A 144,179-nucleotide genomic window follows, 5' to 3' on the forward strand; every position below is an offset into this window, starting at 1 on the left:
TCTGTTTAAATTATTAAGTCTACCAGAAACCAAAATCAGGACTGTGAACGACTTCAGTTTAACGTGGCATAGAATTTAAATGAATCACATTTTACTCAGTTTCAGCCCATTGAAAGACTTGTGTTGTCATTGATGTCACTGTGAGACTGATGCGCTCAAGTTCATATGTACTTGCCTGGTCTGGTCTGACTAACCTGCGGGCTACACTAATAATTTAAAGGACATGTTTGTAAAGCAATACTTTCACAGGCTGTGGGCCGATCATAGGTAAAATCTGAGTCTTAAACGCAATCAGATCACAGCTTTACTTGTACATTAGCTGTCAAAGTCAGTGCTCAAAGGGAGACACTTTTTTGTTTTCAGACTCACCTCCCAGTGTCATCAAAGCACACCTCGGTGTGTCCTTCAGAGTGGCCGTAGCGCATCGGCTTCCTTTCACATGGCATTTTGACAAAGCACCAGACTGAAGAGAGGAGAAAACACGTGAAAACCTCTTCTTCTATCAAGTAACACAGTCTACACCTGCTCCTCCACCACTGCTGCCTTATTAACCCATGGAGAGCTAACAGCAGAGTTGAGCTAACGCTAACAATAGAGCTAAATATAGCCGACCACACTCGTACAAACTCCACGGTGTTCACGGCATCAGACACTAAACCACTGGAGGCAGTTTTACACTGAGCTGTGAACAGAGTATTTCGTTAGAAATCAACTTACACGTTTCTTGGGTGGACACACTCGGTCCTCTTCTCCTAAATCTCCCGCGCTGCGTTGAAAACAAGGAAACGTCACGTCACGACTCCCGCCAGCAACGTCATGACGCAAATTTTGTAATCCCTCCCACGTTTGAAGCAAGGATCGGGATTTGGGGTTTATTTATTTATTAATTCATTCATTTATCGAAAGGCTATTTACGACAGATTTTGGACAGTGGTTGAGACACACGCTGTTATTATTTTATTCCAGTGTTATCTAAGGAAATGTGCCTTAAAGCATTGAAACAGTATTTTAATTTTTCTGTCGTTTTCCGACAAATTTATTTTACACTACAGTTGGATGGTGCATGCAAGTGATACATACATTATATAATTATATAATTAGGCTCTTGTCTGTTAGAGGACTTTAAAATGTAATATTTTAATGTACACATTTTAATGTATTATTATTATTATTATTATTATTATTATTATTATTATTATTATTGTCAGTAGTAGTAGTATTATTATTTTAAGTCAGACAGGAGTCTTTCAGTTCATCTCACATTTATGATTCGAACAATACATGTGTTGTAATTTTAATTTAAAAAATAATTTTTTTAAAGAATGAATGAAAGAATATAATTTCACTTGATTCGCATTTGTTTGGATAATGCACATTCTATTTTTCAGACTGACGCTTTCCACTGTAACACACATGGAAACATAGTGAGGGTATAAGACTAAAGTCCATGTAAATATTCACTCAAAAAACCTTTTTGTTTAATTATTTATTTATATGAACCTTTTAATATATATAGATTATGCACCCCTCAGTGTTTTCTCAGGGGATACTTTGATTAGTGGAACAGGAAGTTCTCTGCTGGCAGACATCAGTGTGTCTGAATATTATATCATTGATGTGTAATATTGTACCAGGACATGTGAAGCAGGCCTAAAGCTTAGTTATGTGTTTTAGTCTACACAGGGCTGCCAAATGCAGTCATGTACTAACATAAAACCTCAAAAGCAAAGTTCTTGAACTTGGAAATCCACTGTAAGATGCATCCAATATAACAGCGCACGATGGCTTCGCGTTGCTGAAAACCTAAGCTCCTTAATCAGCTCCTATGAGACAACATTAATACTTTATGTACATGGGTCAGGAAGATCAATAGACATGGCTCCTGAGTCTCTCCATTGCCTGGCTACTGACTTGTGTGCAATCAGGGTGATGAAACATAAAGTTTGCCACATGAAAGACAAACATGTATGAGAAAGTGATCAGCAAGTGTCTGGTTTATTTCATGTTTAAAATGAAAACTGTAATTTTCTGGCTTTTATCCCATGAAGGATTAAAAAATAGTAGATGCTCAATTTCCTGTGCTACAAGAATCCCACAAATATTTCAAACTGAGTTTAAGTCAACACAGAAAAAAAGGAGCATTTTCTCTGTGGTACATTGGTACTGAACCCAAGATTGCAAGGGAACGTCCTTAAAGCTGAACTAAGATGATTTTATAAATAAACTAAGAAGCTACAGTTCTGTGCAAAAGTTTTGAGTCACCCCTCTTTTTAATATCTGTTGTTAATATCTGTTACCACACTTTCTACGTGTGGCTACCTTCCTTTACCTCCTCCTTTGGTCTGATCCACTAGAGGGCCCTGTCACCTTAAAGTAAGCATGCAATATGTAGTTTTGGGGTATTTGCTGAAACTAGCTCTATATTATTATATCTAATTTTGAACAGTAACAATGTAACAAAAGCTCAAAAAAGACCACAGCCTGACAAAAGACTAGCGAATAATCAGTCTCTGTTTCAAATACTGAAGTAAGAAACACCGTGGTCCCCAAAAACATGATGGCTACATGATGAATATTTCATACACACAAGTGTAGCTACTCACGCAAGTCACCTCAGCACATTTTCTTTTTCTTTGCACTGGCGTTGCAAAGAGGCTGAACAACACACAAATCAAATGAAAAATCTGCATTCCACACCAGCTTTGCGTTTGTGTGTGTGTGTGGGTGCGGTCTTTTTCATGTCCTTATCTCCAAAAGAAGCGCTGGCATTTAGAGGTGTCCTTTGCCAAGAGCAGGATGAATTGTTTTCAGAGTGATACTTCAAAAGCAGCATTTTCCGTACCATTAACTTGTCTAACTGTGACACAGCTGCAGCGTGAACACGCAGGCATACACATGATGTAGGGGAGACCGGGGATAGTTGTAACGTGGGTCAGTTGTAACACTTCCAATTTCTCCAATCAGGGCTAAGTTTCAAATGATGTGACTCATCCTGTGCATGCCCAACTCAGTTGTGCTATCACATGTGAAAAATCAGCACATTTTGTCAAACACAAACAATTTAACACGAAAAAAAGTAATTTGTATGCCAAAAAGTAAGTTTTTCTACTTTATTTCAATTTCTAATAGCATTATCTGCTTTGCAGTTAAACTCATCAAACTTAAATTATGTTATTTGTATGTCTATGGGGATATATTCTGTGTAAGTCTTTAGTGCTAGTGTTTTAGCCGTTGGCTGTAATGTTAGCTAGTTCATGGCTATAGGAGTCTGGGTCAGTTGTAATAGCAACAGTCTGGGTCAGTTGTAACAATAACGCAGATGTTACAACTTACCACACTATTACTTTAACTTATATTAAACAAGTTGGGGCAACGACATCAGCAGAGAGAGGTTCACTGGTCGCATTTGTATATGCGGTTAATGCCATTGGAAACACAATTCCTCCACTGTTTGTGTTCCCACACATACACATTCCCACACTGTGTCAGAGATGGACCAGTAGGAAGTACTGGTAGTGGAAATAAATCAGGATGGGTGCAAGAAACAGATTTCCTCATCTTTCTGAAGCACTTTGAAAACCACACCAAGGTAAGCCAGGATAAAAAGTAATGGAATTGCGATGCTGGTGAACAACTACATTTTTTCAGCTTCATTATGTTCAAAATTGGTGCAAGAGTTGTAGGTTATAATGCCCACTGGACCAATGAGGCCAAACTCAAGGAAGACCAACCAAAATTAATGAAATATTCAGTTGCAGAAAATTCCATAATTTGTCTTTTTTGGGGGGTTGGTATATGTTCAAAAGCTAGATTTCTGCATTCTGTCACACACACACATAACTACATAAATGGCTCTAAGTGCATTCATGTGTTGAATAAACAAAGATTACATGTTAATGTTTTGTTAGTACCCTTATTTCATTGTGTTACATTTCACCCCAGGATATGTTAGAACTAAACCAGACTATGGGGTTAATTGTAACATTTCACTCTTTGTGTTTGAGACCATACCATGCAATGGGTAATTGTGCTGCAGAGAAAATAGCTGCACTATTTAATAGCAGAGACATGTAAATACTTTGCATTACATTTTGAATCCACTACCTTAAAAGAGCTCCAATTTACAGACAGAAATGTCAAAAATGTTACAACTATCCCCGGTCTCCCCTACTAAAAGCTATCCTAATATGACAACAAATAAATAAATAAATAAACTCAGACACACAACAGAGGGCGTGTAAATCAAATTTATTGGTGTGTGTATGAATACAATATATGGTTATGAACAGTTTCTCAGTCACAACAGGTACAGGTTAGAGGCACGGCTGATGTTAGGACACATTTACAGAGGCGCTTTCAAAGACAGGCAAACGGAGCAGATCGATGTAGTGCTGTCGCCACCTCGTGGCTGGAGAGAAGAATGCAACCCAAATGAACAAGCTGGACAAGAGGCTGACATTTCACCGGCCTGTATCTGCATTCAAAGAGACAAGAGCACATCAGTCCAGTTTAAGCCGCCCTTCATCATCAGCCACGAGTTAGTTTCAGGTTTGATTGTAAGCTGCTTTCACTGCTGTCATTACTTTGATGAGTTTGGTGGTGGTGGTGGGTGGGGGTTAGTTGTTCTTAAGCCCCGAATGAGGACTAAAGAGGATCTTTTTTTTAATGTCAGGTCAGCAACCCTCAGTGACTGTCTTCAAATATTGATTTCTTTTTTAAATTTAAAATTAAAATAAATACAAGCCTTCTTTATATAGCTTTTATTTTGGTCCTGTTTGGGCATCTCCTCTCTGAAGCTTGTTTTCTGTTTTATCGTATTACATTTGATCAGAAATTTATAAACCGCTTATATATAAATAACTGTGATTTTGCGTGTTTCTTTTATGAAAAGCTGCAGATTTTATTGCTGCCTTTCAACACAGCAGCTGAGAGCTGAAAGGCAAAAGGAACGACATTTGTGCTCCTCGTAGGGTTTTAATTAAGTCTCCTTTCCTGTCATAATGCATCTCTAATTTGCTTACATGTATTGATTGCCAGTAGGGTGTTTGAACCCATTTTGTGTAGCAGATAAAAGGCCAAATTAAAAACAGCATCCTTGTTGTCAGGTCCATTTGCCTGATTCAGTTTTCCTGTGCAGGATCGAGTAATCCATCCGGCACAAAGCAGTTCTCTCCAAAGAGATTCAGCTGGAATTCTGTGTTATATTACATCAATGTTTAAAGATGACCTTATATACTCTATATATATACTCTTGGACTCTGCTAGTAGCTTTCCATTATTCATTTCATACTGGGCTTGGGTACAGACCTGTAGTTCTTCGCTCTCTGACGTGGGTTGCTTTACGTCTTTTTGGCCTCTTGTTTAGTCAGATTTGTTCTTGCTGCTTGTTCATCGCAAATACAAGTTTTGAACAGCAGCTGGGTGGAGCTTTGCTGCTCACATACAGAGCTACATACCTCAGATGGACATATTAAAGATATCCCCTTTCAGTGACATCATAAAGATCCAAAGAATGGTCTGAGTGTTCAGAGCAGACAGAAGCCTGAGCCTTTGGCTCTCAATGACGCTGACCTCGTTATTTGACCTTTCGGAATGAATGTTTAACGAGTAACAGTGCATAGATGTGCATGACAGAAAATAAGAAAAGCATACTAAGTACTTATGTAGATATATTGCAAGGCTGGGATGAAATATCATGAAATGTAGAAATTTGTTCGGTTATGCAGTTAGTGAAAAATCCATAATGCTTGCATATTACTAGATACCCCCAGAGTTGCTTTACCTCAAACATTTGACTGCACTAGCTGTGTTCAGGGTTCAAGACCATAACATTTCTATGATCTTAACATCTTCTGTAATGGAGTGTTGGCTTGCTTAAGTCAACACTCAGGCTGTCTCGCCACAGTCCCCTTTAGTGGTTGTTTTCTTGTTCTGTGAGGCTGTCACTCCTAAATATTGAAAGGCTAAAAAAACAGCAATTGCCATTGTTTGCTATCACACCAAATGGAACTGCAGTACAAATGACAATCCTTGGCTCAAGATCGAATCCTTAAACCTCACGTAACAGCAAACACTGTTAGAATTTAATGGCAGTACTTTTGCCAAGGTGAGCTTCTTTTGCTTGTCCTTAGTATGAGGCCTGATTTGGTTAGTCACACAGCACAGGCCGCGTCACACTTAATATGGTATTGTCTGAGATAGTCCCTGAGCTGAGGTGGCAGCGGCAGGCTGTCTATGCCTCGGTAGGTGGTGCAGCTGCAGATCACTGCCCTGCACAAGTGCTGGAGGGAGAAAGGGAAGTTCCTTGGCAGAGGTCTGGAAAGGAGTGGCTCAAAGAAGAGGCAGGTGGCTGGGTCGCTGTAGTGCCTGAGCAGTCCCGTCACACTTGGATCACGGTACATACACGGGTCACGCACATCAAAGCTGAAACGCTTGCCGTTTTGTTCAATACGTGCATGTAGGGAACGGCTGTAGCGCCGAAAGCTCACTGAGAAGAGAAATTCGTCCTGGGCAGAGTCCCGGAGCAGAAACGTGCCCTCGGGCTGGCCCTCCAGCAGCTCCTCTGCCTCAAAGCGATTCAGCACGCCCCAGTAGCATGGGTTGTTGTTGATCTGTAGGAGATCTGGAACCAGGATGTAGTCCGTGTGTCCACACCTACCTTCTTCATGCCCATGAGCACAAGAAGGGTCCCAGTCCTCCAGACTGGTGCATCCAGGCCCAGGGGAGCAGCATATGTCCTCCCACGAGATGGGGGTTTGTGGTGGAGAGGTAGTGGATGAGACACTAGGTTTGAGGGGAGCCTCCATGTCCTTGAGGGCACTTGGGTGGGTAGCATGATTTTTAATAAGGTGCCAACATCGAGCCAGTTCAGACTTGGGTGAGAATGGGCACTTATCCTGCATGAGCTCTGACACATGGATCCTGCGTTTGGACCAGAAGAGCACCGAAAAGGGTCGCGAGGAGCCCGATGAATGATGGTGGTGATGGTGGTGGTGATGGTGAGAGCGCAGAGGGAAGCACTGGCCAACAGCATCCTGAAACTTCTGCCGCAGAGAGCGCCGTGACAAAGCCTTCCGACACATCACATCGATATCTCCAGACGTCAGCGTGTCCCCTAGAGCGCTGCAGCTACATTTCCTCTCTCTGCGCCTCCTCGAACAGGATGATGACCCCACACCCAACTCCTCCGTCCCGTCCATCTCCATGCCTCCAGGGCTCGACCCATTGCGAGAGCTCCGGGAGCGTTTCTTCCCCTTCCAAATGTAACTGTCTGCGCTCCAGCTGCGGAAGCCACTTTTGGGCCGAGTGTCTGAGCCCCGGGGCTTCTTCTCTGACATGCCTGCTTCCACCTCTCAATCTGTGACGAATGCAAAAACAGAATACTCTGTGACAACTGTACTATGTCTTAGGTTTGAAATATGCCAGAATATGAGTATGAGCATTTAAAAGGTGTCTTTGTTTATCTAAAAAAAGTTTCTTATGATATAGGGGTGAATAAGTTAATGGGCTATGAGATGTAAATGTAAAGCTCTATTATCTAACTGGCACCATTAGAAGTGCTTTGTGACTAACACAGAACCCTTCGAGAACTTTCTGTAATCTAGGCTGCTGTGGACTCCCACTGCTTGTTCCTATACTGATCATCATCTCCAGTGGCAATAAATCTAATTAAGGCTTCAGAAACATCCTGCAGACAAGAGCGGACTTGTTCACACAAAGCTGAAGACTTTTCAAGCTTCATTTAGAAATAATTCAAGAGCAAAGTCACTTTGAGACGTGTTAGTTTAATACCTAACATTTCTATTTGCATCAGTTTGCAAACATCATCACTGACAATCCGACTATGATCTAATTAAAGGCAACAGATTGTATACAGCAGGAGATTTAACATCAGACTGGTAATCGCTCTTTGTTGCTATTACCTCTTTGAAGATTAATGCATGAGATTATCTTACCTTCCTAACAGTGTCAGAAATAGAGCTCCACATCCATGTTATGACCACTTGTCCACTGCACACTGGTGTCCATGCACGAGACCAGCCTGCAGCCTTTCTTTACCTCTAACAACCGACAGACTGCTCTGCTTCCTATATAATTATGATGCCAAGTCCCTGAGGGGGCAGCAGTTTCCTCTCCGCCCTGGACGGGTCTGAATGAATAAGAAGAGGTAGAGTGGGGTCGAGCCAGCAGAATGGTTGGGGGTAGCGCGGCAAGGAGAGGGCGGTCTCAGATTCAGACTGAAACATCCTCCTTTCTGTCTTACATCCCTTCTTACATGTCCATTGATAAATTCCATCTCCCAAAAAGATCAAAGATAACCACAGCAGTGAGAATTTTTTTGGTCCATACACAAAAGATATATATTATCCGTGCTTATAATTTTTTCTTTATGTTGCTTTGAGTTGCTTTAACCTGACCAGGACCACAGCTTAACCTAAAAGATCAAAGTGCATTTCATGAAAAGCTTTAAGTCTGTCTGTGGAGGAGGTTATGCCTCAGATTTACAGGCAGTCTGTATGCCTGATTAATGATTCAGCTCTGTGGAGGAAACAAGGAAGCATTTTAAAAAGCTTTACTTATTGATTGACTAACCTTTGAGTTTCCCAGTTAAAACTTCCAGAAAGTGCTGCTGATAGGACTCATCTGTCAGCATGATGTCATGTGTACAGTGTGCGAGTAGGAACATGCCTCTGGCTCTGCATGACATTTTGGAAGATCTATAATTCATGAAACAAATAGACTACATCTATCAAACAAATAATATTACTCCCAGTGGTTTAATGTGTGTGTGTGTGTATGTGTGTGTGTGTGTGTGCGTGTGTGTGTGTGTGTGAGTTTCTGTGTGCCCTTTCTGCTCAAAGAGATAAAGGATAGTCATCAATAAATCCCTGACATCTCAGATAATGTAGTGACACTCGACTTCCTCTTAACTGAATATTTAATGCTTTTCACATTACCACACAGCTGAACAGGGTAATAACACCATGTGTTGTGGTCAACAACCGGATCAATTTATTTCACTCAAAACTTTGAAATGAAACATCTGAACTTTACAAAGATGACAAAACCTTAGTAAGGTACTTACTCTCTTTAAAAAGTGTCATGAGCTAGGTTGGGAATCCATGGCCGGAGTAAAAGCCAGCAGCAAACTCCAGGTTGAAAAAGGAAGCTAATGTGGACAAGCAAAAAACTGCAGTTCACTAGAGACTGGCACCAAAAGAGGGTCAGTAGACTCCCATATAAATATGCTGAACATAACAGCACTTAAAATCATATTTAACTCATTTTTATCATGCCTAAAGTTCAATTCAACTCAATTTTATTTACATAGCAACACATTTATAACAACAGTCACCTCAGGGTACTTGATGTTGTAAGATATATATTGTAAGATGCTACAACAACAGAGGGAAAACCTCAACAATCTGGCAAACCTATAATGAGCAAGCACTTGGCAAGAGTGGAAAGGAAAAACTTCCTTTTAACAGGTAGAAACCTCCAGCAGAACCAGGCTCAGGGAGATGCAACCATATGCTGCAACCACAGACAAAAGACAAACTGTGGAAGAGAGCCAAGGCAGATATTAATAATAATTAATTATTAAATGTGTTGTATAAACACACAGTGAGTGAAAAACGTGAGTGAAAAAGAAAGCCTTAGTGCTTTGTGGGAAACCCCCAGCAGCCTAGCATATTGCAGTGTAACTAAGGGAGGTCACCTGATTCAGCCCATATATAAGCTTTGTCAAAAAGTAAACTTTTAACTAGTACTGACCTCTACTAATTCAAGTTAGCTAACTGGACCCTTCTACTGTAGTTTGCTGTGTTGTGCCTTTTGAAGCATTTTTAATGGAATGATGGGTATATACTTGTACCCATACAGTTGCACATACAGCTTGCATAGTCCCTTCTGAAAACAAACATGGCAGGAGATAAAATGCTAGTGGTAAAGTCTTGATGCATGCTCAATCATCCCAGGTAAGGAAAAAATTTGATTGTATGATGCTAGTGGTAAGGTATCAAAATGTGTCCAGTACAGAAACCACTGAATGGTGTCACAACCTTAATCATTTTTCTGTGGATAAACACTTCCTATACCTCATGCTATTGCTAGCATGACAAGCTAGCAACTCCTAGCTAGCATGCTTAATGTGATTAGTAACACTAATGACCTATTATTTAATGATAAAATGGCTGTGATGACAAATGTCTATAATGCACATAAAATGTCAAAAAGTATTGGTCAAAAAACATAACAAAAAAACCCTAAAAAGATGTTATTGCAAACAAGGAAAGATAGTAGTAGCTGTTATTTCTGATGGGAACTAAATGTCAAACCTAATTTCATGATAATCAAGCCAGTTCCATTCATCCATTATCCATCTTATCCTTTTCAGGGTTGGGGGGGGGGGGGGCTGGAGCCTATCCCAGCTCTCTTAGGGCCAGTCTGTCGCAGGGCATATTCAAACCTAATACATTTTGGGGATTCCTAAAAACCACTGAAAGTTTTTTCTCAGTTTTGTGACGCCTACTTTACAATTTTACGCAGGGCCATATCAAGTTTCACCCCTCAGTTGATAAATAATTGGTAATTTCACAAAAATAAATTGGGGGGATACTCTCACTTGTACTTTGACCATATTTACTGCTTTTTGACCCTTTTGTGCTGTTCTGATATCTCCCTTCATTCTGTAATTTTATAAAGTGTGTCATTGGGGTGTGGTGCAGAGTTTTGTGAAGGAAGTGCCTCGAGCAGTGGATGAAATCGAGTCTGCCCATTAACTTGCTGCAGCCAAGACTCGACCAGGGGCTCATATCAGTCCACATTATAGAGGCATCGATCCCTGGAGTCGGAGCATTTATGAATAATTGATGCAGCTTTGAATGAATGGAGAAGTTACTGTCCTTGTATATGTTTTATGTGAAGGCTATAACAGACATTTGTTTGCTGCCATTTGTTCAGTAATGGGGGTGGAACTGTTAGGTATGTTATAGCCTGAGTTACCTTGTTTCAACCTAGTCTTGGAAGCATATACAATATGTGGTTGCATGTTCTGTGAAGTGAAATAATAGACTTTTGATTAGTTTATATTTTTAAAATCAGGTTTAAGTCCAACAGCTAATCAAGACACAGATGGATGGATGGAAATTGAAACTATAGCTCTAGATATCCAAAAAGTTGCTTTGCCCTAGACTTTTCTGCAGTCAATCTTTTTTCAGACCCCATGGGAATGGCCTACTTTATCGTAGATTTAAAATGAAATTGATATAACTGCTAATTTAGCCCATCACTTTATAGTTAAAGCCATGACCACAAAATTACAGTTCAAGAAATTTAAAGAAGGTCAGTCGCTTTCTTTCCAAGCTCCTGCAAATAGACTAAACACATTTTTAGAAAATGTAGTAATTAAATTAAAACTGCAAGATTTCAATTCACTGTGGCATAGTGTGTTACTCATGGTATTCTTGGTGACTGTGGTCCCAACTAACTCAGATCATTAATGAGCTCCTCCCATGTAGTTTTATGCTGGTCCACCGCCTTTCTCTATGATCATCCTCAAGCCATGAGGCAAGATCTTGCATGGACTTCCAGTCCGAGGGTGAATTATGTTTCATTTCCATTTCCAAATAATTTCACCAACAATTGTCATCTTCTTGCCCAGGTTCTTGCTGACAGCCTTGTAACCCATTGCAACCTTGTGCAGCTCTACAAGCTTGTCCCTGATGTCCTTTGACAGCTGTTCGGGCTTGACCATAGTGGTGAAGAGGCTGGAATGGAAGAAACTGACTCTGTGGACATGTGTACTTAATAACATGAGTTGAAACCTGGAGTATCTATAATTGTTTGATTGACTCATGGTCAACCAAAAGATCCCCAGGTCCTGTGGCTGCAAACTAAGCCCAAATCATCACTGCTCCATCAGTGCTTGATGTTAGTGTGGGGTGTTTGTTTTGATATGATGTGCTTAGCTGTCCTAAGGACATTGTTCCAAAAGTCTTGCAGGTTTTATTTAATTGCTTTTTTCGTTGGCACTTTGCAAACTCTGTTTAGATTTTGTCTTTACAACACTTCCATACAACCCCTACTCGTTCAGTGTTTTCCTACTTTTATTGTTATAAACTTTAATATTTCACTATCATGTTAAAGTTTATAAGAAGAATATGAATTTTCGTGAGGGTTGTAGAACCTGAGATGTCGCTCTTGGGATTTTGCATTTTTTTCTGAGCATTGTATGGTCTGGTCTGACCTTATGTTGAATTTGATGAAATGCCCACTTCTAGAAAGATTGTTGTGTTGTGTCAATATACACCTTTATTCCTCTGGACCAGCAAAGTGCCCAAACGTCTGCTTTGATAGAGATGGTAACACCTGATGGCAAGGCTGCTACTAACCCTACTCTTTTTAACACATCGAAGTAATTTAAAAGACAAACTTCCTCTCCACGCTGACAAATCTTAGACTCTTATGTTCTTGAATATATTTAGTTATTAAAACTTTAAATGTTATTTCTTCCACTCTGACACTGCTGTATTTCCTTTTTTAGTAGTTCTTCCACATATAAAAGTGCAGATTTAGGTGTATTATATACACAGTGCTTTGTAGCTATTAAGATGCAGACAGGCTTGGATATTCATCTCCTAGACATGTGAGCCACAGTATCGACTTTCCTCCAGGGAGGTTTATTTATGCCTACCGCCGCTCTGTTTCCCGCAAGTAAGGTGCACACAGAGAGGTTTCTCTTCTATGTCATATTAGAAAGCGCGTAACTTAAGCTAGGCCGGTCATTGGACTTAGTGACTCAGTGTATATACATACACAGATACTGATATAGTGCATACCCTATACTCTTCATGTGCAGTATGCAAATCGCTAATTAAATACCACAGATGAGCTAGAAAAAGAACTCTGACCACTATATCCACAGTGAAAAAGTATCTTATAATCAGTAAACATGAAAAAAAAAACCCCATCAAAGATACCTTTCTACAGGCAGACATCATTGGAGCTATGAGAATATAGTGGTGCTAGAGTGTAGCAAGATTTCTTTGGTGTCCCTTAATGGGAGAATGGTCAGAGCGTCCTGTATGTTGAGAACCTTTTCACATCATCAATAGGTGTCTCGCTTTTTCACTTTAACCTGTATGGTTTGCTTTAGCGGGGTAGCAAAGGGCAGTCTGCCTTCATCTACAGAAGGTTTCCATCTGTGAGCTCTCTTCAACCACAGCCATCTTGAGCTGGTCTCAGCTGCCAAGGCTGTTTCCATGATGGCTTTCTTTAGGTGCTTCAGTTCCAAAGGAAGTGGTGCATAGATGTTGCAGGGAAACCTCTTCCAAAAATCATTAACATGCTGCTTATCTTAAAATATGCAAGTATAAAAGGGTGGCTCTGATTCAGAAAGTGGAGAGAAACATTTTGGTGGGTCATTCTCTATAACCTCCAGTTGAATGAGACAGCAGGATGTAAGTTAACAGTGTTTTACACTCCACTGGCCCATTATGTAATGACGTCCTGACAGGACATTGTAGCAGTGATCAATATTAAGAGGATGAAGAGGATGGGAATCCAACTAGATAACCTAATTACTTGTTATTACTGCCACATGCATCTAAATCCTGAGCATACAAGAAAGCACAGGGCAAATGGAATAAGATTCATTGATCAGCAGCCTCGACAGCATAGCTGATACTGTTTTCACTCTGTGACTATCAGAATCAGAATACTTTATTCATCCCGAGGGATGCCAGGCAGCATATTATCAGCAGCCTCTTCTGTAAAACTAACACAGAAGTTTTACAGAAGAGGCTGTCTGTCTGTGTGTCATCATGACAAAATGTGATCGCTGAGAAATCCACTGTAAAGGGCATACCTAGTGTAGTTTGAAGACGGACATGGCTAAACTCAGGAGCACTAAGTAGAAACAGTCAGATGCAGGGAGAGTGAGCACCGACAGCACTAGTGTAAGAGTGGCTCAGTTCCACAGGCAGCCCATCTTCGTTTGTAGTTCACAGAATTCACCCTCGCTGTGAATTCATAGCATTTTATGGAAATCTTCAAAACATTCATTGCATGGTGAACTTACTACTTGTCTTGACTGTTACAGGCATTGCTGCATTCTCCCTTGGTGTCATCATTGTGTGATGGAGTTTATCAGTTGATAAATGTCATCAGTAACAGGCTTTAAAGTGAAACGCCAAAACTTTGAAAGTCCTTCTTTTGATAATTTTTTATTCTTCACAAAACCACACAGCAAAGACTCCAAACTGGCCCACACGAGGACTTTAGAAAATGTGGAGGGCAGCATAAATGTTATAATTTTTTGACTGTATTTTCATAGATTTTATAGCTTTTTCTCCTGATAAAGACCTCCACATGTCCATTGTCATATAATGTGAAGTAGAGAGAGATTGAAGTCTCCCCCTCCAACCATCACACCTGAGGGGACAAAAGAACTTGACACCCAACCCTTTAAAAAAAATGATCAGAGTGCTAGAACAGAGCTTTTCCCTATCTGCTAGTAAGTAGGTCATCTTTATTCTTAATCTAAGTCAAAAATGCAAGTCTGAGTAGTAAAAACATATATTCTAATGTCTAGATTTCGCGTGCGACATGATCCATCCTCGACCTTTTATTGATGTCTGAGTTTGACAAGATAAGAACTGTGTTGCCAACCCATCCTTATACTTTTGAACAAGAAAAATAATGTTACATGTTGTAAGGGTTAAAGGCAATATTATGAATCGTGTAAATTTTCTGATAGTTAACTGTGTTCAGTACTGATCAGAACATAATCAGTAAACATATAGATGTTTGAGTTCGGCTGAAATGATGAATGAAAATAAAAGTAAGAAATTAAAAGTAAACCTCAAAATGTGGTTTTAGTGTCAGGGTTACAATTAAGTTATGGTTAGGTTTAGGGTAAGGGTCAGGGTTAGGCATTATGTCAATGAGATGTCCCCACAAGGTAAAGTAAAAAGTAAAAATATTCTTGCTTATTGTTAGAAGTAATTACTGAATTTTGTGAAACACTTCTGGTTTTTTTCTGTGTCAGTCCATTATGCAGTTGCAGGAAGAAAAACTTCCTTCCTACGATCGATACAGTGTCACACAGTGTCCAGCCGCTAAACAAAAACAATCAATGTATCACCTTATTGATCTAAGGAAGGAAGTTCTTCCTTTGAAGGGGGGGGGGTCAGAGATCAGAAGACAAGTTCAGCTTAGGAAAATCTTGTTGACGCTTATAATGTGTGTTGATTAATTATTGTATGCACTTTAGTTCAAAATGTCATCCTTGTCCATTTTCTCCAAATATTGTCATTGTGTAGACTTTCTTCATCTTATTTTGTTTATCTTTGTCCAACAGGAGCCATCTGTATTGTGGGGAGTTCTCTTTAAAATTGGCTCAAAATGACCAGAGTTCTCAAAGGAAATGTGAAATATAAGTCCAATAAAAAACTTACCAACGAACAAAGCTGTTAGCTGATAAACTTAGAACTTATTATAACAGCCACCACACTGACCTACTGGTCTACAGGAAGTGGACTCATTCAACCGGTAGCAGTACTTTACAGTCTTTACAATCTTTCATAATTATACAAACAGGCCACCATTAGAAGGTGAAGCAACAGTGTTACTTTGTGGTTATGGCTGTGTGTCATTGAGTATTTGTTAACTGTGAATTGTTAACTGTGGATTTAGTTATCTGAAGCAAGGGTATAATCATACCCATAGATCTGCCATCCTGATTGATTGTCCTGAAATTTAACTGACTTGATGATCAAGTGTTCCCTTCATTTTTTGAGCAATGTATTTACAAAGAATGCACTCCAGAAACAAAAAAAGACAGAAAGAATATAAATAAAAACATAAATAATAAAATCTTAAATACCCAATATGTTATTTATGTTATATGTAATATTTGAGATGAGAGAAGAAATGTTATTTTATAAGTGTGGAGTGGGGGCAACAGAGAACACCTAGACTTAGATTTGAATTAGGATATTATGTCCTCCTATTTTGAATGTATTTACTTTTCCCTCTGTTCAAACAGCATGGAAGTGTAACTCCATCAGTCCTACCCTCCAGCATCGTTGTTAGAAAGTGACGAACTGACCACCAGGGAAATCTTTGACAGCCTTTCTGTCTCTGCAGCTTATCAGACGGCTCACATCCTGCCTGTCTCCTGACCTCTAATGCATGGAGGAGAGATCAGGGGAGGGGATCATTTGAAATAGCTTGTATGTCTTTTCCTAGTTGTGTAAACATTTGCAAACCTCACTAAAAATCAATAACAGAGAGGAGAAATTCCAGTAACTCAGTCTGTGCACACAGCTTATCTTACAGTGGAAGTTTGATCCACGGTGATACAAACATGAAGAGCTATGAAACACAGTGTGAGTGAACATAGTCGTCCCTCAATGAGGGTTTAAATTTAGCTGTTGAACAGTTCTGTGTGAAAAGAATCTTCTCAGCTTAACCCTCGTATAGCTCACCTAATCAATAATATTCCCGTTACGAGTGAATCGAATGTGCCTGGAGTCACTTGAACTGACAAATCTACAGAATTTGCAGCAGCACTTTATTATTTGATGTCTACAAAGCTTTCTGCTTTGCATTTTCCTCTCCAAGCTCAGACACCTACCTCTACCTTATGGAAGTTTTGTCAGCCAAAATCAGTAAACTTAGTAAACAAAGACCTGATGAGACCAATTTCTTAAACTTTTGCTGGGGAGAATAATCCCTGCAGGGGCTGGGATGGGTTTGCTATTCATGTTGACAGTACCAATTATTTATTGGTATACTGGCTTCAGAAAATTAAGAAGAAGAAAACACATAATTGGGGGTGCAAGATGACTTACAGACAGACAACAGACAACTACTAGACCTTGGAGCAGTGATAGCAATGATTCAAGCTTTCAGTGCAGCAAGCAATGGAGCATCATTGGCACAAGATGCAAAGCTGTGTTTGTGGCTAGAGAAAGACAACAATCTTCTTGGCCAGGAAGAAGTGTCTAAGAGAATGTAACGATGGGCCTTGAGGGGCCACTACTTCTTTAGACGTAGGGCAATTCAGTCAGGGGAAGAGTGGCAAGAAAACTATCACCTACAGGGAAACACAACCACAATCAGCCCAGAGTCCATCCAGCCACAGCCAGCATTAGAGAAGAAGAAAGCCCCAAATCTGGAGGCCCAAGTCTTGCCAGAAAAAAAGAGGGCAGCCATCATTACAGGTACCAGGTACCTGCGGCCTGCTGGAGCGGGGGGCTAGGAGGAGGAGTTGGCCGTCCGACTGGGGTCTGGAGTGTGGGGCCTCCCTGCTGCTGCGGAGTCGGGGCGGTCTGCTTCTCCCCATCGCAGGGAAAAGGGTAACACCACCTGGGTCTGGGTGCAGTTCCCCCCTCCAGGGGCAAGGGTACCTAGACCCGGTTCGTAGAGTACGCTTGGGGAGTGTGATCGTGTGTACAGCGTCTCTTTATGTCTGTCTCCACGTTGGTTGAGTGTGGAGTAAGTGCATATGAGAGCATGAGGGTGGGAATGGATGTTTGTATATGTGTGTGCCTGTATGTCTGTGTCTATATGTCAGGTTGGGTATCAGACGCCACCTCTCTGGGGACATCTCAGGCCCTCCAAGGTATGGAGGCCTATCTCCCCCCACCACTTCCCCTGCCAGTGGCGGACTCCCTCAGACATCGGTGCGTTGGTGGTTCTTTGTGTCTGGGGATGGGCGTCCAGGTACACACCGACTCACTCCTTGGCGGCTGCTTATCGGGGCCTGGAGCCTGGGGCTCGCTCGGGCCACTTCAGAGGTGGGGTGCCCCCGGCCTCTCGGCCTGGGGCTCGGTCACTCAGGCACGGCTGGCTGCCGGCGGAGCTCACGGGCACGTCACTGCAACTCCCCCTGGCTTCTGCTCCGCGGCTGCTGAGTGAGCCCTCATCTGGGACTCTCCTCAGCTCTTTCTGGGACAGTGGCGCGGCTGCCCCTCTGTTGGTCTTCCTTGGTCTCTTGTGTTCTGGGGGCCTCTGGATGTCTGGAGTTTTGATCTCCTCCATACCTGCTTCATGCCCTGGAGGACGGGGCTGTGGCCCCCCCACACCCTCTAGCAGATCATTACATGAAGGAACCTTTTAAAAAAACAAGCGCGTCCATGCTCACAGGTGTACACACGGGTGATCACACACACAAACTACACCCTTTTTGGCTTCTACCTCAAAGCGCACTGTGTGCTGTCGTTCTTATGTGCTGCACAATAATGTTTAATATTTAGTATTTACTGTCATATTCCCATATATCATTGTGATGTTGTTTATTCTATTACTCTCGTTTTCTTCTGCTTGTTTTCTTTTTTCTTTCTCAGCAGGTGATCCAGGTGATTGATATATGCATTTTTTTTTCTGCTCATTCTGTTGGTTTTTGTCTTTTGCCCTTCTCCCCCGTCCCTCTTCTCAGCTGTTTTTCTTTCCCTCTTTCTTTCTCCCCTTCTTTCCCCCAGTCAAGTCTGTCCCGTATTCAGCAAGTGAAAATAAAATAAACAATAAAAGGTGAATCAAATGGACCATTACAAGGCTGGGATGGTCAATTTGGTAAAGTAAATCCGTTGGGCATCTGTCTTCACCTTTAGACAATAATTCTGATGGCAAAAGAGCCAAACGGGACAGGCAAAAAAAACAAACAAAAACAAACAAACAAACTGCTTTACAAGTCGGAGGCTGCATTGATGCACTATCAATGAAATTTGGTTATGTTGCCTATTTGCAGAAAGTTTCATTTTACAAGGTAAAAAGGCAACACAAGTAGAAGAGGATAAACACAAGCTAAAAGGATTTTTCACAACAAGGAAGTCCACAAGTTCCCTTTTATAGCTCGGTTATGGTGCAAAACAGTAATAAAAGATTCATTCCCTACTTATATAACGAATAATTTATAACTTTTTGAAAAGGGGTGGTTTAATAGAGACTTGTCCTCCTGAAATATCAAAGTTTCAAAGCAAAAATTCAGCACATTTCAGAGATTTTGCAGTACATGACTGGAGTTTTCTCCATTATCAATTATTCATTATATTAAAATTTGTATTTCATCCCTCTCACTTTCTTTGCATTAAAATAATAATAATAATAATACATTTTATTTATAGGCGCCTTTCAGACCCTCAAGGTCACCTTACAGTAACACGTAAACATACCATAAAAAACATAAGAAAAATGTATATATAGCAAACATGGTAGATAAAATTTAGACATAAACAGTCATAAAAGTATAAAAGCAAATATAAAAACTGAGCAAGGTAAAAATGGCCTAAGACAGATCAGGTGTATGCAATTCTAAACAGATGGGTTTTGAGTAGTGATTTAAAAGTGGTGAGACAGTGTGTAGTCCGGAGAGCAAGTGGAAGTGCATCCACAGTCTCGGGGCAGAACAACTAAAGGCTCTGAGTCTAATGGTAGTCAGGCGAGCAGGTGGAACTGACAGAAGGGAAGCTGAAGAAGAGCGGAGTGTAGGAAGGGGCGAGTATGTATGGAGAAGATCAGATAGATATGGAGGAGCGAGGTTATGAAGCGCTTTGAAAGTGAGAAGCAGGATCTTGCAATTGACACGGAGGTGAACTGGGAGCCAATGGAGCTGTTTAAGAACTGGTGTTATATGTTCAGTGGATCTAGTTCTGGAAATAATACAAGCAGCTGTATTTTGAACCAACTGCAGTTTATGGAGGGATTTATGAGGTAAACCATAGAGAAGATAATTACAGTAATCCAGACGAGATGTGACAAGAGCATTGACAAGTATGGTGGTACTGTGTGGTATGAGTGAGGGACGAAGTGAGGCACTTACTGCAGCTGTATTGCAGGCTGGCGAGGATCTATATTTTGCTCTAATTCAACCTGCATGCTCTCTGCTCTCATATGGTCTTGAGGATGGATTCAAGGTGGATTCAAGCCCTGACATGGCAAAGCAAACCCACTGCAGCCATGGGCACATTTATGATCACAGGCCACAAGCTGTTAATCACCACTAAAACCATTAGCTACTGTATCGCAGGCACCTGATAGTCCTGTTCCATCTGTTATTGACAGGCCGGGGACGTTTAAGTTTTGAAGGTGTAGAAGATCTGATGATTACTGTCCCTGGGTGGCATGTTTCAAACTTTTACAAAATAATAACCTGCTGCTTCATCTCTATGTCATTGTTTATGCTTGACATGAATTACATTTCTTTAAAAATGTTTATTATCTGTTGGAGCTGTGCTTGGCTGCAATAGACAGCAGGTGGCAGCAATGATTCATTACCAAGGCAGTAAAAACTTGGCTTAGTTACAAACAATATCTCCCCATCTTAAATGATTAATACTCTGTACTTTTCGTGGCATGGGCCATATTATGGAGTTGACTAATATGACCTTTTTAGACCTTAATTGTTTTACACCTTTATGAATACTCATTGCATTAATGTGCATGATGGATGTTCTACTATTCACTTATCCTTTTATTTTGCCAGTCTAAATTTGATAATAACTATTCTCCATTTCTAGCTTGCAGTTTTAATTTGCAAGCCTATATAACCTTATAATGATAGAACCAAGTCTAATTTTTCAAACAAGTGTACTTAAAACGAGTCTCTCCTCTTGTGCACAATAGGAACAGGCAAGGTTAAGCCACTCCATTATACACATCACACCAAGTATTGATTGCTTTTTTTGCAAAATTACCAAGAAATTAAGTAATAGCTCACAATAACTTTGCATTACTTAAAATTACTCATGCAGCACTTAAATTTGTTTGCACCTAATCATTTCCTTATATTCTGCTAAATATATTCTTCTCGTCCAACATCAGTTTCTGACCTCACAAATGTGCTTCTGGTAGAATGACAAAAAAAATCCCACAAACACCCCTAAACCTTGTGGAAAACCTTCACAGAAGAGTTGAAGCTTTCACAGCTGTAGCTGGGTAGCCCAACTTCATACTTAGCCCTATGGACTAAGATAGAGATGTCACCCGAGTTCTATCTGTGTGAAAGCAGACAAGCAAATACTTTTGGAAATATGGTTGTGTGCCTGAACACACCCTATTAGGGATGTCTGCTTAATGACATTGTATGGAGCTAAAACGGAGCTGTAGAGCAGTCTGAAGCATTTGGTTTTCATGGATTACTGTACTGACTTTATTATGCTTAATATGAAAATCCACCACTGTAACAGTATATTTATCACAAAAAAGCATGGATTCCCTTTGCTTTTGTTTTAAATTAATTTAATATGTTCCTTTTGTGTAAATCAACTCTAACCATCAGCTAGTAAGAGTCTGGAAGAAGACGTCAGGCGTTTGGTAGTAAAGATAAGTAAAGCTCCAGTTAATTTTACACTTAGACAATCATGTACATATTACTAAAGGACTTGCATTGTCTAAACAACCAGAAACACATCTGCATTCAGATATTCATAATAGCTCTTTTAGTACATTTAACTTCTGACAACAAAAACTAAAATGTATATTTAAGGAATTTATGACTCTGCATGCCTGTGTGGGAATACTTACTGCCAGCTCTCCACCCACACTGATGCTGAGCAAACCTCACACCTACTCACAGCCAAGCTGTTTCAGCCAGTTCCATCATATATCCTGCCCTTCAACACAAAGTAAAGTTGAAACTGGACTGATTCTGAAAATGTTAGGCGCTGGCACAAGACGTGTAAGTGAAGTGTCCCTTACAATCAATGAAACAATTGAAAACTAATTAGAAATTTGAGGCTGTTTGAAAAAAGTGTCAGCTTGCCCCATTCATTCATTAGTTTTACATTTCCAGTGTTTCATTTGAACCCATGGGGGATAATACAGTCCCAGCATGCACTGGGGGATAACCTCTGTGACTATCTCAACAAAAGAGAAAATATATCATTGCATGCTAGCAAATTTACAGTCTTACTGTAATCTATCTACATTGGGTATCTTCAAAACATCATATAACAGACCCAAGGAAGGACCACAAAGAGCTCACTATGCTATATAAAGCAATAGATGCTATATTAAGGTTTACTGAAGCCAGCAGCACTTCAAATTCTGTTCAAATTGGGCATGGAGAAACCTAAGCACAGATTTTGGTTTCAGCAGACCATAAATGCCTGTTTTTAATGTAATATTTTCAATGTCCCTGATTCAGCAAGTAAAAATTCTACAGTTTGCTGCTTTGACTTAATTCAGCCCTATGTTTACATATTTAACAAATACGTATGAAACAAATACTTTCTGAGTCAACTTGGGTTTTCCCTCTAAGGCTGACAAACACAATTATCAGACAGCACCCAACTACCTGCAGTTACTTTGTATTACAAAGTCTCAAGCATTGCTCATATCTAAACAACAGATAAAGAACAGGTAAACTCAAGATAAGTCCCAGAAAAACATCCATGAGTGTTTGCTGAAACAGCATACAAAATACCAAATTTGCTGATGCAGCACCTTTAGAGAAGGCTGACGGTAGTACGATGGTGAAAAGGCAAAAGTGCTAATCACCATGGAGGCTGGGATTGCTGTTCAATGTTTGACCTTTGAAAAAAAATGAGAATAATATATGTATCAGACTTCTCTTATTGTCTTGATTAACAAGATGAAGTCCTGCCCCATATAAAACTATATCAAATGAGACACAGTTTTTCTGTAAAAGTTAATTTATTAGCATTGCTGAAAGTTGCCGCCTTCATTTACATCATTCTGATCAACAGCATAAAACAGCTGATCAACACAGTCATTTCTCTGGTGAGGTTGGCTGGCTATTTGGTCACCATTGCAAATTCATTGACTCCAAACAATACTGAATATCGAATCTGTGAGTAATTGTGCTAAGAAAATATTAAGGTATTAAATCATAAACATGTAAAATAAGATTATAATTCCCGTCTTTTCCAATTTTCTAGTGTCTTACAATATTTGTTCTGCTTTTGTTGTTAAATTTCATTTTGTATCTTGGAAAAACGAATTTGTAATCTTTCAATTTATTTAATGCTGACATACGGTGTGCAGGTATTCCCTAATAACACTTGCTTTTGGAGCATCAACATACTATCGCACAATTTCATGTCCTGTTTTAACTAAGAAATAAAAACCTGACGAGTCCTAATGTTCTAATGAGTCACATTATTTTAAATATATTTTGTAGAATTTGAAAATGACAAAACATTCTGGAAAAGCTGGGCTTTCTTATATAACTATGTATAACCATTACAACTGTGAAACACTTTTCTCAGTGTTGTTTATTGTAAACTCCTCTTTTGATCTCTTGTGAATGAATTCTAATCTCTTTATTTTGAGATTATGTTGTTACATTGTAAGTGGTTGTGTTGCATGCAGAGATTTCGGGTTTGTGTTAAGTCATGCTCTGACATTTGTATTGACCTTTGTTACCTAAGTGCATCATATAAGACCAATAGTTCATAAAGAAACTATGTGTTTTCCTTCATTTTTATTCTGTTTTGCAGCTATTTTAGAATTTCATTTCAAAAGCCTGCACTGCACATCTTGAACACTAACTTTTTTTACTTGCCACAGTGCATACTGAAATACAGGCCCCATCAACAAGAGGTACATAAATACATTTCCCACATGGCACTGCTTCAAAAGTCACAAAAGCTTGTTTTTGGATGACGTCCAGCATCATACTTTTGCTGCTTGGAGATGAAACTGCAGTCTCCTCTTCACTAATGATCTCTCTGACATTCATTAATCACTGTTACTGTATCAGGTAGAAAAATATTTCACATGCATTTTCCTTCTTTAGCTTCTTATCCATTTCAGATCTAGCCCTGGGTAGTTTGGTGGTTGTGACAAAATGTAATCTTTAAAAGCGTACTATTGGTTTTAGCAGCGCTTTCAACACTGTTTGCTTGTAGTAACTGGTAGTTAGTAGGTAACAGGTAGTTATCTCAGCATTTACAATATGAAAGAATTTTTACGATGAAGAAACATACATGCAAAGCTGGATTTTATTTCTCATTAAAAAAAATGTCAGAAACTTAGCACACTGAGCCCAATATAGTTTTAAGTCATTGTGAAAAATGTCATTATAAATTCAAATTCAGCCCCTTAACACAGCTAAATGTCACTGTGCAGCTGGGCCATGTCCTGTTTTATTATACTTCCATGAACACAGATAGCATCACTAAGTTATACACTTCTCAAGTTGATCTATCCCATACCCCCTAACAAAATGCACTGCTGACAATATTTTTTTTATAATACTTTATCTTAAATGCCTCCTCAGTGAGTAAACTCACAAAGGGCAGTGGGCCTACACAATATGCAGCAGCAACCCGGCTTTATTCATTCATACTCAAATCTAAATGTATGCATTGATCCAATTCCTTAGGAAATAATTATTCAAACTACAGTGTAAGAAACATTAACGTTAGCAACCAATATCTTTAGACTGATCATTAAAAAAACACTCTGCTATGACAAGACAACCAAGAACCAGCCCGCACTGCATGAAATCCTATCTTATGCTGTAAAAGTGCATTTTGTACACATGTTAATGTTTACAAATTATAAACATCACTCCATTACGCCACTGTGATGCCACTAGCATGTTTTAAAACTGCAAAGCTGTTAAAACTGACTTGTCACTCACATAGTAGGCCAGCCATTAAGAATACCTTTAACTACATTCATTTCTCTAGTGGTGGCTACCATTTATAAAATGAGCATTATATTGGATTCAATGATACTTGAAATGATCAATTTGCATCATAGATTTATCAATACAATGCTTATTAAGGTCAAAAACTGGGACCGGAGAGATCTTTTCCCAAAGTCTTCTGTATAACTGGATTTGCAGCCTTTATTATCCTGTTAGCTGCTCTTTACCACCACTTCACTCTAGTTTATCCACTACCTTGCACAAGACCACCAGTAATGGTGGTCAGAAAGCTTGGACAGCTTGAGCTTGGTTCTACCTGAGATCTCTTCTTCTTAAAAGGGAGTTTTTCCCTTTCCACTGTCACCTATTGTTTGCTCTTTACTTTTCACTATACAGCACCTCGAGGCAATTGCTGCTTGGATTTGGTCCCAGATAAATAAACTTTAATTGAATTTTGAGATTTTAAACTAATCTAATTTATTGATTAGATTCTGAATTAAGTTTTAAAAAGCAGTTTTTAGTAATGTTTCTTTTAATACTTGTATTATTATCGTTAATAGTACTGTTATTGTGAGTGCCTTTCTCTTCTTTTGTATATATTCATCTAGTTTCTATATAGCCCCCTTGATTGCATATATTTCTCCTATTAGTCATTTATTCCTGCTGTCTTACTATTTATATCTTATTCCTGCACAGTTGGTGTGGAGCAACCACAATAACAATAAAGGAACTATTTTATTCTATTGTTCTGTAATAATTTTTCTATTATTATTATTATTATTACCGGTATTATTATTATTATTATTATTATTATTATTATTATTATTATTATTAAAGGTAACCTATTCCACAGAGGACTTTAATTAATTTTAAAATATTCTGTTTTTACAGTGTGATGAGAATGTTTTTCACATAGCAGTAAAGTCCTGAGTCCACCTGTGGTCAGTCTCTTATCGTGGGTCTCCCGGGAATGACTGCAAGTCACTTAAACGTCCTCTGAAGTGACAGAAGCGCGCGCGCGCGCGCGCGTGCGTGTGTGTGTGTGTGTGTTGGCGGATTCCCATCACAACCAAGATGGCGGCGGAGCGGACAGCCGGCTCGGCACAGTGAGTGACAGGAGAAGCAGCCTCGGTCGGTTGGACAGCTAACAGTTAGACTCTGAGGGGGAGAAAAATACAATAACAACACATCCCGCACCGTTCATCTCACCTTCTGTAATGCAACAGCGTCGGTAGAAGCCAGACACCGTCCGAAGTTGTGTGCGAGGACTAATCTGACGTTCACAAGCGGGGTAAGTGCGAAATGATGAACCGTTACCCTGACTGGCTGCTTGGCGTGTTGAGGGATTTACCGAACGGCTGCAGGCTGCTAACTTAGTGCTCGAACAAGCTGGAAATCCCTTATGCTAGCCCTGTCACCTAACTCGTGTATGTGTTTGTTGACATTTGTTTATATTTTATCTGTCAATAATGACAATTCACTCTCGCAGCTTTTGAACCAATACGACTCCCATGCTTTCCCCGCTTCTCGACATCTAGGTATGTGCCACAGGTTGTTTGCACTCATCGCTAAAATTTGGGAACATTTTAGTCACCGTGAACGACATAACAGCCAGTCAAAGCACGTCAAGCCTCAAACGATCCGCTGAAATGTCTGATTTACCCCACGAGCGAGCTAAAAATAACCCAAAACACTCTCCGTTTGCACCCCGTTGCCTGAGGATATTTTAGGTTGTTCGGCTTTGTATCAGGGGGGAAAAACACCTCTCATTTAGCCTTGCTGTTAAGCAGGGGCGTAGAAAGTGCACGGACAGTCTTTCCTATGTTTTATGTGAAGGATTTTCAACCTGGACCGGAGGGTATGTCAGTGGTTTTCACTAAGCTGTGTGGTGGTGAGAGATTTCATGACTGGTGAAGGGTGATGAGAGTGTGCTAATGCGGGTTTGCAAACGTGCAAGTTTGATGGGACATGTTTGCTGTTAATGTGCAAATCCTTACACGTATTTCTGTCAGAGAAATGCTGTCAGACCCATACCAGGAGTGGTGCTGGTGTAGTCTGTCAGACATCAGACAGGAGCAGCAGTGGCAGCCACTGGGGTTTGACATTCTGGAGGTCTACCCCCCCCCCAAAAAAAAGAAAAAAAAGAAAAATCCCACTTACATCCTTTCCTAGTGTTTTTCCATAGCATGAGATGGACAAGTCTGATCAAATCACACATGTGACAGAAAGCCTGTCGTTTGAAAACCTCTGCTCCACATACCAGAAAGGTAACCTGAACTGTAAACCCACATATATTCTCTTTGCTCTGATATGGGACATTTCTCATGGGAATATTGTGTTGTTGTGCATCCTGTTGATGGGATGTTTATATGTCGCCTTATTACCTTGCAGTATGTGCTCAAGAGGGCAGAAAGGTACCCTTCTGGTAGGAAATTAAGTCGTAGTTTAAAAGAAGGTGCTGTCGCCTGACACAGAGGAGCCGAACAGCATGCACCAATTGCCTGGATTGTTGGAGTGAGCTGCAGTGTCAGTAAAACATCAAAAAGGAGCAGACAGCTAGACAGTGTCCTGACTTGAGTTAAAGCCCACTGTCTGTAAATAACTGACACACAGTGCTCTCTCTCGTGGCGGTGATGGTTGTAATACCCGAGGCACAGGGTTCATGTTATTCCCATCTTGTGTAATTCAGTGAAAACAAACAAAGTGAGGAAACAATTTGACTTGACAGAGTTGTCAGTGACAGAGTGTAGCTCTAGATGCCTGAACTGGAGAATCTGTTTTTTTGGCAGAGTGCAAGTCTGACAATTTAGCCTGTTGCAGATTGATTTTTTTTTCTTTTACATTTCCAACAATTTCTGTCACAAACTATGTGTATCCCTGAAGATACACTGTTAGCACTCTCACAGAGAAGCCTTTCTGGGGTTCACAAACTGTATGGAAAAATCCTGTTGATCACTCTCCTGGGTTTATTTTGTGATGAAAACACAGTGAAGATTGGAGGCTTTTAAGGATTTGCTACAGTAAAGTTAATGAATAAACAGAAGGTTGTTGCCCAAAGTGAGTTTCTTCAAGTGCCTGGGACAGCACCTTTTCACTAACGTTAATGCTGACGTAGAAGGGTTACTAATGAGCCCCCAAATATTCCTATAATTATATTCAGCTTTGAGATGTTGGATTCAACTGTGGCTTATACAGTTGGATAGAGTGATAGCAAGGGTGGCTGAATAGAGACAGTGAAAAAGATGCTGAAAATAAATGACAGTCACGCTTTTGAAATTGTCCTCTCCATCTCTCTGGTGATTTCTGCAGGACTGTGAATTGATGCATGATAGGTGAGTCTAAGAAGGAACTCTTTGACTTTCAAAGAGAAAAGATGTTAATGAAGCAACCTGACCCATGTGAACACAGTGCACAAGTTCTTGCACGTGGACAATATACAACACATACTTTAAAAAATGTTGTATGCTATAGTTTCCCTAAGAAAATCAACAATGAATAAACACTTACATAAAACTATTTAATTCAGTTCAGTTGTATTTATGTGGCACTAAATCACAACAACGCATTCTTCTAGGTGTTTTACATTGTAAGGTAAGGACCAATAAAGACAATAATGCAGAGAAAACCCAACAATGAAACCATCAACTATAAGCAAGTACTTGGTGACAGTGGGAAGGAAAAACTCCCTTTTAACAGGAAGACACCTCCGGCAGAACCAGTCTGATTGAGGGGCAGTCTTGTGTGGTGACTGGTTGGGGTTGAGGGGAGGGCACAATGTGGAAGAAAGCCAGAGATAAATAATTACTTATGATTAAGTGCAAAGTGATGTATAAATACATGGAGAGGGAAAAATTGTGAGTGAATAAGAAATGCTCAGTTCAGTGCATTATGGGAAGCCCCCAGCAGCCTCGGCCTATTGCAGTATAACTGAGGGAGGATTCAGGGTCCCCTGATCCACCCCTACTCTGTAATCTTTATCAAAAAGGTAAGTCGTAAGCCGAATCTAGAAGGTCTGCCTCCCAAATCTAAAGTGAGGGCTGGTTCCACATTCATGAATGTAAAGATTTATCAGAGTCGCTTCAGTATTCTTCAGTATTGGCTGATGTTTGCCTTACTGACTGCCACTGACCTATCTGCAATTTTGTTACAGTGGAAAAAAAAGTCTTACAAAGAACTTACCTAGTAATTTATCAGTCACAAGTCATCAGCCAATGAGCATACCTTGCATAGTCCACCATTAGAAACGCCAGTCGTTTTAACATGTCACAGAGTATAACCTGAAATGTAAGACTGAGCCCATAAACTCATGGGCTCAGGAAGGTGTTTACAGTCTTATATAAGCCTGCAAGTCATGGGTATCACCCATGGGTGCAGATTTAAGGCATTTCATTGCTTGGTTTTTCAGACCCCAAAGCTACGTCCATCTTTTATACTATTTAAATATACCATTCACATTTATAAATGCCATCTTATTTCATATTATTTCTATCAATATTTCACCAATATTCAGTGGTTACATATATTTTCCCCCATGTATCAGTGCATGTTTTATAAATGTTTCATTTCCAGCTGGCCAAAATGGCCAGTTGGCAATATATTTGCAGAGATGCAAGAAAGAATATTTTTTAGCTTGTCCTATTTAGGACAATTTTTTTTTTTTTACAACAGCCAAAAAACATCAAGTCAGTGAGTATAGTCAGACGAAGGATTATTGGCAGCCAATAGGTGGTGGATTAGCTTTTAGATAATCAGTGTGCACAGTCTCTAATGTGTTGGTAAAGAAAATTTGAAGCATGTGGTTGGTTTACCAAGCATGGGCTCTAGGTTAGCTTTTTAGTTCAAAGATTGGTCTACACTCAGACCATAATAAGAATCTAAAAATAATAAGTGTCCGTGTGCAGCTTTCCACTTTAGCTCAAGACACCACAAAGAAAGTAGGCGCCATCTTTTGGCTCTATATTGCAATTGTACTTTTTGGCATTTTATGAAAAAGTTCAATTCTTAGGAAGGCAGACCACTACATTTTTTAACGTAAGAGGATAATGTTTCCAGCTTAATGTACAGAAGCCAAAAGAAGATGCAGCTGGAAAAGAAAATGCTGCTGCTATCAATGTGCACATTGAACAAGTGAGAGTAGGATTACATGTTCCCAGGGAATACCATCCACAAACACTAATTAGCTGTAAGCTCAGACTCGTTGTCTGCAGGGAAAAAAAGGCAGGATGTATCCTCAGTTGGTGGGTGGCATCTGGTGTTACACTAAAATTTGGGAACTGAGCTCATAGCACCCAGGAAAGTCATCTGTCAGAATACAAAAATTCATTTCTCTCAGTTCAGATGCTGGTACTTTTTCCAGCAGTTATCCAGCAGTTGGCTATATGTGTAAATTGAGCTAATCACATTTCACTACAGTGAGAGTGGAGAGCTGGAAAGGTACTCGGGCTCAAGGGGTGGGTTGTGAAGCAACAAATTGCTTGTTAGTGCTTTTGCTTCAATTTCACAAAAATATAAGTGAAGAATTATGAGAATATGAGTGGAAAGGCAAAATAAAAAGAAACACAATGTTAGGCAATTGCCTTTTTTGTTATGAAGGTTTTCTTTTTGTTTTTTTGCAAAAGTGGCAGACCCTTATTTCAGTACATTTTGCCTATTAAGAAACATATCTGGTCTAACATGATGGTTAATGTAGTTTAGTCAGGACAACTTTAATTAAAAAGATTATTTGTATCAGCAGTAATTTATATCGCCAGTATAGTTCTATAGAAAGCTGGAGTAGGGAGATGCTGCAGCAAGACCCAAGCAGTACAGAGCAGGCATTCATGACAGCAGATACAACACTGTTATAAGGTTAAAGGAGCTGAGCTGGGGGTGGGTTGCAAAGAGACTTGCAGATGCACAGTGTCTCTAGGCAGGGCTAAGCAGCTTAATATTGTAGCCTATATGAGATTCGTCAGTTGTATAGAAGTATAGAAGTGATGACTCAGCTGATGTTGGCTGACAACATCAGCTGACATCACACACACACACACACACATACACACAGCAATGCTTAAAAACAGCGCTAATTTATATAGACTAACATTAGAGAGGCAAAAGTCAGTCAGTCAGTTAATAATACCGGCTAATTAAAAGATGATAGCAAACTGCATGTTTAGTTTTTGTTTTATATGGGTGGGCCTGCAATCACAAGCGTTGAAGATCTGTATTTTTCTGCTCTGTTCCACTTTGAATAAACTTTCCCTTTAACAGATTGAACTAAAACTATGTTGAGCGTAGGCTTGCCACAGTCAGTGCCTGACCAATGAAGGCTGTAATTTTCTGGTTCTCACATTGTTGTGCTGCTGCTGCTGTGTGGCCTGCTGATTTCACAAGGGTACAAGGTTATTCTCCCAGTTTCGTCTCAATATTCAGACCTGTGCCTATCAAAAACAATAAAGATGTTACTGCCAGAACTCCAGAACAAAACTGCCAGACTCAAAAGTGAATAAGCTGAAAATAAAAAAACCCATGAAAACAATAAAATATAAAGGAATGCAAACAAATGCATGTGACTTGAAGACCAAGTCAGACCCTTAAGAATGCTTTTCTGCCAAACAGGGAATTAAAAGATCAGGCTGGGAGACAAGGCAGGTCTGAAAGATCAGGTTTCCTGGAGACATGCTATTTAATTCCCACAAGGCTCTGCATTAGCACTTCCTTGTGATAATACTGTACACAGAGCCAGGAAGGTAACATCACATATAAGACTGGAGTCAGGGGCAAGTGATTCTAGTTTATACTTTGATATCTGTATATTAAATTATGATCTTGAAATTCATTAAAGGTGAGAGAGTTCTTTCTCCACCCCGCAGCTATTTTTTCCCCAGTTACACTTCATGCTTAAATTGCAGCCTGCAGTTGTTAGTATGTCACCAAGATGGAGAGCAAAACCTGTCAATGAAAGATAAGGTGTGCAGGAACCTCGGCAAATGGGTTTATCTGATATCTAAGGCACTATTGCCAAAATCAGACTGCAGTGAAGCATCAATAAGTGGGACACTGAGTGCAGAAATAAAGACATGAAGTCACTTCACTATTCACTGGAACCACAATGTGGGGCAAATTTATTGATTAAAGATTGGCAGATAAAGTGGCTTGACTAAAATCTTGACCAGTTCTTTAGCTATTTGCAGATTTGGTGGTTAAAACTGAAAGTTGAAAAAAATATTCTGAACTGGGTTTAGATCTGAATGTTTTTCAGGAAAAGAGAGGATTTTTTTTTAAGTAAGATGTGTGTTACTGGCTTTTGATTAATCAGAATTAATCATTTAAATCTGCCCCTGATCATCAGAATCAGTATACCGATGATCCATGAATGATTGACCTCCCCAGAGCCCAAACCACAACATTATTGAAGCAGTCTGGTGTCAACTTAAGAAAGAACAAAAGTCAGCCAACATTCGAGATGCAGTTTTGAATGTCCTTCAAGAAGCCTTGATAACATTTTCTGAAGACTACTTAAAGAAAAGACAAGAAACCTGCCTAAGAGAGTTCAGGCTGTTTGGAACAATAAAGCTCTTCATACCAATTATTTACTTCCAGGGTTTTCTGGAATTAGGAAAAAATATTTTGAGCTCTATTGTATACAGTCTACATGGAGACATGTTGCGACACTTCCTTGTGGCAATACTATGAAAAAATGCTTTCTCAGACATGTGGCCATCCTTAGTTTGGACTGCTATTTAGTCTGTCTTTTTTTTTTCTTTTTTTTTAACCTTTATTTAACCAGGAAAAGTCCCATTGAGATTAAAAACCTCTTTTTCAAGGGAGTCCTGGCCAAGAGGCGACAACATGTTGAAATTACAAAGTTACATACATATTATAAGTAACAATTACATTTTAAAAACATTTTTCTCTGGCTCTCTCAATCTGGACTTAAAAGCATTTAATGAAATAAGATCTGCTATCTTCCAGTCTTTTTGCATCATGTTCCATGTGAAAGGGGCAGCATAAGTAAAAGCCCTCTTTCCCAGTTCAGTTCTGACAAATGGAACACTGTTTTTGCCTCATAACTTTTCTCCCCCTTGTCTATAATCACATATTGAGGTTAATAGTATCAGCTGCCAGCAGGTAAAGTCTGTTACTGCTGTGTCTCATGCTGCTACATCCCCATCCATCATGGCTTGAGTTTAATCATCCATAACCAACGCATCACTCAGAAGGAGTGAGAGGTTGCCTTAAACTTTAGCTGCATTTTAAAAACATCCTTTGAAATTTAGGTCAAGACTTTGCACAAAGTTTTTCCAGGTACTTGCTATGCTCTCCAATGCTGTTTATGCTGAGGCACCTTACAGTGCCATTAGCATATTCATTCTTGGTATAGGTTAGTCACAGCAGGGCCTAGATTGCTAACCTTGCCACAATAAAGTCCACAATCTGCGCCACGGTCTGTCGCTGTGCATTATGACTGGCTACTTTATGGACACATGTAAAGTATTTGTGAATAAAATGTTGCTTCAACACCCTTCTCCTGCTTTGTCGAGTGCCTAATATGGAAGATTTAAGTTGCTATCTAGACGTTATTCTGGAGGCCTCTCTTTATTGAACAAAGCAGCACATTTTTACATTCTTTAACCTTGATGCTTGTTTGACGGTATACTTGTTGTGTGCTTCAGAAGCTGATATGGTTTTTATTAGGGCTGAACGATTATGGAAAATAATCTAATTGCGATTTTTTGCCCCAATATTGCGATTGCGATGCGATATGCGATTATTTTTTAAGGTCTTTGTCTTCTGTATTATTAAACAAAGACAAGCAATACATCATATAGTATGGCCAATACTATATTACATTAATTTTAAACTGTTCTTTCCTGGAAGACAGACCTCTGTTATGATGACATGAGGTGATGCATGAATTGATGACTGACATTTTTATTTAACTTCTTCAATCACAACAGTATATTTGAACATACACAATAGTTTATTTTTAGCTTACAAACATCTGAGCATAAAGTGCTGACAAGGAACCCTGGTGTAAACATTAAAATGAAAGTCAGTACAATGTGCAGATTGCAGAAATATATATAAAAAAAATCAGTGGCTTTACCACACTCAGTTTTTCGACATCTGTGAACTACTAGACAGTCATTCAATTGAAAAATAATATTAAATAAATAAAACTAATAAATAAAAAATACACACATCTTACTGATCTCTGCAGTCAGTAACATTACACATAAAGTGCAAACATAATAGCAATTGTATAAACACACACACAAACACGCCTTTAAAATTTAAAGGCGTGAAATTGGACGGTCTAGCCTTCTGAATCAGAAGGCTAGTTCTGATTAGCGTCACCGCTGTCTCGGTGGAGTTTAATAAACTCGGCCATCTGCTTCTTGCTATCTAAAATATAACCAGACACTGGTGTAAATTCTCGACTGTCTCATACTTCTGTTTAATAAGTTTTCTGTTTGACGTTTAGTCAGCTGTGTGAAAACCAAGGAGGAACCCACCCGGGGGATTAATAAAGTTTTATTTTATCTAATCTAATAACTTTAATCTCAGCCAAACCGATTTACTCACGAACAAACAAAACACTGAAAAAAGCCCAACAATAAAATTTTTAGGTTGTCTAAGTGACTTATATATTACGTTTAACCCGAGCAGCGAAACTCCGCGGTGATCTGAAAATGATGTGCCGGGAGTTGTGCCGTTCTCGGCCGCATCAGTAACCCTCGAGCTCCCGGCTAGCTGTCGAGCTGGTGGGTAGCAGACGCCTCTGAAAACGTCGAAGCACTTTTGCAAATATGGGATATCTTGATAAACCGAGCAGATATTTGATGTTTACACAGCTACTTTCTCGCCTGAAAATATGTTAAAAGTTTATTTTGTGACCCAGAAAGATTAGTATGAGTAATTTTAAAACTTAGTAGCGGCCGCCATTGCTGGAAACTGGAGTTTGGCTGGGCCGCGCTATGAATTCTGGGATATGGTAGTAATTTGGACAGCCTTCGGCGTGTCGCTGTGACGTAATCGGTCTACAAATGCGGCCTCAGGAGGATGCAGCCCATGAATTTGGACATGTCCAGAGTATAATCGCAGCCTTTGCGGTTAGAAAATTGCACTTGATCATGTCGCGATATTATCGCAAATGCGATATATCGTTCAGCCCTAGTTTTTATTCTGTTGTCTTTTTAATAGCAGGCACAGGAAGTCCCATCTCTGTTCTTCCTGTGCTGATAATGTTGGAGGATATAAGCATTAAAGTGAAAGTAAATGAAGATTTACGGTGGAAGTTTCTGTGGATTCAGATGCCTAATGAAGCTATAACTGTACAGTAGTATAATATCAACTGACCTTTGAGATGCTCTTGATAATGATCTTGCAAAGAAAATAGAACTTTCATAGCACAGCCTCAGTACAAACATAAACCAAGTCAATTACAGCAAAAAAAATCTGTAAATGATTCTACAATAATTCATTCATCTAATATCCTACAGGCAAAACAAAATTTATTGTGTCAAATTAAGATTCCTTTATTCAAACAGCTTCTGAGGCTTCCAGCTTAAAACTTTTGATTTCAAAATTGGCATTGTAAGTCACACATCGTATTTAACCATATAACTAAACGTACTTATACAATAACCTACTCTAACAATAATTACAGTAATGCAGTATTCATGACAACCTGTGGGGCTGGTTGGAATCACACCACACCGTTTATAGCTGTAAGGTGATCTTTGTGGATCATGGATCATCAGTCTATCTGCAGGATTTGAAAAGTGTTAAAAAGAATTACGTCTCGTCTTGAGTAAGTATTAGTTGCATACACACTGGAAGAGATTAGCAGCAACACAGAGAGCAGATACTGGGGAATGTCACTGAAATTCAGCAACTTGTAGCAGTGACATACGATATAACCCATGTATTAGCTATGCAAAAGTCACAAGCATAGAGTTAAACTGCACTCAGCTTTAAGCGTAGTGGCTGAGCAAATAGGAGCCAAGGATACTGCTGATTCGCAAATGATGTTAACAAAATAAAACAAAACAAATAACAAGTTTACCTGTGCAAACGTTTATTGGAATGCGCACGATGTGAGCCAGCTATCAGCTCTGATGTAGAACAAGCCAGGTCATATGTGAATGGGGCTTTTGAACTGTGCCTCAGGGGGCAGTTGAATCCTTTTTGGTTTCACTCAGTCACCAGTTGATGTTTAACAGTTATTGTTAGCATGCCATGAAACTCAGTGACTGTGACCAAGTGTCAGTTTTAGTGTTCCAGGTTCAGGTGACCATAAAAAACTGTTATCATTGTAATTGCTTCATATACCACTGGATAATGCAAGAAAAGAATAACCCCAGGCTGTGATGCATCCTCTGACTTTTCCATCATGAGTTCATCCTTTGGCTGGTTGGACTGTGAAGTGTTATTAAATGTATTCAGTAATGTATTAAAAAGATATAAAATGGTGTTTGAAAATTCAGCGTATATATAACTCCTGTAGAAATCTTTATTTTGCTGCAATACAGTATCTGCTCTTTATGTTAACTGTCAGAGCCCAATCCTCCATCTTAGTGAATCGTAATGTTTTAACCTCCATTTGTGTCCAGTGTAATGTGTTCCTGGCTCAAAGTAAGAGTTTAGAATCCTCCATTTGTCTCACTCTTTTTAGCACGTACTCGCTAAAATAGGTCTGAATAGCCCTCCTGGCTTTTGTAATTTTGTCCACCTTTTTTTCTATGTGTATGTCAACTTGGAATTAAAACAAGGTGAATGTCTACATGTTTAACTAAATGATGCCTCTTTGTATATTGCCGATTTTATTAATCTCTGAGGGAAAATTTGTTTGAGCTTGTGAAAACAAAAACCTATTTGCTGCTTAAACATGCAAACACACAAAAATACACCAATCTGACAAATTGTCACCTGCCTAATTAACAATACACTGTGTTGAAGAAGGGTTAATGGATAGCAGCTATCGCTTATGCATAATGTCTCCTCTCTGTACACACACATACACCCATTCACTTAGTCTAATTGCAGTTTAAGTGCATGTTCAGTGCTAGCTGTTTGGTAATTACAGTGACAGTGATTCCAGGAAGAACGTGCTTATCTGCCAGTGTGGAAGGTAGTAAATACATTCTGGACAAACTTAAAATGATAAAGTTATTCATTTATCGGTGAGTATATGGTTTGATATTAGTTTTGGTGATTTGTATTCTTTTGATTGTTCTTGGAGTTGGAGCACTTGTAAAATGAAGAAATGTCAGCATCATACTCAGGGGTTTCAGGTGTTTACAGAAACATGAAACCACTCATGTTGAGTTTCTCCGAGGCTGGTCGACAAGGTTAGGCAATAAGTAAGGTGTAGAGATTACAGTGGACGTGGAAAATGCTATTTCTCACAGAGGTTATCTTTCCTCCGCTATGTTACACGACCTGGATGCAGAATAGCCAAACGCCCACCCCTCTGGACTTAACTAGAAGCAGATGCTTGACTTCCTACTGGCTTGTGTTTATGTTCTCAAGCGCATTCCTTTTCACCTCCTCCACGTGTCTGCCCTGCTGTGGCTGTCTATGCTAGATGTCTATACAGCTGGAGCTGGTGTGCAGAGGCTGGCCCAATGGAGCCTCAATTGACAGAGGCCCTTTTCGCCAGTTTCATTGCTAAGTCTGGACAGCTGGAAATCGTTCCCCTGTCACGTTGCCTTAAACTAAATCCTTGTGCAAGGCCTGTTGGGCCTGGACAGCTTATCGAACTCCTCCCAGAACTCCTATTGTGATTACGAGTCAGCGAGTTTGGGCTGGGAAGCTTTGTCTATGTCTCTGGCTCCACGCCGGTCATGTGGCCAAGTTTGAATGTTCTCAGCCTGTGGTGCTTTTCTCTGATTCTTGATTACTGTCAAGAATCGGATAGAACCACAAAACCCAGATAATCTTCCTTAAGCTGACTCACAGCACAAAGTACCTTTAAAGCAAGTTAACCATGGCAGTACTCACAAAGACAAATAGCTTGCAAAGTCTTGGGAGAAATCGAGACATTTGTGATAAATGAACCAATGTCATGTATAATTCAGAAATAACATAAATACATTTTCTAGTGCAGTGAGGGGCTCCAGTGACCTTTAAAGAGATTTGTGGCCTAAACAATCTCTGCTTTTTATGATAGGAGGAATTGCTTGGACTTCTCTCTCACTGGGCGTTTACCTCAAGCTTTCCTTCCATGTCAGTCTTGCCAGGGGCGAAGTAGGGCGGCCAGCGAATTAAGATATTTGGATTAGGCCACTTAAATAGTGATGCAGTTTTTCATTCATACGCGCCAGCCGCCATGTGAGTCACAGCTCTGCATCTTTTGGATGCATCTCCCGTGGGGAAGTCCAGTGATCCTCAAAGCGGCTCGCATGCGCAAAAGAAGACGTCAAACACAACGCGCTCTGTTTAGACCCAGACCAAACAGTATTGTTTGACTGATGGCCCTTAGTATAAAGACTTGTTTCGGACTTTACGTTTCCCAATTTTGCTTTAAGTTATAAAGTTATTTTGTTATTTACAAATGGCCTAATAATTATCCTTATTGCTGTTTTAGAGAGGAGCGGTGCTTCAAATTATAGTTGGAAATGTCTGTCAGAATCTGCAGATTATACAGTACAAATAAAATGTTCACGTTTCTCCACCGTTGTCTTCCCAACAGTTTCACTAACATCTACACGGGATGGCCAGGAAGCATTTGCGATGTCTTTTTGGGTGCTTCTCCGGCGCTGATAATTGGCGTCTGTCTTGTGTCAGTGACGTAAAAGATGGATTTAATGCAACATGACCATTCAAACAGCAGTCGCTTTCTAAAACATTAGATGTGTATCGGATTCAGTACCACATAAAAAGTGACCCAGATCGGATTTGAAAATATCGGATTTGTGCCGTTCACACTGTTATACCATGATCGGATATGGGTCGCGTAGGGTCAAAAAAGTCGGATTTGATGAACTTTCGCCTGCAGTGTGAACGTAGCCTAAGTTTCTGGGCTTCACATCTTGGCAGCACCGCGTTTCATACTCCATAGATCCTCACAGCCACATTTCACTGATGGCTTCATGAAAACAGGAACTTATAAATAAACAAATGCTTCTTTCTTCTATTACCTGTGTTTCCACTGCTACTCAGTCAGCAGTGTCGACTTCTTCTATTCTTAAAATATAGGGCAGGCAAGGAAAACAATTGAGGCTCATTTCAGTGGGCGTCCGCAATAGTCCTACATATGCACTGTATATAAATGTAATCCTTATATAACGTTTGCCTTGATGTGCCATGATACTACTGCTTTGGCTTATATTTTTAGCAGACTGACAGCATGGCAAGGATGAGTGTCATTCTTTGGCCCGTCATGTGTCATTCAAACAGGGAGGTGACACTGCAGAGCTCTCTGCTTTGCACTCATGTAACTGAAATAAATTAGGTCAGCATCTTTTTTCTGTTACACTTTTGTAATAAGTGTGGAGTTAACTGTACTTAGTGAGTGATCCATGAAACAATACCCAAGTCTGGTTTATGTCAGTTGAGTCTCATGCAAAATCCTCCTGGGTCAATAAAACAGCGGTGAGAGGCAAGAAACAGGATAGTGGTTGGACTGGTTGACACTCTGTGCTATTCCACCCTCTTTTATACACGGTGCACTGGTTTGTACTGTTGCTCCACAGTAAAGAAAATCGTGTATATTGAGCATTTTAGCTTCTGCCTTTTATTTTGCCTGTGAAATGCGACATATATTTGCAGTTACATAGCATTTTTCTAATCTTACTGACTGTTCTAGATGCTTTAGACTGCATAGGTTTAACCATACACAATCCTCAGGAAGTAGTTCACCATTCTCACTGCACTTGTTGTGTTTGGATCACCACCTGGAAGTCCCATCCTTATCATTTTGTGGCAAAATGGCAGCCCTTAAACTTGTATGTCAAAGTTGTCGGGACCCAGATTTGGTAAATAGTGTAGGTGCTGTGTGGTGATGGTGTTACTGTGAGAGGGCACACAGTGGCATGTGCCACAGTTTGTGGCTGTACGCTTATGCACATAACTTCATATTTGCCGCATTTCTTCTTCATCCTGTCTGGCACCCCGTTAACCTTTCCACACATAGACACATGTGCACTTTTAAAGGCAGAGAGAGTTGTAAGGTATGAAAGTACAAAAGAAATGTGTGTTTGTGTCCCACTGCAGATTTCATTTCCAAGCAGCAAACTGCAGGGTTGAAAAAATAAAGTCGGTGCTTAGCTCTATGTGAGGCTGTGCAGTAACAATTTAAACCATTTACTCAAAGGTTCACTGTTGCAGTGGTTTCATTCTACTGTCATCAACTCCCAAGTAAATGTTTCTGAAAGAGAAGTGAGCACATGCTCTACATCCTGTCCTCTGAGTGTTTCACCAATGTGTTGTAATGTGAGTGTCCCAGGAACATTTATGAGCCCGCTCTGTGTGTTGGGCAGGAAGTTGAAATGCAGACTGTGGTCTTGGACTCAGGATGCAGTGCAGATGTGTGGCCCTCGGAGCGGCTTTGGTCACTCTTTGTTTAACCTGTTCTGTTCCCGTTGATCGCCACCGCCTCAAGGTAAATATAACAGAACAGTCTCGACGCTGTCTAAGTAATGGAAGGACCACCTTCTGCTTTTGGCCAGACATCTCTTGGCACAGAACATCAGCGCTGCACGCTGTGGCAGCCTTCTCATTTGTTTCCCACAGTGAGAAAACAAGGAGGTATGATGCATTTTGTAATTCGAGTGTAAGAACTAGAACACAGTGAACACAGCATTTTCTCGCCATCTGTCAATAGCTGGAAGGGACGACCAAAAAAAAAAATCTCACATCGGCCTTTGTTTGCATATAAACTTTGCTCATTGCCCCTACAAAGATCATTACATGATGCCAATAAACATCCAGCTTTCTCTACCAAATGTTGTGCCCATAACAGCTAAACCTAAGTTAGAACTACTCATTAGGTTAAAAAGTCCTGCTCCATCTGCTTCCACTCTCCAAACTTTACTCCAAATCATTTAATATTAAAAGAAAAAAAAAGATTTAGTTGTTTTTTTATGTCTGTGGTTCTTTTCTGTCAGTACAGTGTCATGCGTCACAAAGAAATGTTTTGCGCAGATGTAAGAGGAGTCAGTGAGGCCAGAATAGGGAAAGATTTTATCACTTTAATCTCTTCTCAACTTACACTGTTCTTGCATGATGAGGTGAATAAGAAAAGTCCCTCGCACTGCTTTATGTAGTTTTAGTGGTAGCTGGAGTCTTGCTCACGTAGCATCACATAGACTAGAGCTGGCAGCTTTTTCACCTTTTCCCCTGAGCCAATGCATTTATACAAGCTGACACACCCTGCTAATTAAACCTCCCTTCCAACACCCTCTTACTGCATATGGTTGGAATCACAGGCCTTGTCCAGTTGAATTATTATTATTAAATTGAGCAAAACTCTTGGATTACACAATCTGGTTGCAATGAGATGCAACCGGGTGAGAAATAGTCCCTGATTGTGTTGCCAGCTAAGGGAATCTTTTTTCTTTTACAGAAATGTTGGCCAACTGTGCAAAAATAGGTCTTATATGAAAACCTTACAAAAAACTGTATCTGCTCACAGTTCTCTCACCTCCTGATTACAGCTGTCTTGAACCAAGTTTGTTTTTGTGGCTTTTCACAACTTACCAGGGAACTGCTGGTAAAGGCATTGTTTCACATTGACCTGCAGAGATGGGCTTGTGCTAGCGAGGCAGGCTGAGACTACATAGCCACAGTCCAAGGCTACCGAAAAAATCTGTCTAATGTAATTGTTATAATTCTCACTAGTATATTAACAACAGCAGTTCCCTGGGTGTGAGTTAAAACACTGTGTTTCTAAGCACCAGGATTATTTTTCTTTTGACAATAGCTGCAACCATTAAGTTAGATAATGGATCTTACTAGGCAGCTGTTCCTGTTAGCATTTTTACATATATAAAAGCACCTTTTAACTATAAAGCAGTTAAAAGTTAAAAAGGGAATAAAGAAGCTGGCAAATTTGACATCTTAATACAGTTGGATTTAAAAAAAATTCCGGCGTTATTTGCTAGTTGCAGTGAAAAGTGACAGGAAAGCGGAGGGAGAGAGAAAGAAGGGAAAGGGCCGTGGGTCAGATTCAAACCTGGACCCACCTTAGCTTCTAAAACAATGTAGCAGTGCATGTTAAATGATCCATTTTAAGCAAAGATTCAGCATCTGCTCCCTTTAGATGTGCCACAGTCTCACCTCACACTATTAAGTGTTTTGGTCTTTGGCCAAATGCAAATACACTTCACTCTGTGTCACTGATTCCACTAGGTTTCTTCTTCTTCTTTTTTTCTGTTTATGTGTTGTTGTTTTTTTCTTGAAAATGGGCACAACAGTCTTGAAATAGCAGAAAATCAGTAACCACTGTACAGGGAGTGCAGAATTATTAGGCAAGTTGTATTTTTGAGGAATAATTTTATTATTGAACAACAACCATGTTCTCAATGAACCCAAAAAACTCATTAATATCAAAGCTGAATGTTTTTGGAAGTAGTTTTTAGTTTGTTTTTAGTTTTAGCTATTTTAGGGGGATATCTGTGTGTGCAGGTGACTATTACTGTGCATAATTATTAGGCAACTTAACAAAAATCAAATATATACCCATTTCAATTATTTATTTTTACCAGTGACACCAATATAACATCTCCACATTCACAAATATACATTTCTGACATTCAAAAACAAAACAAAAACAAATCAGCGACCAATATAGCCACCTTTCTTTGCAAGGACACTCAAAAGCCTGCCATCCATGGATTCTGTCCGTGTTTTGATCTGTTCACCATCAACATTGCGTGCAGCAGCAACCACAGCCTCCCAGACACTGTTCAGAGAGGTGTACTGTTTTCCCTCCTTGTAAATCTCACATTTGATGATGGACCACAGGCTCTCAATGGGGTTCAGATCAGGTGAACAAGGAGGCCATGTCATTAGTTTTTCTTCTTTTATACCCTTTCTTGCCAGCCACGCTGTGGAGTACTTGGACGCGTGTGATGGAGCATTGTCCTGCATGAAAATCATGTTTTTCTTGAAGGATGCAGACTTCTTCCTGTACCACTGCTTGAAGAAGGTGTCTTCCAGAAACTGGCAGTAGGACTGGGAGTTGAGCTTGACTCCATCCTCAACCCGAAAAGGCCCCACAAGTTCATCTTTGATGATACCAGCCCAAACCAGTACTCCACCTCCACCTTGCTGGCGTCTGAGTCGGACTGGAGCTCTCTGCCCTTTACCAATCCAGCCACGGGCCCATCCATCTGGCCCATCAAGACTCACTCTCATTTCATCAGTCCATAAAACCTTAGAAAAACCAGTCTTGAGCTATTTCTTGGCCCAGTCTTGACGTTTCAGCTTGTGTGTCTTGTTCAGTGGTGGTCGTCTTTCAGCCTTTCTTACCTTGGCCATGTCTCTGAGTATTGCACACCTTGTGCTTTTGGGCACTCCAGTGATGTTGCAGCTCTGAAATATGGCCAAACTGGTGGCAAGTGGCATCTTGGCAGCTGCACGCTTGACTTTTCTCAGTTCATGGGCAGTTATTTTGCGCCTTTGTTTCTCCACACGCTTCTTGCGACCCTGTTGACTATTTTGAATGAAACACTTGATTGTTCGATGATCACGCTTCAGAAGCTTTGCAATTTTGAGACTGCTGCATCCCTCTGCAAGATATCTCACTATTTTTGACTTTTCTGAGCCTGTCAAGTCCTTCTTTTGACCCATTTTGCCAAAGGAATGGAAGTTGCCTAATAATTATGCTCACCTGATATAGGGTGTTGATGTCATTAGACCACACCCCTTCTCATTACAGAGATGCACATCACCTAATTGGTAGTAGGCTTTCGAGCCTATACAGCTTGGAGTAAGACAACATGCATGAAGAGGATGATGTGGACAAAATACTCATTTGCCTAATAATTCTGCACTCCCTGTAGTGCTGGATCAAAGTAACATAGAACTAGGGCTGCCACGATTAGTCGACTAGTCACCATTACTTCCACTATCAAAATCGTCGAATAAGGAATAAGTAGTAGGATTTAAGAGTGTAATAACGGACTGAAACAGAAGATGGCAGCACTGCATGTACAAGGATGCCAGCTGCCGTTAAACCCCGAAGAAGAAGAAGCTGTGTCACTACCCGATCCGTACCGGAAACCCGATCGGTACCACGCATGTGCGAAAGGTGTCTACTTCCGGCCCAAGCAATTTATGATAGTTATGGGTTAGAGTATCTGTCAAGATGTTAAGGATATTAAGTATCGCTTAAATTGTTTGCAGTAATGAAACATTTCAATATAATGTAAACAAAAACGAAAAATAAAACGATAGTTACGCATCAGGACTCCCCGATCCTTACTGCGCACGTGGAAAGTTGGACCGTACAAATCGGGTCTACCCGGTCCGTACCGCTTATGTGCAGATTTATTCTTCTTCTTCTGTTTCGTTTAATGGCAGTTTACTCCCCAGTGTACGAGGATAACGCCACCTGCTGACTGAGTGAATGAGCCCTATTGTAAAATGAACTAGCGTCATTACAAATGCATGTTAAATTTGATTTAGTGATAGTCGAGTGTGTTTATGCTTGTCTGTGTGGAGAGGATCGTTGGAATAGTGATGATGATGTCCGCTATCACTGTCAATTGTCAGGAAACACTTAATCTGGCTGATGAATCTTAACGTGACATATTACTAAGTCAGTATTATTAACTCTGTAATTAGGTGCCATTCTTCTTATTTTACGGCGCTGTTGTTCAATCTGTTGAGGAGAAAAGCATGAATTTGTTTGTATACAGATTATCCATTAAGTGTCCCGGGCAGTTGAAAAGGAGGCAGAGCTGTTGAGAAATGCTATGAGCTAACTGGGCGCTAACTGTGTCACTCAAATACATTAACCGTCGCAATGTTGGCAACGAGAGGAAGTGACGTAAGATTTGCGCATGCGTGGTACCGATCAGGTTTCCGGTACGGATCGGGGAGTGAGACGGTATCATATCTGTGTCCAAATTCAGGAACCACATCCTCCTGTGCCCGCATTTGTAGGCCGATTACGTTACAGCGACACGACAAAGACTGTCCAAATTCGACAAATGCGGCCCACAAATGCGCCCTTCATTTCCCCAGATTTGAATGGGTCGGGTGTATACTTCGTGGCCCAACCTATCCCAGAATTCATAGCACGGCCCTGCTCAGTTTTCAACAATGGTGGCTGCTAGTTAGTTTTAATATTACTCTTGTTATTCTTTCTGGGTAACAAAATAAACGTTTAACATATTTTCAGGCGAGAATGTAGCTGTGTAAACTTCAAATATCTGCTCAGTTTATCAAGACACCACATATTTTCAAAACGTCTGTTACCCGCCAGCTCGACAGCTAGCCGGGGTTCAAGGCTCACTAGAGCCGGTGAGAACACTGGACTCCCGGCAAATGGTTTTCAAACCCACCGCCGTCTTTCGCTACTCAGGTTAAACATGATATATAAGTCACTTAGATAACTTAGAAATGTTATTATTTGGCTTTTTTCAGTATTTTATTTGTTCCTGAGTAAAGCGGTTTGGCTGAGATTAAAGTGATAGTTTTTACACAGCTGAATAAACGTCATCTAAAATTTTCTCAGAAGTCAGTGTGCCATATGACTGCATTTGCAATAAATTTAATAACACTCTATATTAACAGTTATGCACTACATAGAACAGCTTTATAGAATTGTATTTTTTTGCAGATGTTGGCAGCTATCTTACAAAGATTTAAGATAGCGGCGCGCACAGACGCAGCGGCCCGGAGCTCCTACACTTTTGCACTTTTGGTGGTACTGTGTATTATTTCACACAGTCTGGGGTTACTTCAATACAACAGAGATGATCTACTACAACTAAGCCGTGGAGATCTTCAACTAACATCCGAGTATCTCATCCCCCCGGAGATCGTTAAGCAACCCCCGGGGCTACCCGCAACAGCAAGCCGCAGGAGGAGACGTTGCGAGCGGAGGCAGAAGAGAGGCAAGCGGGGAGGCCTGTGGGCACGGCTAAAGACTAGTCCGTTTAAACCACCACTCCCGATCATATTCCTCTCCAACGCCCGTTCAATCCGTTACAAACTGGATGAAATACGACTGCAGATCGCCACTCGACGGACTTTTAATAACTGTTCGTGCATGATTTTCACTGAAACCTGGCTGGACAGCGCCATTCCCGATGCGGCTATCGATCTAGCAGGCCGCACCGCCTATCGAGCCGACAGGTCTGCGGACTCGGGTAAGAAGACTGGCGGGGGGCTGTGCATCTATATTAACAACCTTTGGTGCATGAACGTCACGGTAACGGAAAAACTGTGCAGTACAGAGGTAGAACTGTTGGTGTTAAAGTGCCGTCCATTCTATCTCCCTCGGGAATTTTCTGCCGTTTACATCTGCGCTGTTTACATTCCACCAGATGCTAATGCTAAGCTAGCGTTAGCACAATTGAGCAGCAGCATCAATAACAGCCTGGTAGCACACCCGGACAGTGTCTTTATTGCGGCTGGGGATTTTAACCACGCGGACCTGAAATCTGTACTTCACAATTTCCACCGTAATGTGAAGTGTGCTACCAGAGGAGATAGAACGTTGGACCAGGTGTACACCAACATGGCGAATGCGTACAGAGCCCAGGCTTATCCCCACCTGGGTCTGTCAGACCATCTCTCCCTTCTGCTACACCCAATATACACACAAAAGATCAAGAGCACTGGGATTACAACCAAAACCGTGAGAACATGGCCGCAGGACGCTATTCCGATGCTTCAGGACTGTTTCCACTGCACAGACTGGGATGTATTCAAGGTGCAGGACACTGACAATCTTGTCGCATTGGACAGTTACACCTCCACTGTCTTGGACTACATCTGTTTCTGTGTGGACAATGTAACAACTTGGAAACGATTCCGTGTGTTCCCTAATAATCCACACTGGATGACACACGGAGTTCAACAACTTATTCGAACGAGGAACAACGCTTTCAAATCCGGGGACCAGGAGGCATACAGTGTTGCCAGGGCCAACCTGAGAAGAGGCATCAAGACTGCCAAGCAGCAGCACAGGAGGCGTATCGAGGCCAGGTTTGAGAACAACACAAACCCAAGGCAGGTCTGGGAGGGCATCAGGGCTATCACGGACTACAAAAGAAGAACACCATCACCCTCAGCCGACAGTTCTACTCTGGCTGAGGATCTAAATCTCTTTTATGCCCGTTTTGACAGGGAGAACACCGACCCTGTCCTGTCCCCTCTCCCCTCAACCGACCCTGCTCCGGTCCTGAGCACTCATGAGCTGAGGCGTGTGTTCCGGAGCATTAACACCAGGAAGGCGGCCGGGCCGGATGGAGTGCTGGGCCGGGTGCTAAAAGACTGTGCTGCGGACCTGGCGGACGTCTTCACCTCTATATATAACACCTCGTTGTCCTGTTCACTGGTACCATCCTGTTTCAAAGCAGCAACCATCGTTCCCATCCCAAAACAGTCAAATGTCACATGTCTGAACGATTTCAGACCTGTGGCACTCACCCCCATTCCCGCCAAATGCCTGGAGAGACTGGTCATTAAACACATCAGAGCTGCTTTTCCACCATCCCTGGACTCGCACCAGTTTGCATACAGGGAGAACCGGTCAACCGAGGATGCGATCGCCACAGTGCTGCACACATTACTGAAGCACTTGGAACACAGGAACACCTATGCACGGCTCCTCTTTGTAGACTACAGCTCGGCTTTTAATACCATCCGGCCATACAAACTCCGTCCCAAACTCCACCAACTGGGACTTAACTCCTCTCTGTGCAACTGGATTGTGGACTTCCTCACTAACCGTAGACAGAGTGTCAGAGTGGGTAAGAACACCTCTTCCACCCTTGTGGTCAACACCGGTGCCCCTCAGGGGTGTGTTCTGAGCCCTCTGCTATACACTCTCTTCACCCATGACTGTATTTCCTCCTGCGCGTCCAATCTCATTGTTAAGTTTGCAGATGACACTACAGTGCTCGGACTTATATCCAACAATGATGAGACAAACTATAGGACAGAGGTGCAACAACTAGAGTCATGGTGCCACGACAATAACTTGGTCTTAAACACCAAAAAGACCAAGGAGATCATTGTAGATTTCCGGAAGAGGGGTCATAACAACCATCTGCCTCTCTTCATTGGCAGTGAGGCGGTGGAGAGGGTGAGCAGTTTTAAATTCTTGGGGGTAACTGTGACCGAGGACCTGTCCTGGGGCAACCATATCACCTCAGTTGTACGGAAGGCCCAACAGCGCCTCTACTACCTGAGGAGACTGCGGAGCGCACACATTCCCAGATCTCTGATGTTGAACTTCTACAACTGTGCCATCAGCAGCGTTCTGACGTATGGATTTCTAGTGTGGTTCCCCAGCTGCACCAAGGCCGATCAGCAAGCACTCCAGCGGGTGGTGAAAGAAGCTGGCAGAATTATTGGAACAAGTCTGCCAGAGATCAGTAATATCTTCCCCACTCGCTGTCTGAGGAGGGTGCACAGTATCCTGCGGGACCAACATCACCCTGCGCGCCACCTTTTCCATCTGCTGCCCTCAGGGAGAAGGTACAGGTCTATACAGGCCAGAACATCCAGACTGGCCAACAGCCTGTATCCACAGGCTGTGAGGCTCCTGAACTCTCTGCCCCCCTCTCACGGACAATAACCATATCCAACTTCTTAATAGCAATGAACTGGTCTGCATTGGTGCATCATATCTTTATTCTCTTCCCCCTCCTGCCCCCCCCCCTCTTTCTTAAATAGATAACTATCATATCTGATATCATATCTCACAGTACAATAATATTGAATGGGTTGCATTGTTGTATTTTGTCATGTTTCTCAGGTCTTTGTCTGAATTTCTACGAACATTATTGCTAAGGATTGTCTTATTGCATTGGAGTCACACTGGGTTAAATATGTACACTTGGGTTTTAAGGGGTATTTATTATTTTCTTCTTTTTTTTTGGGTTGTATGGAAGCCCCAAACGCAATTTCATTGTTCTTGACAATGACAATAAATAAATAAAATACTAAAAAAAATACTATCAGCGAATAATTTTCAGCCATTTTGAAACAAAAAAATACACTTTTTTATCCATAACAAGAACTCCATAACAGCAAATGAACTGTACAACAAAAAATACAAATGCTATTTATGGTCTCCTCACAACAATGATAAGAAAAATGAACTGGGCCAATATGGCATGTTTGTTAATACAGCGATACACATGTTAATGTGATCTCTGGTCTCCCACTCAGAGACACAGGTCTCTGAGTGTCCAGCATTCATGCTAGCTAGTACGCAGTAGGGCTGCTCGATTATGGCAAAAATGATAATCACGATTATTTTCACTGAAATTGAGATCTCGATTATTTGACGATATTTATTAACAATAACAATGTATTGAATAATGACTTTAAAGATTGTCAAAAAATAATATAAAATAGTGTGCAAATACTGATAACAGTGCAAATGTTTGCAAAGTTCACTAAACATAGATGTTTACATTTTTCATTTATTTTTTATATTGCAGTGTTGCTCTGTGGTGCAGCTACGACACTGTAGTAAAGTTTACACACTATGTCTACTTGATCCACGTCTGACTCCGCGAACCCATAATGTTTCCACACCACTGAAGTTTTTTTTACCTCTCTTTTCAACCAACGGCAGTCACTCTCCTCTCCACATGACTTCTGCTAAGCTTTCCGAGCTTCCGTCGGGTCCTCTTAATCAGCGGTCCCCAACCCCCGGGCCTCGGACCGGTACCGGTCCGTGAGTCGTTTGGTACCAGGCCACGAGAGTTGAGGCTCAGGTGTGAAATGTATGGTTTTCAGGGTTTTTATCGGTTTTCAGCGTTATTTTGTTATCGTTTTTATCGTTTACTCGGTTTTCCTTGGTCTTTTCACGTGTGTTATGAATAAATTTTCTTTTTTTCGGTACCGGTACTAGTTTCATTTTGTTGTATTTATCCGCGACACCTTAAAGGCCAGTCCGTGAAAACATTGTCGGGCATAAACCGGTCCGTGGCGCAAAAAAGGTTGGGGACCGCTGCTCTTAATTGTTGTGACACGTGTTCGAAATGCAGAGAGGTGCGCTCGATTTGCCACACGGAGCAGCGCGAGAGTAAAGCACGAGGGAGGGGCTAATAATCGGCTCAGTCATTTTTAAAGATCGCTGAAAGCCCAGATCGTAATCGAGATTAAAATTCGATTAATTGAGCAGCCCTACTACGCAGTACGAGTTATTGTAACTGACTGTAAAAACTCAGCACAACGAAAATAAACTACACCTAAACTTGGTTTATATCTGACCCAGATAGACTGCAGGTCATAACTTCATACCTGAAGTTCAGTTAACCTCATGACAGCTCATGACAGAGGTTGAGGTTTGTATGCTGGTAAACATGTGCAACTCTGTAATTTGTCAGTTGCAGAGGATGTTTTCTTTATCTCTAACAAAAGGCATTTCTTTAGTTTATATAACCATATCATTGTCCCTTTGAGACTGTGCTGCTTCAGTAAATGTAGATGATCTTATTGAGTCTGAGCATGCCCTTCTGGGCTAGATTAAGAAAACTACTGTTTGGCTTTTATCACACAGGCTTAATAGGCTCTGTAATATCACAAAGCTTGTAAGCTCAGGTTTATACGTGGGGGCAGTCTTTAATTAAGGTGGAATGTGTGAAGAAACACCTCACTGCTCCCTGTTCAAAATGCACACTCAGGTCTGTGTAGCTAGCCAGAGTTTCACTCTTTAGAATTAGAGTAAGGTTGAAAAACCTCAAGACCAAAAATGTTATGCCCTCATCACATCCACGTGTGTCCTTGAGCTGGGACGCTGAACCTTCCGCTGATTACGTGACCTGGCCAAAGACTGTCAGCTAACTACCCAAGCTCTAAATGGCTGCTTCATTATATAGCCTCTCTTCCCCACATTTTTGCCCTCTCTTTCCATTTGCCCTTCTACTGGCCTCCCTTTAGAAAGATTTATGGCTGTCAGATTTTTTTTTTCATTTTAAAGCCAGAGCAAGGATACAAGAACCGTCTGTACCTGCAACCACAACGAAAATTAATCTCCTGGTCTGTCTCTCTCTCTCTCTCTCTCTCTCTCTTTCTCTGTGTCTCTACCCCTCTCTTTCTTTTTCCCTCTGAAGGTAGTTGGCGGGGATGGGAAATGATGGAGGACAAAGGCCCTCGTGTAGCCGACTACTTTGTGGTGGCTGGTCTGACGGACCCGTCCAAGCCGTTGGACCAGGAGATCCACTTTGATGATGTCTGCCACAAGACGGCCAAGCCTAAGGCACCCATCACAGATGTGGCAGTGGTGATCCGCTCAGTGGGGGAGGAGGTGCCGCCAGGGTTCACATGCATAGAAACAACACCGACAGGCCAATCGGCTGATCTTAACAACGGCGCCCTCATGGCGCCGCAGATCTTATTGTGCTACAGGCGAGGTCGTGACAAGCCACCACTAACCGACTTGGGGTAAGTAACCAAAGGAGGTTGCCTTGTTTGTAATTAAACAAGGCAAAGCACAACATTGTCTTTATTTCCAAAACCTTTTCTATAGCTGGGCTAACACCACTTTGAGTCTGCATTTGGCTGTTTAAGTGAGCTTGCTAACATTGTCAGGGACTACATTTACATGCTGATGCAAAGCAGGTTAAAGCTTGGTGTCCCAAACGTGGATTTGGGCTAGTCTGAGACTAAAGCTTTTCAGTGGAGGTGTTCATTAAAGTATTTCTCTTCTTGTGTAGGCCAAGAATTAACCTGCCTGCAAATGCTTTTGTAAATGCTCAGATGTCAATTTTACTTTGCCATCAAAATGCAAAATCAGAAAGGAATTTATGATGATGATGATGATGATGATGATGATAAAGCTAGGGATGGGAGGATCCAGTCTGGAAGCAATTCATATTACCACTGAAGCATGGAAAAGTGTCACCTTGTCAGGAAAACTGGAATAGGCTGCAAAAACCAAGTGGGACAGATTATATAAATGCATGTAAAATAAAGAGATCCAGTTCATCCTCTGGGAGACATAAATATCTGTACATTAAAAAAAAAGAGAGTTGAATTCTGCCGCAGAAAGAAGGTGAAAAAGACAAATGGGAAAGTGTTTACACTTCTCTTTTGAAATAACAGCACGTGCTTTGTGAACATTAGAATACATTTATGAAAATGTAAATTGAGTCACTTTTGCTAGGATTTAGGATTTACTCATTAAATTCACCAGCTTGACAGAATTTTCTAAACACCTCGGATGAATGACTGTAATGATGTGCTGACTCCAAGCCTGCCCAAGACATGCAGTGCTGTTGTTTACATATGCAGTACACAATCTCGTTTATTATTCATCTTACTTGTTGGAATCATTCCAGGAAGCAAATTTAGCAAATTTGATTTCAACTCTAAACTCGAGTTGATTCACTCTTTTATGAGAAACTCTGAGTCTGATCATGACCAGGGATAAGTTGGCTATGTATGTTAACTCTCTGTGTGGAAAAAAGGGGAATTGGCCTACAGTACTGTGGCTATGCATAAATGATGAGCAGAGATTATCCCTGGATTAGATTAAAAAAAAGCGATATAAAAGAAACAGTCCATTTTTCATCCATTCCAGTTCTGAATGCATGTCAATGTGAAGCAGTGACATTTATCTTAAAAATCAGCAGGGAAATATAAAATAAGTTAAAATGATTCTATTTTCTTTGCTCCAATCAATTATCATTTACCCAGTTAGATTAAAAAAAAAAAGCTGGAATCCTACTACATTTAGTTTTTCACACCATCTTTTAACTTTTAAATGTCCTTTTGGACTCACAAATCTTGCATGGCAACATTTAATGATTCTATTTATGAGGTGTGTAAATATTTCAGCATTAAATGCTGTTTGAACACATTCGGACTGCCTGCACCCTGAATTCAAAATCTCCCTTTAAACTACATTGTTAGTACAGTTTAAGAATCTTTAAGTTGTTTCAGCTACACCGCAATAATCCTCACCTGGATATATTCATATAGTCACCACCATATGTTGTAATTGATATTGATCTGAGTGCAGAGGAACTGGCTGACAACCTGACAGTTGCCTTATTGTCTTTACAGTCACAGAGCTTTATAAAAAACAGCTTATAAAAACATTTTTGTCCTTCTTCTTTGAGCACAGAGTGATTAATGTTTAACTGGAAGTCATCCTAGGAAAAAAACAACAACTTAAAACTGCTAATTGATGTATTGCCATATTTGCTTTGGTATCGACTGAATGAATGATGATATGCATTGACGCAGCCAGGCTAAGCATGAGAGGAGTCCTAGTTCAACAACAAAAAATTAAAAACCTGCCAGTGTGCAGTTTAGCTTCATGGAGTCTGTTAACCTGGTAACTGGCCCAGAGTTGAAGCTGGCTCTCGCTGAAACAAAAACTAAATTCCCCTCATTTCACAGTTAACAAACTTTCTGGAGAAGCCCTATTTAAGATCAGTTGCTGTTATCAGGAAACATTGTGGTTGTTCTTCCTGTGACTGGCAGCTTTCTACCAGCTGTGAAAAGCGGCCCAAAAAGCTGAAGTGCTCTCACGTCAGAAAATGCTCTGCTCTGCCCTGGAATCCTCCTTGGTGGCAGTTTTCCGCAGTAGTTGCTTTCAGCCATTGTGATTTTACCAACAGAAAAGTGGAAGCGAAGCACCGTTAGAGGTGTCCTCTTCAGCAGCATCTTTTCAGCTGTGTGAATTCAATACTGTTTGCTGAGCACTCCCATACTAGGGGTGATGATGCTAAGGAGGCTCTCACTGGCCTCTGACACTACACAGTGCAGTGCTTATCAGGCACTGACAAAGAATGTGCTCAGACAATATCAGCAGCTTTTGTGTGCTGAAAGCCCAAAGGGGCTGCACTTCCCAGACACTGGCAACACTAATGGTTACTGAGGGCTTATGTGGGTGAACAGGTGTAGGCACTATTTGCATGCAGTTTTACTCAAACATTATATTTTTTGCTGGCACTGTCTGCAAATGGAAAAAGTGTTGTGTATGTGTGGCAATTTAAGTTTTTCAACGCACACATTTTGACTCATGACAGCAGGAAAGCCACAGGTAGAACTGTTAACTATTATTCATTAATTATGCAATCTCTCTTCAGTAACCATCACATATAATACCACACCTTGGATCGTTCTCTCCTAAATAAATGTAATTGTTAATATTATTGACTACAAGAAGCGGTAATTGTAAACAGTGCTCAAAATGTGTGCCCTGAAAAAGGTCTATAATGAGGATTAAAAAGGGAACATACGGAGCTTCATCGTCCCATCCATTTTCTTCTGCTTATCCAGGGCTGGGTCATGGGGGTAGTTGCCTAAGCAGAGAAGCCCAGACCTCCCTCTCCCCAACCACCTCCTCCAGCTTGTCCAGGGGAATACCAAAGCACTCCCAGGCCAGCTGAGAGATATAATCTCTCCAGTGTGTCCTGGGTCCTCCTCCCAGTGGGACATGCCCACAACACCTCACCCAGGAGGCATCCTTGTTAGAAGCCTGAACAGCTTCCACTGGCTCCTTTTGACGGGGAGGAGTAGCAGCTGTACTCTGAGCCCCTCTTGGATGGACGAACTCCCCACCCTATGTCTAAGAGAGAGGCCTGCCACCCTTTGGGGAAAGCTCATTTCCACCACTTGTATCTACTTCTTTCAGTCACCACCCAAAGCTTGTGACCGTAGGAGAGGGTAGGGACTTAGATTGACTGGCAAATCGAGAGCTTTGTTTTTATGCTCAGTTCTCTCTTCACCATGATGGACCGGTACAGTATCCACTTCACTGCAGCTGCAGTGATCTCCCTATAGTTGGAGCACACCCACCAGTCCCCCTTCTTGAAGATGGGAACCACTGCCCTGGTCTACCAATCCAAAGGTACTGCCCCTGCTCTCCATGAAACATTGTAGAGACGTGTCAACCAAGACAGCCTTACAACATCTACCGTCGCCTGACGGTTTTCCTAGAAGCTCTTCAAGGCAGTCCAAAACTCTTTTTCCATGGTCTCTCCGAACTCATCCCTCCTTTCTGCTTCAGCCACTACCTGAGCTGTGTTCCACCTGGCCTGTTGGTATCTATAGGCTGTCTCTGAAGTCCCACAGGCTAACCAAGCTCGATAGGACTCCCTCAGTCTGATGGCTCCCTTCACCTGCAGTATCTAGAATCTGGTTTGCGTTTTATCACCACAACAGGCACTGATCACCTTGCGACTGCTGAGGTACTGAACATGGTCCATTTGGACTCAATGTGCCCAGTCTCCCTTGGAATGCTGTCAAAGCTCTGCCAGAGGTGGGAGTTGAAGATCTTGCGGGCTGGGGCCTCTCTCAGGCGGTCCCAGCGCAGCATCCTAATTATATGTTATGACATGCAGGTCTGTCTAGTATGCTGCCTCACCACCTGATCCAACTCACCACCTGGTGGCAACTCAGCCTCTCTCTTTACCTCAGTGTCCAGAACACACAACTGCAGATTTGATGATACAGTTAGAATGTCCCTACACGCCCCTTCTTAAGGCTGCACCAGACTCTGCCCTATGGCATAAGGTCCGACCATCAGGCGCTCACCCTTGGGCACCCTCCACAGGTCTGGCTCCAGGACAGGGCCCAGGTAACCCTACCCTGGGAATATTTGTTTTATAAATACATATTTTATTGAGCCATTTTTTAAGAGTGTATTACATATATTTGTATTGACTGATGTCAATACAAATATATACACATATGAACAGCACAGAAAGACGTGCAGAGCAAAGTCGGTCACTTTGCTACCACAGCAATCAGCGCAGGAACCAAAAAGAAAGAAACTATAAAAATCTCTCGGTCGACTACTTTACATTTTCTTCTCTTTTCAGCTTTCAGACAGTGCCACAAAATGCCTGTTGAGTTCACTTGAAACAGTAATGGAGGATAAGTGCATAATGGAAATACCAAGAGGAGTGTTTAAAATTACTGCCACTGTTGCGTATCTCTCAGTACTTGTCCGCTAAGTGGTTTGTACAAGGGTCCTCTTGTGCAGTACAGGCTCAATATATGTGTCAGTATACTGTAAGCTGTGTGTATATACATGTGTGAAGACTATCACAACTCTCAAAGTCAGTCAAAGGCAAATTCAGCTGATAAGTACAAGCGAATAGGAGTTAAAATTCTGCTTAAAAAATAAGATTTTCAATTAAAAGCAGAAAAACCGAATACTGATTTGATATCTTTTCATTACCAAATGTGCATTTAAGTCAAAGTGTTCCAGCTGAAAGCTGAGTTCGCACATAAGAAGGAATCAGTAAATAGAGAAGGTTGCATTGGAATAAACACTGGTGCTAAATTTGTGCTGCTTCTAAATACAGTGTCATCTACAGCAAAGTTGGAATGTTTTGTTGTTTTTCTGTTTTTTGGGTTTTTTTCTTGCTTAGCTTCACCACAAGCAGAGACTGTTGTCAGTTTGGGTTTGAATGCAGCCTCAGCTCACTTGGCTACATTAGGATCTTGTGATGTCTGTTTAAGTGAGCTGGCGTGTTACCGTTGCCTGATGTGAAAGCTAACTAGCAACACTGCTGCCAAGCTGACAGTCTTTGACCAGAAGCTGTAATTAATATGTGTTAGAAAGAAACTAACATGCTTCCATACTGATTATCTCCTGTGAGTGATGGAAGAGATTGAGAATCTGTAATGCTTTTTCCCCTCTGTCTCTGTCAGTGCGCCCCAGAACAGCTGTGGCTACAATGTAGCTTGCCATCACCAGTGTGTGAATGAATGGGTGGATGACTGAATGTAGTGTAAAGCGCTATACAAATACAGGCCATTTACCATTTAGTCACAGGTAATGTTTATTGCAAATTCTATATTGTCTGTATTAATTGGGCCGTATGCTGTTTCTCAATGAGATCTATAGTGTCGTTTTTGATCTGTTTTAGTATATCATTAGACAATACCAGGGGTGGGTGGGCTGCCTGGACACGAGTTTGTTACAAGTTTGTAAATGCGATAACTTCTGAACGAGGCGAAGTAGGACCGTCAAATCGATACCATAGGCACATTTACTAAAAACCTTAGAGAGGTTGGAATCACAGTGAGTCTTCAACTCAAGATCTAGGTGGGGTAGCACTGGTGGTCATCAGTATTTTCAGTCATTGTCAATCAGTCAATCATTTTCTAATGTGATTTATAATCTTCCTCCTTGCATATACAGTGTAGTTGTACAGTGTTGGACAAACAACTGTGATATGTGGCCCTTTTTTTTGTCTGTTCTTTTAAAGAAATAGATGTTAGTAAACTAATGTCTTATTTGGACTGGAAAAGGATGTCTGCTCAACAAGACTGTGGCTGGCAAGAATTCCATTATTAAATTGGAGCCAGATAGTGTCCAGACTTTTTCCTCCTTTGCAACATGCGTTATTGTGGCCAAAGTAATGGAGGTGGTTCTGAGCTTGAATTTGCCACTTTGAATGCTTATAAATGTCTGTTTTTCATGAATTCCATCAAATGCTGCTTTGGATAAGATAATACAGAGCAGACTAATCAATTTCATTGTGCTAGCCACTGAATTCTGCACTAGCGTAGGACTTGCTCCAGCTGAGTAGCCCAGCAATCAATTGTGCATGGAAATCACACTAATAACTACACCCCGATGTGGCAGTTTATGTGGTTGACCACATTGCTGTGCTTCCTCCTGTAGTGTGCTGTATGAGTGGAAGGAGCGTCTGAAGCAGGGCTGCCACCTTATCCAAACCACACCTTCTGGTCGCCCAGCCAACATCAGTGGTAATTCCTCCCAACGCATCTACATCACCTACCGCCGGGCTCCCGAGAGCCAGCCGCACGCCGCCTTGGCCGTCACAGACGTCTGCATCATCATCCCGAGCAAAGGGGAGACCCCACCACACACTTTCTGCAAGGTGGAGAAGAATCTCAACAGCAGCATGGTAAGGGAGAAACTGGTGAGGAATAGAGGAATACATCACTCAGGGGTGGGTGATATAAACGATATATGATATAAATTTGGCCAACGATAGAGATTTTGACTATATCGCTCTATCGCGATAGCACATGTTGATGATGTCATCAAGCTGCGTCTGTTTTGGTCGAAAGCATCGCAGCGGCTACAACCATTATCATCTGCAAATTATGCCGGGCGACAGTCATAGCAAAGAGATGAAGCACTTTTGAAATATGGGGAAAACCAAAAACTGCGCTTCCTCCACTTCCGTAACATTGATTCATTAATGTTGAATTCTCTCGCAGCTGCTCTATTCCCATGTTGTTGCAGTATATTAATAACTAACCTCGTATTGTGGATGAATAATCTCAGTTGTTCTCCTGACTGAAGTTTGGCCCGTGTATAGCGTCCTGCTATGCGATTGCATTTGTCCCTGACCACCAGAATCCCTCACGTTAACTTTTATCGAGTGGAAAAAAAGTTGGTGTTCATCCTCCGGCTTCACTGTGCTAATGTTATGCTAAAATAGCTGTGTTGCTAGCAATCACGTAGCACAACATTATATACCAGGTAGTCCAACTTTAGTAACCCTACAAACGGCACTGCTGTTTAGTTTTCTGTCTTCATTTATGTTGGAAGTGGTAGCAGAGCTGTACGTTTGAATTAGTTTCAAAAATCTCTCAGTCAGAACATGGTATGAAATGTTTAGGTGTAAACTAGCGAGCTAACTTCCTGTTAAATTTAATAAATTCTGTTTTCATGGATGCATGGATGTAAAACTTAATTGTTACACCCGATAAAGCAGCAACGCTGATGATTTAATTAAAGATGAAATAATTTAGACCGTTTTTAGCCCTTAGCCTTTGACTTTGGGACCTGAATGGACGGAGTTTTGGACCCAGATTACTCCGCGAAGCTCCTCACTATGGCAGCCGTAATGCTCTGACAATCTATCAAGCAGTGCAGCTTATCAAAGTTGTACTAAAACATTTTTTAACAGATTTCTGCATGCAGAAATCTGTTCGAGGTCAGTAAGCACAACCAGAATTCATACATAAGGCACACTGTCGATTTTTGAGAAAATTAAAGGATTTTAAGTGTGCCTTATAGTGTGGAAAATACGTTATACAGAAGAAAAGAATATATTGCGATATATATCGTTACCGCACATGCTTCAAATTATATCGCGATATGAATTTTAGGCCATATCGCCCAGCCCTAACATCACTGATTTCTTTAGTTCTTTAGAGTAAAGAACCCAGTTGGTTAAAGCAACAGGATTATCCAGCGCACTCATTACAGGCCATTTATTTATATATGAAGGAAATCTCCTTGAGATGTAGCATCTTTCATTTTTGTGCTAAAGACACAAATACTAAAGTGTAACAAACATTTTGAACTTTATGTACAAGTTGCACACAAATAAAAATAGCAACACACACTCAAAACCACAGACCTCAGCTATTGAGGAGGAAGATTAGTTTGAAAGACCTAACAGAACGAATGACATCAGCATAAAGAGGGTAAGATACAGAAAGTGTAAACTGGAAGCAAACATAAGTTAAAAGTATAAACCAAATATTTGAATGGGAATGAGCCATTTTAGTCTAAATATGCCAATGCAAATGTTGATGGTAGTGTTGTTGGATTTTTAACAACAGGAAAAGTAGATGATAGGTGCAGGTCGAGAGCAACTGGGTAAACCCAATAATGTCATATTCTTCAAAACAGAATAACTTGTAATTTAAAAAACAAACAAACAGTTCTTAACAACTGAATGTGGATTTTTTTCCCTTTCTGAAGGTACTCTATGACATTTTGAATTCAGCAGATGGTTGCTCGTGCTGTCAGGCCGTCACCTGAAATGCTAAGACATTTAGTCATAAGTCTTGAATCCTCAACTTCACTCTGCTGTCTCATTTTAAGTCTCTTAAAGCTTTGGTGTGAAACTTGTCAGCAATACAAGATGGTTCTGAGCTTTTTTTTTCTTCTCATACTGTCATGTGATAAAAGATTTTAAGTCATTCTGTTCAAGTCAAACTTCTGTGTTTTTTGTTTTTTTTTCTTTATTGTGCTGACACATGTTGTGGAGTGAAAGCCATCTCATCTGTTTATTGTTTTTTTTTCTAGTTAAATGTGTATTTCAGTATTTTGAAGAGAATTCTCTGCCTTCATGTAAGGTGCTCCAATTGGCTAGTACATCTAATTATGGAGAACCATCAAAATGCCTCATGAAGGTTTTTTCAATGCTGTGTGTGCGTGTGTTTTCTTAATATAGTTTTTTTTTCATATAGTGAAGCCCCTTGAGCTAGATGTTGTCTGCTTCTGCATTTCAGTTTCTCCACACCCAGTATTTGTGCTCTGTTCACTTTCCTGTCATATTCTTTTTATGTTGTTCTGCTTCTCTCTCTCACCCACCAATGCAACCACACACAGTCTCTCTCTCTCTCTCACACACACACACACACACACACACACACACACACACACACACACACACACAGACTAAATTACTGTAAAAGTCGTTGCAGTGTCAGCGAGGTCTACATTTGGCATTTCTTAGAATAGGCAATCCCCTTCAAGGTGCTGTTTGTGGCTGCATGTGTCCTGAAATTTCCTAGTTCATTAATCTATAGACTTTTAGTGCCTGAAGCAGAATGTGATGTCCTGTTAAATATTTTTATTAAACTTTGGAAGCATCCTTAGTTTTAGTTGTCAGAAGCAGAGGTAGGAAGTAATAAAGTACAAAAAGTTTGGTGCTGTACCTTAATAAGTGTAAAATGCACTTCACACACACACAGATCGGTATAGCGAGATGTCACGTTTATTTATGGGTTTGCTTATTGTGACAGTTCACAGTCTGGTCCGCTCAGGTCTCAGCTGTTCCAAAGCTCCCCTCCGCTCCTCTCCCGTCTCACGAAAAAGGGGAAGAAACTGTCATCAGACCAAACGCCACCAGCTGTGTTCTCACCTGCCTCCCCAGCACCGCCCCATTGAGCTCACTGCACCACTCCTCCCCTGCAGCCGAGCCAGGGACCACACCTCCACCACAATAAGATTCTTACATAGAATTTTTAGGTATCTGTATCTACTTGAGCGTTTGTTTGTTTTTTTTGACAGTGTTTGTACTTATACTCCCTCACTTTTAAACACAAATATCTCTTCTTACTACTCCTTAGTTTTCAAAAAGCCTTCCTACCTTAGGTTCAAGACATTTTGTGTGTGTGGGTATTATTTCCCATCACTAATCACCAGATCAATTTTTGCCTAAACGGAGGGAATAAAAACCTTAGAAGACAATCCTATTGGTGTATTATGGTGCTTGTCACACAGGTAGAGATGAACCAATTTATGCATCATTTGTTGTACTATACTATATGTTACTATTATATGTAACATTTGTTGAAGGGAAAAATCTGGAAACATACTTTTGGTGCAGATGTCCGCAAGTCGTAGTCACTGTACTTTACCATCCAGCTAATGCTACAGGAGTGAGCACAAAAGAAGTAAAAAAATTTTGAGTGGCAGATACTTTCAAATGCATTTTAACTAAAAGCTCAACAAGTATTAGCAGGTATCCATGTAGGGTGGGTGACATGAACTCATGTAACATCTGCTTATATTTTGTTGAACTCAGTTGGATAAATTCACAAAGACCTAGCAGCATAGTGCAGCTGATCACAACCTGGACATAAAATCTGCTTGTGCTCAAATTATTGTGAGTTACTTCTAAGTGATTCTTTTCCACACACTCCACCACTAAGGGTTAAGGGTTCTCCCACCTGCTTCCCTCATCTCTCACTGTACACCTTATTCTGTTTAGATCTGGAGGCAAAGTCACCCAGAGCTTTTTTTAAATTCCAATTTTCTCTGCTTTTGTACTGCATAAAAGATGTTAAAGCTAAGCACATTCATTAGAATTAGAGTTTAAGTGGAAATACAGTTTGCATTCACATTTACCAATATTTTTTTAAATATTATTATTTTAATATGACATGAAGTTCAGTCCATTTTACATAACAATCGTTGGCAGAAATGTCGTTCAAAGAGCTACTTTTTACTCTTATACTTTGAGTACTAGAGCTGTACTTTCATTACATTATTTACTAGAATTTCAAATCAGTACTTTAACTTTTACCATAGTATTTTAACACAAGTGTTTATACTTCTACTTAAGTTATTTGTCTACTGTGTGTCGGAATCCAGCTTTTTCTCACAGGGACAACTTTTCATGTTTGTGTATATGATGCATCATTGCCTCTCTTCACATGCTAATGGTTTCACAAGAGTCTGGCTTGACTTATATATTCACATTTATTTATTTTATATTTATATTTATATTTATTTAAAAAGTATAGAAATGTAATATATTTGGTCTTTTAAATTAATTGGAGTATAACTGATACAAAATGCCCAAAAGTACAAAAAATTTTCATTGCACTTTATTTATTTAATTCCTTTAGGATTTACCCAAGAATGACCTTAGTTAAAGAAAAACAATGAATGATGATATTCTTTACTTATGGTACGTAGTACTTAGAGCATGACGGATTTATCGGCAGGCAGATGTTATGTAAATGGACTGGTTCTTATATAGCGCTTTTCTACTCTTCTGAGCACTCAAAGCGCTTTACACAACTTGTGCATTCACCCATTCACACCAGCAGATTTTTGTAGGTGCTTTCTAACTAACATTCACACACACTCATACTCCGATGGATGCATCCGGAGAGCAATTTGGGGTTAGTATATTGCCCAAGGATATTTGACATGCAGACTAGGGGAAGCCAGGAATCGAACCACCAACCTTCCAATCAGTAGATGACCTGCTCTACCACTTATTTTACACACAGTTCTACACTCAGCATTGTTCCAAATGACACTTGTCTGGGAAACCGAGTCAGAGTGAGATATTACTGTCTTTGGTGTTCTCATGATGGTGATGGAGCACAATATCTAACACAGTGACACACAAGTGGAAAATCTCCTGTAAGTGTTGTGATAAAGACCAGTGATGTGATCACTCAGAACTAATTTCCAAACCTCTAAGGCAGAGGTGTGAAATACCCAGCCTGCTGGACAGAACTAGCCCCTGGATGGTTTTTGGAGAGTCTGAATATTGCACAGAATGAGGGCCTAATGGATTTTCTTTTAGCTTTATTTTTGCACCAGGAAGTATTGTGTTGCAAGCCATTAGTGTCCTACTAAGCTGTTAATGTAATCAAAGCCAGAGATGTGTCCATTGAGGACTCTATTGATTCAGAGACATTAACCATGTCCTACCATACCACACTGAAGTTAGATTTTTAACCATCTAACTTTGTAGACTGCGTGGAAGTGGAAGAACATAGATGTGCTGAAATTGAACTTAGTTCTTTCGAGGCATAGCGACTTATCTTATATAGGTTATTATAGGTGCAGTGGTTTTATTGGTGTGCCCCCCTGGAGTTCAGATAGCACTGTTTATAGCCCATAAATTAAAGGCACACAAATTAACTAGACCATACAAGCGAAATGCCCCCTACAGAGTAACAGAACACCCAGATCTCCTAAATGTAAGGGTCAACAGTTTATGATGTTCTTTATTCAGATTTTGCTTCGGCTTTCTCTTCCCCACCTCTAATCTGGACAAAAGCTGTTGCAAGCAAAAGTCGTTTTGAAGGTTTCAGCAAAGTAAGACCATTCGCTTTAGGAAATAAATAGAAATCTATGCAAATAAATCTAAAGATTTCTTTAGTTATTACATGTGACTTAATATATGGAGATCTATGACTATGATTTTTTTTGCATGTGTAGATTAAATGGGTCGTTACCAACATCTGGTGAGAAATTCATGTCAGTAGCACCTTTAGAAATATATTTATTTTGAATATTGGTGCCATATTCGATACTTAGTGTATCTGCTGTATCTTCTCCTGACTAAAGCAGTAACTCTCCAAACGTAAAGAGTCTAAAGGGTCAAAACATTGCTGGTGGAGACAATACAGTATGTCTCCTCTGAAAATGTTTAGTATTATCAGTGCACTAATCACAACAGCGTCCTCCCTCAGGAATGCTGCAGCCACGGTTGGCTGCCACTTCTGCCGTTTAGGTCCATTATTTAATCTTGTTTACATTTAATAAACATGATGGGAGCAAGTTTGATTTTATGGCTATCCACATACAGAGAACAGATCCTAGGCTGATACTGTGCTGCACAATAAAAACACTTAAATAGTGCTTGTTGTTAGTTATTTGAAAGAATTGCAGTTCTGAAAAGGATTAAGTGGAATGCGAGCCCAGATGAGATTTTGATGCGTTTTGATCCTGATTGGCCCTAAGATGACCCAGAGGATAACAGTATGACCTGTTTTCTGCTCTTGTTTTCAGTGGGGATCCTCAGTCTACCTGTGTTACAAGAAGTCTGTGGCCAAAACCAACACAATAGCGTACAAAGCAGGTAAGCCTTTTTAATCTGATAACTGTCAGTGCACACAGATCCAAATACTGATGTGAACCTCTAAGAAATCAAATAGTATGTTGTCTGTAGGTAGCTTTCTCTTCTGCCAAATTATTTGCATTGTGGGTGAGAAAAATTTGACTAGTCAGAGTGGATTTTGCAATGCATTTAGAAAGTTACCCACTCTTTTATGAATAATAAATTGTCGAAGTCCTAACTGTTTATTGCATATCGGTTGTTTCTATATTCGCTGTAACTGTGTTGGTGTAGTGATGTTGAGACAAGCGTATTCTGCACTGGCTGCAGGAGGGCACTCTGCTACAGTAATGCTTGCAATTCGGCTTGTTTAAACAAGAATTGAAGTGAAGTGATAAGCCTCTGCATGCCAACATTATTCCCTGCTAGGGAGTTAATGGTTAGCATATATTTACATGTAAGGTGGTGATTATGCCACATTAAATACTGTGTGTCTTCCCCATTTCAAAAACACTGACATAAGATTTTCTGATAACACTATTGGCTCAGAGTCGCCGGGTTTGGCTGAGTCTCAGACTTGCTGACGTTTTGTTGTGTTGTGAATATGCAGCAGACTGTGAAGCGATATTATCTAATGCTTTGGATGAGTCAGCTCACAGAAATGATGCTTATTTTCAACACTTCAAGCCAGGAAGGAAATCCACCAAGCAACAAGCTTCAGGTTTAATCCATATGTGAGCAAAGATAAGTTTGTTCTGCGATGGATGTTTGGTTTTCATGTAGAAATGACATGTGAAGGAGCACTTATAGCTGTGGAGCAGGACATTAGTCAGAGTGTCTAATGTAGTAGGGTATTTAGCACAGGGAACTGCTAAGGCCCTCCTCCTTTTAGTGCGTTTAGTGTTAAAGTTTTGTAATCCAATATATATATATTAGACTAACAGAAAAAATGATTGCCTGTATAATTCAGTGAAACTTTACAGTGTAACCGAGCTTAATAACCATTTTCAAGAAATTATTTGGCTCCTGTGGCACATTTGCTGTTTATTTCAGCATTCTCATCAACCACAGCTAAAGGGCTATATTTTATTTTTTGGAGGAGACTAAAAATGAAGCTAAAGATCATCACCAAGCTGTGGTGAGACTTAGCAAAGTACACCACAAACAAATGGAAGCCATTTGCTTTCAAAGTAAAAGTTTATCTTTAGCACCACAACCATTGTTTCTAAAAATACAACTTTTTACTTTCAGCTTTACCTTCACCAGTTTGTATCGTACTCGTCACAGTTTTCACAACTAAAAAGAATATGACACAGTTTTTCACATCCCACGATACGATATTATCACAATACTTAACGCACGATACGATATTATTGCAATTTTTTAAAATATTTTGCGATATTCAAATTCTGTACATAAAGGTAAACTTTATCAATATTCATTTTATCTAATATCAAAGCCTCGCACTCAGTCTTTCTCTCATTTCAGTCAGTTTTATTGTTGACAAACTGAACGGTTTGTATTACAGTCTAGTCCAACTTAACTGAATGCAACCATCTGGTACAATTATAGCTATTCTGAACTATGAAATTTATGAAAACTATGCAGCCCATTCAGCAACTGAAGAATTTGAAAGTAAATTAAAACAAAATATAATTTAACATTAAATAAAAAAAGTTTTAAACTTAATTAAAATAAAACATGTCTTAAATTAAAATAAGTAAACTGTCATGTTTATTGCTGCCAAAAAACAAGTTAAACACATTTGGACAGTGAAGGAATGTCAGGATTCTTGCTCAGAAAAAGGATCAACATGCTCTGAAGAGTTCCAGTCCACAAAAACTTTTTTTGTAACAAAATATCGATTTCTGCTGTCCCTGTATCGATACATTATTAGCAAACAAAATATCACGATACTACACAGTATTGATTTTTTCCCCCACCCCTACTGTTTAGTAAGTAGCTGGCAAGTGTTTGCAGTGTCATTTACTTGAACTAGCAGAAGTGTCCACATTCCTAATAAGGCATAACTTTAAATCGTAAAGCTCTTTGTGTAACCGCTTAGTTCATATCATCCTTTATCAAGCTGGATGCAGCTCAAGAGTTAAGTAAGTGCCAAAGTAAAATCAGTACTTCATTGTTCTTCATTTGTGTCCACTGACAGTAACTAATTGTCTGAATGTGCGATTATGTAGGACTGTTTGCTTATTACAAAGCCAGGCGTTTCTAGTGACACGTTGCCTCGATAAAGTTGTACATTATCTTTGTGATTATAGTACATTGCACTTGTTTGCTTTTAAGCTTATTAGAAAGGCAATTTTGCATCCACATTAGCTTGTAATTGTTATTCATAGTAGGCTGTTGCCCTCAGCTGCTCTCTAAATTGAGTTCTCAGTTGTTTGTTTGGGGTTTTGTTGTTTCTTTTTTTCCTTCTGTTAGGTTTATTCAGCAGATATCCAGAGGAGGACTATGAGTCATTCCCTCTGCCAGAGTCTGTTCCTCTCTTCTGCCTTCCCATGGGGGCCACAATTGAGTGCTGGCCAGCTAACACCAAATACTCCCTCCCTGTTTTTTCCACCTTTGTCCTCACCGGAGCCTCTGGAGAGAAGGTGAGATAAATGAATGGATATTTGGCCACACTACTTTATTTCTCACTCATCCAGGTGACTTACAAGCTTCTCTGGCAACAGCATTGGATCTGAGAGCCTCCCACTGACTGTTAGACCTCATCAACAGACTTCAACTGCCATCTGTACAGCTGACACGACCACAGAGTCATACACTGTAGTAGGGCACGAGAAAACCACATTGTGCTGCATGCCAGAAGTAAAAATAGGTCAGGCATGTTGCCAAAACCTTATAAACTCATATGTAGTGCTTTGTATTTTAAGGCAGCAACTTTGCATTAAAACACAACAATAAAACAGCCTCCCCACCCCACCCCCCCACCCCCAAAAAAGAATCTACCAGCTCACTAGAAGAGTAAATGCCTGAACACTACTGTAAGGACAAGGTTGTTCCTTTTGTCTTTTTATGGAGCTATTTCTTTTGCTTCTCAGGGCACAACAATGCAGACTCTGTTTCTGTTAATGAGTCACTCTCTCACACATATCAGAATCAGAATCAGAATCAGAATCAGAATACTTTATTGATCCCTGGGGGAAATTATTTTTTGTTACAGTGCTCCATTTTAAACCAACATTAAGACAAGACAGACAATATGCTAACTAAGAATAGTACAATATATACATATATATACATACATACATACATAAGTCACTTATAAATAAATAGTTGGAAAAGAAACATGTGTAGCTGTAGCAGCAAACAGTGTGTTAAGTGGATGCGTTGTACAGGGAGATGGCCACAGGCAGGAATGATTTCCTGTGTCGTTCAGTGGTGCTTTTCGGTAATCTCAGTCTCTCACTGAACGAGCTCCTGTGACTGACCAACATGTCATGGAGTGGGTGGGAGGTGTTATCCAACATTGTCTTTATCTTGGACAGCATCCGCCTCTCCGACACCACCTTGAGGAGTCCAGCTCCATCCCCACAACATTGCTGGCCTTACGGATCAGTTTATTAAGTCTGTTGGCATCTGCGACCCTCAGCCTGCTCCCCCAGCATGCAACAGCATAGAGGATCGCACTGGCCACCACAGACTCATAGAAAATCCTCAGCATTTTCTGGCAGATGTTGAAGGACCTCAGTCGCCTCAAAAAATAGAGACGACTCTGGCCCTTCCTGTAAAGTGCTGTGGTGTTTTTAGCCCAGTCCAGTTTATTGTCAATGTGTACTCCAAGGTATTTATAGTCCTCCACAATGTCAACACTGACCCCCTGGATTGAAACAGGGGTCAAGTGTTTCCTGGTCTTCCTGAAGTCCACGATCAGTTCCTTGGTCTTTGCCACGTTGAGCTGCAGATGATTCTGCTCACACCACGTGACAAAGGAGTCGACCACAGCCCGGTACTCTGTCTCATCATCCCTGCTGATGCATCCAACCACCGCAGATGGTGCACATCAAACCAGTAACCCGATATATTTAGTATCCCAGTCATGCATTTTCCCATCATAAATCATATCACACTTTAAAAGAGGCATTATTACCTTCAATTCCAGTTATATAAAGGCTAAAATATAGTGTTGTGCGGTGTAAACATTGTTCACGCGGGTAATATAAACTTACTTTGATCCATCAATACGTACAGTTTGATATGTTGAGGAATTAGTAAAATATCCAAATACTTAGCACACTTCAAAAAGAGGGACAGTTTTAATTTTCCAAGATAGACCTTAGTAATCAAGAAATCAATAGACTTGTGTGATGATCACAGTTAAAGGCCTGGGTTGACTGGAGGGGCTTTTCAGATTTCAAAATGGGCTGCAGCAGTCTTATATTGGAGAGTATTCCCCATAGATAAGGTTACAAGTGCTAAGACATAGAGACAGACAGCCAAGTTACAGTCACCAGTTATCCTAAAACGTGCATGTTTTTGGACTGTGGAGTCCAAAGGAAACTCATTTTTCTCAACAAGCCATCTTTTTATGGTTGCCCAACTTTGCTTTTTTCTATCTTGAATTCTTTATTAAAGAAGAAAGGGTAAATTTATGCAAACAAACCCGGCAGAGGTTCACTGACACATCAGCAGAGGAGCACAATTCCAGTTTCAAACAGGCACACAGGCACATCCTTGGTTTCCAAATCTAAACACAAGCTCTGGCCTGCTGTGCTGATCTCTGGGTTTGGAATGGTGTCCAGTTGTGGTTAGTGTCATATTGACACATATTAGTGAATTATGTGGTAAAACAATCACGATTGAAAACAAATAACATCCAAAGCCTTCCACTGTTTAATCGTTTGCTCTGCTGAACAAGGTCAGTTAGAGGTCAGCAGCAGTTGGCAGTGCCAAACCCTTCTCGGTCTGCTGCTGCTGAGTCAAGTTTCTGTGTGTGTGTGTTTGGAAGGTTGACTCTAAGGGGGATATTTGGTGAGGACAGTGTGTTTGCTGCCTTGTCATTTACTAGCCAAGGTCAGAGGAAGACCCAGCTGGACTCTGGCAGTCTGCAGACTCCATTGATAACTGAGCAATCACGCCTAAGTTAAATATTCTATATTTATTGCCATAACCACAGTCTCTGCTACTTTTTTTGTAACTTTATCGTCAGTTAAAAGGTGTCAAATCTCCAGTTTTATTTCTAGTTGGCTTTCTGTTTCTGGATGAAACCGTAAACTTTGTGGTGGAAGAAGGAAAGTCATTCATAGACATTCATAGAATGAAAACACAGTGCTTTTTAATAAAAAGGCTTCATTTTTGACCACAGTGTGTACATAGAAGCAAACACACCCACTCATTGGCAAACAAAGGCCTGAGTTCCTTTCAGAGGAAAATGTGAAAAACGGACCCAAACAGGCAACACAGCTGATAAGCCCGTTAGCTTTGATCTGTGGGAAGGTCTCATATTTCCAGGAAGCAGAGGAGATTTATAAAGCTCAGCTAACTGCTGTTTGTTTGAACCACTGTTGGCATTTCAATGATCAGTAGAAGTTAAACAGCTACACACAGACTGGATGGAAAGTTTCTGGATAGCAAGGACATTTTAGATTGTCGTTGCGCCCTGAAAAGGCTGTAGAATCTGGTGGGCAGGAGCCAGCATTCATTCATTTTGGTACTGGATGTCCTAAAAAGAAATAAACTGCAGAAAATCCATTACAGTTTACATTATGCTAAGAAACCTCGAGGCAAAGCACTGCAATAGGTCTTTACCGCTGCTTAACTCAATTCCCATGCTGTATGTTTCATCAGTGACCTGTGCGGTGTTGCCTCAGTCAACTCACAGGATGCACAAGATGTGGGCTAATTTAACTGTTGATATTACTGTTCAAGTGGGGTTTTTTTTATTATTATTATGTTAGGAAAATTTTTAATGTAAGAACATTTTAATTTCACTATCTCACATGCTAAGCTGGTATGCCAGTGTGCTGAGAATCAACTTTTTCAGGTTTTGCCAGTATGTCTGCTTGTGTGAGTGAGAGAGGAGATACTAAAGAAAATGATTGGCTTATCAGAACTAATTGGCTGATTAGCATAAAGTGGTTGGGAACTATTTTGATAGGTTGATGGGTTTTAGTTGATTTTCATTTGCAACATTTGCAATGAGCACTGACTGAATTGTGTAAATGAAATTTTTGAGTTTAGGCGGTCAGATAGATAAAGCAAGTAATTTTAAGATGTGAAGTTGGGCATGTAAAATTGCAAATGGCATGATTTTTTTTCTTTTAGTTTATTAACCAGTCACAGAAACACTGGCAGATCAATTATTATTTACAAAAATCTTTTTTTGCATCCTTTTCAAAAGCAAATCTAAACCAAGAAAAGTGTCTGACTGTGGCATTATCACATCACAGAGGTATATAAGTATTTAGACTGTTTCTGGTTTCCTGTGTTTTTATTTCTCCTCTACCAGGTTTACGGTGCTGCCATTCAGTTCTATGAGCCCTACCCACAGGAGTGCCTGACCGATCAGCAGCTCTCCCAGCTGGGTCTCCTGATCCCCGACCCTCACAAACCCTCTCCCTCCAGCTGTATGGCCGCTGGCACCAGCAGCACCGCAAACGGCAGCCCGCGCTCAGTCTACACCAACAAGTGTATCTGCCTGCTCTCTCACTGGCCCTTCTTCGATGCTTTCCGCAAGTTCCTCACATTCCTCTATCGCTACTCCATCTCAGGCCCTCATGCCCTGCCCATTGAGAAGTGGGTACTCTGTGTTTTCTCTCTTCATTTAAAAATTGTATGCTCTGGTTGCTGAACATGTTATTATTTAGTGTTCTAGCGACTACAATGATTGGGTTGTGGAAATATAACTCTTTTCTTTGGCAGTTTGCTACATGGTGTCACGCTGAGATATGTCATTAGTTTAGTTTTAATTGTGTCTGAACCTGGACCTGTGTTTCCTGATGTTAGAGTTGAAAAAGAGAAAATAAATTTTTTTCTCACATGGAGGAAGAAAAAAGGGAACAGAAATTGTGTTTGGTCAGATACATACTTGTAATTCTGCTGGTAAGGTAATGTGTAACAGAAGAGTCATGCTTTGTGTATTTCACTCCTGCTCATTACTGGTTGAACAGATGGATTATTCTGCTGCCTACTGCTGGTATATTTGGCCTTATGTTCCACTCATTTTTCTTCATTCCAGGCACATCTCCCACTTCATGCACAAAGTTCCCTTCCCTTCTTCTCAGAGGCCTCGCATCCTTGTGCAGGTATGTTTTAACTGCAAGAGCAAAATGGTTCTTTGTGATGCTTATTGCATTTAATGCAGGCTAGAATGTTTAACCTGCATCTTGCTGAAGAATGAGTTGATTTCTGAAGGTGTTAGTTCACCCGCAGGGGTGCACCGCTTTTGGTCCTTCATTATGAATGAACATTTAAATGATTCAGTGCAGACTTTTTTTGCGTGGTTGGTTTTATCTCATTTTCCAGCTTTTCTTTAGCTTTCCCCTCATGACAGCCTGATGCTGAGCCAGCCGGTCTCTTCTCCATTGCCGCTCAGGTAAGAGCAGCTGTGCTCAAAGTTTCTTAGTGCTAAATGTTAGTTTTGGTGTCAGATCTAAAGAAATATGTGTAAAAGGTCAGTTAGAAAACATATCAAATTGTTGAACTGACAAAATGTACAGTTTGTCAGAAAAAAATTGCACCAGCATGTCCCAAAAAATTTGCAACAGGGTCATATTTACTGCTGTGTAGCATCCCATTTTTGTCTGATACAGGATTTTTGTTTCCAGCTTTTTTTAAATGGTGAAAGGTCTGGACTGCATGTAAGTTATGCTGATGTAATAGATGCAGTAGCACCGTCTTGCTAAAATATTCAAGGGCTTCCCTGAAAAAGCTGCCACCTGTAAATACCTCTCAGCATTGATGGCAACTTTCCACATGTGCAAGTGTCAGTTCTAGAGGTACTAATGCAACTCTATATCATCAGAGATGCAGGCTTTCAAACTGAACACACTGATATAATCTGACCCCAGAACAGTTTTACATTTTGCCTCATTACATTTTAAATGAGCTTTGGTCCAGAGAAGAAAGCTGTGTTCCTGGATCATCTTCACATAGGGCTTCTTCTTCACATGATAGAGCTTTAACCTGTATTTGCGGATGGCACAATGACTTCTGGAAGTGTTCTTGAGTCCATGCAGTGATTTCCATGACAGAAACATGTCATGCCCTGTTATGCCCACAGTGGTGCCTGAGATCCTCTTGTTTTCATACAGTCGTGTTCCTGGCCTGTTGCCAGTGACACTCATTAGGTGCAAAATGTTCTCACAGCTGTTTTTTAAGGACCACTTAAATTTCCAGCCTTTTATTGTCTGTGTCTCAAAGTTTTAGAGGCATGTTGGTCCCATCAAATTAAATAAAACTGCATGAAAAATTAAATCTTTGCTTCTTAAATGTTTCAGTTTAAACTGAGATTGTAAAATTCTGAGACCACACAAATATTTATAGAAAAATGTGGGTTCGTAGCCAATGCTCTTACTTTCTTTTGGGTAGGGTTTGTTAGTTTGTACCTGTTTTTGTCTATTCATGCAGATTCTCCTTTGCCCCTGAATCCCCACCAGCTCCAAACGAAAATATGTTTCCAATCTAAAGTTTTTGTTAAATTAGGCGCGGCTTCACTTTATTTCTACAAATCATTTTGATTGTTGCCAGACAGCTCTGTGTGACCTTCATCTGTCCACTGCACTTGTTTTCAAAATGACTTTGGCTGATCCAGATGTTACTTTACAGACTTTAGACATTTGTAATGAGGTTGCAGGTACTGTTCCTTTTGAACACTCTTCATATTTGGACTGCAAGACTGCATTTGTGTATCAAAGCGTCACAGTTGCATGTGACTGTGACGCTTTGACAGTCACATGCAACCACCATTACAGTGATATGGGTGTTTTTGTTTTTCTGATGAGCAGAAATGCCATATCTGAATTTTTTTTTTCTGTTCTTCCAGATCATGTTTTGACTTTCATGGTTCTACTTAAATGGTCATTTTAATATTTTGAACATTAGAAGCACTTCAACATCTTTAATGGCCTTCCCTGTTCTAGTTGAAGGTGTACTATTGGTATCAGTTACCTTAATTTTCCATGGCTGAGTATTACTTTAACGTTTGAACATTTTTATTGCAGTTGTATTTACCTTAGGTTACTTAAAAATCAACATTTGAAGTTTGTCCAGGTACCACATTTTTTTCCAAGAATTGTTGTTACAACAAAGAAATAATCCACCAAATCCAAATTACCTTACTTTCTGTGCCAAGTTTATATAATCAGGTCTGAACTCGGCCTTATATTATAAATATTAGAGTTGTTTGAGAAACCTAAAGCCTTTCTTTCAAAGAATATATACAATAGATTTTAAAAGAAACAATTTAAAAGAAAATCATTTATATATTTATTTATTTAGTGGTGGTCGATTTTCCACACTGCTCCACAACCTTGGGCCAGAGAACGCTGTCACCTTGCTGGTGTTTGCTGTCACTGAACATAAGATCCTGATCCATTCACTACGACCGGCCGTACTGACCAGTGTTACTGAGGCTCTCGTGTCTGTAAGTAACTCCATTCAGCTGTCATAGAGTGCTCTATCTGCTCTTAGTTTCACTGCCTTCTTGTTTTATACTTAATTTAAATGAATGGCAGCATTTACAATTGCAAGAAAACATTTGTGAACCCCTGTCTATATATCTCTATAAATACAATAAAACATTGTTGTAGGTAAAAAAGAAAACCTTCAAATCCAGTCATAGAAATATATAGTTGGCCACTGACTTTTCCGTGATAGAAAAGTGAACTGCTAAGATGAGCAGTAAATTTGAAGGTGAAATTAGATAGAGGTGTTTTCAGTCAGATGACAAGCAGGTGTGAGTGGGTGTCCTACTTTTAAGAGTGTGGATTTATCCAAGCCTGACCTTAACATTAAAAGTTTGTGATGCTAAACATGACATAGAACCACCTATACTTACTTTCCACAGGAGGGGTCAACCAACAGAAATCACTCAAGGAAAATGTCATGTTAAAGTCTGAATGACTATGAAAGAACTCTGGGTAACTTCCCAGGACCTAAAGGGCTCTTTCACAGAAGTTAACTCCGTGTTTCCCCCAACGAGATAATACTAAACAACAGCAATTTGAAGTAAAGGGATGCAAGGAGAACACAACTTCTCTTTAGAACATGGACAAGTCAGGACAAGCCAGCAAGCTGTTGAACCAGTGTTTTTGTGGATGGAGAATAGATTGTTTTTATTTCAAATGAGAAGCATTATGTTTGGAGAAAGGAATAATCAGCATTCCTGGATGGGAGCCTTTTTCCATCTGTGAAACATTGTGGTGGTGTCATAGAAATACTTGTCATCACTGATGGAAAAAATTAAGAAAAAATTAAGAATTATACCAGCACACAAATGAAATTTTCAGGACATCTGTGGGTAATGAGGAGAGCCAATGATCTAAAGCATACAAGTACCAAAGAACAGTTAAACATAATGCTTTAGAATGATGAAGCCAAAGTCTGGACCTTAATCCAAACGAAATGTGGAATGTCCTGTATCCACCGTAATTCTGTTGTTACACCTGGACGAGGAGGTCAAAGGAGATAGAGAAGGGAGGGGATGGGGGGTCACAAACATTTTCTTAACACTGCAGATGGTGTTCACGTTTTGTTTTAATCCTATACATGGCTCAGCTATACTGTGAATCTGACCACGTGCACTATAGCTCAGTCCTGTGTTAACTGGAAATTCACTGAAGGAGGTTTGTCTGATTTTTCTGCTCTTGTGCTCTTTTTCACCCTCCTCAGATGATTTTTCCGTTCCACTGGCCCTGCCCGTATATTCCTCTGTGCCCCCTGGCGTTGGCTGATGTGTTGAGTGCCCCCTGTCCGTTCATTGTAGGCGTGGACTCTCGCTACTTTGATCTTTATGATCCCCCTCCGGATGTCAGTTGCGTGGACCTGGACACAAACACCATCTTCCAGTAAGCACAATCCTTAAAACCTTCCCACAGCTGTAGGTATTTAGGTAAGAAAGTGAATTTTGCTGAGCTTAATCTTCACCGTGTTCATTGTTCTATACAGCGATCCACACAGCACCTTCTAAGCTATAAGTTCAACATCCTTTGGTCCCTCTATTTTTCAGACAGCATAGCTGCTGGCTCATGAGTTCTAACTTTAGACATCAGGCCAGAGATTGGGTGGAAATGGTTATTTTTGTAGTGTCAGACTTGTTTTAATATGACGAGAATGCAATTTTCTAGCGTGCCAGGTAAGGTCAGTAATGGTTCGCATCATTTTTGGCCTTATTACCAGCCAGACAACGTTGGGGTGGTCTGAAATCCCTCTTGGCCTAACCACTGCTCATGTTGATGTTGGCCTCAGTGTATGTTTCTGCTTTTCTAGCCATGAAGATAAGCGAGCCCTCACATGGAAGATTCTGCCAAAGAAAGCTTGTAAAAACCTAATGAATGTGCTGAATAATCTCTACCAGCAGCTTGTTGATGGTGAGTGCTGAAGCGGTGGGGCAAATTATTGTAAAACTGCATCCAGTGTTGGCGTTTATTTAGTTCATTTCTGGATGTATTTATGGTAAAGATCACTTTCAATGATAATTAGGGTCTAACTAAGGTCTCCACATTGCACGCTCTTCTATTTTTATCATCTGTAGTCACTGATTGTGTTGCCTTTACAATTTGCTCTCCATTCACTTTCCTTTGTCCAGCTCTCCATTCAAATCTGAAAGCCAGCAATAATCCTATCAAAGCATAATCTCCTAATTATCCGTCTGCTCTGGTGTGGGGCTCACTGTATTGTTATCAACTTTTTGCGCGTTTGAGGAAGCATACCCACTGAGTGAACATGAAACCTGCTGCTTCTTGAGCTGTAGGAATCTGAATAATTTAATTTTCTAATTCAGTGAAGTTGAAAATCTAGCCAGTAACTGCCACAAGTGCTGAATATTGATATGCATGCCAGAGGTTGTAGTTGAGACATTTAACCCTGTTGGAAGTCTCTAAATAAGGATATCAACTAAGGATTAAAAAAATGTAATTATGTAATACTAATCCTCATTCACAGTAGGATTACTTACTGGAATACTGCAGCTGTGCACAAACCTTTCAACACATGCACTTAGATCAGAACCACTTCATCAAAATGCAAATGATGCAGCTGGCTCAGCTGAAAGTAGTGATTTACCCTTTATGTTGACATTAGCCTAAAGATCCTGATATGTGCTGTCAGCTGCTAAAATGCATTTTCCTCCTGCTTCAGGTCAGTACCGACCAGATGGGCTGCTGGAGCTGAGCATGAGCGATTCGTCAGAGTTGAGCTGTGGGAAGAGTCTCCACACACTGGAGCTAGAGATCCAGGAAGCCTTTCTGCGCTTCATGGCAGCAATTCTGAAGGGCTACCGCTCCTTCTTGCGCCCCATCACTCAAGCGCCTTCAGAGAAAGCCACAGACGCTAGCTCACTCTTTGACTTGCAAGGTATTAGGAATAATGTCAGTGTCCACATGTAGCTTGAACTCTCGACAGCTCTCCATGTGCAGAGGAAACAGACTGAATGAATTAGCTGGTGTCCTCACCCCACTGGCCTCTTCATATTCCTTACACAGAAACATGAAAAGTCTCAGAGGTACAGAACTGGGCAAAACAGAGTTTCTTTAATTCTAATCAGCTTGGAAGTCAATATTTGGTATGACCACCTTCATTCTTTAACATAGCCTGAACCTTATGGTACTTTTCTGCACTCACCACATTTTTTTAAACTTTGTATTTCCAATTTTCCATAGCAACAAAAATGTAACAAAAATATATCAGAAATATAAATGGAACAAATTGGGACACTATTCAAGAATCTTACAAATAAAGAGGTATAGACTGGATTAAATAACAGTCTTCAAGCCTTTGCTTGTAATTGTGCCATTTAGTCCAGTGTTGTGGAAAAAGATGTCCTTCGAGTCGTAGAAAGAAAGTTAGTCTCTCGATCAAGTGTATTTCTTCTATAATCTCTAGCACTTGCTCTGCTAATCCAATTCCTTGTTATGGCCTTTCTAGTTTCTGTCCTTTTTTGGTATCAAATCTCTGGGTAGCAGACCCAGTAGGAAGGTCTTGGGTTCCTTAGGGGTGGCATAAGCCATGATGTCATCCATTAACTTGAATATACTGTCCCATAATGGTGTCAATTGTGTACATGTCCAGAAGATATGAGAGTGATTGGTCTTTAAGTGACCACACTGTCTCCAATATTGTTGCTGATGTCACTGAAATTTGTTAGTAATATGTGGAGTAATAAAGAATCTAATTAGACTTTTCCACCCAGATTCCCTAATTGGAACTAGTAGAAGTTTGTTGCGTGTTACACATTGTGAGCCAATCACTCTGACAATAGTGCACTAACCACATTTTACAGAAGGATTTATACACTTGCTGTCTTACCTGTCTCCTGACCGCTGACGTCCATAATGTTGACGATTTGAAACAGAAGCCAGCCTGAGCTCTTGGAGAAAATAATGCTGATACTATTATTTTAGTTTCTTTCTGGAAAAAGTAAGAAAATTGTGTGACATATCCTGACAGATTAGCTCTATTAATTTTGTCAGATTTTTTTGGAGGGTGTGGGGAAGAAGATTTATTGTGTATTTCTCAATGCCTTCCCCATTGATTTTATTAGCATGGCTATTGGCTAATCTCAAGGATATTTAATGAGTTAGTGGAGACTTACTGAGTCATTTTAATTTGAGAATCTAGACCAACCAACAAGAGCCTTCTTAGAACTAAGAGCTCTAGGGAACTGACTTGACAATTGACCAACAGAGCTGAGGCTGTTAACATCCAATGTGGTGCGCAGAATCAAAAGTTAACTTTGCTCTACTTTTTCATCATTATCCAGTCCTAGTTGTACAGTCACAATGCATGATTAGTGCTAATGACGTTCTGAATATTTAAGCTAAGACCACATCATCTGTCGCACCTTCTTCTCGACAGCTGGCCTGCCTCAAGCACAGATGGCGTTGTTTAATACATGAGCTTTCGTAAGTGTCCATTTCCACCTCCGAGTAAATACACAGAGAAGCTGTTTGGGCAGGAAGGCTAGGCTTTGAGGAGATGCTCGGGTTGAAGGGTCGAGGCTGCTTGCAAACTGAAGGTTAGTCAGTTAACACTGCAGCTTCTGAGCTCCAGAGGGTTGTCATCCTGCCTGTGGGTCTGAGCCCATGAAAGCTGCTTTGCATCACAGTTGAAGTGAGTTGGGGTGATAAGCCTGCTCCACTGGAGAATAGCTGGAGCCAAGGCTGCGTCCTGTCTGAAATATGTGATACAGCAAACAGGAAAAGCTGCAGTATATTACATAATAACTCAAAGAAATATGTAACAGCTCGTACATCACATTTGAACTCCTGACCACTTTTTACTTAATATCCACAACAATAAAATATTACTAAGTATGTTAATATGTTGATATGAATCAACATCTGTGTCTATGACATTTTTACACACATGCTGCAGCTGTGTTCCTTTTTACTCTGATTTTTCAAATTTGCAAAGCAGATGGTAAATTTAAAAAAACAAACTTTTACTTCAGTTCAGGTTATTTTCTAAATAACAGATGAACACATACACAAGCACCACCTGCTAGTCAATCCATTTTCTTTAAAATGGTATCACCAAGCTCAGTGTGCTGATGGCACTCTGTTTTAGAGGTGTTCTAAAATATTCGTCTTTCTCTGATGAGCATTAATGAACTTTAATCCTTGCTCTTTTCCTGCTGCTTTTAAGACATTTCAACCTCCTTTTGTTCTCTACGGGCCTAACGTAATCCTGAACTAGAGAGCACTAAAGCCTTGTAGGCTGCTTGTTGATTTTATTTCAGCGTACTTACTGGTCAGAAGTTTTTCTAGTACAGACAAGGGGCATTTAGACATTTAGTATGTGGCGCTTTATTTCATAGAAATTATTTTATTATTTTGACGATACTACCTATTGTTTTCTTAATCCTTGTTTAATCATCCAGGTTAGGAAATCCCTTCAAAACTGATCAATGGTGAGTGGTTGTTGATCAATGGTCATGACAACTGACCTCACAGCCCACTGTTCACCAGTGGTGCTAGTTTCAGTCATTATGCAAATGTATGTGTATGAAAAAGTCACTCAGGTGAATGATGAAACATTTCTCCAACTGAAAACGCTACGTCCAGATGAAAAGAATAAACTTTTTTGGGTCTACCCTGTTGTTGTTTTGAAGTCATAACTCAGGTCAAAAATAACTGGACTGCATTTTTAAGGTCACTGGAAGAAATGTGAACTAAATAAACATAATTATTTGGCACTCAGATTGTCAGATCCAAAGTGCATTTCAGTGACAGCACAAAGCAAAAAAGCAAAAGTTTGAAATGCATTAAAGATTTTTTTTTTTTTTTTTTAAGTAATCGGTAAGTGGACTAATTTTTAAGGCCAATGTTTTAAAATGTAGTGAAGGACATAGAGAATGGTATCGTGAGGCTACCCTGAAACGGACCTGAACAGGCCCAAATTGCAAGTGGTCATGATTAAAATATTTATCAACTGCAGGAAGTGTTTGGCTTCCACATCCGTGCTGTGAGCCAGAAACCATCCATCCTATTCTGAGTCTCATAACAGCAGTGACTTATTACTCAGTGACTTATTAGAAGCTTTCAGCATCTATTATGGAAGTTTTTCACCACGTTGTTGCACATCCCGTATTGGCCATTACACTAACAACATTGTGGCTTGCATTATCCAAACCAAGACAAATGGATGCAGTATACATACAGCTTGTTCTAGAATAATGGGTTCTTTAACCACACACTCACACACCTTTTGAAGAAGTCTTTAAATTATTCTTGTGACTGCTCACCATTTTTCAGAAGTTAGAGTGAGATCTTCTATAAAGGTAAACCCACTGTAATCTCAAATCATCTTTCAGTTATTACACTGACATGTTAGATCTCGGCAAAGTAAGGTTACTACCATGTTTAATAACTCATCTATGTTTCTCCCCTCAGGGTTCTTGAAGAGCCGCGACCGCTCACACCAGAAGTTCTACTCCCTAATGACGAAGACCCAGATGTTCATCCGCTTTATCGAAGAGTGCTCCTTTGTCAGCGACAAAGACGCCAGCCTGGCCTTCTTTGACGACTGTGTGGATAAAGTGAGCTTTTTTATTTTATACAAGAGAATGCTATATCACATGCATACATATTCATTTTGATGCAGTAGAGGGGGGAAAAAAAGCCCTTTTCTTTTCTGGCATTTCTTTTCTCAGTGGACCCCCACTGTGTTCCACTTACAGTAGTGTTAGCAGATTTCCCTCTTCTCTGTGTCACTTCACTTGTCTTCAACCAAACCTTCTTGAGTTTCCCTTTCTCTCTTCCTTTCTGCCTCCACTTGTGAACAGCTTTACAATTCAGAGCGGGGTGCAGATAAAGGAGGCAAGGTAAGTCTATTTTTATTCTCACCTATCCTGAAACATTTTGTTTACAGATAGAGGAATTGTGCATGGTGTATGGTAAGCTTGGGTGGTCTTTACTTTTTCATACTCTTATTACTTCCTGATATTTCAACAGGGTTCATGGTGTGTGATGATGGTGTGTAAAAAAACAAAAAAAAACAAAACAAAAAAAACACCCCACAAAAAAACAACCAGCAAATGAAAAGAACCCCTAAAAGCTTAGATAGAAGTCATTGTAGCAATGGATTTGAGGAATTAGCAGACAGACAATTAACCTTTGCTGCCTTCACTGTCATCAGAAATAGGATTAAAAAAAAAAACTGCAGTAGATAACATTTGGCTCTGTAGCTATTCTAAATGGTATTACAGCTTATTGTGCAACATCATGTTCACTTTCCTGTCTTTCCAAAGAAAGAAGGCTGTTGGTGCTAGTACTGCCAACATTAGCCGCACTCTGGATAGTTTTTACTTTTTGACTAGTTGATGGTACAAGTTTTAATTTAAACTGATCAGGAAATTCTAGGGGCATGTCCAAATTGGACGTTTTAGCTTCTTTAGTGAAAAATTTCACAATGTATTGTTAAAGTAGAATATGTTTACTGTTTGGAATTGTATTTTAACAGCTCTCTGCGCTCACTTGAATGATACATCAGTAGCTACTGCTGCACTACAATGCATGCTCTCAATACAACAACTCCATACCAGTCTAATTGAGATCCATCAATGTAATGATGGTGCTTAAAATCGTAGCAGCCAGATCTCTAAATACCTCTACATACCCTGTGACTGAAATATGGCCCAAACCTACTACATGATACTCATAATGTAACCAAATTATTTTGAGTCATAATTGGAAACAGCTTTGTCTCAATGCTCTTAGAAAACCCTCCAGCCATACAGATATGATTTAAGCTTTCATGTTATCCCGCCCACGTATTCTTGTGTCATTTAAATTAGTTCCTTATGATCCAAGCTGTAGAGCCTTTTTACACATTCTCTATTTTTAATGAAAATTCTCCCACATCCACATTAAATTTGCTGCCACAGCAATTTGTCCCGAGATAGTGAATGCACCGTATCATGGAAAATCCATGTGTGCAGTTTTCTGCGAAGATTTCTTCCTTCAATTTTTCATGAGTCTAGTGAGTAAGGGTTTTTAGCGCTTCAGTGATTTCTGAAGCGCTAACAGAGCTTGAAGTTAGTTCTTTGCTCTTCCACTAGGCTCACATTTTTTCGTGTGACAGTGTAAAGACTCGGAGTTGCTCTCAGTCCATCTCCTTTTTTCCATTGGGAGCACTTTGAGTAGGTTGACCTCATGTGCTCATGGGGTGTGTCCCCGTATCAGACCATATTTGTGGTTCAGTTTTGTGTGTTTGCTGTTTTAAAGACTACCAAACCGCTTTGCTTCCTAAGTCGCATCTTTGGGTCACTGGTTTTTGCAGGTGACATTTATAACTGACTTTGAAATAGTCTTTGCTGTCCTTGCATTGTGTGTGTGTGTGCTCTGGCTGTAATTGAGACAAAATGGAAGTGAATACAGAGGCCAGGATCCACATCCTCCCCTCCCTGTTTTCCCAGACCTGCACTGGAGCCTGTGTTTCCTGATGCAGCCTGTGCGTCACTTCTACGGGCGATTAAATCCCTTAAACTGTCTCTGCACTGTGGCAATGTGGATGACGTTATCTACTCTCTAGGAGACAAAACGCAGTGCATCTCTCAGCCCACACACAGGAGTCCCATACATGAAGATAAGGTTAAAGTCTACACATCCCTGAGGGCAAGATGTTTGCTGTAGCAGCAAAACTAATTAAATCCAAAAGACAAAAACACTAGTAGTAATTATGCAAGAAAGATAATATCAAACAAAGAGTCATGGGATTCTATGCAGTATTACATGCAGTATTAAGACCTCGGTAACAGTAACTCTTTAAAAGGTATACACATTATTAAAGAAGCACTGCTCATGTAGAGATTGATAAATCAGTTTTTTCTAAATTTCTCATCTATTCATCACATTGAAACATTTGTCCATATGCCCTAATTAGACAGCTCTCCGTGAATTTGAAACTGTTCAGGGTTTTGGTAAAAACTAATGTTACTTTTTGAATGTGGAGTGTGTCTGCAAATACGTGCTCCCAGTAGTTTTTATAATACCCCGATTTCCTGCCACCTGAATGTTTTGTTTTATAGCTGGAAACAGTTCACAGCAGAATTTCAAAATATCCAAAATATGGACGGAAAGAACCTCTTGGGAGCATGGTGCCACATCGAAGTCACAGAGTGTTTATTTAAAGGAAGTTGTTTGACATTTTGGGAAAATACACTTCTTGGCTTTTCACAGAGTTAGTATAATTTGGATGTGAATTGGATAAGTACAAGTTCTGCCTTCTGGGTGGTGATATGTTTGGATAGCTGCTTGGCAGGGAACACTGATGCTCTGACTTGTATTGCTAATCATGGTTAGCCACATGGCTAATGCTAGCAGCATTGCTATTGTACAAAGCAATATAAAATCCTAAAAACCCTCTCCACTGGGTTTGTCGCTATACTCTTACCAAACTCTCTCATCTACATCTTACCTAAGGGGGTTTGTAGAAACCCTTGAAAAACTGACAGCTCCTGCTTTTACTCCTGTGTTTTAAAATGTGCCCATAGAAGCAGCACAGAAAATCATGTTGGCCTCTGATGTTCTTTAATGGACAAAAGAAGAATAATGAAAGCCTTCTTTAGACAGCACTAAGGAAGAGACACTCCCACACTCCACTGCTTTGACTGAGGTTGTTATCAAACTTTAATTACCATCTGAATAACTAGACTAAATTATGAACTTTAAGCAAGTGCTTCACCTCCCTTCTTTCCAGCTTGAAGAAAATCATTGCCTGTAGCGCCAAAGCCTGTCATTAAGCACTTCTCAATTTACGATGCTTCCCTCTGTGACACTGGGTGTTTTAAATCCACCATAAAGCTCAGACCCTCTGATTTAAGATTCACTTTGTCTTATCTGTCTGCCCTACCAGTATGGCTGTAGTAAAATCTTTGCACTAACTCCAAATGTCACTGATGAAAATGATAAATGAGGACCATTATGCTGTTGTTTCATTTGCCCACATAGATTTGTTTCTGGCCTCATTAATAAAAATCAGAACACCTTTTTTTCCCCATCAGTGGGCACCTATAATCTTTTATCATTCGATAAAGAGATACGGTTGTAGATATGGTCTTGGAAACTCAGCCTTACAATAACATAACACCAAATGCTGAGTGTAGTCTCCTTGCTATGTATCTGAGCCAAACAGACTGACAGTGGGACAAACCGTTATGAGAGATTCTATAGAGCCAGTTCATACCTTAAGCTGACTTTGGCATGATATGCTCATCTTTCAATGTGTAAATCAAACTGATCATGGTCCTTGTATATTAATAAATCAGGTGGTCTTCCAAGGCTGAAGTATGCTATGAAAAAATTGTTCAAAGAAAAAGAAGGTAGTATATATGTAGATAGTGAATGCATTAACACAATCCCAAAATAATCAGATTTCATAGAAATGTTTTTTTGTATTCACTTTGAAATGGGGAATAACTTCAGCCAAATCAACTTGCCGCTTGCAACGATGCAGCTGCCTCAAGGCGAACATTAAGAATCGACAAATGACCTGTTTTTTCTGCCTCATCTTTTCTTACTTTAAACCATTTATGTCAGATAAATCCAGACACAGACCACAACAGATGTTGACTCTAAGTTCAGTTAACCCTGTAAGAGTTGTAAATTGAGTTGCAGTGTTACTGAATAGAAAGCTACTGAACTAACTGTTGTTCTAGGTGATGGCTTGCACAGAAAAGTTGTTCCAGTGTCCGTTGATATATATAAAGGAGGAGAGGGTGTTGACTGAGTTTATGTCCTTGTTGCGTGGGATGAGTGATCTTTACTCTGTATTTATTGAGCTTCTGCGCCCACAGCCCTCTGGGTTGTCTGTGCATCCATCTGTCCATTCTATTTTGCAAACACAATATTCAGTCCATATTATAAAGCTGCTACACAATATGGAATTGATATGGACTGAGTAACGTGTTAGGAATGAAAGGATGCCACATTGTTCGATAGAAATAGAAATGAACAAACTGCAGAGGGCTGAATTTAAGGATACCCCAAAAGTGAAAAATGATTCAGCAGGTTAGTCAATTTTGCTGATACTCAAAAGTATTGGGTATTGGGTCTGACAATGGGTCCAAGGATTTTACCCCAGTACTTAATGGCAGTCAGGTGCCATTGCATAGCCTGTAGAGGTCTGTGATTCCCTCCATGGATATGCCTCCCCAGAGCGTCACTGACCCATCACCTGAACTATGTTACAGACAACATATGTTCTCCACGGCTTCACTAGACCTTTTCACACCTGTCACATGTGCTCAGGCTCTCATCTTTGAAAAGCACAGGGCGCCAGTGGTAGACTTGGCAATTCTGGTATTCTATGACAAATGCCAGTTAGGTCAATGCTGGGCAGTGAGAACACTGGGTCCTTAGGCCACCCTTATGAACGTCATATCTGTTTCTGATTGTTTTCTCAGAAACATTCACATCACGTGCCTGCTGGAGGTCCCTTTTGTAGGACTCTGGGAGTGCTTATCCCGTTCCCTCATGCACTAAGGAGCAGATACTAGTCGTGCTGATGGGTTAAGGACCTCCTACGGCCCTGTCCAGCTCTCCTTGATTAACTGTCCCAGCACTGGAGTCTTGAGACTGTGCTGGGATAGGCAGCAAACCTTGGCAGGTATCGATGTGCCATGCTGGAGGAGTTAAACTGCCTGTGCAATCTCTGTAGGGTCCAGGTATCAGCTCATGATAGCTGTAGTGACACTGACCTCAGCCAAATGGAAAACAGTAAAAACACATGGAAAAGATGAGGAGGGAAAAAATGTCAGTGTTTAACTAGCTTCCAAGTTTTCAAACTTTCAAAGCATTGTTTACTTCAAAATCAGCTTTTTTGGCCAAGCAAGGAATTTGAGACTCTCAGTGGATTTGCTCACTAATACAACAGACATACAATTGAACAAGAACACCAATACTTAACAAAGTCACATTAAATCAGTTTTATTTTTGTATCCTTGTTATATTAAGACACACAAGGCTTCAAAATCTGTACTTTACATTACAACCTCTATCCCTTAGACTCTCAACTCAGTTGAAGAGCAGCTCCTTAATGGGCTAAAATGACACTGAATGTCATGAAATGAGGCATTTAAACCACTAACAGTAATTATAGTTATTTTTGAGTCCCTTCTGGTATGTTGTAATGATTATAACAACAATTCTGATGATACTTTCCACTCAGATGTCATATTGTGTTCTGCCATTAAACAGTTTGCTAATGAAACGTAAGTATAAAAATAATCCTTTAAAAAAGCAAGGAAAGGGAAGCAGTAAAATCTAGGTCACTCTTTGTCATCATTCTTCAGCTCTGACACTCATTCTGTAACAATCCTGCCAACAGAATCAGCTGTTTTGGAATAATACTGGGCAAAGATATGTTTGCTAAGACTTATTATAGGCCATAACATCAAGATCTATATGGAATTTCCGATCTGTCAGACGGGGTGCTTCATACTGCCTTCAGGTGTCATAGATGACAGGTCACAGTCTCACGACCTGCACACATTCCTTCATGTTTGTGTTTTCTTTTCTGCAGGTGGACAGCGACAGGCCGGAGGAGACCCGGCTTATAGAGATTGATGAATCCCAGCGTAGTGAGCACACAGTCTTCATCACGCCTCCAGAGCTGCCTCCTCTGCCCGAGGGAGAGGAGCATCCACTATGCTACAGGTACAAACTGTACTTATGGAAGTACAGTTACATTTCCAATGGAGGAATGGGGGTGCATAGATAGATAGATAGAATAGATGCAAATTAACTGGAAGAGACTTAAGGATTAAACGTGACGCTACCAGGAAGCCATTATCCTCTAGTACCACTGTACTCCAGAACTGCAATCTACCTGGAGTGTCCAGAATTACGAGATGTTCATTGCTCAAGGACATGACTGATGTAAGGAGGGCTGAAACACGATCACCACTGAACAAGACACACAAGTTAGAAATGTTAAGATTGGGCAAAGAAATATCTGAAGACACATTTTTCAAAGGCTGTATGGACAGATGAAACGAGAGTGACTCTTGATGGACCAGATAGATGGGATCATAACTCGATCACGAATGGTTAAAGGGTACTAAGAGTCAAAGTGGAGGAGGTGCACTGGTTTGGGCTGCTATTATCAAGGATGAGCTAGTTGCACCATTGAAGATGAACTTAAAATAAACTCCCAAACCTATTGCCAGGTCCTAAAGGATACTTTCTTCAAGCAGTGGTACAGAAAAAAGTTAGCAGCATTTAATAAGACTGTTGAGTACATATGATGGTGCATTGAACTGCATGAAAACAAGTACTCCAGCGCTTGGCTACCCAGTAAAGGTCTCAAAGATGATAATAATGACACAGCCCTCTTCCTTGTTAGCCCTTCTAAAGCTTAAGATTTACAAACAGGGAAGACAGTATACCTCTTTAAGCATTTGGCAGGTTGTGGCTGCTGCTGCACAAAAAAATTGACAGATTATGGATGAAAGGCTGATGGCAGTCATCTTTCATCCATAGGCTGACTGCCTATGTTATCTTTGCTAATTAAATGTGTTATCTTTCCTGTACAAAATGAAAATAAACAAGTACGACGGGAAAATTTGGGTTTTAAACAAAAGAGTGTGTAACATTTCCTTTGTTAAACATTCAGGTTTTTAGGTTTATTAACAGTTTGGCTTGACTGAGAGGACTGGATTTGTTCCATAGTAAAATGAATCTTTCACTTGCCTAATAATTGTGCACATGGTGTATATAGTATTTTGTTCTAGTTTCATTCTGTGATGTCTGCATGTTTTTGTTTGCATGACATTTTTGAATAACAAAGTCGAATGTTGTGCACAAATGACGAGTAATATTTGTTTTAAATTTGGAAAGACATACAAATATGCTGCTGAGTACAATCCTCCTACTAGATGTCCTTCCTTGAGATGAACTGGAAATTCTCACAGCTAACAGCAGGGAAAAATCTGAACAATAGATTAAGTTTCAATTTGGTTAGTTCTTTCTTTTCAATAGCTGACTGAGGACCAGCAGGAGTTGAGCTGTCAAAGTGAGGACCAAGACTGAACTCTGCTGCTGGACCATGTGGAGCTGAATATTTGTATTCTGCAGTCATGCCTCATTCTGAATAATTTATTATTTTTTTTCAGAAGCACTTAAGTTATGTCCCAATCATAATCCATAATGACCAGCAGTTTTCCACATTTTTTTATTAGCTCTCTTTGTAGACAATTACAAAAAAGGTTTTGTATTGATGTCACTCTAACCTTGGAAGCAACCATTCCCCACAGGGTGTTTAGGCTCCAGCCTGATGGATGCCAACCCACTTTGTATGCATGTAAATAACTGTGTGCCCTCTTTCACTAATGTGTGAATGTGTGTTTTTCATTAGGTATGATGGTTTCCCAGTGTTGAGTTTAGATCTGTTTGACCCCGTGGAGGGTCTGCAGACGCCCTCCTCCCGCCTCGCTGCCAGGCACAGCTGTCCCACCAGCCCTGCCCCCATGTTTAGACGCACCAAGCAGGTCAGCACAACAGAAACATGTTTTTTGTAACACTGCAATTTATGGGTTCATTTGGATTTTCATACTGATTTATTTATGCTTATAAATAAGGCAAAAATACATGCTGCTTTACCTACACGTCCAAACATGCTCCAAGAATCTCCAAAATTTTACAAGGCTGATAGCAAGTAAGACCATCAAAAAACATTTCCTTTTGTAGAGTCAGTATTTAAAGTTGATACTTGATAATTAAGCACACAGTACTGAACATCTTCAAGCAATCCACAGATTTAAAAAAGATGCAAGTAGAAGTTTTTGTCTTGTTGACATGGTTTCCTTGCAGCTTTTTCTGACATGAGACAGTAGCGTAGGTAATTTTCATTTGCCATTATCTCCTGTGTGAATTCGACATGTCCCCGAGACCGAATTATGCATAATTTCTGCTTCTATTTTTCATCCACAGGAGATCAAATCAGCCCAGAAGATTGCTAAAAAGTACTCATCCATTCCTCAGCTGTGGTCCAAGTGCCTGCTGCGTCACTGCTACGGCCTGTGGTTCATCTGCCTGCCAGCATACGTGAAGGTGTGCCACTCCAAGGTGCGAGCGCTTCGCACAGCCTACGACGTCCTCAGGAAGATGCAGGCGAAGAAGCTACAGCCCCCTGATGAGGTACATCAGCTGTTGCCCCAAATTACCTGCTAACTGTTGATCATAGACTGTGTATGAAACTTTGACAAAGCCTCCAGATCTAAATAGTGAAGCCAGTACAGAAGTGCCGTAAACATGGGATAGCTCAGTAGGTAGAGCGGTTGCCCCATGATCGGAAGGTCAGGGGTTCGAATCCCCTGAACGGCTACCCTGAGGTACCCTTGAGCAAGGTACCATCCCTACACGCTGCTCCCCGGGCGCTGCACTGGTGGCTGCCCACTGCTTCACTGAGTGAATGGGTCAAATGCAGAGAAGAATTTCCCCACGGGGATCAATAAAAGTGTACATCATTATTATTATTAACATGTATTTTCTCTAACTGTCGGGAAGGAAAGAAAAGTCTACACTTTTCTGATGAGTTTATAGACTCATTTGCTAGTTTTAGATCATGTGGAATACAGCATGAAGTTAATTTTTCATGTGATGGTACTCATGGCCTCTGTCAGTGCGCCCCAGGGTGGCTGTGGCTACAATGTAGCTTGTCATCACCAGTGTGTGAATGTGTATGTGAATGGGTGGATGACTGGTTGTGTAAAGCGCTTTGGGGTCCTTACGGACTAGAAAAGCGCTATACACATACAGGCCATTTACCATTTATTTACCATTAGTATAAAAAAAAAGATATCCTTGATTGCTCGATTGTGTGATTACAAAGTTGCCAGCCTCAGTTACACAGTCGTCCACTCCTCACTCATCACATCCAGTTTAAAAACAGTGGCAGATTTTGTTTACAGTCTTTTGATTCAAGATGTCCAAACACACTTGCACAGTCTGTTTTTCAGTCTGTAGTATTTCTGCCCAAACAATCCACATGCAGGTCTGCTACCGGGTTCTGATGCAGCTGTGTGGACAGTATGGGCAGCCTGTCCTGGCAGTGAGGGTCCTCTTTGAGATGAAGAAGGCTGGAGTCCACCCCAACGCCATAACGTATGGTTACTATAACAAGGTACAGTGGTACTGCTGATGATAATGAAGGCAGAACTTGTGTGAAATTAATCTATCAACAAATTTACACTTTGTTGTTTTAAAAATGGATAGGCTATGACTCTCACTGATATCAACTGCTCTGCGTTGTCTAACGGATCCACGTGAATGCTGGGACATGCAAACACTGTTGCTGTCCTCCCTGCTCCCCTGAGCTTGCCATCTGTTTTGTTCGCACATTATAAATAATCTGCTGATTTTACTGCAACTTTAACTAGTGCATGGACACACCAATGACAGCCAACTGGCAATTTATAGAGCGACTGTCAAATAAGAAACTTGTTTTTTGTCAGCAGTGATGGATAAATGTGCAGACTGAGGCAGAGTAATAAAAGTCTGGAGAATTGGTTACTGTAGAAATCAATCAGGTTACCGGCCACATTATGAAAAAAGTATTTGTTTTAGTAAATGTCATATTTAATATGACTGAAGGAATAAATAAAAGCAAAGATTAAGATGCAGAGAGGAAATGACCTCTGAGTGACCTCTGAAGCCCCAGATTGAATGCAGTTTCTCAAATTTGATCTTCTGGATAAACATAGCTTAGGAATTTGGATGATAATAAGGCATACTGATTGCAACCTTGTTGATTGTTTATTCATGATTCACAAGCAGTCGCATAAATAATTGCATTCAGATAATCACACTGCTGTGCTCATTGCACAGTCAGTAAAAATCATCTGTCTCTTGGTGGCACTCACAAAGCAGAGGCACTTCATTGTAGCAATGGCTACAATGGCAAACAGACACTCAGATTCAGATAAAAGAAAACATCGCTGACATTTGCGGCTTACCCCCAAGGTTGTGTGACACGGTGTGCGATCACCCGCAGGTGTCAGGATGAACCACATCCCTGTTATCACTGTAACCTGCCCCTGGTCTGCTGAACCAGGGAGCATAAAAGTAAATTGGCTGATGTGGGAGCAGACTGTCAAGAGGCAAGGCTGCAGTAAAGGTTACTAAGGGTAGTGTTTTGACACCTGAGAGGATCATATTTTCCCTTAGAAATAGATGGCCTGGAGGCAGGAGGTGGCAGAGTTGTACTCTGGCACAAGCTTTGTGTTCACAGTTACAGGTGGGTTTTCTTCCTCTTTTATGCTTCTGTAGGTGTTTGAAGTCCAAGTATGGGAATGAGAAATCTGCATAAGCATGCTTAAATATTAACTCTGCCCTTCATTCCCTATTAAATTCATATAGTTCCATATAAAAAAGTAAAAAAACAGCAGAACCTGAGGTGATCCATAGCTATAGAAAACTAAACTGAAAATAAAAAAATAAATACATTTAATTTAAATAAATGAAATACTTGAAGTTGCCCAGGGCAGGGGAGCATGCAATGATCTGTACCTACAGTGGGGCAAAAAAGTATTTAGTCAGCCACCGATTGTGCAAGTTCCCCCACCTAAAATGATGACAGAGGTCAGTAATTTGCACCAGAGGTACACTTCAACTGTGAGAGACAGAATGTGAAAAAAAAAAATCCATGAATCCACATGGTAGGATTTGTAAAGAATTTATTCGTAAATCTGGGTGGAAAATAAGTATTTGGTCAATAACAAAAATACAACTCAATACTTTGTAACATAACCTTTGTTGGCAATAACAGAGGTCAAACGTTTACTATAGGTCTTTACCAGGTTTGCACACACAGTAGCTGGTATTTTGGCCCATTCCTCCATGCAGATCTTCTCGAGAGCAGTGATGTTTTGGGGCTGTCGCCGAGCAACACGGACTTTCAACTCCCGCCACAGATTTTCTATGGGGTTGAGGTCTGGAGACTGGCTAGGCCACTCCAGGACTTTCAAATGCTTCTTACGGAGCCACTCCTTTGTTGCCCGGGCGGTGTGTTTTGGATCATTGTCATGTTGGAAGACCCAGCCTCGTTTCATCTTCAAAGTTCACACTGATGGAAGGAGGTTTTGGCTCAAAATCTCACGATACATGGCCCCATTCATTCTGTCCTTAACACGGATCAGTCGTCCTGTCCCCTTGGCAGAAAAACAGCCCCATAGCATGATGTTTCCACCCCCATGCTTCACAGTAGGTATGGTGTTCTTGGGATGCAACTCAGTATTCTTCTTCCTCCAATCACGATGAGTTGAGTTTATACCAAAAAGTTCTACTTTGGTTTCATCTGACCACATGACATTCTCCCAATCCTCTGCTGTATCATCCATGTGCTCTCTGGCAAACTTCAGACGGGCCTGGACATGCACTGGCTTCAGCAGCGGAACACGTCTGGCACTGCGGGATTTGATTCCCTGCCGTTGTAGTGTGTTACTGATGGTGAGCTTTGTTACTTTGGTCCCAGCTCTCTGCAGGTCATTCACCAGGTCCCCCCGTGTGGTTCTGGGATCTTTGCTCACCGTTCTCATGATCATTTTGACCCCACGGGATGAGATCTTGCGTGGAGCCCCAGATCGAGGGAGATTATCAGTGGTCTTGTACGTCTTCCATTTTCTGATGATTGCTCCCACAGTTGATTTTTTCACACCAAGCTGCTTGCCTATTGTAGATTCACTCTTCCCAGTCTGGTGCAGGTCTACAATACTTTTCCTGGTGTCCTTCGAAAGCTCTTTGGTCTTGGCCATGGTGGAGTTTGGAGTCTGACTGTTTGAGGCTGTGGACAGGTGTCTTTTATACAGATGATGAGTTCAAACAGGTGCCATTCATACAGGTAACGAGTGGGGGACAGAAAAGCTTCTTACAGAAGACGTTACAGGTCTGTGAGAGCCAGAGATTTTCCTTGTTTGAGGTGACCAAATACTTATTTTCCACCCTGATTTACGAATAAATTCTTTACAAATCCTACCATGTGGATTCATGGATTTTTTTTTCACATTCTGTCTCTCACAGTTGAAGTGTACCTCTGGTGCAAATTACTGACCTCTGTCATCATTTTAAGTGGGGGAACTTGCACAATCGGTGGCTGACTAAATACTTTTTTGCCCCACTGTATGTCACATGTCAAAGAATAAATAAAGGATTTTCATTCAGCATAAATGCGACATTGCATGATCAGCGAGAAGAGCTTTGACATCACAGCAGCAAACTGAACAGGTTTTAATGTTTGCAGATTTTTGGCCTCGGTGGGTTAGACAAACCATACCAACTGTTCTCTGTCATCAGTGCTCTTTCATATGGATCTGTCTTTGCACTACACGAGGCTGGACTGGGTTCATAGTCAGACTGTTATATCAGAGTAAGAAGTCAGTCAATCTCATTTAAAACTAAATCTCATTTATCTTTTAATTATGTAAAATGGGATATTGTTTTCAGCCAGTTCAACTGTCAGTATGAAACTAGAACCAGCAGGTGATGAACTTTACAAACAGCTGCAGTGTTTTAATTAATGAGTTCCAGAGATGTTAGCAGAGGGATTTTCTTTTAGCCCTTGGCAGAAATGGGGTATCATTTCCACTTGCTCTTCTGTTTCTTTTAAACTAAGCCCAACTAAACGGTCTGCTGCCTGTAGCTTCACATTTACTGGAGCAATATGAGGGTCATATTCTTCCAACTACCCTCACGAAGCACAATTCACAAAATGTCAAGCTTTTTTTTTCATGTTGCTCAGGATATCATCATCGATGCCATTCAGTTCAGCCTAAAAAGTAGTTCTTCCTTGAATACAAAATGTGGTTCTTCTCTAGCCCTCTTGTCACTGCTGACAGCTCAGTAGTGCGACCTTATTTAATGAAATCTTCTGAACCTGCATACAAAAAACGACGGTGTGATAAACCCAGTTCTGTTCGGCTGCGTATCACTTTTCTTTATTATTATTGTTATTTTTCCAGGGAGCCCCCCCCCCCCAATCAGCCTGTTGAACGTGACTTGGTCACCAACAGCAGCAATTCTGCTCTTCTGATCTTGAGTGTGACTGTAGATCTAATACCAGTGCAGTTAATGCCTTTGATGAAATATTCATTCAAGATGGGTTTATATGGAACAGAGATCGGTCCTATTTCAGTTCAGTCACTTCAAAATATTCAGTCGAAATAAATTGAATCAAGTCGGACGCTCGTCAGACTTGTCACGCTCATTTAGGAGAAGAATATGAAAATATTTTATTTTTGAATTAATTTGGCAGCAAACATTTTTCTTTTCATGATATGATAAGAATCTGTTTCCCCTCCTGATGTCATCCTATCCTCACATCCGTCCTCATTTTCTTTGTCCTGCTCCTTGCCCAGGCGGTACTGGAGAGCACATGGCCCTCCAGCACCAGAGGAGGATACTTCCTGTGGATGAAGCTAAGAAATGTCATACTGGGCGTGGCGCAGTTCAAACGGGCACTACGACGACACGCACCCCTCACCCAGAGCCCTCTGTCAGGTAACTGTGATCAGTAACAGTCTGCATTCCTGAGAAAAGAAATGTCCCTTTTTCTCTTATTAGTCTGTCATCTTTAATGAAGAGAGTCAGAGTCCTTGACCTGACACGTCCCCTGGTGATTTGCATTCAGTCTTGGAATACTGTTACTCCACAAGATCTGGATGTAACTAATCAAATTTGGCAATAAAGCAGTAAGTGTAGCATTGCAGGCAGAGCAGATGACACACTGAGCATGCAGCTTGCAGCACAAGAGCCACAGACTGTCTCGTTAGCATTTTTTCCTGCTTAAATCTATACTTATGATTTCAATGACAAACATGAACACACAACCAAACTCCAGGAAAAATGCACTGCTGATGTTGCTTTCCAGGCTTGATGGTTAATTAGTAGCTCAGGTGCAGTACATTAAAGAGGACTGCAACTAAAACTAATGATGTGTAATACTCACATGCCGCTGCAATGAGCCGAGAAGAAAAGGAGCACTACTGATTTTTCTTCTCATAATAATAAAAACATCAGCAGTACATGCAAAACATCTGACCGTAAGTTCAGTTGGACCTTCTGTAAGCCCAAGCAAACTTCCCTCACATTTTTCTATCAGACTTGCCCATCCATGAATGTCAAGCTCTGAAAACAAATTCTACCTGTCCACCATTCCTAAAATTAAATTTGCACCTATATTACAGTTGAAAGGTGAAACTCTAAAACACAGCTATCTCAGCATGCGATTGAACTCCCCTGCATGCCAGTGAACACCTGCACACTCACTGCATGCTAATCCCCAGCCTGCTAATCCCTGCTTTTTTAAGATACTGCCTGTTAGCAACGGGTGCATTGTGTTCTTCTCCACAGTTCAGTGCTGATTCAGTCTGAAAGAGCCAAAGGTTCCTGTGTGTTCCCATTTAACAAGCACACACTCATCCTTGCACAAGAAGCACACAAGCCACAATTGCACTATATCTTATTTATAGTACACAACAAATTTCCATTACATGTGCACTGTCAAACAACTCTTTAGTCTACGCTAATAGCTAATTAGAATGAATCAATTTTATGTGCAACAGCTGAGCCTGTCTTCCTTATAATTAACACAAAATTACTAGATATTATCCTGCTAATAAATTTACAGTTTAGGAAATTTGGGCAAATTGTATAACCCAAGTGAATTGTTACAACCACTGTTTTATATAATTGGATTTTCTTCAAAGGGCCCGTGTCTGTAACTACTCGTGTGCAGTTGCCAACCTCAAAGAAATGTCATGCGTTCAAGTATGAAAATGGGAATAGGACATGTGAGTGAATTGGCAGTTATATGCAGTCTGTTTGTGAAAAAAATCTGTTGCCGTCTACATACAAAGAAATTAGGGCTGGGTATCGTCACTGATTTCTAGAATCGATTCAATTCCAATTCACAGGGTCCCCAAGCGATTCGATCCACGATTCGATTTAATTCAATTCTATTTGAATCTGGGAAATTTTGACAGTCAGAAATATTATAATTCAGATCAGTACATTTACATATTTTTGTATCTATAAAAAGGAAGCTGACACACGCAAGACTTTATCAAAGGTGTGAGCATCACAGCAGATGCCTTTGTGTCAAAGTAGCTGAAGATAAAACACAGAAAAACATGAAGGTTTTCCTGGCCTGGGATTTTATAAAAATATTCTGCAGTACATCAAAAAACGAAAGAAAACCATTAATCAACACATGAACATTACCTCTGAAGTTACAGCGGTTTTATTAGCGACACGGCTAAGCGTTTTGCATAATTTTAAAAAGTTTAAATTTGTTCAGTATTGAACGGCAGAAATTAGGTTTTCTTTTCGGAAGTATATAAAACGAAAAAAAAAACCTCGGCCGACAGAGCTGTAAACAACGGTAGACTTGTGCGTAACAAGCAAGCAAATAATGAAGAAAACAGATTTTTAGACGGGAAACTGTTCTTGATACAGAGAGAGAGTGAGAGAGAGCTGTGCATCGTGGTCGAAGCAAAACAGTAAAAGTAAGAACGACAAACATCAAACATGACGATGTTTATGTGAAGCGTAGTTTGGATCTTCTTTTGCTGCTGGTTCGGTCAATATTGTTTGGAGAGACATCAAACTAACAGCTTTAGAATCAGCGCATAAAGGGCGAAAACACAAACCGTGGACCCGCAGACAGAAACAAACCCACCCCTAAAAGAAATTCCAATGAAGTACTTACATTCAGAGTTCAACCAGAACCTCACAGATTTGAAAGAGAAATTCCTCTAGTTGCTGCAGGACAGCATTTTTATTGCAAAATGATCGAGTGATCAGCAACCTTGCTTTTATATATGAAGCTAACCAGACTGCAACATGTTGGTAATCTGTCAGTTTTTACAAACTCAACAGCAGTTATTTGCAAAACTTTGCCAGTCTGCCTGAGACTGATTGCAGATTGTTTGGAGACAGGTTGCCTCCCACCAGGCAACCTGTGCAATCACCTTGCACTCATAAAGGGTCACCCAGATGTTGAGGGTCTTGCATGCTCAACCTCTGGACACCCTGCGGGTAGCTGCTACTACTTGGAATGAATCAATGAAAGAAACTCAGTGAAGCTCACCAGGCAGCCATGGATTTTTTTCTAGTCATGAGGAGGTTTCTGTCCTGTTTTTACTCTAGTGTGACTGAGCCATAAGTTAGACAGAAAATCAATTAAAAAATCTGATATAAATATACATAAAAACATGCAGAGGCTCATTTTCATAAACCATGACTCCTGTGTTATCAGTGGCACGCTATGTTACCTGATGTGTTACATTTTATGTAATAAAAGGCAGATTGACAATGTTAGTGCAGTGCTGACTTCGTGCTGATCAAAGAAGCATTACGTATTCACGTCATCAGCTTTGTTTTTAATCTAGTCCCAAAATGCTTTTCAAAAAAAATTATTTTGCTTTGAACTAAGTCAGAGTTGCTGGAGTGAGAGAAATGAAGACTTTTTCATGGAAGAGAGAAAGAACATTTCCTGAAACGTCATGGTCTGGCTCCTATGGGTACCATTCAGTGAGGCTTCCAATTGAGGACCTGTGTGGTGTCTGTCTGACAAATTAGAGACTCTGACATCATCTCACTCAGTTGTGAATCGAGGTCTTCTTTATTCTTTGGTCAGTCAGTTTGTGCTGTTCTGTGGAGGCCGTGGTGCTCGTGCTGTATGAAATCTGTTTACTACATCAACAAAACTTAATGTCTTTTAACAAAAATCCTGTTTCAAAGAAAAAAGTCATTTGGACATTTGAGAATATAAATGAACCCACAGAGGCAGATTTTTCCACACACTCATCTAGCTGTGCCAATACAGGGGTGATGGTTGCTCAAAATGGGCATCTGTACGCCTGCAAAGATACTCCAGTGTGATTTTAAGTAATCATTAATTTTCATTTAAAATATTTATGAGTTAATTTTCATGAAATGAAAACACGTTTTTCTTTCCACCCACAAAATAATGAATTTTCTATGCAATCCAAACTGGTGTAATTGATGTAAAAAGAGGTAAAAATAGAGCGGCTGTGTCTTGTTGAGCTTAAACGCCACCAGCCTCCTTTAACGCTTTGTTGTTTTTGGGCAGATGGCAGCGACCTGGACGCTGTGAGTCACGGCAGCCTGGATAGCTCTGCCGACACTAACCTGGTCGAGCAGGGCCCCTACGCCGCCGACTCCATCAAAGTAGACCCCACTGATGATAGATCTAGCACAGGTACACTTCAGATGGTTGCTGCGTGACTCCATCTTTCAATAGCAGCCATCTTATTCAACATCTTTTTCTTTTCTTTTTGTCACCCTTTCATCCTCCCTCCTCATTCGATCCACTCACCAACTCACTTACTCCTCATTTCCCTCTTCGATTTACACCTCCCTTCCTCCGCTTCCTGTTTTTCCTCCTGTTAATCCTTTTGTGCATCCATGATCGCCGCCTGGTTTTTGCGGCTGTGGTTTCTGCTCTGCTCTGTCCCTAACCTGCCTTCACTCTGGCCCTGCCTGTGTTGCCCTCGCATGCAGTCGGCTGTAGGGGCGGCAGCTTGGGCACCAGGGCCCCGGTGGCGCACTCACACGGTGGGGGCTTTGAGCTCAGAGAAGCCACCCTCCACCCAGGTAAACCCTCTCTCTCTCAGTCAGCCTTGTCTGATTCTGGTTGCGTTTGTCTGTGTTATCTATCTTAGCTGCTCTGCAACATTTTTTATTTTGCTCGTCATTGTCATTGTCACTGTTACGTGTTACTGTTTCTTGCTCTCCTCCCTGTGACTTCCTCTCCTCTTTCTTTCCTCCACTGTGTCATTGCTCCATCCAGCACATCAAAGTCCACTTCTATTTCCTTGCTCATTTTTCCCACGAGTTTTACTCTCACTCTCACTACTGAGTGATTTGTCTTTGTCAATTATGGCGAGTAATTATCCAGAGATGCATTCTTTTTGATTACGGAAATCATTTTAATCATGGAGATGGCACCTCAGCAGGAAGCGTCGCCTCGTGTGCATAAAGATTGAGAGTGAGACACAGCTCACAGCACAGCAGGTGGGAAGGACCTCCATGTGCAGCTAACTGGTTATTACTCTCCAGGATTTGGAGTTGTGTTACTCGCCGTCAGTTGCAAGTTGTTCTATGCTGTATCACAGCTGAGCTGTGCAGCCTCATGGTTTATTTAGAGGTGATTGCCACAAAGGCTCGTGTGGAGGATGAAAGAGGAGAACGAATCAATCAGCTCGTTGCCTGAGGACCCCGAAAACTTTTAGAGACAGATGGAAGCGTGAGCCTCGAGCCGTAGCAGTCAGAATCATTAGCAGCTGTAAAAATGCAGTTTGTTTTTATATGGTAACTGTAGATCTCTGCGTGCCTCGGGGGGGATTCCTTTATCCAGTACAGCTTAGCTGTTTTTTCTGCCTTCTCCCAGCACTAACAATGTGCCAGGCAGAACTGAGAAGATAAAGAGAAGAAAATGGCTCACTGGTTCATTCTCTCATAGATGTTTCATGTATCTCTCTTCCTACAGTGTAAAGCTACAGTAGATTCCTGTCCATGTAAGATTTTAGTCCCATAGCGCAATGCAGTGTATAGTGTTGTTATCTAGCATACAACATGGAAGTAAAGGGCTTGGACCTCAACTTTGTTCTTGAATTGTCCCTCTGCTTACACTTTCCGTGTGTGTGATGTGTATTTCTGTGACTTTGTGCTTTACTAGGTAGATAATTAGATATTCAGATAATTCACTGCCTGTGTTTGTCCTTGTCTTTCACCCAAGTTGTACTCTTTTTTTTTTCCTTCTTTTTTTTAGGTGATCAGTCAGACTTGGGTTATAATTCCCTGTCAAAAGAGGAGGTGCGGAGAGGAGACCCCGCTGGCCAGGACTCTGCCCCTGACAAAGACGACAAGAAGGAGAGCGACTGCAGCTCCTGTCAGTATTCTGTCTGATCTGATGTCACCTGATATTCCTTTGCCTTTAACTGTGGGAAAAAAAAACCTAACTTGGCAGCATTGTAGCCACGAGGGATTTCCCTTTCCTCTGCCTTGATCTTTCTGTCTCCTCTAGAGATGATTCATTCCTTTTGGTTTCTCATGAACATCAAAGCTTTCAGTTGTTTGTTGTCCTGCAGTTAATTTTTTTTTAAAGAATGTTGGTGTGTTTTGTGCTGTGTGCATAAATTGTAATTGTTTTTCGTGTTTGTAGTGTCAGAGACAGAAAGTGCCAAGGGAAGCAAAGATTGCCTCCCTCAGCTTGACTTGGAGATGAGTTCTTCCTTCAGACCCCGTGGCATTGTTCGCAGCAGCTGTCCATTTGATGACTCAGCCTGTAAACCCAAGAGCTCCGCCAGCGCAGGTAGTTGCAAACTTTAGAGCTTAATGTCTGTGAAGGTTCTCAGTCATCGTAGTCTAAGGAGCTTGGAAAGAAAAGCGTCTGGACTTCTTTAAGTTGCTTGAAGACGTTTTACCTCTCATCCGAGAAGCTTCTTCAGCTCTAAGGGTCAAATGGTGGAGAGTCCCAGATTTAAACCCAGTTTCCCCCCAAAGAGGGACAAAGGAGGTCACTCTTTCGAGGATGCCAACATTCACATTTTGGACAGAGAGGACAGATGGTTTTAAAGAGGAGTGAAAGAAGCCATTTACGTCCACTGTGAGCGACCATCTTTGAACAGAGGCGGTGGTTTACGACACCAACTGTCAGCCATCTATAATCCAGTTTTGAGATCCCTTCCCAGACGCCTTAACGCCCACTCACATCCTGGGCCATCTGACCTCAGGAAATCACATGATAGGGTGGGGCCAGGTTTCGCAATGAGCTCACCCGAAACCCTGGCTGATTGTGACCCACACCCGCTTTCACACTTTGGCTCATGTTATTAGGTAGAGGATCATCAGGGGGTCCTTTGTCCCTCTTTGGGGGGGATACTTGCACTGGGTTTAAATCTGGGACTCTCCACCATTTGACCCTTAGAACTGAAGAAGCTTCTCGGATGAGAGGCGAAACATCTTCAAGCAACTCAAAGAAGTCCAGACGCTTTTCTTTCCAAGCTCCTTAGACTTTAGAGCTTAATAGATTTTCTAATGTGGTACCTTAACTGTCTCTCTCTGCTGTAATTCACATTTCAAGGTTTTCTTTTTGGGATTTCCTCAATATAAACATAGGAGTGCCTTGGACAATTTACCCGTACTCATACTTTTATTTTGTGACAAACAGTTGAAATTATTTAGCTGTTTCAGTTCACAGCTTTATTTTTTGGGTGTTCCTTGTTGAAAGGCTCCTCTGTAGTTATAGTTGGTGTCTTTCCTCATGTGCACAAGCTGGACTGAGGCCATGATCTTTTCTCTAACATTGAAAATTAACAAGTCAAGTGATCTCACTTCCTTTGCTCACTCGTGCCATCTCCTGATACAAATGCCATTTTTCTCTTTCTCCCTGTCTGCCAGACCACGTTGCAGGTCTCCTCTTCACTACCTCCCTGGATGAGATTGGTGAGATTCAGACAAATAGTTTGCTCCGGAGACATAAGAGCACTCTGGAGGAGGTGGTGGGCAGCGCCAGCAGTGGCTCTGCGCTTGACTGGCAGGGTGTAAAGAGCCGTCGGCTGAGTGGTGACACTGTGGGAAGCAGTGGGAGTGGCACCACTGTCCTGGGCCTGGGCATGAGCCAGGGTGAAACTGATCCAGATAAAATCGCAGGACACCTGGGCGCAGATGCTAAAATCCTCGCTGGTGCCAACTTCACTAAGGCTAGGAGGCCTCATTCCCTGGCTCTGGGTGGGCTCGAGGGGGTAGCTGCTAAGTCACACGCTGCCAGGAGTAGTGATCACAGGGAAGTGGATGAGGAGGCGGAGCGGCAGGACTCCAGCGATGAGGACAGGAACACTACAGAGGCCATTTTTGATCTGGAGGATTTGGATTTCGAAAAGCCCTCTAAGGGGGCAAAACCTTATAAAAAAGCTGTTGAACGTAGCGCCAGCTATGGTGGTGTGAGCACCATGACAAACAGAGGCACTGTGAAGCGCACAGGTATTGAAACAGGCTACGACCCTCTCTCCCTCCTGGCAGCAGAGTCTGATCAGCAAAATGAGGAACGGTACACGGAGGGGGACCAGGCCAGCACTCCTAGTGCCCGGAGGCACCTGGCCAGGGAGATTGAGCTCTACATGAACCACATGGGCAGCCCGCTGAGCAGCCGCACGCCCAGTCTGGACTTCCAGGACCCAGCCAGCCCCGTCCTCCTCCACCATTCCTCACTCTCTGCTTCCTCCCGCAGAGCCAGCCTCCCCCACAGCTCCCCCCTCAGGACTGCAGGAGTGTCTCGCTCCCGCACCTTCCAGCCGCCGTCGCCCTCGCAGCCCATCTCGCGCCAACATCTGTGGTCTTCGCCTCCAACTCGAAGCTTGAGCACCACCCCCAGCCCGAGTCCTCGACCCAGCCCCTACAGAGAGAGGGCGGACAGGATGAGCCTGACGTCACCTTCACTCTCCTCCTCCTCTTTTGCTTTAGATACACTCCTGACGCCAACACTGGATGTGTTCAAGACCAGCATGTTCTCTGCTGGGAAGGGAGTAGCAGAGAAAGCGAGCCGCTGGTACACGCGCCTTGCCACATACACAACACCCACCAAGGTACAGAGTCCTGCTCTCTCTTTTCATTGAAAAAAATAAATATGGTGTGCTGACCACATACAAAATAGGCTTTAGTTTGATTTTGATATTTTAGAGAAAATTCACAGGAACCTCAAGATTTCTCAAAATCGTCTGGCTGACGCCACCATTTTTGTTTGTTTTAGAGTATTAGATGTGAATTTACACCCTAATTTTAAACCAATAATGTATGTTTTAAGTGAAAAATATCTCCAACTACTGTGCAAACGCCTGTAGTCTTATTGATAGAGAATCTGTACTTCTACACTGTAACAAGTTTGTGCCAGTGACTTACATCAACTATTAACTATTCTATAACTCAGCATATGAATGAGACCAAAGCCTGTGTGCTGCTGCCATCTTGTGGCCGTCCAGCAGGATTCTGTGAAATCCTGCATTAGTAATTGTGTCATTGTGTTCTGCTCTTTATTATAAAGTTTCCAAAACAATAGAGAAGAAACACCACAAAACAAAAATCTCTCCCAAAGACAGTACATAATCTTCTCCTGCCATGTGCAAACTGTGTGAGTGTTCCTTTTGTGAGACATTTCAGAAATGTGTGTCCTCATTGGAGTTTTTGAGACTTTCACATTATCCATGTGAATTCTTCCCCCTGAAAAACCTAAATAAATTGCACAATTTAGTAGCACAGTTTGTTGTTTTTTTGTTTTCTTTCATATAAGCAACTAAATATTGTACCTGTAGATTTGAGTGATTCGTGCTGTGGTTTCGTTTATATTTTTACATTGATCTTCTTGGAGGCAGTCAGAGTTACTAATAAGTCATTTAAAATAATCTGCAGTTGCTGTGAAAGTTTGAAGTTAGACTGGCAAAAACTGAAATGCTCTGCTCTCCTCATCCAGGACAGCCAGAGTGACCGTTTGAGCGTGTCCTCCCTCGGTGCGGGAGATCCAGACTGCTCCTCACTGTTAGATGAGGACTCTGGAGACACAGAGCACTCAATGGTCTTTCCATTGAGGAATGGCCCTGTTGGCCCTCCAGGACCTCGCAGGAGTCCCAGACGCAGCCCCCTCCGCAGCCATCTGGACAGTCCCACTGCAGGATCGAGCTACGGAAGACCCACATCTCTGCTCCCTGGTCAGCACAAGATTCACTCAAATGAATGTTCTTTTTCCTTTTTAAAAAATTGTGCATTTTTTGCTTTTTATTTTTTAATTTCTTTCTGTTTCGTGCTGCTTTGTTTTCTTTCTTTAATATCATTCTCATGTGCGTTGTGTTGGACTCATAAAGCACTCTGTGTTTATGTGAAAAGCACTGTATAAATAAATGCTTGATTCTAGGCAACGGGTTTCTACTTATCAACCAAGAAACGCTATCGCTGTATTTTCCTCTTTAGTGTAGTCAATGAAAAAACAAAGCTTTGCAGTTTGTATAGAAGAATATAGAATTTGATTATCTACAGTATGCTTTAGACCTGCTTTCAGTAGTCTGGCCTGTTCTTTATGGCAAACATTAACACACCAAGATGGAAAATGACAAGTAGTCTGATAAGAATAAAGAATAAATTCAAATAAATATAATTGCCCCCTCACATATTCTGACAGTTTGTTCATCCTGATGCAGGACTGCCTGGCTTCTCTCTGCCAGACAAGTCGGACCTCAGCTCTTCACGGTACACCAGCAACACTAGCATCTTCAACAACTACGCCATGGAGGTAAAACTGCAAGATAAAAAATATCAAAACTAATCTTCCACAGAAGCTAAACGTGTCTCTGCGTCTGTGTCCTCTTCCTCCAGCTGCTGATCTCCAGCTGTTCTCGCTGTAAGACCTGCGACTGCCTGGTGTATGATGAGGAGATCATGGCCGGCTGGACAGCAGACGACTCCAACCTGAACACCACCTGCCCCTTCTGTGGAAACCCATTCCTGCCGTTCCTCAATGTGGAGATCAGGGACATGCGAGGACCTGGCAGGTAGGCAAATGCTCAAGTGCTGTATGTGTGTATGCTGTTTTTATGTGCTTGTTGACTATTGACTATATTGTCAAAAAAGATGAAATAAGTCACCTTCAATTCTTCTCCCCTTCATCTTTTCCCCCTCCGTCCATATTGATTAAATGCCAGAATTATGTAAAGTTACTTTTTAAATGATCTAAGGCTTGCTTCGTTTCAAATAAAGTTCAACCAAAAGTTAGAGTTGAGACACGTACATTCTTAGTCATTAATTATTACGCGTTTAACACACTGAAACTAAGGTGACCTTCATCAGAACTTTATGGATGTTGTGTTAGCCTAGCTTTAGCATAAGCACATCCAAGTGGAGATATGACTAAATTAAAAGTCATATCATTTTTTTAGACGACACCAAAATGTTGTAAGTGGGCTCCAGACTTGAGTGCTTTTGGTCTCAAAAGCAAAGAACCCCACAGGTGTAATTGATTATTTCTGTTACTTGATGTTCTCTTCAGTATCGATAACGCTGCTTCAGGTAAGTAAGAAGAATACAGACAAGCACAAAACCTTCATTGTGATTAAGTTCTACTTAAAGTTCCACTACTTGAGAAATGTCTTATTAAGTACTGATTAAGTAATGTTTTTTTTTCCTTTTTCTCTCCTCTCTGCAGGCTCTTCCTGAAGGGCAGCCCATCAGTAGATGAGGCGACGACCTCGTCATATTCTGCCTCCACAGGGCTGGACACAGGGACATCCACCTTGTCTACTCCCTGTCCCACGACAGCTATCTCCCCTCAGTCCCCTATGATTGCTGTGCAGGAGTGCTCAGCAAGGTATGCACTCATACTCAGTGTTAAACTACATTCTTACATTTACATTTGTTTACATGCTCTTGTCAAAATCAAAATATTTGCTAGTTTTCTTTTGAAAATTTAAGAAATTCTTTAAGAATTAAAGTGTGGACAGTAGTGACAAATGAAACCCTCTGACTGAAACTGGAGCACGTACAGTAAAAAGAACACAATTACTGACTGACAGAGATAAACAAAACATTTGTTGTATAATGAAAAGCTTGAGGCTACATTAGCTGCTGCTAACATACCACACCTGAATGTAGTGGAGCTTTTGGCTACTTATGTTTTTGCTCATTTCTGATTTAAATTTAGTATCAAAACATGTTAGTGAGACAAATAATCATACAAATGTTTTTAAAATCTTTCACAATATTTGTTAACAAGCAATGCATGAAAACATGAAAAGATGGTGCTTTGTCTAAAATATGAAAAAATAAATTAAAATAAGTACTGCACTGTTGAGACACCTTCAGATTAAAAGGACTTCTTTTTGTTCTGTTTGTTTGTTGTCTGTGCTTCCGTATCTTTTACCTCGTGTCTTGTACAACTGTTACAATGTTATTATGGCCTGAGATCTGAAATACAGTGCGATCATCATCATCATCATTAAAAATTTTGTTCTTCCTGTAGTTTAGTTTTAGATGTGCTGTATGATTTTATTTTTTTTAATTTATTTGTGGACCTCTGCTCATCTTCATGCAGCTTGTCTGGTTACACAATGCTATTGAACTGAAAAGCTACTGTAGCTGCATCCACACACTCCACATCTGCATTGTAAAAGAGCAGTGAATCTGCATCACCTGTCCTAACAAAGCTCAGTGTGTGTGTGCCTGTGTGAGTGTGTGTGTGTGCAGGTGCAATTTTGTGAGGTATTTGGGGGGAAACTTGAGATTATGAAATGTGTGAGCAATAGGGATGAACAGAAACAGATATATCGCTAAAATACTTGACATAGAGCAAGCAAACAGATGTGTATTTACCACAATTGTGGCATTAATTGCTTTTGAATTATGTTCCCTGATCTGCATCCAAGTGTAGACAAGTACAAGTTGAATAAATTAATACCATGAAAATTTGTCTGGTCTTTATTAAACACAGCTCAGTACACAGTGGGCAAATAATTGAACATGTGAAAACATCCTTTAGCTGCAGGATGAGAAGGGATTTTGAACTATTGCTCCTGTTTCAGTTTATCAGTCAGGTGATGCCACAGGATTTCAAGTTGGTTAAAGTTAGTATTCACACTTGGCCATTTAAAACCTGAATTTTCTCTTCCAGCCACTCTGGTTTTCATTCCTGCTGTGCTTTGAGTCACTGTTTGCTTCAGGTTGCTGCCCTGACACTCTCCTGTAAAATATACAGTTTGTAATTCGAAGGCAGAGTGAAATTTCTTAATGTGATCTAAAGAAATCAGTGTTGCTGTTTATAGAAAAGTAACACTATACCTAATCATTGACCCTATGTTCAAATAGTCAGTATTGTCTATGGGAAAAAGGGCCAAATTGTCTTTGCTGTATCTTTGCAGGTCTCGGTCAACCAGGGATCAAGGCATCAATATACCCGTAGAACGCCGGCAGGGGGCGCTATCCTCTGGAGCTCCTATAGCCCGTAGTGTCAGCGCCTTTGGTCCTCTGGATGAAACGACCCGACACAACTGCTGTTTGCCAACATCAGGCAGCCTGCCCAGTTGTCTGAACGAAGCCACGGTAAGGCTGGACTGGTGTGTGTACGGCATGTCTTGAATCCGTGAACTTAAGTGTTCATGTTCGGTACCTCTAGTAGTTTACTCTGGGAACAAAATACACAATGAAAGGAGAGACAGAGGTTTTAAAACGTCCAGTTCTGAAAATAATGCAAACCAAAACAAAAACCTGTTGCTGCATATCCCTTTGTGTTGGATAACTTCAAACCTGTCTTCATTAATATTTAACCATAACAATGTTAATCACTCACATCTCCTGCATATATAAATAAGTCATTTGGCTGTAGCTCAGGTGGCAGAGCAGGTCAGCCACTAATCAGAAGGTCGGTGGTTCGATCCCAGGCTGCATCCTGGCTGCATGTCAAATATCCTTGGGCAAGATACTAACCCCATGTTTGCCTACTGGTGGTGGTCAGAGGGCCTGGTGGCGCCTGTGTCCGGCAGCCTCGCCTCTGTCAGTGCGCCCCAGGGCAGCTGTGGTAGCTTGCCATTGCCAGTGTGTGAATGTGTGTGTGAATGGGTGAATGACTGAATGTAGTGTAAAGCGCTTTGGGGTCCTATGGACTAGAAAAGCGCTATACAAATGCAGGCCATTACCATTTGTCATCCATCGATCCATCCATTCACTTTCGTCTGCTTATCTGGGGCTGGGTTGCAGCCCACACAGAGGAATTCCCAGGCCAGATCGTGGCTCTAGAGCACAAGCTGGCTGTGAACCTAAGCAGTTCTCTTTTTGTGACACTCAGGACCCACTGAGTATGGAGTGGCGGCTTCACAACCCAGAGCCTGTGACGGTTCCCTACCTGAGCCCACTGGTGCTGTGGAAGGAGCTCGAGAGTCTGCTGGAGAACGAGGGCGACTCAGTGATCACAGAGGCTGACATGGTGGACCATCACCCCATCATCTACTGGAACCTGGTCTGGTACTTCAGACGGCTGGACCTACCCAGCAACCTGCCAGGTCTCATCCTCACCTCTGAGCACTGCAACAGAGACTCCCAGGTCGGACATGCGCACACGCACGCACGCACGCACACACACGCACACACACGCACACACACACACACACACACACACACAAAAGATCCAATGGCTTGTGATAATGGAAGAAAAAAGAAAGGAATATTTTTTTGTTTCACAGCATTTTTCAGCATTGGCACGTCTGACTCACACTGTTTCTTCTCAGATCCCTCACCACTGGATGTCTGAGGACAGTAAACATGTGTTGATCCAGATCCTGTGGGACAACCTCAAGCTGCACCAGGACCCCATCCAGCCTCTGTACATCCTCTGGAACACATACAGTGAGTTGCACTGCTTGGACATGTTTTCTATTTCCTCAGATATTGGGGAAATTTGCTCAGGTCCTGTAACCGTCTGTCCAAAATGAAAATACAAAAAAGAAGAGAATATTGTAAAACCTGCGTATAGATGGAGGTTCTTTCAGCAGCTCTCAACCAAAAACAGAGAGAGATTTTTTTGTGTGTGTTAGGTAAGTTAATTAACGTTTTTTATGAAATTCAATAAAAACCCTTTTAACACATTTATGTGTGTTAGGGTGAGTATATGCCTGCATATATGCATAAAACATATCTATGCATAAGCTTTTTTTGCCTCACTTCGTTTTAATGTTAGTACAGATGTTCAACAATGTTAAATAATAACTGTATATATATTCTAGAAGCAGTTTGATCAGAAAGCCTCCTGTGTACATATGCTGAACAATAATATTGTTTTTAAAGGTGAGACCACTCATCTATAATATTAGTAAGTACATTTCCATCTGCCTAATTTTGTCCATATTTTAACAAAAAAGTGGGAAACAAAAGAAAATCCAAACATGGGCTCGCCTCAAACTTTTTTAATTACAGTTACAAACTGAATATATTCTGCTGTGTTTTAATAATTTCAGTAAATCTGAATTAGTTCCACCGACTTCTAATATTCACATAGTAGTAGTAGTAGATGCACATTTTTTTCTAATTATATTTTCTTTTGAGGTTTCTGGAAGTTTTCTGGGCTAAACTTGAATGAAAGCCTGACTGGTGACAATCAAAAGACAAGAAAATGTAACTGTCATTTGCTCTCCCAAAGATCCATCACAATTAAACACCCCTAAATCCACACTAGGTAGCAAAGTTAGGAAGAAGTAGTATTGTTTATCAGTCTTCATACAAAGGCCACACAAAGGACGGGGCTGCTGTCAGGACAACTGCTTTAGAGGGTTTTTAAAACAGCCACTTGACCCTGGGACCAATCAGCAGCTGCCAGCTCTCCAATCAGGAATGACCTCCAGAGACTCTTAACAGAACACACAGAACTAAATCCAGCCACTGTGATCCAAATTATGGCCAGGGCTGTAACACAGAGTTCTAAGTAGCACGAAGTAAAACATAATAAGATTATTTATGAAATGTGTGGCTGAAAAATTACAGAAGCTTTCACTAAAATGCTTTATACAGTATGCTTAAAAATGCTTAAAAATAAGTAATCCAGTTTGTCCTTACTAACAGATAAAGGATGGAAATGCTCATCGATTACTATTTTGTTTTTCAGCATTTCTCAGGATTGAAACTTGTTACGTTCCAAGTTCCAATCACAAGAGTGAGTTAAACTAAAGAAAAGATATTCAGGATTAAAATGAGAATTAGAATTTCAAAAAAAGCCCGGTCGTTTAAATGAGTCTGAAGTTGCAGGGTTTTTTGTTTTTTTTTGGGGGGGGGGTCTTCTTTTTTTTTAGTCCTGGGAACAGCTGGATTTGTGAGGGCGAATACCACAGCCTGGTGCTAACATGTCTGCAGTAACTGACTGTTTAACGGAGGAGGAGGCGCAGTGGCCGATCTGTGTGCTAACAGGCTGTGTCTGCTCTCTGTCTTGCAGGACTTAATTGTACTCTGTTGTTAGAGAGTGAGTGTTCACCTCTGCTGCAGACGGCCTCAGATGAGTCCTGTTGTTTGTGTGCTGTCCTCTGCTCTGGCTGTTTCCCTCTGTTCTGTGTCCTTTGCTTGTTGCACTGCAGTGTTGTCTGTGGAAAGTCAGCGGCTGGTTTCCCAGTGTTGGAATGAAAGTGTTTGTGCGGTGTAAAATCTTACTGAGACTTTGACTCTGAGGTGGTTTTGACATGTTTGCCTCAAATACAGCCCTGCTCTGTATTTGAACGTGGGTTTGCATCTGTGGTGACTGTCCGCTGTGTTTGTCCACTTGTAATGAGGACATTCAGCAACGTGTGGTGCTTAAAGGGCTGGGTACTGAACACCGACCGCTGCCACTCCTGAACACTGTTACTGTTTGTAGTTTAACAGGCAATCTGTGTAAAGTTTGACATTCTTATTTATTAGAAGTTAGCTTCTAAATATATTGCAACTTTTAACCTTCAGAAATAGTTTTATATAAATCATGCTATGTTATATGTACTAACAGGAAGTTAGTACAGAGCTTCAGGTTGCAGTACTGGTGGGTCTTTAAACTGTAAATATAGACATGACAGTGTTTTATGGCCCTAGTATCCTAGGAAATTAGTATGTTATGTAACTTCTAACAATTTCATAAACAAAAATATATTTTATGCTAATATTTGAGTATAGTAGTAGTAATTTTTTTGTGCATGCATGAAAATGTCTGATAATATGTATTTATCCCTGAGGGTATCTGCCCATCTTACAACATTACTATATCATTTACTATATCAATAGTAATTAAATACTTATATGAAACTAAAGGCAAAATATGAATGTAATATGTGTTCCTGGATATGTGTACATATATTATAAAACTTCCATCTTTTTATATTAAAAAGTGAAGCAGTATGTAGGTAGGAGCAGTAATAATGCAGTTCTGTGCTGAGAATAAATGAGAAATATCAGTGAACAGTTGTATTGCATGTAATGTAATCTTATGGTAACTGTTTGAAGTATATTTCGGGGGCTATTTTCAGTTTTATTTATGCAGCACAGCGGAGGCACAAATATGAGACTAGACAGCAGAATAGGGGAGACGTGCACATGTGCAGTCAGGGCTCTGCTGTAAGGACATTTTTACCACATGTATGTACTCTCACAATGCTGTTATAATAAGCTAATTATAATATAATGTATAATATATAATTTTAACTATAATTTAATTTGAACTTACCTGAAGAGAGAAAGAAGATAACTACACTGGTCAAGTATAAAGCAACAAATGCAACAATTCTTCATGACAGGATGTTGAGTCGTAGTTTTCTAGCAGAGTTTCTGAAGTGAATTAGTTAAGCTTTGAGAGGAAACTGTACTGTTTGGCAGAACAGATTGTAATGACTGTAATTACAAGGAACCACGTAACGTGTAACAAATAATTACTCTTAAATTTAAATCTTAAAAGCTACAGATAACATTATTTTTATTTTAATGTATATGACAAGTAAAGTATTCAGTTGTTAATTTGTATATTGCCGGGTTACATTCATTATGTACTGTGCATCCACTTTTTAACCCATGTTTTTCATTATAATATTATTGTACTAGATTTACTTATTCAACACCTGCAAGTGTAGTACCACTTTATGCCTTCCAGATACCCAGCCCCAAGTGCTTCTCATCAGAGAGAGTGCCCACTCTTCACAGATGATCTATTATTGAAATTATTTTCACATGTCTGATGCAAAATCATGATGAATTGTGTGCGTGTGTGCTTGTGTTCCAGATGTTGGTTACCCTGTGTCTCGGCCAGTCCCAGAGGAAGAAAAGCCGTTCAGTGAGGAGCTGCTGCACAGTATGGTGAAGAGCATCCAGAGGAACGACGTCAGCCGCCCGATGGCTCAGCTGCTGCAGCTGCTGGGGCAGACGCTCGGGGTCAAAAGGCAAAGGTCAGCACCAACTGTTCAGTCACGTATAAGGACAATTCATATTTGAAGGCTTTTCCAGTTATATTGTAATATAAATTGGCCACAAATGCAGTAATAAGGCATTTATTATGTGTAAAATACACAGGCCGTGCAGTTTTGTTTGGTAATATTTTCAGCTGTGGATTGATATAAATTCAGTCCTCTAGTCAGTGCCGTTGGGTTAGTGGGAAGTGTATGTCACAGAGTCCGGAAATGTGACACACTGAAACATGCTCGCAGAGAGATGCACTGTGCTCATCAGGGAGTGTTATTTGGAGAGTTGATTTGATTATTGTTCTTATTTTCATTCACTTAACCCCGACAACCACAAACGAGCAGTCAATTTACACAGTTTCCAATTATTGTACTTGCAGTAACAGGACCTGAGAGGGAAAAGGGAGACAGCATGACTGTTTAATACCTGCTTGAATGTTTGCATGAAGGCAGCAAAGTTTGCCTTGTGCTTCTGCTCATTATGATCGGCGTGTCTGTTCATCTAATTATTGTGTTTATGGAAGAAAGACCTACCAGTTTGGGTTTAGGAAAAAGTGATCCAAATATACACGTTTAAAGCACTCACTCATCTGCCATTTATACTGATCGCATGTGACCTCGCCTTTCTTCCTCAGGAGTTTGTACAGGGACATCCTCTTCCTGTCCTTGGTGGCTCTGGGAAAAGATAACATTGATATTGGTGAGTATTAAGTTTATGTCTTGGATGTGTATGTTTTAAAAGAGTGTTTCTTACATAACATACGTATATATGTGTGTGTGTCAATAATTCATTTGATTAACTCTATTGTAAAATTCATAAAACAGCATGAATTCATTTAAACCTGAACTTTGGGGGAAGTATTAATAAGCTATAAATGAACCTAACTGTATATGCAGCATCACTGCTCTTCACAGCAATTGTATTAGCGAGCTATTTATTAGATTTTTAGAACTTTAAAGATTTTTTTGAGTTTTGTTTCCAAGTCCAATATCGGCTCCGTTTTGCTCAGCCAGTCCTCATTGTGTCCTCAAAGAGATAAAAGTGTAAATGAGTGCAGTTACATGTAGCCTTAATGAACTGATTGACATGTTTAAATGTTTTAAGAAAAAATCTCCACCCACATGTTATTTGGCTGCCGATCTCTCCTCTTCCCACAGACGCCTTCGACCGTGAGTACAAGTTGGCGTACGATCGCCTTACACCCAACCTGGTGAAGCTGACCCACAACTGTGACCGTCCTCCGAGCACAGGTGTCATGGAGTGTCGCAGGACTTTTGGAGAGCCTTACTTGTAAAGAGTCACCTAAACACACCATGATTAACTCTCATTATCCTCATTGTTGCTTTAAGACTAGCTCAGGAAACCAGTTGGAAGACCACGAATGTGCACTACGGGAATGTTTGGGGGAACTCTGTAAGCGCTCATAGGGGTACAGGTGACTGTGGACAGCATTATGTAGCCTGAAGTTTTAGAGACTTCTATCTATGAGGACAGAAACACTACACGCAGCGTTCATAAACTCCTCTCCATGCAGTGTCGAGTGAGCCGCAACAGCTTACATTGGGAATGAGTGACAGTGATGCAGATATCCTGTAAATACAAAACAGGAAAGGATTTTTTTAATGTACCATTCTTATTGTATATCATTTCATCATATGAAGACTAATATTAGCAATATTTTAACTGGAACTTTATTTATACAAAGTCAGCTTATGTATTGTACCGTCCTTTTGTTATGTGCAGTGTTTGACTTTGACCTGTGGTCGCTGGCCGTCTTCTCGTCTTGCAGTTTTAAACCAGGAAAAATGTTTTCGCTCAGTGTGGAAAAGATGCAGTACATGTTTGGTGTGTGTTTTCAGTGAGCTTTCTATGCTTTATGAGATGGAACTTTTTTAATTAGATCTGCATCAATTTTGAAGACAGATTGCATATATCTACAGGCTTTCTAGTTGTCAGCGAAAAGTGAAGGAACGTAAAGCCAACACGGTGGTTTACAGAAGCCCTGAGAGGCGAGTGAGGCAAACAAAATCAAATGAATCTGATATAAAGTGTCCTGTATTTATGACTAAAGACCAAGCTGGGAAAAATGGTCTACCTTCCCTTCTCTGAAACACAGGGGAAAAGCATGATCCTGCATTTACAAAGCATTTGTTTTTCACTGTTTAAGCCATAAACATCAGAGTTACAAAATAGTTTTTTCATAAAAATAAACAGCAGAAACACGTCACAGTGACAGAGTAAAAGACCCTATCATAAATCAGTTCAGATTAAACAGCACATTTCATTGTAAAAAAACAATCATGTTCATTATTTTAAATCAGTGAATGTTATGACCCTGATCCTCTCAGGGAGCGATGAATGCTGATCACGTTAATCTTTTCTTGTACTGAAGAGCATATGTCCTTATTACCAGATCAAGTGTATTTTTTTTCACTTGTCAGAGAAAATGGTATGTTTGGGGTTTGTTTACAAAAAACGATTTCTGAGCTTTAAGCTATTCATCCCCATGAAAAGTACCACTTTTAGTCTTCTTCAGCGGGGTGTTTGTTGTCAGTGTTACAGAGGTGTTACCGGCCCTATAGGAAGCCACATAGCGGTGAGGAAGAGGGCAGATTGCGGACAGGTGAGTCTTCTGCAGCCAATCAGCATTAAAGCTCAATCAGAGCGGTTAACAGGGATGGCAGACAATCTATGATAGATGGAGCAGTGAGGCATGTGTAACACCTCCACCTTCACCTCAACCACAAAAAAAGATAACATGTCACCAAACCATTGTTTTTTTACTTTGAAACTTGACTTGATGTTCAAAGGCTGTAAAAATAATAGCCAACACATCCGCCACTGGTATGAGTTACACATGAGTGCGTCGCATTTGTTTACATTCATTTTCGTGGTCTAACCCGAATCGAGAGATGAATTTGGGGTTGTAAGAGTTCACAGCATGAATTAGTTCAAATTAAATATTTTAAATGGCAAACATATACACAGTCAGCCATAATAACAATAATAATAACAACAATAATAATACTGAACCTTTTATGCAGTTTTTTTGTTATTCACAGTTATTTCTTTAATTCGTGATGATAACAGCAGACTGAAATTTAAAGTCAAAGTAAACTTTATTTGTCATGCTGGCCACACAAGGACTGCATAGTGGGACAAAACTGTGTTTCTCCTAGAACACCATGCACTATAGTCATAGTAATTATACATGAATACCCAGCTAAGATCAAAATCTACAAATATTGCACAGCAGAAACTTAGGCACTATATGTGAATCTTTGTACTGATGAATATTAAAAACATAGGTGCTCATGTTATGCAGACACTGAAAATATTGCACAAATTAGCAGCAGTTACAGAGACATTTTGTGTGAGAGTTTGCATATACAACAGTTCTTGGATTGGTGTGTGATAGTGTGTATTTAAAGAGAGTTCAGGACTCTAATGCTGCGATAGCGTTTTTTAGAGGGCAGGATGGTAAACGGTTTGCGTGTCGGCAGCTCTGTGCAGGCAGGATTTGGTGTGTGGTCCTGTGGGGGTGAGAGAGGAGACCTGGCGACCTGACCTGGTGTCTTCACCATTCTCTGAAGTTTGCTCTGAGATGTTGCTCTCTGTAGTGCTTCTGTGGGAAGTGTTGAGGGCAGAAGGGAGTCTGATTGCTCTTCTTGACCGCTTCAGGAAGCGCAAGCGCTGCTGTCTACCTTTTGATGAGGAAGGTGGTATCTGTAAGCCCAGGAACCCGGTGCTGTTAACTAGCAGTGCGGTGCTGTCAAGGATTGTGGGTGGAGTGTGGGATAAATAGCGTGAACAATCACCCTTACAACATACAATATCAATTGATCTATGTGACCTAAATCACTTTATCTGGAGGGAAAACCAAAGTGAAGTTTTGATTTGTTGGTAACAATTATCCAACTATAAAGATATCAATGAGTCTTAGCGGAGGTTAATAAAAGAGCTTTGTGTTTATGGTACAAACTGTAAAGTCCCACCTGTCATTTAATAACAGCATATCTGAGTGTTTATTGCACATGCAGCCAGTTAAGCCTGTGGCTGAATCAAATGACTTTAATCTCATTGCCTTCTGCTTCCATATCGGTTTAATACAATAATCCAAATCATTTTAATGTCTTGGACCTCAAGGTGGCTCCTGTGTTTTGTGTTGTCTCTTCTTTGCTTGTCTATGGATGCAGGTTGTCACCTGCCACCGAGCAGCCAGGATGCCAGAATCTTTTGGGAACATATGTGGAGAAAAGGTTTAAATTTTTCACTCTGGCAACATCCAGCCAGTTTTATTAGTGTTGTATCAGACTAAAGCTAAATTAAGAATTCTTATTTCAGCTAGCATAAACAAACAGTAAAAGAGGACTTTATTATAAAAAGTGGGATTTATGAAAAGCTTGATACCTGGAGATGTTTACACCCTGAGGTCTGTATCCACCATTGAATTTACTAAAGATTTAACTTTTGGACAGGTGTAAAGATAACAGAGTTCAACTTTGCAAAGAGCCTACTTCACTTTTAATTTGAATATAAAGTTCATATTTTAATTTTTTAAAACCCTTATGGGGTTATTTAAGTTCTAGAGACCGTATGATGTTATGTTGGAGAAAATCAAACGGACCCTGGAGTGCATTGCCTCTGTCGCTTATATTTGTTACTGCCTTAGTGAGGATATTAATCCAGCTTTGAAAGGCAGAGTGGTTGAAGGAGGACCCCTGACTCTGGAATCACCAAGGTCCTATGAATATCAGCCAAGTCTTTGATTTGTGGCATGGCTAAGCAAAACTGGAAAAGTTTAACAAGTTGCACGTCTTTGTCCCTGAAAAAAAACCCAAACCTTTAGGTGTGGAAATCTCTTTAACTGGTGAATTTTGATTTGGGAGATGACACATCAGCTTAGAAAGGCTGTGATTCATTTGTGGATTTCTGTTGTGTTTAAAAAACAATAGTACTGTAAAAATAAATGATTTTGCAGATTCTGGGCCATGTACATTTGAATTGCCCTTTGTATAAATCACATTTTATAACCGTGTATTCACACATGTGCAAAGGTCCTTTTAGAAGTGGTGAAGTTCTGACGTTCTGTACAGCGACCAGATCTACAGGACTGTTTAAGTGTAAATAAAATCATGTAAACCCTCAGTGTTGCTGTCTGTAGCGTCTTCTTCTTAAAATATTTAGTTTAAATGTATTTAATGTTTAAATCCGTCAATTGTGAGTAGGAGGAAGATTCCCAATGACTGGATTGAATTCTCAACGCAATCACAAGACGACGGCACGGGTCGCTGGCGAGAGGCAACCTGTCTGCAAACAGTCATGGTCTCACGTTGAGTCTGACTCAGTCTGTGTAGTTCATCGCCCATTGCACATGTTTGCTAAAAAAAATTCTGGTTGTGCTGTGGTCTCTAACCAGTTTCCCCTTATGTGACTGTAGAGTCAAAGAACTTCTAAATGCTTAAGAACTGTCACACTTTAGACATCAGCTTTCAGGAGGGACCTGCAAGACAACCCATAATGAATGGGGCTGCTGAAGCCTAAGACTGGACAAAAAAGAATACATTGAATTATCGTGTTGAAATGAGTGCTACGTCATATTTTTAAGTCAATCAGCCATCAGCCTTCTCAAGCAGAATGCTAGCTTTAAATGGCCAAATTGTGTTGCCTGTAAGAAAAGTTAACGCAAATGTCATTTTGTTTCAAGAAAAGCTAACATTTGGCTAACAAACCGACTAATGACATGTCATTGTTAAACTGTTAGCCTGGTTTTTCCTCCTGTCTGCAGTCTTAACAGGCGCCATCTTTATTAGTTGAAGATGTTTTATTCAGTATGAATCAAAACTGCAGTGAACCCATAAATCCATCAGCAAGGCCTTTCCCTTATACTGAGGTTTTGCGCACACATACCTGCAAACAACGTGACATAGATTTGTTGCACTCTTAGCTTGCTAGCTATTAGCATAAACATCACACAGTTTAATTGTAGTTTAATCTGCATATTTGTGTTTGGAGTGGGCGTTATAATCTACTATGCAACCACTTACAAGTGGAAATTCCAGCATCACTTCTGGGAAACAGACATACCATCAATTTTTATACTTAGCCAGTATAATGTACATTTAATTAAATACTTTTTATTAAAGAAGACAAAGGAAGAGGAAATACTTTCTGGTAGAACCAGTGTAACCATATATATTGTTTTAGATTAAAAGAACAGCATATTCTTTTCCAGTTCCCCAAAACACCGCACACTGTTCCAGTTCACTGTTAAAAAAATAATTTATTGCAGCATGGAATTTTAATTTGAAATATTGATACTTTTCATTATCAATAATCCATGTTTGCATCCACTTCAATCCAACAAGAGCACAACAGGAACATCTGAAAACATCACACGGGTCAGGTTTTCTCACAGCTAAGACAGTCTGATGCGTGTCTTCCTGATACACACACACTGACTCTCTCCACCACAGTTAAGTGACACAAAAACTCTTTTTAACACTAAACATGAACAAATACTTGTCAAGTTAAATACAGAACAGGGTGTTAGGGATGATAGTTCCAGAAATACTAAACATACAAAACTGAAGTTGCATCCAGTGACTCTGATTTCCTGCAAGGTCAGTCCATACCAATACTACTAGAGTGGGTGTAATGTTTTTAAATGACCTAATGCTGTCAGCTCAGAGACTACCCATAAGCATTTGCTTATTAAAGGAAAATTCCACCAACACCAAAAAAAAAAACTAACTAAAGAAAATCTGTTAACAGAATGGGGATATATTATGATTGCTTCATGTTTGTTGAGTTAAGCAGCGTGGTGTCATTTTCAGATACTTCCAGCAGCTACAGCTAAGTTTTATACTTGCTGTGTTGGACAAATATAGACAGTCTGTATATTTCGTAAGTGTTGTTGCCACAGTAAAGAAATGACTGTTTCCTGGCCTCTGTACTGGCAGACATATCTCTATATCTATATACACTCAACAAAAATATAAACGCAACACCTTTGTTACTGCTCCCATTCCCCATGGGATGGACGTAGAGACCTAAAATTCATTCCAGATACACAATATAACCATCCCTCCCAAACAGTGGTCACAAATCAGTCCAAATGTGTGGTAGTGGGCACATCTGCCATATTGAGATAATCCATCCCACCTCACAGGTGTGCCACATCAGGATGCTGATCTGACATCATGAGTAGTGCACAGGTGTACCTCAGACTGCCCACAACAAAAGGCCACCCTGGAATGTGCAGTTTCTTGCGCTATTGGGGGCCTGGGGACCCAGAACCGGTCAGTATCTGGTGTGACCACCATTTGCCTCATGCAGTGCAACACATCGTCGCATGGAGTCTATCAGATTGTCAATTGTGGCCTGTGGAATGTTGGTCCACTCCACTTCAATGGCTGTGCGAGGTTGTTGGATATTCGTGGGAACTGGTACACGCTGTCGTATACGCCGGTCAAGCACATCCCGAACATGCTCAATGGGTGACATGTCCGGTGAGTATGCTGGCCATGCAAGAACTGGGACATTCTCAGCTGCCATCTGCCCTGAACAATGTGAACCATGATTCATCCGTGAAGCGCACACCTCTCCAACGTGCCAGACGCCATCGGATGTGAGCATTTGCCCACACAAGTCTGTTACGGCGACGAGCTGGAGTCAGGTCAAGACCCCGATGAGGACGACGGGCATGCAGTTGAGCGTCCCTGAGACGGTTTCTGACAGTTTGTGCAGAAATTGTTTGGTTGTGCAAACCAATTGTTCCAGCAGCTGTCTGGGTGGCTGGTCTCAGACGATCTTGGAGGTGAACCTGCTGGATGTGGAGGTCCTGGGCTGGTGTGGTTACACGAGGTCTGTGGTTGTGAGGCCGGTTGGATGTGCTGCCATATTCTCTGAAACGCCTGTGGAGACGGCTTATGGTTGAGAAATGAACATTCAATGCACGGGCGACAGATCTGGTTGACATTCCTGCTGTCAGCATGCCAATTGCACGCTCCCTCATTGCTTGTGGCATCTGTGGCATTTTGCTGTGAGACAAAACTGCACATTCCAGGGTGGCCTTTTGTTGTGGGCAGTCTGAGGTACACCTGTGCACTACTCATGATGTCAGATCAGCATCCTGATGTGGCACACCTGTGAGGTGGGATGGATTATCTCAATATGGCAGATGTGCCCACTACCACACATTTGGACTGATTTGTGACCACTGTTTGGGAGGGATGGTTATATTGTGTATCTGGAATGAATTTTAGGTCTCTACGTCCATCCCATGGGGAATGGGAGCAGAAACAAAGGTGTTGCGTTTATATTTTTGTTGAGTGTATATCTATATATATATATATAGTACAGTATATATATATATATTAGGGGTGCAACGATACACAAAATTCACAGTTCGGTTCAATACTTTGGTGTCACGGTTCGATATTTTTTTGATACAAAAAAAATGTTCATGCCTTTTTAATTTATCATTTATTAAAATTATAAATATATATTTTAACTCAAACGTACAGTTTTGAAATGTAATGTTGCTGAAACAACAAAGTAATAAAAAAAATAAATATATCTGATTGAGAAATCACTCATCTTTGGAAAAGAGAGTTTATTACAGAGAAATGGCTCTTTCCGAAATAAAAGCTATACTATACGCTTCTTCTGGGCTATATTCTCAGCAGCATATTAAACATATCAGGTCCCCATAAGGAGAATCATGTGCTAACGGCTGTCTAAATGACTCGGGTAAAGTTTGAAGCATGCGTGCTTGTTGTTTTTATCTGCTTCCACTTGTCTTTGCACTAGGATGATGTCGGAGTAAATGTGCAGTCATATTCGTTGTGTTTCCACTAGTGCTGTCAGCGTTAATCTCGTTGAAATGACGTTAACGCCACAACACGGCAAATCTTATTTCAATCTTATATATCTTAGTCCTGGTCTTAGCGTTAGTTATTTCCTGATTTATTCTGACATCTCTCGTCTTGTGTGCATTAGCTGTATTGATATTTTACAGTCATTGCTCCCGCGATAAGAAGTTTTTAATTATGCTTCTTCCAGCTACTCCCTCATTCACAGCAGGTCGCTACAGCAGATGGATCTGTGTGTTGGACTTCAGGATTTGTGTCTTCTCCTGGTCTTGACCTGTGATCTTTCATGTGTTAGGTAAATGTGTTTCACTACTATACAAAACTGTTGCACTTTTTGCATTTGAAGAGGATTCTTGGGGTAAAACTATTCTTAATTTGGTCATGGCTCCAAACTGGTGATTCTATAGCCCACTGTGAAAGAGGTTCAAAGTTGGCTGTTGTAATGGTTTTGAAATCAAAGACAGCCATCTCACCGCTGCTGTTATATCCTTTATCACCTACTATTGTTAGGAGTGCAACATGAAATGATGTGCTGACACCAGTACTTGAGAAAAACTAAAGATAATTTCTCTCAGCTGATATTGTGACCGCACAAATGAGGATCTAGTATGGAAACACACACATGAGAAATACCAGCCATTCATCTTGGCCAAGATTCGGCAGGTAACATCATCCAGTGTACAATCTACACTAATCAAATGTGTCTCTTAAGTTTATTAAATCCATGTTGCACAGTATGGCTAGTAATGAACTTTGAAAATGATAGTTGCAATGGTAGTTGCTTTTAAACCACAAAGAAAAATAGTTGTGACCACTTAGCTTTCTAATCACGCGCCTGCAGACTAAGCGGCTAAGTCTGATCGTTTTCCCGTTTTTCATTAAAAAACTGTTGGAAATGTTGGAAATATGGACACACAGTAGTCGGGCTTGCTTCAGTGCACTCCCAGTGGACTCCTATTGGCAACTATTAAACAATATGTTAGAAATAATCACTTCTTTGTGGGCAATAAAGTCAGATTGCTGATTACCGGCTGAACATGTGCACAAATGGATCAAATCCTGCAAGCCACACGTCCAATACCAAACACACCCTCCAAACTTGAAAGCCATGATTTAAGCTTCACATTTTCCAATCTCTTCTACTAACATTTCAATGTATCCCTGCCTGCTGTTTAATCCCACTACTCATACTAAAGCAGTAGGCGCCTAGTGGCAGTCTTTGTTCCTGCCAACAGAGGCCACGGTTGGATATCTCATTGTATTTCATACCAAAGACAGTAACATCCTAGCCCTTATTTCATTGAGTGTACATCTCTTTGCACTATATGTTGAATATATTTCACAGAGCTTAGACACTCAGTTAAAAAGGTGGAGGGTAAGACTTTATTATGAGACTGGAGCTGCTGGAAAATGTTGATTAAATGTCATTAAATGTCAGATTAAATATGTAAAACCACATTAAGCGTAGAATTTTCCTTTAATTTAGCATCTAGTGTGTGCCTGATCAGCCTTTTAACATTAGGCTCAGTTCTTTTCTCTAACAGATCCTATATTACAGTATCATTCGTGTGTGGATGTACCAAGTCTTGTGTGACGGTGCTGTTTCCCTCAGATGGAAACAGGGCAGATGAGGACACGATCCTCCAGCAGAACACTCAGGACGAGGAACACAAAGTACAGTACGAACATGGTGAGGCCCAACTTTCGGCTCATCTTCCACCGACAGGCGGCGATGGAGATAATGACAAAGAGGAGCATCAGGAAGAGCAGCACAATGGCGCAGAACAGGCCATTGGAGCTGACCATAACTGGCTCACCGTTGTGGAGCAGGGTGTATATCAACCAAGGGATCGGCAGACTAAAACCAAACAGAACAGAAGCAGAAATCAAGCTATTTACCATCACACCTTCGTAGCCCGTCTGCTACATCTTCCTTTTTTGTTTTTGTAAGAAAATATATTTTGGCCTATTTTAGCATAGCCTCTTGTAACTTTTTGATAGTGATTACAATATTGGCTTATTTGTTTACAACAATGATGCAATTGTTGACTGAAGTACAGGTACAATGGTGGATAAATTAATGCTTTATTCTAGACACAATGGATTCTGGGGGCTTTCTCCATATTATTGTAGGGTCAATACCTTACAATATAAAGCGCCTTAGGCGATTTTTGTGGTTTGGCGCTATGTAAATAAAACTGAATGGAATTAAGAGTGACTCACCCTACAGTGATGTCAAAGATGTTACTCCCCACTGAGCTGGACACTGCCATGTCACCCAAACCCTTCCGGGCCACAATCACACTGGTGATCAGGTCAGGGATAGATGTCCCAGCTGCTAAGATGGTCAGTCCCATGATCTCCTCTGAGATGCCCACAGTTTCACCCACCTGCAAACAGTAAAAGATAAAAACAAGTGTCAGAACGAGTATCCCCAACCTGGCTGTAGTTGGTTGGTAAAACTGCCCAAGTGCCACAAAGTGAGACCAAAATTTTAAACCGTGTGCCCAAATCGGTGACTAATTAACTAGTTAACATTACTCTACATTATTCATTTTTTTCTTCATTTTTCCCCCAACAAAGACTAAATAAAACTCAAATTACAGAAAAACCTAAATAGTCTCTCTCCAAGGATGTCTGTGAAGGTTCTCAGTCATCCAGGTCATCGTAGTCTAAGGAGCTTGGAAAGAAAAGCATCTGGACTTCTTTAAGTTTCCTTAAAGACATGTGGACATAAATGGCTTCTTTCCCTCCTCTTTCAAACCATCTGTCTTCTCTGTCCAAAATGTGAACATTGGCATCCACGAAAGAGTGACCTTTGCCATTTAGATGGAGATGAACCGCTGAGTCTTGTCCCGTGGAAGTGGCTCTTCTATGTTGTGCCATGCGTGTAGGAAGTGATTGTTTGGTCTCTCCAATGTAGAGGTCTGAGCATTCCTCGCTATACTGTACAGCATACACTACGTTGTTAAGTTTGTGTTTGGGAGTTTGTCTTTGGGATGAACCAGTTTTCGTCTCAGTGTGTGGCTGGGTCTGAAGTACACTGGGAGAGGAGTCTCTCTGTCTTTCTGTGCACCCCTGGACCTCTTGTAGTAATGCTGCTTTAAAAAAACAAAAACAAAAACACTCACTGGAAGTCTCATTTTGTCCAATTTTATTCTGAGGCTGCCATTTCAAGAGGCCAGAACCCAGAGAACAAACAGCATTATGGAAAAGCCCATAATCTCCCAATTTAAACCAATTTTTAAAAATCATGGGGTTGTGCACTGTGCATTCATGCCTGAGGATCAGGCTGTAAATTCCACTATAATGTCCAGAAGAGCGAGAACTTTCATAGCCCAGACCTCAACTGCGGTGCAAGCACAATGAGATGACCTTTAAGGAGAAATTGGGCAAAATTATGTTTTTTTCTTGCACAAGGTAAAACGAGACAAATAAAAGACAAAACTTTCTATAAAACTAGGACAGTCTCACTGTCTCTATGTTATGCTCTCACTATCTTTATGTTAAACTAACCGCACTAACTGCAGAAGCATCACCTGAAAGTATCATTGACATCACTCAGGGCCGACTACTCTGAGACATGTAGGAAAGTAGTCTGCCAGGGTCCTTATCAGTGTGAATAAAAGACCAACATAACATGTGTTAAGACTCCACCAACCTGATGAGCCCACCACACCATCAGGTAGGAGAAAGCACCAATCCAGATGATGGAGCCTATGAAGGTGATGGCAAAGTATCTCCTGGATGCCTGAAAAGCACCAGAGCCATTCACATTACATGTTCAAAAACATTATGACACCTGGGAACAGAGACTTAGATCCTGAAACTACAAAAAATAAAAAATTAATCCAATGTAATCCATTGTAAATGATAGCATCTGATCCATACAATTCACTCACTGCAGTCGGTTCTATCTGTCTGTTAGCATTCACAGTTTTCTAGATATTTTCAAGTTTTGTGTGTCGGTAGATACCAAAAACAGCTCAAGATGAATTAATTTTGGTGAAAATCAGATCAAAGTAACACCAAATGTGAAAATCAGTAAAAACTTTATATTACCTGTAGGTTAGCTAAGCATTTCACCTTGGCCATTATTGTTAGTGCCCACGGTCAAAATCACATATTGCATGAATATGTCTTAAACTATCAAGTTTGTACAGCTTACAGAAGCCAAGTTTTCAGCCAATTCTGTTCCAATCCCATGGGTAAAGATAATAAAATACATCATTTTAGTATGTAAAGCTTTAAGGTCATAGGTCATAATGATAATGATGATGAGGGCTGTTCACCAGGTTGCGGACATCAGGCAGGGTGAGCCACAGCGGGAACACGATGGGCAGCAGGAACAGATATGTCGCCTGCTTGCGCCTGGTTTCAGGCCACCCTAAAGACAGTGGTTGGTTCTCCTCCTCCTCTTCTTCCTCCTTTTCTTCTTCCTCCTTGTCTTCATTGTCGCCATCATCTTCACTCTCGCTCGAGTCGCTGCTTTCTTCGTCACCACTCTCATCCTCAGCGCTGCCCTCAGAGCCCCCTGATCCACCTGCTGATGCTGCTGCTGCCTGTAGGAGAAGGAACAGAGTGAGTCAAACCCCCTGACTCACTGCACACAACGAAGCGGGAACCACATAAAAGATGCATTAGATTTATTATTTAGTATTTAATATTTCAGGGCTGGTTTAGGTCTTGGTGAATTGATGATTTTACATGAGAATATTTTTAAGTACATTTCACAAATTAGCTTTTTTTTTTTTATTATTTGAGGACTTCACTGTTATTTATGTGTATGAACTTGTGACTTTTTGTTTTGAAAGTCTTGAAACGTCCAGTCTTGGATGAGTCTACTTCTACTACCAGTCTACTACTGGTTTATTTTCTAATGAGATTGAGCAATGGAGACCTTTCACCAGCTGATGGTACTGACAGATCTATCTCCTGAGCACAACAGTCCTGGAGGATAAGACAGGGTTTCAGCTCTGGAGCTCTTCCAGTGATCATCATGGCAAATGTGAGCTCACAGTTGATGTGTATCCTGGAGTGCTGCAGCAAGATATTGACACACTCACATTTTCCAGACCCCACTGTGACCGTACATGGTTTCAGTACTTTTGGGCAACAGAGACGTTACTCTGAGTGGTAACAAGAAATGTGAAGGGACTGCACCAGTTACAGCAGCATAATCCTGGACATGTTACAGAGAAGGAACATATCCCTATATTGTCAGAGCTTTACTTATTAAGCCCCCTTATTATCTTAGCTCTTCACTTTTTTCTTCTATTTAAATTAGCTCTATTTTTATTTTGCGCCTTTTCTTTTTACCTTTGTGAGCTATTTTGCTTTGTGATATTGTATTTACTTCACTGAGCGAGGTTCTTTTAGTTTGTAGTGTTAGTTTGCTTATAACACAGTAATTTCCCAACTTTTAGGATAGATTAAGTATATCTTACTTTGTTATTTGTTAATATCTTACTATAATACTTTGTTAATATTCTGCAACATTACTGCCACTCCTTTTTAATTTTTTTATGTATACATGAACAATAAATTAACAAAAAGTATAAGCTAGTGTGCTTGTGTTAGGCCCTCCATCATTCTTCAACACTGCATGTTATCCAACCTCCTCACAGCCTTGTTCACAGCTTCTGGCTTTGGCGATGTGGTTTTCAAAAAGTGCTGGCAGCTGATATATACAGGCCTCCATGCAAAGTGTGATCTGAGGTCAGTATGCCAGAAAACTGAGGTGACACTAAACTGACAGAAAGCAACTTGTGTGGGTGTTAACGGTTACTTTCATTTCTCAATTGATGTGTTTGTTAAAGATTATACATTCTTGTCATTTTCAAGCTTTATTTTGAACTGTACCACATAAACAAAATGTAATATGTTAGGAAAGAAGAACACATACTAGAAACAAATATGAAGCAAGCCAAAACCTCTTAAATTAGTTTGAAAATGTGCAGATTGAAGCCAACGCTCTTACCATCTTTCCTTCAATTTTACTAATACACCATGTGCTTAAGTATATTCCTTGGGTGCATTTTCAAAATACATTATGCCAGGAATAATTAGAGGCCAATTTAAAATCTGAAGATTCAAAATCAAGTAAGAAACATAGTTAAAGTCATAGCTTTCTGTCTCCAGGTCTGTTGAAAAGATAAAGAAGCAGAAATATGAATTTGAAGCTAATCTATTCAAATCTAGGGAGACAGTAATGCCATCTTCACATCCTCATCACGCCTGTTATTTCCCAGGCTTCACATTGCAATTAACATCTGACTGCATTCCAGTGCTTCGCAATTCGCATGGAGGATACAGATGCTGCTAGGTTTTCATCAGTTTCCTTGACAACTTAACTAGTTTCTTTTGGCAACATGACAACAGCTAAAGAAACACGTGCGTTCATATTAAGATGAGACGTGTATTATCACGACTTTTAAAACTATAGGATCAAAGTTGTTAAAATCTCCACTTTCCTCACTTCTGTGGCAAACTGCACAGTGAGCTGAAATCTTCTCGTACCTTCGATTCGTCCGGTCGGTCAGATGTTTCCTGAGTTGTCTCTTCTGCCTTTGGAGGCTGTGAGGTGGACGGCTCAGCAGTAGCTGCTCCCTCTGATGCACCGGCAGCAGCTGGCTGCTCAGACTTTGGCTTTTGATCTGGATCTTAAAAAAGAGGAAAACCACACGGAGTAATATAGATAAAAATATGAATTTTAACCTGCTTTTCAAACACTGCAGATTTTAAATATCCCATAGCCATTTTAGATAAAACAGTTTCACTGCATCTTTTTACAAACAGGACACATCAACCTCACTTAAATGTTTAGTGACTTTATGCTTTTACTTTGACCTTTTCACTGTCTTCTTTGTCTACCTGCCACTCTGACTTTTCCTTTGATTTTATTTTGAAAGGGCAAAGATGTCTTTTAGTTTGTTCTTTGTATCCAGCAGTGTTTCCCCATATCTAACTGAACACAACTGAACAGAGTCACTTTTGGATGATGTAATAACCCTGCTGGTTTGTGTTATGGTCACCATTTTAAATCCATCACTTCAGACTGATGACTCCTCACCTTATATCAGCTAAAGTACTTTGCAGTTAGGTGATTAAAAATTCAGGTGAATTTGAATTTCCAAGCAAGTTTGCTGTATTAAAGAATTTGGAAAACTTCCGCTCACACTTATTTTTAAACGTATCTAAATATTAGAGAACTGCAGCTAATTTCACACTTAGCGAAGATAAATCACAAATTTAATGTTACACTGACAAATTATTCTGCTCTAGAGGCCAGTATGAAGTGGCAGTGGGAGTGATTGGAGTGTCTGGCAATAAACATGCTCTACTAAAGGCGGGGAAGAGAGTCACATGCACACTCATATGCATGTTAATCCTCAGGGCTCATTGATTCGGTCTTGTCGAGGCCTCTCCAGGTTCCTCACAGCCCCACTTTGCTGTGCACCTCAGACTGTCAAGCAACTCCTTACTCCACACTATGACGCACAAACATATGAACTGAGTCTGAAGAACAACCTCCTTCAACCCCAAAACTGTCTCTGATTACTGATAGAAGACCATGTGCATATGTGCACTCGCAATATCACAATAAATGTCAAAGCACAAGTCACTACAATATTAATCAACAGTACAACTATTAAAATAATAACTTTCTTCATCTGAATATTCACACAATTAATTACAAATTAAACATCCTTTGGATCCTTTTATGCAGCCTGATATTAACTTTTTAAATTAGAAGATGAGAATAAATTTAATCCAATTTCTTTGTCTCATGCACAGCTCCTCCTACAGGAGCTGCTCAGCTCAAGTAACCAAAGCCATGAAGCTCCCAGAGCACAGTGTTTGTGCTGATGTTAATACCAGAGGAGGTTTGGAATTCTGAAGTTAGTGAATGAGCAGAGTGTTTGTGACTTTTACACATGCACTTGATGACCCCGCTCTGTAACTTTACATCATCTATTTCCAGGTTCAAACTCTTCTTCGGTTCCTAAACAAGCACTGTGACAACAATGAGATTTGATCTTCAATAAAAATGATCAGCATCACTGCTATCCCAGCTGTTACAATAAAGTTTAACATCACGGCATCCCTGAAAAAGATGATTTATGAGGTTTAATTGACTCAGAAGCAGTAAGTTAGAGTGCTGGTTTCCATCTAAAGACCTGGAAGCAGGGTCTATACTTTATCACTTGACAAGCAGATGGTATTGCTTACAGCTGATCGTGGAATATCTAGGAGGGAAGAAATTTCACAAAGAGAGTTTTTGCTGTGGAGGTACCCTATTAAAACACCAGGCTCATATTCTGTAAGCTCTTTAGAAAGATCCATTCTTTCACCCGTTTGAGCTAATAGCACAAAAAATGGGAAAAGTAAACTGAGCCTAATGCCAAAACATATTTAAAGTCATTTTCAATACAATGGAGTACAAAATACATAAAAACAAAACCAAAAAACACAATATGGATTATAGAGGGAGATATTTTGATATTTGATTTTTACCATCATACTGAGACTAAATTTTATCCCATGTGATTTAAAATATGATTTTTTTTTTTTTATCTCAGTCTTTATGCAAAACTGGGCTAACACACATCACAAGCGTACCTCTCAGACAGATGCCAAAAAATAACTGATATGTGTTCTGTACTGTTGCATTACAATACAAAATTACGCAATGTTATGACAGAGGATTGTAGGTAAAAATGGCCAGAGAAATACAAGCGCTTCAACATATAAATCAGATGTTGTTGGAAATCTGGGTTATGTTTCGAAATCATGTAACAAAACTATGCATTTAGTCAAACAAAATACTGATGGCACTGGAACACACCCACAGGAAGTATGCTTTCAGGAAAGGCGTTTCATCGCACAAACGACTCACCTTCGCTGCAGCGGTGATGGGACTTGCTCTGCAGTTTGCCCGTCATCGGGACATTCATAGGCTTTACTTTGTTCTTCGCTGCAGTTAAAAGAATCATTGCTCAAACAAATCTCATGTGAAGCCTGTTCTTCTACAACCAGCTTTAACAATAACATGACCTGATAAACACACACTGACCAGCATTTAGGAGTAAAGATCCAATCCAATCCAGTGCAAACGTGAGAACAGGTACAATTACTGGTACCTATGCTAAAATGTGAACCTTACTTACGACTCATTTGAAGCTGTTTATCACCACCAAGCTTTTATCTACTCTAGAGCCTGACTAAGATAAGATTTTTCAGGCCAATACAGATATCTGATTATTTACCATTCCAATGTTCCCAGTCTTTAAGGACATTTTTTTGTTTGTTTGTAATTTATTGTTTACATTCCACATGCCTTGGCTTGGTTTATGTGGTTGTTGGGTTTATACTGTTATGGAAGTTGAAGAGTGCCCTCTGGTGGAACATCAGCGCTCATAAGTCCTACCAGAAGTAACCCTTGAAACTCCTGTTTCTGTCTGTGAAGGTTCTCAGTTATCCAGGTCATCGTAGTCACAGGAGCTTCTGTACTGTGCAATTTCTGTCAAATTTCAGGCCCCCCCAACATGACTGGGTGTGCTTCAGAAGTTAGTCAGGGTAGTCTTTGCCTATGCAGCTACCCTTGGAAAAACCTGGAAACTATTCTAAGATTGTCAAACCATGTATTTATTGATACACACTGCAGCGTCCAATAAATGTGATTTTTATTAATTGGACCCCAAAAAGTTGTTTGTGTTCATTTTCTCAGTGGGAGAAATGTTTCCTCATTCATCCAAGTGATTTCTTCAGTTTCAGCTGACTGCGGGTTTCCCCTACCTTATAAACAGTACATTTGCATAATGACTGAACCCAGCAACAATGGGCTGTGAGGTCAGTTTCTTGATCAATAATATGCAAATTGTCTAATACATAATATCAGCCAATGACACTAGTCTACAGATAAATTAGTCATGTTCTTTACAAACAGCCAGAGTGTGCCAAAAGGTCAACGATTCTCACAGCTTTCTGACGGACACACAAACATGCAACCATCCAATGCATGCATAGCGGTCAAAAATGTGTTCTGTAATAGCAGACCAGACTGAACACAACAGCAACAACAACAACCACAAGAACAACTAGTGCAGAAACAACACAACAGCAATGATGTTTTTCACCTTACCTTTCCTCTGTACTGGCCCCTCCCCTCTAACATCACCATTAAAAGATGTTTCTGATTGGCAGACATTCACAACACACATTATCAGTCTGACTCCTTAATTACTTTTTTCTTTTTGACATCAAAGGTGAAAAATTAGCTCATTCTCCAAACCGCGACACAAAAACACCCACATATTCTTGGTATGCACATACTGTCTGTGTGAATAGGTATTGGTTAAAACAGCTGAGACCTGCTGAAGCCTGGATATGACCTCTGTGGTTTCCTGTGGTATCTGCCTAACTTAGATTGGGTTAGATGGACCTGCTGACATGATATGTCGGAGTCATCTGGAGTCATCTCCAACTCAGTGGCTAATCCATTCCTGGCCTTGAGCCCCACTGTTGTTCTAAACATTATTCTGTTCAGCGGTGAATTGTCTCGTATGTCAGGTTTGTATTAGCCAGGCTAACAGATGAGGACCAAAAGTTTAACATGCCCATGTTGAGTGACTGTGATGAGTTCCAGAAAGTTTGACTTCAAAACATAGATAAGCAACACAACTAAGCAGGAAATCTGAAGTTTGATCCACAAACAAATACACAAAAAAATTAAAGACAACAAACGCTTCAAACCAGGCAACAACTTTTTGTAACTCTTACCTCTTCTGACTTTTCTGAGGCCAGGGGTTTTAACGGCCCCTCTAAGAACTGCTTCTACGATGGAAACCACAGACATGGTTGTAACTTCAGGGCCAGAGAAAGGCGTTCAGAAGCGGAGACAGGGACTGCTGCAGAGAGGCCAAGTACAGGTTCACTAAAGAAGTGGACATTGCTAAACATCAGCACTCTGAGAAGATGCAGCAGCAGATCTCAGAGAATGACTCGGCCTCTGTGTGGAAAGGTTTTAGGAATATCACAAACTACAAGCCTAAAACCCCCCACTCCACTGATGACTTGCTCTTGGCCAACACCCTTAACGACTTTTACTGCCGTTTTGACGAGCCATCAGGCAGCCTTCACACCTCCAACGGCCCCAACAATAGAGGCAATTTGGACACTAATTCCCCCACCTCTCCCCCCTCCATAGAGCCATCACCACCTTCAAACTGTTCACCTACAACACCCCCCTCCTCACCCCACACATAATAGGATTTCACACCACCTCCTCCCACCACAACTCTTCATATTCATGAAGCAGATGTGAGGAAGCAGTTTAAGAGTCTGAATGCTCGAAAAGCTCCCGGCCCAGACGGTGTGTCTCCTGCCACCCTCAGACACTGTGCAAACGAGCTGGCCCCAGTGTTTTCTGGCATTTTCAACTCCTCACTGCAGGCATGTCATGTGCCTGCCTGCTTCAAGTCCTCTACCATAATCCCTGTCCCCAAGAAACCTAGGATCACTGGACTAAATGACTACAGACCCGTGGCTCTGACATCTGTGGTCATGAAGTCATTTGAGCGCCTAGTTCTCTCCCATCTCAAGACCCTCACGGCCCCCCTCCTGGACCCCCTGCAGTTTGCATACAGAGCCAACAGGTCTGTAGATGATGCCATCAACATGGCCCTAAACTTCATCCTGCAGCATCTGGACTCCCCAGGAACCTACGCCAGGATCCTGTTTGTGGACTTCAGCTCTGCCTTCAACACCATCCTTCCAGACCATCTCCGAGGCAAGCTTTCCCAGATGAATGTGCCTGATCCCATCTGCCGGTGGATCACTGACTTCCTGACGGACAGGAAGCAGCATGTGAGGCTGGGAAAGAATGTCTCGGACTCTCGGACCATCAGCACCGGCTCCCCTCAGGGCTGTGTTCTTTCTCCTCTGCTCTTCTCCCTGTACACCAACTGCTGCACCTCCACCCACCAGTCTGTCAAGCTAATCAAGTTTGCAGATGACACCACCGTTATTGGGCTCATCTCGGACGGGGATGAGTCTGCCTACAGGAGGGAGGTTGAACGTCTGGTGTCTTGGTGCAGCCACAACAACCTGGTGCTGAATGCCCAGAAGACAGTGGAGATTATTGTGGACTTCAGGAAGCACACAGCCCCACTCCCCCCCATCATCCTGACTGACACCCCCATCACCTCTGTGGACTCATTCCGCTTCCTGGGTACCACCATCACTCAGGACCTGAAGTGGGAGCCCACCATCACCTCCGTCATCAAGAAAGCCCAGCAGAGGATGTACTTCCTGAGGCAGCTGAAGAAATTCAACCTGCCAACACGGACGATGATGCAATTCTACACCGCAATCATCGAGTCCATCCTCACCTCCTCCATCACCGTGTGGTACGCTGGAGCCACTATCAGGGACAAACAGAGACTGCAGCGTGTTGTGCGCTCTGCTGAGAAGGTGATTGGCTGCAGACTCCCATCTCTGCAGGACCTGTACACCTCCAGGACACTGCGGCGTGCAGCTCGGATCTCAGCTGACCCTTCTCACCCTGGATACAGTCTGTTTGACCTGCTCCCCTCAGGCAGGAGGCTCCGGTCCATTCGCACCAGAACCTCTCGCCATAAGAACAGTTTCTTCCCCTCTGCTGTTGGACACATGAACAATAAACGTACGACTGTTCCCACCACTAACACATGACCCTACGCTGTGTTCACTGCATCATTCCATGTTTTGGCACTGATCACCACCTGCACTCATGTATATATCTTTCTACGTAGCACTTTTAATTCTTATTCTTACTTTTATTTTTTCATGTCTATTTAAGCGCAATTTATGACAGTATGTTTGCACTGAAGCACCGCAGCAATTTCCTAATGTTGTAAACCTGCTCAACATTTGGCAATAAAACCCTTTCTGATTCTGATTCTGATTTCAATTTGACTGACAGTTTTCAGGTTCATGGTGCAGTAAATGTTTCATAGTAACAAAAATAATATCTCTGCATGGTAGTAACAGGCTCAGGTTAAACGCTGTCACACATAACTGCTTATCAAAAAACAGTTTGAACTGGTCTCAAAATAACTGGCAACTTGTGAGCATTTTGGAAGTCAGAATTAGAGTCACATTCATTTTCCTTTTACAGCTGAGTACACCGCATAAAGATTGGCTAAAATTTGCAAGACTGCAAACTTGGAAATGTAATGTGTGTGTTTTACAATTTATTTTTGTAATTCATAAAGTAAGTATCATTTTTTATTGGTTTGAACTATTCTAAAGATACATTGATTTTATTAAATTCTTAATAATCAATCAATACACTACTTTATTTCAGTTTTACACACATATACATTATTATATAGAGTATTATACTGTACTTATACTCAATGTTCCCTCTAAGCTGCGCGCGTGCGCAATTGTGCACTGCTGGCACGGTGTTTTAGCTAGCAAAGTGGCATGGCTGATGTGGAGTGAAGCCACGTTAATGACAACGTGTACAACCATTGGAGATGTGAGCAGGACAGACGGGACAATTGACGGAAAAAGTGTGGACTTTATACCAGTTTTTAAATTGTGTTGATAGGCCACATTAAACCAGAATTATGATAAAAAAATATGTGCAATGTTTGGTTTTCTTCCTGAATACTATCGTGGTTTATATTTACTGCATCAAATTTGATGCAGAACAGCTGATTGTTCTGTAAATAGTTTGAAATGTTTATTTTAAAAAACGCTTTGGCTGCATTTTTAGGTAAACGGCTGCAAAAAACTTGTTGTTTGCATAACTCAGTTACTTTTTTTGAAGAAGTAACTATGTAATTAATTGCCCAACATTATATACTGTATTTTGCAGACAGAGTTACAGGACTCTCTCCCAGACCACAGACTCATACTAATAATACAAGTCAGAGCTTTACAAAAAAAAAAAGAAAGAAGAAAGTTGTTTTTTCAGAATTGGAGTTCAAGTTATTTTTTACTTCCAATAGTGTTAACATACTACACAGGTCATGAACAAGATTTTTTTACATTTTCATTGTAAGTGGGCTAAAGCAGTTAATTAAAAGTAGTCTAACATAAATGTAAATGCTGTAATTTGATTATTTTAATAAACCATGTGACTTGGATCGATTCCATGCTGGCGTGACCACAGTGCACACATCTGCTGTTGCTCACAGTGGTCCAAGGGACCGCTCAGGGAGTTTGTGCGTTCGCTCAGACACATGAAAAATTAGAGGGAACATTGCTTGTACTATGCTAAGAAAATGGAAGACATCATTCATGGGTTTTCCTCTTCTGCTAATATAATTGTAATCGGTATACATAAAGGTTGATTAAGGGTCTGAAGTTTGATCCATGCAACTGCCATGGCTTGTCAAGTTTTCTTACATTGTCCAATTCTGTCATTGCAAATTTGGTGACATTGTTAGCAAGAATACTTTAAATCAGATGCCCTGCAGTCATTGTCCACACTGTAACAGACAGCCTTGTGAGGAACATTAGAAGCCACAAACTCAAGTCAAATCCTGGAAAGTAAGAAAGTCTAGCTACAACCTGACAGTCCAAAAACGTCTTCTTTGATGTGTAACTTTTTGTGTGGCATTACTATTGTGGAATTATTATAATTTAACTTTTTAATCCTCCAGGAACGCTGTCCTTAATATTGTTTAAATTTAACAAAAGAATGAAAAAAATCAATTAAATACCACTCCCTAATACAGCAGAAGTTTCTGAATTAGAAAGATGTAACTTCACATTGTTCTGATGTAGTGAATGAAACCTAATAGATCAGCTGAAATAACGGATAAGTCAGATTCCTTTATGTCGGACCAAAGCCTTCTCTTCTGCTGTCAGCACAAATACAGAAATACACTGCAGCACACTTGCTGCACTGAAACCAGTTGCTCCACAAATGAACTGTATGCAAAAAATCACGGGTCTATTTATCTGGAAATCACTCATGTTTAGGGTTAGGGTTGCGTACTGCAGTCCAGCTGCAAGGAGCCGGTCTCTGCTTCCACAGAGATAAAACGCTCGGCTTGCTAGCATGCTGGCTCTTATCCAGCTTTTATTACCCTGTATTGAAAAGCTGATTAAGGATCAACAGTGGCTCAGTGCTTTGAGTTAGGGAACAGCACACCGGTGAGTTCGAGGACAGACTGAAGGTCGTTGCGGTTCATCACGCGACACTGACTCAGAGAAAGGGACAGGAGGGATACAGCTGAGTCACTGGCAACTTTGCAACAAGCTGGAACATTTAATCGATCAACAGGATTTCACTTGGTTTTTTATTTATTATTTTTAATTACAGTCCATGAGCGAGTGTGAGAAGACTTTGCTTTGGTCATTAAGCACCACTTTCCTTCATTTCCTTCATTAATTACAGCTTTTTTTTCTTATGCATGATAATGATTTATTTAAGCCTTCTAAGCATTTATAAGAAGCTTATAGGCCTTTAATAAATGTCAAGAAAACTGTAAAGAAGCTGTAAGCAGATTTAACTATTTGTTAATTAATTTAACTTCTCCTGAATGGAAGGTGCAGCATCAGGTACAGAAGTAAGAAAAAATATTAAATCTAATTACAGACAAATTTATTAGGGAACTGATAATGAAAGTAATCATTAGTGAGGTCCTGCTGTCTCCAACGGATGATCTGATATCCTCGTGTTGGTGTTGTTCCCAGACCATCATGAAAATGTTGTTCCAGGTTCAACATTGCAAGTGACCAATCACATTGTTGTGACGTTATTCCTTTGCGCGCCAAGCCATTCGTGCATTTATGAAATTCCAATGTTGCAAGGACAATATCAATTCTGCTTACTGTTTATTAAAGGGTTACGGTTAGGGTTAGGGTCAGGGTCCGTTGATCGGCGGACAGAGGCGGTTTCACGCAGCTTAAGTACAGTTTTTTGTTTTACGCCGGTTTTTCCCGAAGTCGCAAAGGTATGATGTCACAACATTCTGATTGGTCACTTGCAATGTTGATCCTGGAACAACATTTAGTATGATGATCTGGGAACAACACCAACACGAGGATATCAGATCAACCGTCTCCAACATCTTGCATCTTGTTTACTTATGTTAAAATGGTAAAATACTTCATCACAGAAAGTCCTTTAAAATTAAGGATCAAATTGTAGCTAAATAATGAGGTTAGAACTTTGACATTTACACATACATATTTGGTTGTTGACCCAAATATGTATGTTGAACCAGTTTTTAATGAGCACTGTGCATTTTTAATTTCTAATTTTGCTGCAGACGTGATATTATCACCCGAGAAAACATTGGTTACCTTCTCCCAGAGGGTCCAATGTGTGAATCATCAGCTGGAAGATGGTGCTCCGAAGCGAGGTGTTGTGTAGGGAGGCTGAGCTGCCTCCTCGCTGCAGGGCTGGACGCACCTACAGGACAACAGGCACCTAGTCAGAACTAAAGCATTTAACCTTAGGGAACCTTTAATAATACTAACCAGTGCAGACCAGTGAGAATCAAAAAGGTGTTTTGCTTTTGTTAGAGCAGCCATTTTGACAAGGTATTGCAAGGAGAAAAACAGGTATAATTAATAACGTCAACTATGGCTATGATCCAGTTAGAGGAACCAGGGTCCTGGCACTACACATAAATGGAATGGGTTTAAAACATTAAATACAACAGGACTGTAAATGACACCTGAGCGTACCCTACACTGACATGCCAAAATGGCTGGCATGAAATGGGTAACAATTATTGTCAAATGTTACAGGCTAACACTGTCATCTCACTCTAGAGTTTTATTGCTGAAAACAATAATAAAGGTAACAATATGTACAGGCTGTTTTGCCAATGTCACTATCTTGCCTTGTGATAAACACCTTTAAGAATTGGACAATAAAAACAAAAGGGAGAGAAGGACTAGTGCCTGATGGACCTCGATATCTACCCCAAAAATCAAATAACAAACTGTCTCATCAGATGACTTCTGACTTTTGTTTCAAACGTTGAAGGGCCAAAAACAGTCAATGAAAGTGTGAGGAACAGATTAACCAACATGTTTCTCTGCTTTAACGCAAGATGCTAACATTAGCATGTCCAGCTAACTAGCTTACCATAGTAGCAAGCCAGGCCAAGTAAGTCTGATAATTTTAATTTGTGTAAATTCAAGTAACAAGTTCACTAGGTTATTAATTATTAAAGAACTTATGCTATTATATCAGAGTTTGTGTGTATGCTAACAATACATATACATATAAAATAAACCAAACCTACAGATTTTAAAAGTAAATCTAACACTTAAATGCTACTACAACAGCTACAACAGGAAGAGCCTTACACTCCTTGTGTAGATAAAATATCTGCTGATCCTTTACGATCTTATTCCATTATGAGCTGATGCATCCCTCCATTAATTCATCTGAAAGTAAATATTAATTTTTGCTTTGAAATTAAGGAAGTCACACTGCAGTTTAACTGGAGATTTAGCCAACAAATAACATAAGCTTTATATAAAAGCTTTAAGGGCCATTGTGGCATCACCCAGTTGTCCCATTACCATATTAGTGTTTCCAGGCCAGATTGAAGTGATGGAGTGGCCAAGGAACACTGCATGCTTATGTGGTATTGACTTTTTTTTCACAGCATGGGGTCACTAACAAGCTAGTCTGTTTTGTCATCTTTTTGGACTGTAATTTAAACCATAATTTACAAATTGAACATCATTTTATATTCAGTAAGAACTGAAAATAATGACTGACACCATAAACTCAACATTTAAGTGCTTACTGATGTCCTTTAAAAAGTGATCATTAGAGTTGTTTTGCCAGACATCTATATAACTGGACATCCTTTTTTGCAACTGGGGAGTTCACCCTCTACTGGCCAATAGAAAGACTAGATTTAAGTATTTCACTGTATTTAATTTTTCAGAGCTGGGGCTTTGTTAATCCTTCATATGGTCTAAACCAACAAAAGGTTTGTTTTTCAAACCTTGAGTCTTGTCTTGTCATCTTGTGAGTCTGGCAGCAGTTTGCTGCTTTGAGGGCTGCTTGGAGGTTGTACAGGTTCTGGTTTGGATTTTTCTTCAACTTTTGGCGCAGCAACTGGAGCAGCTGGAGCAGCAGCAGCAGGTGGTGGAGGTGGTGGTGCTTCACTTTCCTATAGTGAGGCAGTTTAACAGCAGTTCAGGTTACCAGTAGTTCGAGTTACCTCACACGTATACATTCAAGCATATGAACAGCGGAGATTGCTTTGGCAATTTGATTGGTCTGTATTTGCATGTGTTATTGCTCTTAATTGGTTCTGTGAAGCACTTTGACATACCTCTGGTTTTTAAATGTGCTATATAAATAACATTGTATTGTATTGTAATGTACTGTAGAAACTCAGTCTAAACTCAGTCATAGGAGTAGACATGCAAAGTGATGAATTGACATGGTTCCAGCTGTAGTCTTGAGACAGGTCAAGAATTCCAGGTTAAACCTTTACAAAAGACAGTAGTAAGCCCCTAATCTAGTTAAAAGTCCAGCCAGCATGAGTTTTTCACCATCAGCAGAAGAGTAAGTCACAACCCTTAAGCCTTGAGGCTGATCCTTTTTAAATCTCCAGTTTCAACAACTGCATTATTCCTACTGATACACAGCTTCCACGATGAATGCTCCTAAACTGAGCTCCCAAATCTATGTATATATGTGTTTGTGTATGCAACAGGTGATATTAATGTGTTCTATTGATGAAAAGAACAAAAAGAAATGATGGTTGAGCATGTATATAAATGTGAACACCATGTACTGAAATCTGTGAAGAGGTTTTGAATTTCAGCAATTCTGACCCAGCAATGTGGCAACGCATCTCACTGCACTTGGTGTTAATACTGAAGCACATGCTGATTGCAGACATGCTTCAGGCTAATTGGCGAATCTTCTGCGGGCCCTTGAGATATTGTAATGCAGTTCTGCATGTTGATTACGGCCTCAGACATTTGCTGATCTCTCCCAGCAGCAGCGGAGCAGAGAGCTGTTCAGCCTGCAGGAAATGAACCTTTTATTCCTTTGTTTTTAAATTGTAAATGAAATGATGTCTCTATATAGTGGTATTTCAGGGCTTTGACAGAAAGACTGACACTTGCATCACTCCACCCTGTGACGCCCCATCTATGACACCTGGAGTCCTCTCTGTTCAGTACCATCAAAGGATTTTACACAAATACAGTCTTTCACCTGCTCAGAACCACAAATCACTGTCTCTCTTTCAGTGTGTCCGAGCAGGCGGCAGTCCCAACTGTGCGGAGATGAAAGGATAGAAAATATACTGTGTATACTGAAAATAAATGGATAGATAGTATCTCTGGTAACAACTGCTTAGAGAAACATCTGTTTTGGCTGCATCCATCCTTTTATGTTTGATAAATGCGTGATGAATAAAAGAAATTATTTTGTTCTCTTATTGCTGAAGCAAAAATAACTCTAACACCTGTTAACGCTTCATTCTCTCTCCTAATGTCAACAAATCTCATGAAAGAGCCAAACCCAGTGTAGCAATGTACCTCTGCACAGTGACTGACTCCATAAGCCTGTCTGAAGGCAAACCTTTAATCTTTTTTTTCTTTCTTCTATTTATTTTACCTAATTTCATGTTTCATTTCAGTGAATTGTGAGTCTTTGTAGAAATGTGCAGTTATTTATGGATGTTACTTTCTTTCATGCTTTCAACCCCCATCTCTCCTTACAGTGAGCGTGAAGCCATGAACAAAAGAAGATGCTCAAGTTGCTCATGTTGAATATAATTTGACCGAAAGTGCAATAAAAGTGTCACAGCAAGTGTTCATTTGTCTAAATTTAAAGAGCAAAAAACCAAAGTGACCAAGAAAGCCTGGAAGCCTGATGGCAGGTAAGCTAGTCCAAGCAGCACACACACGCACACTGCCTTTTCTGTATTAAAAATGATTTCCAACCAATGTACTGTGTAATTATCATCTGTTAATTAACTATTCAACTAATTAATTATTTTAGCTCAGGAATTAATGATTTCACCTCTAGGCAAGACACAATTCATCAATCAGACCAAGAAATTAAAAGAAAGACAGAAAAAAGGGCAAACTGTAGCCATTGAACACCTGTTTTAAAAAAGGGACCTTTACTGACCTTCTCTGGCTCCTCTGTGGTCCACACCTTAACGATGCTCATGTGTTTGTTAAGCTGGGTCTTGACCGCCTGCTCGATCTGACTGTTGAATTTCATGAAGCTCACATAGCTGATGTAGCCCAGCACCAGCAGGATGCTCTCCCACCACAGGATCATGTTATCCAGGAAGAAGATGATAAGCATGATGAGGTCCAGGATGTAGAAATTCACGTCCCTGAACAGAGGCCACCAGGTCAGGTGCAGCATCTCCCGAGAGAAGATGGCACACATGCCGATCACAAAGAGAATGTTGAAGACGGCTGAGCCCACAATGGTGCCGATACCCACGTTGCTGTGGGAGATGAAGACCCCAATCAGGGAGGTGAAGAGCTCAGGGGCAGAGCCTCCCGCTGCCATGAATGTGGCCCCAGCCACATCATCTGAGATCTCCAGCTTGTTGGTGATGACTTCCAGCGCAGGGACGAAGAACTCATCGCAGACGATGGCCAGGGCGACAAACATGTAAACCATCCCTACAATGTGCAGGGCCACCCAGCCCTGTTGACGCTGCTCTATCGAGAACAAGTCCTCTGGGTAGTCACCCTTCCTGTGAGGTGGCTGGGTTGGGGGGTAGTGTGGAGTTGCGGTGGTCAGTGGCGGTGGAGTTGGTGGCGGTTTGGGAGGCTGGGGATCTACATAGATACACTGTTCGATATCCGTCCTGTTGACGACTTTCACCAGGGTAGCTTTAGTTTCCTCAGTCTCATTAGACGCTATCAACTCCTGGATGCTGACCTCCACATGTTCATCGCTACCCACCTCCGCTCCATCATCCGTCTGGGCGGAGGCTAGTGGCTGTGACAGCCTGGCCTTCAAAGTCAAGGTGTAGACGAAACACAGCAGCACACCTGAGATAAAGAAGAGGATGCGGCTGCACCTTAGTCTCCTCCTCTGAGGCAAGTATACGTTCATTGTCTCGACTCCAAACAGGAAGTTATGTCAGATGCATTGCTAATCCTTAGTCATGCCTGCGCTCTTATGTGGTGTGAAGAAGCCAACAGCAGACAAAAAAGCACATGTACGCACAAAGTGTGTTTCATCTTCAGCTTTGACCTGTGGAAGGACTGAAAACCAGAAAATACCTACAGCTTAAAATCACATCATGAACACGTGTGTATTTATAATGTCCCCTCTGCTTGCATACTTGCAGATATACTAAGGAAAAGTGTGTTTGTGTGTGTGCGCGCGCGCGCGCGCGCGTATCTATGTGTGTATTTGAGGGTGATAGAGGATGCAGACAGCCACCTGTTACTATGGCTACATAATCACTCAGGCTTTAGCTTCTCACATAATAGGAGTCTATTGAAAACACGTCAAACATGTTAAAGCGGCGAGAAAAAACAGGAGATCCGTCTAAATAAAATCAGTAAATACTGAGATTCCTGCTGATTGTGGCTTAAAGAGCGCACAGAAATTAGCGTGATGAAATCCGCGCGTGCTGTAAATGAAATAATACTAATAATTTATACTGCCAGATGTGCATTAACGTCAACATGTTTTTTAAAAAAACAAAACAAAAAACAAAACATGAAATCTGCGAGTGAAAGACGCGCGTTGGGGTTTAATTGAGGACAGCCCGGATTATAATGCAAGGTCGGTGTACATCATTAATCTACACTCTATCAGCAAAAAGAGCATAAATCGCAGAAAGCAGCGGTGTGAAGAGAGCAAGGACGCGGATCTTACCTGTGCGGCCGGCTGCTCGGCCCCGCGCCGCTGCGGACTGCTCCTCCAGCTGTGCGCAACGGACGCAGAGATGCTGACTCCGGTTTTTGGGGAACTACAAGGGCGCACCGCATGGCAGGGCTTGTACGAGGCTCAGCATAATGCTACTAAGAGGATAAGCAGCCAAACACCTTTCACCTTCCCTCTCACACATGAGGCTGTATCAATACGCCAACATTCAAACTGCTGCTGGGCTCGCAGGTGTAGTTTTGAGGCGAATCCTGAGACTCTGCTGCCTGTTGAATCGATGTAGAATAATGGGGCGTTCAGGGACTTGCACAGGAAGCTGGGTCCTACTTAGGGTGTGGTCAGGTGTTTTAGATAGAGAAACCGATTATTACGTGAAATTCTTATTTGCCTCACAAAGAAGAAAGCGTTATCTAAACATAAATATCCGCTTGGAATGAAAACACTGCAAATAAACGCTCAAAATAATTAAACAGATGAAGTTAATAAAGCTTAATATGATTATATTATTAACTTCTGCTGGCTTAAATGCTTTTTAATTTAATTTTTAATCAACGAACTATTGCGCAGATCGGGTAAACAGCACTTAAAAGGATAATTTCACCATTCTCATTTTAATTGTTGTAAGTGTAAGCATACATCTGACGTCATCATCTTAATCCAGTTGGACTAGTAGGAATGCATTAATGTGAGCCTTCAAGCTGATCATAGTATAATATATGCAACTATAACATATCCGAAAAATGATTAAGAAGAACTGCAGAGCAAAAACAAAGAGCAATTAATGAGTGTACCATGGCTGGAATACTCTGAGCTTCCACTAGCAAAGCATGTGGATGTTAGTTAACATATTTAGCATGCTGTGTCATATTAAGTTGTTCTAGGCCCGTTATATTGTAGTTGTTAAGGATGAGTGTCATTCACCTTCTTGTTAGATTAGCAAACATGACACCAAGTGGACAGTGAGACAGTGATTTGAAGACCAACTGTGACAACACAGAGTATGCACAGTGATACTCTGCTCATTGTAACTAATAAAAACTTCTGACATGATCTACAAATTGTTAATACTGTAGTTTTGCGAAGGTACTTTAAATCTTTTTTGCAGAGGCTGAGTTTGAGTGATTGGGGCCGGATAGTGAGGACACTTTTGATCCAGGAGCAGGAGGCAGGGGGAAGCTGAAGGTGGTCCAGTTTGGGACGATCTTCAGAAAAAACAGAAAATTTGTTCAGGGAACAAAAGGTTGTTTGGAAATAATTTTTAAGCTATTTTTTTCTTAATCTTATGGGACAAGTAAATAGAAATTGAAGATTGTTTATATAGCACCAAATCACAACAATTGCTTCAAGGTGCTTTATACTGTAAGTTAAAGACCCTACAATAATATAGAGAATACCCCCTATGAGCATCCAGTTGGCAACAGTGGGAAGGAAAAACTCTCATTAACATCAAGAAACCTTCAGCATAACCAGGCCATTTGCTGCAACCAATTTAAGATATAGAGTATAGAGGACAAAAGACACACTGTGCAAGAGACCCAGAGATGAATAAGAACCAAAGATTAAATGCAGAGTGGTGTATAAACACAGAGAAACTATGTGATGTTGTACACTGACAGACATGAAAAAACTTTTTTTTTTTAAAACAACATTTAATTAAACTTAGTTGGAATAAATTTTCATAATCTTAACATCATGGTTTTGTTACTGAGTCTGCTGATGTGATTTGTTACTTTAACAAATTAC

At 40.7% G+C, this 144,179-nt stretch overlaps 4 protein-coding genes and 1 long non-coding RNA gene across 12 annotated transcripts in view; 1 reads left to right on the plus strand and 4 right to left on the minus strand.

Moving 5' to 3' along the window:
- Positions 1-834, minus strand: part of wdhd1 (WD repeat and HMG-box DNA binding protein 1) — an 18,645-nt gene extending 17,811 nt beyond the window's left edge. For both annotated transcript variants that reach the window (XM_012925333.5, XM_024803079.2), the window contains exons 1-2: positions 718-834; positions 370-463 (exon numbers count right to left, since the gene is read on the minus strand). In XM_012925333.5, coding sequence (XP_012780787.3) covers positions 370-446 — 77 coding nt within the window. In that variant the 5' untranslated portion in view covers positions 447-463; positions 718-834. The remainder of the gene's footprint in view (positions 1-369; positions 464-717) is intronic.
- Positions 835-5,366: 4,532 nt separating this feature from the next.
- On the minus strand, positions 5,367-8,178 carry socs4 (suppressor of cytokine signaling 4). The gene is made up of 2 exons (XM_004573291.3): positions 7,956-8,178; positions 5,367-7,357 (listed from the first exon to the last, which is right to left on the minus strand). The coding sequence occupies exon 2, from the start codon at positions 7,335-7,337 to the stop codon at positions 6,153-6,155; it is 1,185 nt and encodes a 394-aa protein (XP_004573348.1). The 5' UTR covers positions 7,338-7,357; positions 7,956-8,178; the 3' UTR covers positions 5,367-6,152.
- Positions 8,179-25,702: 17,524 nt separating this feature from the next.
- LOC101468289 (C-myc promoter-binding protein) lies at positions 25,703-116,843 on the plus strand. 7 transcript variants are annotated; one of them, XM_076885498.1, is made up of 35 exons: positions 25,703-25,913; positions 40,090-40,211; positions 50,860-51,190; positions 57,399-57,645; positions 64,029-64,098; positions 66,514-66,683; positions 70,541-70,827; positions 71,270-71,336; positions 71,568-71,626; positions 73,531-73,675; positions 74,923-75,098; positions 75,520-75,620; positions 76,390-76,605; positions 80,142-80,287; positions 80,534-80,572; positions 86,272-86,405; positions 88,105-88,237; positions 88,680-88,886; positions 89,743-89,871; positions 94,100-94,241; positions 97,837-97,965; positions 98,268-98,360; positions 99,538-99,657; positions 99,931-100,080; positions 101,169-102,352; positions 103,234-103,468; positions 103,955-104,046; positions 104,130-104,305; positions 104,956-105,117; positions 106,664-106,844; positions 107,587-107,841; positions 108,026-108,143; positions 111,520-111,682; positions 112,330-112,394; positions 112,853-116,843. In XM_076885498.1, the coding sequence occupies exons 3-35, from the start codon at positions 50,880-50,882 to the stop codon at positions 112,987-112,989; spliced, it is 6,039 nt and encodes a 2,012-aa protein (XP_076741613.1). In that variant the 5' UTR covers positions 25,703-25,913; positions 40,090-40,211; positions 50,860-50,879; the 3' UTR covers positions 112,990-116,843. The 7 variants fall into 7 exon arrangements, with proteins under 7 accessions (XP_076741613.1, XP_004573343.1, XP_004573345.1 ...); XM_004573286.4 differs by lacking the exon at positions 40,090-40,211; XM_004573288.4 differs by lacking the exons at positions 40,090-40,211; positions 98,268-98,360.
- Positions 106,208-107,764, minus strand: LOC143419309 (uncharacterized). Its single transcript, XR_013099252.1, has 2 exons — positions 107,644-107,764; positions 106,208-106,926 (listed from the first exon to the last, which is right to left on the minus strand). It is a non-coding gene; the product is annotated as an uncharacterized LOC143419309 (long non-coding RNA).
- Positions 116,844-119,952: 3,109 nt separating the features above from the next.
- On the minus strand, positions 119,953-142,583 carry LOC101467990 (sodium/potassium/calcium exchanger 1). Its single transcript, XM_004573285.5, has 9 exons — positions 142,428-142,583; positions 140,703-141,805; positions 138,550-138,717; positions 136,880-136,988; positions 127,091-127,233; positions 124,864-125,133; positions 124,233-124,322; positions 122,795-122,961; positions 119,953-122,429 (listed from the first exon to the last, which is right to left on the minus strand). Exons 2-9 carry the CDS (start codon positions 141,651-141,653, stop codon positions 122,180-122,182), a joined length of 2,148 nt encoding a protein of 715 aa, XP_004573342.2. The 5' UTR covers positions 141,654-141,805; positions 142,428-142,583; the 3' UTR covers positions 119,953-122,179.
- Positions 142,584-144,179: the final 1,596 nt, after the last annotated feature.

The sequence above is a fragment of the Maylandia zebra genome, linkage group LG1, assembly GCF_041146795.1.
Source record: "Maylandia zebra isolate NMK-2024a linkage group LG1, Mzebra_GT3a, whole genome shotgun sequence".
Lineage (NCBI taxonomy): Eukaryota > Metazoa > Chordata > Actinopteri > Cichliformes > Cichlidae > Maylandia > Maylandia zebra.

Bases quoted from the DNA above. Each gene is read 5' to 3' on its own strand.
- LOC101468289 (XM_076885498.1), top strand. From the start codon at position 50,880: ATGATGGAGGACAAAGGCCCTCGTGTAGCCGACTACTTTGTGGTGGCT. The intron at 57,646-64,028 runs GTAAGGGAGAAA...TCTTGTTTTCAG, and splicing joins AGAATCTCAACAGCAGCATG to TGGGGATCCTCAGTCTACCT. The intron at 66,684-70,540 runs GTGAGATAAATG...CTCCTCTACCAG, and splicing joins CCGGAGCCTCTGGAGAGAAG to GTTTACGGTGCTGCCATTCA.
- socs4 (XM_004573291.3), bottom strand. From the start codon at position 7,337: ATGTCAGAGAAGAAGCCCCGGGGCTCAGACACTCGGCCCAAAAGTGGC.
- LOC101467990 (XM_004573285.5), bottom strand. From the start codon at position 141,653: ATGAACGTATACTTGCCTCAGAGGAGGAGACTAAGGTGCAGCCGCATC. The intron at 138,718-140,702 runs GTCAGTAAAGGT...GCCTCACTATAG, and splicing joins CCACAGAGGAGCCAGAGAAG to GAAAGTGAAGCACCACCACC. The intron at 122,430-122,794 runs GTGAGTCACTCT...GTTTGGTTTTAG, and splicing joins ATCTTTGACATCACTGTAGG to TCTGCCGATCCCTTGGTTGA.